Source organism: Petromyzon marinus, chromosome 1 (genome assembly GCF_048934315.1).
Source record: "Petromyzon marinus isolate PM22_M1 ecotype Great Lakes invasive population chromosome 1, UKy_Petmar_22M1.pri1.0, whole genome shotgun sequence".
Taxonomy (NCBI): Eukaryota; Metazoa; Chordata; class Hyperoartia; order Petromyzontiformes; family Petromyzontidae; genus Petromyzon; species Petromyzon marinus.
Window position 1 is genome coordinate 35512912 of NC_133667.1, and position 136139 is coordinate 35649050.

General features: G+C 56.7%; 1 protein-coding gene across 4 annotated transcripts; it reads left to right on the plus strand.

The window, feature by feature from the left end:
- The first annotated feature begins 18556 nt into the window (after positions 1–18556).
- Positions 18557–118699, plus strand: LOC116941908 (zinc finger protein 608-like). Of its 4 annotated transcripts, XM_032953252.2 has the most exons (13): positions 18557–18887; positions 20848–20903; positions 27897–29515; positions 94984–95524; positions 106544–106631; positions 108412–111385; positions 111965–112609; positions 113135–113346; positions 113581–113885; positions 114778–115073; positions 115873–116071; positions 116470–116526; positions 116706–118699. In XM_032953252.2, the coding sequence occupies exons 3-12, from the start codon at positions 28469–28471 to the stop codon at positions 116523–116525; spliced, it is 6363 nt and encodes a 2120-aa protein (XP_032809143.2). In that variant the 5' UTR covers positions 18557–18887; positions 20848–20903; positions 27897–28468; the 3' UTR covers position 116526; positions 116706–118699. The 4 variants fall into 4 exon arrangements, with proteins under 4 accessions (XP_032809143.2, XP_075923694.1, XP_075923690.1 ...); XM_076067579.1 differs by lacking the exon at positions 20848–20903 and having other exon boundaries at positions 18558–18887; positions 116470–116532; XM_076067575.1 differs by lacking the exon at positions 20848–20903 and having other exon boundaries at positions 18558–18887.
- Positions 118700–136139: the final 17440 nt, after the last annotated feature.

A 136139-nucleotide genomic window follows, 5' to 3' on the forward strand; every position in this document is an offset into this window, starting at 1 on the left:
ATCAGTGTCTGCGTGTGTGTCAAGTGTCTGCGTGTGTGTCAGTGTCTGTGAGTGTCAGTGTCTGCGTGTGTGTGTCAGTGTCTGCGTGTGTGTGTGTGTGTCAGTGTCTGCGTGTGTGTGTCAGTGTCTGCGTGTGTGTGTGTGTCAGTGTCTGCGTGTGTCAGTGTCTGCGTGTGTGTGTCAGTGTCTGCGTGTGTGTGTCAGTGTTTGCGTGTCTCAGTGTCTGTGTGTGTCAGTGTCTGCGTGTGTCAGTGTCTGCGTGTGTCAGTGTCTGCGTGTGTGTCAAGTGTCTGCGTGTGTGTCAGTGTCTGCGTGTGTGTGTCAGTGTCTGCGTGTGTGTGTGTCAGTATCTGCGTGTGTGTGTCAGTGTCTGCGTGTGTGTGTCAAGTGTCTGCGTGTGTGTCAAGTGTCTGCGTGTGTGTGTCAGTGTCTGTGTGTGTGTCAGTGTCTGCGTGTGTGTGTCAGTGTCTGCGTGTGTGTCAGTGTCTGCGTGTGTGTGTCAGTGTCTGCGTGTGTGTGTTAAGTGTCTGCGTGTGTGTGTCAGTGTGTGTGTCAGTGTCTGCGTGTGTGTGTCAGGTCTGCGTGTGTGTGTTAAGTGTCTGCGTGTGTGTGTCAGTGTGTGTGTGTCAGTGTCTGCGTGTGTGTGTCAGTGTCTGCGTGTGTGTGTTAAGTGTCTTCGTGTGTGTGTGTGGACTTTGGGGAGCGGTAGCGCAGCGTGTCAGTGAGCTGCGCTACGAACCCGACGACCCGAGTTTGATTTCCGCTCACGGCCAACACCGGTGACGATTATCTGAACCGGTCTTGGGCTCTCCCCTAGGTCGACTCAGCCTCGAATAAGTACCTGGTGCTGTGTGTAAACATTGCCACTGGGGAGACAAAGGCGGCCGTGCGTGATGCTGGCCACCCACTCCCTCGTGTGCCGTGCCGGCCTTCATAGGTGCTAACTCGCTAACAGCACTTGGCTCTTTGACCTGGGGTGCGAACGCGTGCGTGCGTGCGGCACTTGCCCCAACGGTCTGTCACAGGCTACACGGGGGATCTTTGTCTTTGTGTGACAGCGTTAGTGGGTGGTGTCGCGTCACCACCACGGGTAGATGAGTGCCACGCGTGGGATGCTGGCCCTGGTCGTGGTAGATGAGCGCTGTGCACGAGGCGCAGAGTGTTGCTCTGTCCCGGTTGAGACGCGCCCTCGAATCGTTGTAACAAGTAGCCGCCTGCACTGCCCTCGTCCAACACAACAACAACAGCAACAACAAACACGGCATTCATCATCTCTTTGGACACGTATGCACGCATGGACCACAATAAGAAAGTGTAAAGTGTGTGTTGTTCGGAAAAATGGAAAGAACCTGGAAAGAGAGGAAGGCCCGAGAGAGAGAGAATGTCTTTGACGACCACGACGACGACATCGCGGTAGTGAGGTACAAGAAATACGTAGCCACGACTTGAGCCATATCCGCACAAGACAGAGGGGAAAGTGTAAACAAATGACGCAATGTGCACTGGAGAACCCACGGGCGATCTTCCCATGGATCGTGATGATGACGATCATCATCATCATCAATCTTCGGCCATGTATTATCCACTGCTGGATGAAGTCCTCCCCGAGCCTTTGCTACGCCACGATACATACAGCTCACTCCTCTCACTCCTTCATTCTTCTCACTCCACTTCTCTCACTCCTTCATCCTCCTGGGCGCTTGCGTTCCCTCCTTCGGCTGCCGCTCCGGCGTGAGTCTCGGCCACTGGTCGCCAGCTCTTTGAGCCCATTGACTTGTGCCAAACAGTCCACGTGCTGTCGAAATGATGACGATGATGATGACGAACAATGTTCGTGCGCATTCGCCATGGGCTCCTGGCAATCTCCCCACACGAGAGAGGCTTCGCGAGTCGCCACAGCGGGGGTGGCGGTGCTTCTGCTGCTACCGCTGTGGTGGTGCTACCGCTGGTGGTGCTACTGCTGATGACGCTTGGTGATGGTGCTACCGCTGGTGGTGCTACTGCTGATGACGCTTGGTGATGGTGCTACCGCTGGTGGTGCTACTGCTGATGACGCTTGGTGATGGTGCTACCGCTGGTGGTGCTACTACTACTGATGACGCTTGGTGATGGTGCTACCGCTGGTGGTACTACTACTACTGATGACGCTTGGTGATGGTGATATCACTGGTGGTGCTACTGCTACTGATGACGCTTGGTGATGGTGCTACCGCTGGTGGTGCTACTACTACTGATGACGCTTGGTGATGGTGCTACCGCTGGTGGTACTCCTACTACTGATGACGCTTGGTGATGGTGATATCACTGGTGGTGCTACTGCTACTGATGACGCTTGGTGATAGTGCTATCACTGGTGGTGCTACTACTACTACTGATGACGCTTGGTGATGGTGCTATCACTGGTGGTGCTACTACTACTACTGATTACGCTTGGTGGTGGTACTATCGCTGGTGGTGCTACTACTGCTGATGACGCTTGGTGATATCACTGTGGTGGTGCTACTACTGCTGATGACGCTTGGTGATAGTGCTATCACTGGTGGTGCTACTACGACTGATGACGCTTGGTGGTGGTACTATCACTGGTGGTGCTACTACTACTGCTGACGCTTGGTGATGGTGCTATCACTGGTGGTGCTACTACTACTGATGACGCTTGGTGATGGTACTATCACTGGTGGTGCTACTACTACTGATGACGCTTGGTGGTGGTGCTATCACTGATGGTGCTACTACTGCTGATGACGCTTGGTGATAGTGATATCACTGTGGTGGTGCTACTACTGCTGATGACGCTTGGTGGTGGTACTATCACTGGTGGTGCTACTACTACTGCTGACGCTTGGTGATAGTGCTATCACTGGTGGTGCTACTACTACTGCTGACGCTTGGTGATAGTGCTATCACTGGTGGTGCTACTACTACTGCTGACGCTTGGTGATAGTGCTATCACTGGTGGTGCTACTACTACTGCTGACGCTTGGTGATAGTGCTATCACTGGTGGTGCTACTACTACTGCTGACGCTTGGTGATAGTGCTATCACTGGTGGTGCTACTACTACTGCTGACGCTTGGTGATGGTGCTATCACTGGTGGTGCTACTACTACTGATGACGCTTGGTGGTGGTACTATCACTGGTGGTGCTACTACTACTGATGACGCTTGGTGGTGGTACTATCACTGATGGTGCTACTACTGCTGACGCTTGGTGGTGGTGCTATCACTGGTGGTGCTACTACTACTGATGACGCTTGGTGATGGTGATATCACTGGTGGTGCTACTGCTACTGATGACGCTTGGTGGTGGTGCTATCACTGATGGTGCTACTACTGCTGATGACGCTTGGTGATAGTGATATCACTGTGGTGGTGCTACTACTGCTGATGACGCTTGGTGGTGGTACTATCACTGGTGGTGCTACTACTACTGATGACGCTTGGTGGTGGTACTATCACTGGTGGTGCTACTACTGCTGATGACGCTTGGTGGTGGTACTATCACTGGTGGTGCTACTACTGCTGACGCTTGGTGATGGTGCTATCACTGGTGGTGCTACTACTACTGATGACGCTTGGTGGTGGTACTATCACTGGTGGTGCTACTACTGCTGATGACGCTTGGTGGTGGTACTATCACTGATGGTGCTAGTACTGCTGATGACGCTTGGTGCTATCACTGATGGTGCTACTACTGCTGATGACGCTTGGTGCTATCACTGGTGGTGCTACTACTACTGATGACGCTTGGTGGTGGTACTATCACTGGTGCTACTACTACTGATGACGCTTGGTGGTGGTACTATCACTGGTGGTGCTACTGCTGATGACGCTTGGTGGTGGTACTATCACTGGTGGTGCTACTACTACTGATGACGCTTGGTGGTGGTACTATCACTGGTGGTGCTACTACTGATGTCGCTACTGCCGAGGTGGTGGTGGTAGTAGTGGTGGTGGTGTTGCTCGTGCGCCGTGCTGACTTTCATAGGTGCACACTTGATATCTTTGTCTGTGTTGTTGTTGCTGCTGCTGCTGCTGGAGGTGGTGGTCCTGCTGCTGGTGCTGCTGCTGCTGGATGTGGTGGTGGTGGTGGTTGTAGTGGTGGTGGTGGTTGCTGTGCTACGGCTGTTGCTGCAGTGCCGGTTCACCGGGTCACGCATTGCAGTGAGGGCGGTGGGAGCTGCTCGGCTGACGGCGTCAAGCAAGGCACGAGGGGGTGATTCGAGCGAGTGGGTGGGGACGTGCGGGTGAGCGAGTGGGGCTGCTGTTAGTCGTGGGGGAGGAGGAGGGAGACTGGGGGCGAGAGACAGAACAGAGCGAGGGAGAGAGAAGCAAACAGCGAGCCCTTTTGCTCAGCGCCGCGCCATCAAACAGACAGCGCCTCTCGCCTGGCTCCCAGCCAATGTTCATCTGGCACAGCCGCACTAATCTGGCACGGAGACACTCCACGCCAGCCGGAGGGACGGGGGCAAATTAAATGCTTTCACCGCGCCGAGCCGGAGAAAGAGAGAGGGGGGGAGAGAAGAGGGGGTGGGGGACTCCGTTCCGAGGCTCTTTAAAGGCTCTTATTGATTCGCTTGCACATCCGCAGGATTTTTTTCCCTCTCCTCCCTCTCTCAAATTCTGCCTTTCACTTTCACCCGAGCCTGCCAGCTGCAGCGGCAACAACAGCTGTAGCAACAGCAGCAGTAGCAGCAGCGGCAATAGTGTATGAATGTGCGTGTGTGTAGCAGCGGCAGCAATAGAAGCAATTGCAGAAGCAGCAACGGCATCAGCAGCCACAGAAGCAACAGCAGCAACTGCTGCTACGGCAGCAGCAACAGTCGCAGCAACAAGAGCAGCAGTAATAGCAGCAGCAGCATCGGCAGCAGCGGCAGCAGCAGCAGCGTGGATTCCCTGCTGCTCCTTGCCACGTGCGTCCTGGCGCTCACGAGCCTCGCAAAGGAAGACCCCCCCCCCAACCCTTATCGCCCCCCACCCCCAACCCCTCCCCCTCAACCCCTCCCCCCAAACCCCTCCCCCCAATCGCCCTCCACCCCCACCCCCCACCTTACCTTTGGGAAGCCTTCCCCGAGATGACATTTCCATAACATTTTTTTCTGTCACCCGTGGCTGACTGGGGTCTAATCTGAAGATTAGAGATGATAAGTCAGCGCTCGGAGCCCTGTACCTGGGCCGCCTGTCTGCTCCTCCTCGCCCCCCCCCCCCCTTTGTGTCGTGCGGCAACGTTTTCATCTTCCCCACCGAATGATCTCGTCGAGAGATTAAACCACAACAATTTTTTTATTTTATTTTGCATGGCGGTATCGTCGCCGTGTTTTGATTGCGCGGCACGGCCGGGTAAGCGGCAATCGCCAAACACAGCCCCTGGAGCTGCTGCTGTTGTTACTGCTGCTGCTATTGCTGTGCTACTGCTATTGCAACTAATGTTGCTGCTACTGCTATTGCTGCTGTTGTTATTGCTACTGCTGTAGCTACTAATAGTGCTACTGCTATTGCTGCGGCTGCTGTTGTCACTGCTATTGCTGCTGCTGCTTCCACTGCTATTGCTGCATCTGCTGCTGTTGCTACTAATATTGCTGCTGTTGTTGCTGCTGCTGCAACATCAGGGTGGGAGTCGGGGGAAGAGAGAGACGCATGGGCCGCACATTGTTTTGGGGTTCCAAAAATGTTTTTGAAGAATAAAAATGAAGAAAATTTTTAATTAAAAAAATGCAATGCCAATGGAAAAAAAACGGGCACCGCGCACCACGTGGCGCACGGCCGCACACCACGTGGCCGGGCCGCCGCGGTCCCGGGGGCCCCCTGGCCGGGGTCGAGGCCGCTGTGGGTGAGCACGCGGGGCCCGGCCCGCACGAGGCGACATTTAAAGCTCGGGAAATGCCTCAAGCCGAGCCGCTTGAAACCTCTCATGAGTCCCGGCCACGAGATCAATCCATGGGCGATCCTCACCACCTCGTGGCCGCGGGGACCCAGCCCATACTCACTGCTGCTGTACCCCCCCACCTCGACCCTTGCCCCATCCCCGCCCCTCGTCCCCCAAATCCCCACCTCCCAAACTCCACCGCCTCCACCCGAACTCTCTATGGGGTCCTTCAACCTCCCTCCCACGTTTGTTGGTCGTCTTTTTTTGATCTGCTGCTGCCGCCGTCTCCATGGGTCCGAATCCCCCTCCCCACGGCCCCTTCGCATCCACGGGGCCTCCACGCCGTTCGGTTTGAAGATGGAGAAATGTACCCCGGTCGGACCCCCGTGGCAGGCGGTCAACAACAAGAACCCCCCCCAAACCCCGCCCGCCACCCACCCACCGACGATTTCTAGCGCAGCGAATCAACCCGAAAGCGACAGAGAACCACTGCCAGAGAGACGTCGTCGTCCGCGGCGTCGCCACGGAGTCTCGCATCGTCCCCTCCTCATTTGTTGCCGGGCGAACCCGTCTCGACACCGTCCACAGGAAGGCGCGGGGAATAAAGAAATCGTCGGCGTTGATGGAGACATCCGCCGGCACGCAACTCGCCGTAATCCCAGCCAGCATCGCCGTCGACAAAGTCGCCGCCTTCAACTTGCCGAGGTCACGCGCACGTGGGACAGCCCCGAGCGTCACCACACGCCTTGGGAGGGGGACCGGGTCTCGGAGCTGCAGTGAACCCAATGATCGTGCCGATGAGATGCACTCGGGTCTGATATGGCTGTTGTTCACAGTTGCACCCTAATGGAAAAAAAATCACCACAACTCCACCGCCCCTGCTCAGCCTCCCTATCGCCAAGTCTCCTCATCCTCTCCTCCTTACCGAACTGCCCCTCTCCTCCACCTCATCAGTCATTCTCCTCCTCATCCATTGCCCGTCTTCTCTTCATAGCTCATCTTCATGATTGCACGCCTCATCATCTCTGTTCAGACTCCCCATTACCCACTCCAAACCTCCTAATCCCCCCCCCTCCTCACCACTCACCTCCTCCTCACCCATTCCCCTCCTCACTGGTGACAGCCATGGCGACACGGGGAATGCGGCAAGTCAGGCGCCGATGTCAAGAGCCACCTCTTCCACAACTCGCATTGGCCCGGAGACAGCGGTACAGCAAGAGGGGGGGGGGGGGAGGTTCATGACCCATCTGTGTAGATTTTAAAGAGTGTCGCTTACGATCGGCGTATCACCCCCCCCCCCCACTCACCCCCCCCCCGAGTTACTCCAGTTTCCTACCACGTGCAAAAGTCATTAACACAACAACAGCAAATATATAATATTTTTTTAATGAACCGCGTTTTCTCACTGCAGCCACGAGCCGGCTTCAAGATAGTCTCTGGACTTCGGCGATGCGTTTCCTAGATCGATAAATTCGTTAATAAAGAATAACACCGCTAATGAATGTCGCGGCACGTGATCGTATCAGGACATCGACCCAACACCTCCGAAGGACTGGGTTCAAGCCCCGGGGCGAGATGCCCCGTGTCTCTACATGAATATATATAACAACTCATTAATTACAGACACAAGCGAGAGTGAGAGATGGTGGGTGGTGCATGGTGCGTGCTGGCCGAGGTCTCGCGCGATGGAGGAGAGAACTCGAGGGAGATTGAGAGGCAGAGCGAAACGGAGGCTGTCGTGCGAGAGCAAAGAGTGGGAAAGAGCGGAGCCGATGGGGAGAGAGAAAGAGCGGTGAGAGACAGCGAGGGAGAGCCATCGAGGTAGAGAGCGAGAGAGAGAGATGTGTGTGGGGGGGTGGGATCGCGAGGAGGATGTTGCTTTGAGAGGAAGCCTCCCATGCAGCGCTTCCTTTGTTACTTTCCGGCTTGATTGGCGCTGCCTAAACACGCCGCGCGGGCAGGAATGTGGCGGCGTGACGAGGAATCTGACCAACAGCAGAAGCCGGCCAATCATCCACACCCCCTCCCCCCTGTTCAATGAATCACTCAATTACCAGCCATTCTCAATCCACTGTTGATTGAATCCAACACCCCCCCCCCCAACAACCCCCCCCCGCCCGCCCCCCAAAGCCATGTCAGTCGTTCGTACGCGTTGGTGGGAATCCGTTCTGAGATGGCTTGCCACTGATGTTAGCCGTGAGCGGGATTCTAGGATGTAATAGTGGGCGAGTTCATAGCTCCGTGCGCTAACCGTTGCGCCACCGCTCTGCTCGGTGTGAAGGTGTTTCATAAATGACTCCACGTGTTTTTTTTATAGCACTCAGTTTAAATAGTGTAGTAGTCATAATAATAATACGCCGTGTAGTAGTAGTAATAAGTGATAAATAGTGTTGTAGTAATACTAATACGTGATATCGTCTGTTATCGGGCCATGTGTGGGTGCTTCTGTGCGACCAAAAAAAAAGGTTTCCTTTAGTGTTCCGTGTTTTTCATTTAACTCCTGAATTAGGCTGCAGCCTAAACCACACACACGCGCGTGCTTGTTAAATGATAATAGCAACGCCCATTAACCTATCTTTACCATCTCGGCTTTGATTCCTTTTCAGAGCCAACAACATCTGTGTGGTGAGTGCACTGATCATTAGTACGCCGCAGGCGAACCAGCAGCTCGCCTTGCCGTAAACGCGAATTCCCCCGCCCCCACCTCCATCCCAACAAATCCCGTTCCATATCAGGCCAGGGTTTTAATTTCAGAAAGGATCGGGAGAGATATGTCAGCGTCCGGCACACCGCGTCGAGTATACTGCCCGTGCACGGTGGCGACTCGTTACGCGCCACCTGTACGCACTTCAGAATCACAATCTGCATTCATGCTGGGGGAATCCGATGAGCTATGAAGCTCTTTTTCACAGATGTCCAGTGCAGGGGCACGGGGTAAGAACGTGACAACAACAAACAGTGCACAGGCAGGATAGTCGTGTAAAGTACAAGACGGGCTAACAAATCACCCCAACACAGACAAGTAAAACTAAACCACCCCCATCGTACCAGTCAAGACCCACTGAGGTATGAAATTATTTTTCGGAAGCAACCCGGCTGCCACAAACGATAGCGCAACAAAGTGACCTCATAATCACGTGGAAATCTAAAGCAGCAAAATCATCCAAACACGAGCTCCCAGACCCCCACCCGGATTAACACAAAGCAGTCAGCCACCGTGGTAGTAGCCACAGCTGAGTTACAACGCAGCCAGCCACCGTGGTAGTAGCGACAGCTGAGTTACATGGCAGCCAGCGACCGTGGTGGTAGCCACAGCTGAGTGACAACGCAGCCAGCCACCGTGGTAGGAGCGACAGCTGAGTCACAACGCAGCCAGCCACCGTGGTAGGAGCGACAGCTGAGTAACAACGCAGCCAGCGACCGTGGTAGTAGCGACAGCTGAGTAACGAGGAGGCGAGTGCCCGACTGGTGTCGAGGTAGGTGTGTTAGCAGACGCGGGCGAAGGTGTTTGATGACTGCAGGGGTCTGGGTCGTGTGCTACTCGGGTTTGTTTGGTGCATTACGATTCTCTCTGAAGTCTGATCATGTGAACCCACTCCTGCCAATAAGACGCACGTGTTATTTATTAATTTAGTTGTGGTGGGGGCGGGGAGGAGGTGGTGGTATATTTATGTATTTACTGCGCGCGTGTGCGCGCGTGCGTTTGTGTGCGTGCGCGCGTGTGCGAGTGTGCGCGCGCGCGTGCGTGTGCGTGCTTGTGCCTTGATCGAGGAGCCTTTGAAGAGAGGAGTCCTGGGGGAGAGGAGGTGAGAGGTGGTGGGAGCTGGGCAGACCAATTGGGATCGTCGTCATCATCGTCATAAACATCCTCAACAACATCGTCGTCATCATCATCATCATCATTTTCGTCATCATCATCATCGTCGTCATCATTTTCGTCATCATCATCATCGTCATCATCGTGTTCTGTTCAAGGTTACCCAATCATGAACATTAGGTGCGGGGTCAGGCAGTGGATGATGAGGATGGCGATGACGTTCAAGACAGATAATGAATTCGACCTCGTCGGACAGACGCAGCGTTGAAAAGCTCAGCAGGCTTTGGGACTGGACGAGGCATTTCTGTTGTTGTTTATAAAATGAAGAGAGATCGTGCAAACACGTGGGAGACAAATGTAGTATCGGAGGGGGATGGGGGGGGGAGATTCTACGACCGTGAAATGTCACGGTCGTTTCGTCGTCTTGTCGACACCTCCCTGGGGGGCCCCCTGTGCCCCCCCCCCGAACGTGAGTGAGAGCCACGGTCGCGAAATCCGTGGCGTGCGTTGACGGGCTGGAGTCGTGGGCTCGCGGTTAAGGTGGTGAGAGTTTTACAAAAGGTTGTGTCCTCGTTTTTTTTTATAAAACACAACTCAAGTTTATACTCTTTAGTTCTTTCGGTAAAGTCACGAAGGCAAAAAATGAATAATTAAATCAATAAATTTAAACTAAATTAAATCACGTTTCGGAGACAACACAAGCTTCCTTCATCAGGTGTAAATAGCACAGCGAAATTACTGGTAATTATATCTTTTTTTACCTACGCGACTTTACCGAAAGAACCAAAGAGTATGGATCCTTGCAGTCACGAAAACTTCAAATCTAGAAACAACTCAAGTAGTGTGTCACCAGCGCGTAAAGAGGTGCGTGCGTGCGTGGAGCTGACGCTGGGTGACAGAGAAGAGAAGAGCGTCCATCGTGAAGAGACGTAAGCGTGGGCTAGCGCAGGACGCGTCGCGGGTAGGACACGTACAATGACCCGTGGGCGAGACTAAGGGCGGAGCTGCAGCCAAGGAATGGGACGGGTCTGAGAGAGAAACGTCGACCGTGGGGAGGCCGCGCGTACTCGATGCACGTTGAACTTCTTTCGCGCCGAGCGTAGTCAACCGCGCTAATGGGAGGCGCAGCAGCGAGATGCCGCGAGGCCTGGGAAGGGATTGAGGAGGCCTTCGTCCAGCAGTAGACAGAGCATCGACGATGCTGCTGCTGCTATCGAGGCTATGGTGCCTTCAAGATGAGAGTTTTATATATAAATTGTTCGTGTCGAATTTTTCTCACTGGCGGGGGCTGTATTAGAGAACGACACAAATTGCTGGTTTCACCAACTCACACACCGCCCTCTCTCTCTCTCTCTCAGCGCTCTCTCTCTCTCTGTGATTCCCTCCCTCTCTCCACCCCCACACCGCATATCCTTCGCTCTTCACCTCCAATCACCCCCCCTCTCCCACCCCCTCACTCCAGCCGTATCCCCTTTCCGCGTGCAAATCGACCGACAGCGGGAAGCTCCCCACACCTCCCCTCCCCCCTCTCTCTCTTCTCTCTCCATCAGCTCGCACGACTAACCCCACGAGACCCAATCCCTGCACCCACCCATCCCTTACACGCTCCCCTTCACCTCCCCGCCACCCCCACGCAGCTCCGCCTACGGGAGTGCAGCGTCCCTCCCTCCCTCTCCCTGAGCTGTGATTGAAGCCCCCTCTGTTCAATCACAGCTCCCCTTCCTCCCTCCCTGTGCTACTCTTTTCTGTGCCTCCTCCCTGTCTTCCATCTCTTGTATCCCTTCACCACGTCTCCCCTCCACGTGTTGTCCCACCCCCGTGTCTCCCGCTCCCTCTTCCCTCTCTGTCTGTCTACATGTCCAAGATCTCCCCTCTCCGAGTCTCCTCCTCTCAGCGCACCATCTTTTCCTTCCTTCCCAGCGTCTCCCCCCCCCCCTCACATCCACCTCCCCCTTTCTCAAAGAATCTGAATTAAGTTCCAAAAGAAGTCCCAAGCACGCGGAGCGAAACGTCGGACATCATTCTGTGCAGACCCCCCCCCCCAAAAAAAACATGGATGTTTATCTGGAACGCAGATCGCCTCTGTCTCTGGCCGTCCCCTAAAGTCCGACCTCTCCCGTGTCTTTGATGCGCTGTGGACGTGGCGAGAAGAATGCAATTATAAATACATAAATGGAACACAAACAACGAAGCGGCGACAACAACAACAACTGGCGTGGAAGTGTACACATTCTTTTGGGTCTTTCGGTAAAGTCACGTAGATAGGTTAAAAGAAAATAACAAAAAACTACGACGTTTCGATCGCAACGCAAGCGTTCGTCATCAGGAAGAGGTGGTTAGCTTCTAAAGGCAAACTGTTTATAAAGGTTTGAAATGGGCGGAGCCCAAATGTCAGCAGCCAATGTTAGTGTGAGTGGTGGGCAGCGACCGTGATGGTGGTGGGTTTTCCACCAATCAAAGGGCTGCCAAGTAAAAATTAGCATGTCAATGTCAGATCGTTGAGCGGCCTCCATGGCCAGCGCCCTGAGATGGCTATGTTAATCGAAAGGAGACCAGATGACTGAATGGGACATTCTGTCTACAGGAAAGCCACCCATACGGATGCATATCTAAAACCTGACTCCCACCACCATCCTTCCCAGAAGAATTCCCTCATCAAAACTCTACACCATAGAGCTCAATGTATTTCCGACCATGATCACCTAGCCAGTGAACTGGAACACGTACACCAAGCCCTCAAGAAGAATGGACATTCAGACTACACAATCCGTAAAGTTATTACCTGGGAAAGTACCATCTGAGGACCCAATAAAAACCATCACCTTGCCATACATAGCAGGGATCACCAAAAGGATCTCCAAAATCATGAGCAAACCCAAGTTCCAAGTTCGATTTAACACGATACATAAAATTCGTGATCTGATCCCATCTGTGAAGGATGTGATCCCTGACATGCAATATCCCGGCGTCTACAAACTAAGCTGTGTCTGCGGCGGTAGTTACATTGGGGAAACTAAGCGACATGTCTCAGACCGTGTTCGTGAACCTAAGGCAGATCTGAAACACAGTAGGACCAAGACCTCGGCCGTGGCTGATCATTGTTTTAATGAGGTGGGCTCACGCAAAATTAATTTCTCTAAGACGAAGGTACTTTGCAAACCCACTGGCTATCAACAAAGATTCGTTCATGAAGCCACCCACATATACAGACACAGACACAATTTCAACCGAGAAGATAGGTACAAACTGAGCAATCATTGGAAGGACGTTATCAACCAGTTTAAGTCATAACTGGCTGTGATGTTCCCATCCTACCACCTTCTGATGTTAGTTGTTGTTTTCGGCTCTCTGATGTTACATTAACAGGTTAAATTTCTCACACTAACACAGCCACCTCGCTCGCCGAGCTCGACGTTGCTGGTCTGCGGTCTCCCATTAACATGCTAATCTCTCACATGAACATGCTCATCTCTCTCATTAACATAGCCATCTCAGGGCACTGGCCATGGAGGCCGCTCAACGATCTGACATTAACATGCTAATTTTTACTTGGTAGCCCTTTGATTGGTGGAAAACCCACCACCGTCACGGTCGCTGCCCACCACTCACACTAACATTGGCTGCTGACATTTGGGCTACGCCCATTTCAAACCTTTATAAACAGTTTGCCTTTAGAAGCTAACCCCCTCTTCCTGATGACGACCGCTTTGTGTTGCGACCGAAACGTCGTAGCTTTTTGTTATTTTCTTTGAACCTATCTGCGTGACTTTACCGAAAGACCCCAACAGTATGAATTCCTGCAGTCACGAAAGCTTTAAGTCAAGAAGTGTACACATCTCGAGAGCTCGTCCGGATGCCGTTGGGAGGCGGGGGGGGGGTGGAGGTGGGGGGAGCTTCAAGCCGCCGGCGTCGGGACTCGGATTCATTCAGAAGCGTTCCTTGCCCCATTAGCGGTTACATTTGCCGTGCCCTGGAAATGTCCGTCTTGGCACCGGTTTTATTGGGCTGTTAAGTAAGAGAAGAGCGAAGATGTTGGACTGCGAGAGAGGAGAGAGAGTGGGGAGAGACAGAGGGAGTGAAAGGCGGCAGGTTAACCCACCCACCCGAGTTCGATTCGCGTTCTCGGCCACCAACAACAGTGACGAATATCTGAACTCGGTCCTGCGCCGGCCCCGAGGTCGACTCAACCTCAAATTATTACCTGGTGCGATGCGTAAGACATCGCCACTGGGGAGATAAAGGCGGCCGGGCGTAGTGAGTGTGGCCACCCACCCCTGTGTTGTATATTAACCTTAATAGGTGCTCACCGATAGCATTCCACTCCCACAATATCTACAATACCAATTGCGATGTCTTTTGGTGTGCGTCACTCACCCGACTTGTCTTACCATCCCCCACCTCGCCACCCCCCATCCCCCTCACCTGTACACAGCCCATTGTCCACCACTTTAGTCACACCTGGGCACCTGGTCCAGTGCCCCTGAACCCCTCCCACTGCCTCCCTTCTCTTTCAAAAGTCCCCGCTTGTGTCTGAGCCCAAGCTAAGCTCCGGCTTTAGCTTGTTTGTCAAGTGGGCGAGGTTCGGAATTGTACAACACGTGGGCCACGCGTGGAGCCTATAGCTCCTGGGAGAGCGGAACACGGACCGCGGCCACGATTCACCCTCGTGTTGACCTCTGACCAAGCCGCCTCTAAATCGCCCCCACAATCTGATAGGATCGGACTTGGATTGGACGGTGGTGACCGGGTGGGTGACCAGGTGGGTGGGTGACCGGGTGGGTGGGTGGGTGACCGGGTGGGTGGGTGGGTGACCGGGTGGGTGGGTGGGTGACCGGGTGGGTGGGTGGGTGACCGGGTGGGTGGGTGACCGGGTGGGTGACCAGGTGGGTGGGTGACCGGGTGGGTGGGTGACCGGGTGGGTGACCGAGTGGGTGGGTGTCCAGGTGGGTGGGTGTCCGGGTGGGTGGGTGGATAGGTGGGTGGGTGGATAGGTGGGTGTGGATAATGTGTGTGAGGGCGGTTAGTTGGGTGGATGGGTGGCTGAGTGATTCGGGTGGGTTGAGAGATTGCAGTGATGTGTGGTTGATTAGTGAGAGGCGGCTGGGTGGAGGTGAGTGGGTAAGTGTGTAATGGTGGTTCGTTGGATGGTAGGGTTGCTAGGCGGTGGGGTACTTCAGTGATAGATGATGGAGTGGTTGGGTGGGTGTGTGTTGATGATGTGTAATCCCTACGCGTGTGTCAGTGTGTGTATGTACGTGGGGGAGCGGTAGTGTAGCGGTTAGCGAGCTGCGCTACGAACCCGACGAGCCGACTTCGATTCCCGCTCGCGGCCAACACCCAGTGACGATTATCTGAATCTTGCCTGGGCCTCCCCTAAGTCGACTCAGCCTCAAATGAGTACGTGGTGGGATGTGGAAACATCGCCATTAGGGAGACAAAGGCGCCCGGGCGTGGTGTTGGCCACCCACCCCCTCGTGTGCCGTGCCGGCATTCATAGGTGCTCGCTAACAGCACTTGCCCCAACAGTCTGTTGGGGCTATACGGGGGATCTTTGTCTTAGGACGTCTGTACGCATGGCTGTGTCTATCTGGATATGTGTGTCCCGCTGTATATCCGTTCACTCGTCTGCCCTTTGTCGGGCAGTCTGTCCCCTTCGTTTGTCTATTGCACTATTTGTCGACAATATCTGCCAGTCCATCTAGTGTTCTGTTTATTTCCGTCTGTCTGTTTTCTCTGTCCGCCTGTCTGACCATCTGTCTATCTTTCCGTCCATCTACCTGTATAGCCGTCCGTCCCTTTGTCTGACGATCCGTCCACATCGGTACCTATACATCCGTCTGTCTCCTTTCCCGCACCAGTGTCTAATGAGGGTCTCGAGACACTTCACACGCAATACTCATCAGCGGCGTTCTGGAGTACTGTTAGATACAACAAAATAAACACAGACACACCGTCTCATGCACATAGATCTGCCCCTATAAGTATTTACTTTTACACATCCCATCAGCCACACGGCATCCTGGGAGTGCATCATTTCAGCAGGACTGGTTCGACACGAGACAAACTCTGGAGCGGTTTCCACATTCAGTGTCTCATCAGCAGCGTCAGGCTCCGCTTGATCCAAATACACAAAGACAAAGATCCCCCTTAACAGACTGCTAGCGGGCACATATGAAGGCCGGCACGGCACACGAGGGGGTGGGTGGCCGGCACCACGCCCGGCCGCCTTTGTCTCCCTAGTAGCGATGTTTTTACACACCGCACCAGGTACTCATTTCAGGCTGAGTCGACCTAGGGGAGGCCGCAGACCGGTTCAGATGATCGTCACAGGGTGATGGCCGTGAGCGCGAATCGTCGAACCCGGGAAACGCCGGGTTCGCAGCTCAGCGGAGCGCGAACCGTCGACACCACCGCTCCCCATCCAATACACAGAGACAAAGATCCCCCGTGTAGCCTGAATACACTGTTGGGGCAAGTGCTGTTAGCGAGCATCTATGAAGGCCAGCACGGCACACGAGGGGTTGGCTGGCCAAAACCATGCCCGGCCGCCTTTGTCTCCCCAGTGGCGATGTTGACACACCGCACCAGGTACTCATTTGAGGCTGAGTCTACCTAGGGGAGGCCCATGACCGGGTTCAATAATCGTCACAGGGTGATGGCCGTGAGCGGCAATCGAACCCGGGTCGCCAGGTTCGTAGCGCAGCGCTAACCGCTACACCACCACTGCTCCCCACGAACATACAAGAACACGAACAAACAAGATAACACACACAAGAACACACACACAATAAAAGATCCCCCATATAGCCTTAACAGACTGTAGGGGCAAGTGCTGTTAGCGAGCACCTATGAAGGCCGGCACGGTACACGAGGGGGTGGGTGGCCAGCACCACGCCCGACCGCCTTTGTCTCCCCAGTGGCGATATTTACACCGCACCAGGTACTCATTTGAGGCTGAGTCGACCTAGGGGAGGCCCGGGACCGGTTCAGATAATCGTCACTGGTGTTGGCCGTGAGCGGGAATCGAACCCGGGTCGCCAGGTTCATAGCGCAGCGCGCTAACCGCTACACTATCGCTCCCCACACACACAATAACACGCACACAAGAACACACACACACAAGAACACACACACAAGACCACACACACAAGAACACACACACAAGAACACGAACACACAAGAGAACACACACACAAGAACACACACACACACAAGAACACACACACACAATAACACGCACACAAGAACACACACACACACAAGAACACACACACAAGAACACACACACAAGAACACACACACAAGAACACGAACACACAAGAGAACACACACACAAGAACACGCACACACAAGAACACACACACACAAGAACACACACACAAGAACACGAACAAACAAGAGAACACACACACAAGAGAACACACACACAAGAACACACACACACAAGAACACGAACACACAAGAACACACACACACAAGAACACTCACACACAAGAACACACACACACACAAGAACACGAACACACAAGAACACACACACAAGAACACACACACACAAGAAGACACACAAGAACACACACACACGAACACACAAGAACACACACAAGAACACACACACAAGAACACACACACACAAGAACACACACACACAAGAACACACAAGAACACACAAGAACACACAAGAACACACACACAAGAACACACACACACAAGGACACACACACACACAAGAACACACACACACACAAGAACACACACAAGAACACACACACAAGAACACACACACACACAAGAACACACACACACAAGAAAACACACACAAGAACACACACACACACAAGAACACACACACACAAGAACACACACACACAAGAACACACACACACACACAAGAACACACACACACAAGAACACACACACACAAGAACACACAAGAACACACACACAAGAACACACACACACACAAGAACACACACACACACAAGAACACACACACAAGAACACACACACAAGAACACACACACACAAGAACACACACACACAAGAACACACACACAAGAACACACACACACAAGAACACACACACAAGAACACACAAGAACACACACAAGAACACACACACAAGAACACACACACAAGAATACACACACACAAGAACACACACACAAGAACACACAAGAACACACACACAAGAACACACACAAGAACACACACACACGAACACACACACAAGAACACACACACAAGAACACACAAGAACACACACACAAGAACACACACACAAGAACACACACACAAGAACACACACACAAGAACACACACACAAGAACACGCACACAAGAACACACACAAGAACACACACACACAAGAACACACACACACACAAGAACACACACACACACACAAGAACACGAACACACAAGAACACACACACACAAGAACACACACACACACAAGAACACACACACACAAGAACACACACACAAGAACACACACACAAGAACACACACACAAGAACACACACAAAAGAACACACACACACACAAGAACACACACACACAAGAACACACACACACACAAGAACACACACACACAAGAACACACACACACAAGAACACACACACACAAGAACACACACACAAGAACACACACACACAAGAACACACACACAAGAACACACACACACAAGAACACACACACACAAGAACACACACACAAGAACACACACACACAAGAACACACAAGAACACACACACACAAGAACACACACACACAAGAACACACACACACAAGAACACACACACACACAAGAACACACACACACAAGAACACACACACACGCGCACGCACCGCCTCCCTCCTCCGACCACTCCGCGCTCCGCCGCCCGCCGCTCCGCCCCGGGTTTCGCTCGCAGCCCCCGCGGCTCGCGCAGCGCCCCTCGGCTCGAGCGAGCAGAGAGAAGCAGCGAAGAGACGGAGAGCTCTGGGGGAGCTCTTCCTCTGCCGTCTCCCCCTTCCGCCTTTGTCTCTCCCCCGCCCGCTACGTTTGTCCATCGTCGGGCTCTGTCTCTCTGCCCGTCTTGCCGCCGTCTGTTGGGTTCGCCGTAACAGCTCCTCACCCCCCCCCCAATCTCTCTCTCGTCTCTCTCTTCGTTCGGCTCCTGCTGCCTGGCCACGGCTGTCCGCGTTCTTCACGCCGTCCGCGGTAAGTCCTCTCGCTCCGTGCGTCAACCCGCACGCCTGTCCGCCGCCTGTCCGTCGCCTGTCGGGACTGTCCCCCTGCTCCAGCGTTCCTTTGTCTCCGTTCAAACAGCCCCTCCACGCTGTGGTTGTTGTTGTTGTGTGTGTAGTAGTGGTGGTGGTGTGTGTAGTAGTGGTGGTGGTGTGTGTAGTGGTGGTGGTGTGTGTAGTGGCGGTGGTGTGTGTAGTGGTGGTGGTGTGTGTAGTGGTGGTGTGTGTAGTGGTGGTGGTGTGTGTGTAGTAGTGGTGTGTGTAGTGGCGGTGGTGTGTGTAGTGGCGGTGGTTTGTGTAGTGGAGGTGGTTTGTGTGTAGTGGAGGTGGTGTGTGTGTAGTGGAGGTGGTGTGTGTGTAGTGGAGGTGGGTGTGTAGTGGCGGTGGTGTGTGTAGTGGCGGTGGTGTGTGTAGTGGCGGTGGTGTGTGTAGTGGCGGTGGTGTGTGTAGTGGCGGTGGTGTGTGTAGTGGCGGTGGTGTGTGTGTAGTGGAGGTGGGTGTGTAGTGGCGGTGGTGTGTGTAGTGGTGGTGGTGTGTGTAGTGGCGGTGGTGTGTGTAGTGGCGGTGGTGTGTGTAGTGGCGGTGGTGTGTGTAGTGGCGGTGGTGTGTGTAGTGGCGGTGGTGTGTGTAGTGGCGGTGGTGTGTGTAGTGGCGGTGGTGTGTGTAGTGGCGGTGGTGTGTGTAGTGGCGGTGGTGTGTGTAGTGGCGGTGGTTTGTGTGTAGTGGAGGTGGTGTGTGTGTAGTGGAGGTGGTGTGTGTAGTGGCGGTGGTGTGTGTAGTGGCGGTGGTTTGTGTAGTGGAGGTGGTTTGTGTGTAGTGGAGGTGGTGTGTGTGTAGTGGAGGTGGTGTGTGTGTAGTGGAGGTGGGTGTGTAGTGGCGGTGGTGTGTGTAGTGGAGGTGGTGTGTGTAGTGGAGGTGGTGTGTGTAGTGGTGGTGGTGTGTGTAGTGGTGGTGGTGTGTGTAGTGGCGGTGGTGTGTGTAGTGGCGGTGGTGTGTGTAGTGGCGGTGGTGTGTGTAGTGGCGGTGGTTTGTGTAGTGGAGGTGGTGTGTGTGTAGTGGTGGTGTGTGTAGTGGAGGTGGTGTGTGTAGTGGTGGTGGTGGTGTGTGTAGTGGTGGTGGTGTGTGTAGTGGCGGTGGTGTGTGTAGTGGTGGTGTGTGTAGTGGAGGTGGGGTGTGTAGCCGTGGTGGTGTGTGTAGTGGTGGTGGTGTGTGTAGTGGAGGTGGTGTGTGTAGTGGCGGTGGTGTGCGTAGTGTTGTGTGTAGTGTTGTTGTGTGTAGTGGCGGTGGTGTGTGTGTAGTGGAGGTGGTGTGTGTGTAGTGGTGGTGGTGTGTGTAGTGGCGGCGGTGTGTGTAGTGTTGTTGTTGTGTGTAGTGGCGGTGGTGTTGTGTTCGTGTCTGCGTTAATCAGACGACAATTTGCTGTCGACGTTAAGTTCGGAGAGGCAGAGTCTGGGTTGCGTGTGTCTTGTATTTGTTTACACACGGACACTCACACACGTACACACACACACTAAAAAAAGACAAAGATCCACCGTGTAGCCTTAACAGACTGTAGGGGCAAGTGCTGTTAGCGAGCACCTATGAAGGCCGGCACGGTACACGAGGGGGTGGGTGGCCAGCACCACGCCCGACCGCCTTTGTCTCCCCAGTGGCGATATTTACACCGCACCAGGTACTCATTTGAGGCTGAGTCGACCTAGGGGAAGCCCAGGACCGGTTCAGATAATCGTCACTGGTGTTGGCCGTGAGCGGGAATCGAACCCGGGTCGCCAGGTTTATAGCGCAGCGTAGCGCTAACCGCTAACGTGTACACACAAACACACGTACACACGTGTACACACAAACACACGTACACACGTGTACACACAAACACACGTACACACGTGTACACACACAAGTGTCTGTGTCTCTTATTTCTTGTCGCTGCGATCAAGACGGTCGGAGCGCGACCACTGCATGGCAACCACGACTGGGACGGGCACTGGTGGCGGTGAGTGGGGGGAGGACACAGGCCGTTGTTGTTGTTGTTGTGGCGGTTCTTGTTGTGGCGGTTGTTGATGTAGCGGTGGTTGTGGCGGTTGTTGATGTGGCGGTTGTTGTTGTGGCGGTGGTTGTTGTGGCGGTGGTTGTTGTGGCGGTTGTTGATGTGGCGGTTGTTGTGGTGGTTGGTGGTGGTGGCTACGCGACACTCGGTTGGTTGGGATTGCGGGTTAGGTTCTCTCTCCCCGTGTCTCTCCCCGTGTCTCCCGTGTCTCCCGTCTCTCTCCCCGTGTCTCTTCCCGTGTCTCACGTCTCTCTCCCCGTGTCTCTCCCCGTGTCTCCCTCTCCCCGTGTCTCCCGTCTCTCTCTCCCCGTGTCTCCCCGTCTCTCTCTCCGTGTCTCTCCCCGTGTCTCCCGTCTCTCTCCCCGTCTCTCTCCCCGTGTCTCCCGTCTCTCTCCCCGTCTCTCTCCCCGTGTCTCCCGTCTCTCTCCTCGTTTCTTCCGTCTCTCTCCCCGTGTCTCTCCCCGTGTCTCTCCCCGTGTCTCTCTCCCCGTGTCTCCCGTCTCTCTCCTCGTGTCTTCCGTCTCTCTCCCCGCGTCTCTCGTCTCCTCTCCCAGTTCGTCTCGCCTCCATTCTGCCATAGGTCTCTGTCTCCCGTCTCTGCCCTCCCGTTTCTGTCTCGTTCCCTTTTCCACCACCGCCACCACCACCAACCTCCCTCCCCCCCTCACCTCCACGGCTCCCCACCCCCCTCGCTGATCCCCGATCCTTCCCCTCCCCCTTCCCCACTTACCCCCACCCACCCCTTCCCCCGTCTCCTCGGGGTGACATTGCGTGTGCGTGAGAGAGTGTCAGTGTCTGTGTGTGTGTGAGAGAGAGTGTCTGTGTGTGTGAGAGTGTCAGTGTCTTTGTATGTGTGAGGGAGTGTCAGTGTGTGTGTGAGTGTCAGAGTGTTTGTGTGTGTGTGTGAGGGAGAGTGTCAGAGTGTGTGTGAGAGAGAGTGTCAGAGTGTGTGTGAGAGAGAGTGTCAGAGTGTGTGTGTGTGAGAGAGTGTCAGAGTGTCTGTGTGTGTGAGAGAGTGTCAGAGTCTCTGTGTGTGTGTGTGAGAGAGTGTCAGAGTGTCTCTGTGTGTGTGGGAGAGAGTGTCAGAGTGTCTGTGTGTGTGTGAGAGTGTCAGAGTGTCTGTGTGTGTGAGAGAGTGTCAGAGTGTCTGTGTGTGTGTGAGAGAGTGTCTGTGTGAGAGAGTCTGTGTGTGAGAGAGCGTGTCAGAGTGTCTCTGTGTGGGAGAGAGTGTCAGAGTGTCTTTGTGTGTGTGAGAGTGTCAGAGTGTCTGTGTGTGTGAGAGAGTGTCAGAGTGTCTGTGTGTGTCTGTGAGAGAGTGTCAGAGTGTCTAAGTGTGTGTGAGTGTCAGAGTGTCTCTGTGCGTGTGTGAGAGAGTGTCAGAGTGTCTCTGTGTGTGTGTGAGAGAGTGTCAGAGTGTCTCTGTGTGTGTGTGAGAGAGTGTCTGTGTGTCTGTGAGAGAGTCAGTGTCTGTGTGAGTGTGAGAGAGTGTAATGTGTATGTGTGTAAGAGGTGGTTGACCGACCCGTTTACAGCCGGCTTGTAGACTCTCACAGACAGACACAGGACATAGACATACGAACTGAAATTCAGACACATCCATAGACACCTGGAGACAACACAGACGTAGATATATGCACATACATGCACACAGACACAATGACATCGACACCACATAGACAAAGATCCCCTGTGTAGCCTTAACAGTCTGTTGGGGAAAGTGCTGATAGCGAGTAGCAGCACTTATCCTCGAGGGCCTGCACGGCACACGAGGAGGTGGGCGGCCAGCACCACGCCCGGCCGCCTTTGTCTCCCCAGTGACTATGTTTACTACACACCGCACCGGGTTCTCATTTGAGGCTGAGTCGACCTAGGGGAAGCCCAGGACCGGGTTCGGATATCCGCCACTGATGTTGGTCCTGAGCAGGAATCGAACTCGGGTCGCCGGGTTCACAGCGCAGCGTGCTAACCGCTACACCACCGCTCCCCACAATGGGACACACAGACAGACAAAGACACAGACAGAGAGAGAACACGCACAGACACACGGCGGTGACGTCACCACGGCGCTTGTGCCAGGCTAGGTGCACTTTGAGGCCGTCACGTGAAGTGTCGAAGGCTTTTTTCTGCTTGCTGGCGGGGAGGAGGTCACTCGACAGACCCACAGGAGCTGTGTGTTGACTGATGTGCCAGGCTAGGTTGGCTGATATGACTGGCAGATGCACCACCTGTGCTCCTTACTGTGCCAGACAGATGCACAGGCACACAGACACAAATGCAGTCACACAGACACACAGACAGTGCTGCCTTCCATGTCTGTTGAGACGGCGCGGAGTTGTGTGTGTGTGTGTCTTGTGAATGAGATGTTGTGTTAACGATTGTGTAATGTGTCGTGCTGTTGACCGCGTGCGCACGTTCTGTTATGTCGTCGGTGAGCGTGTCTTGTGTGCACGGCAAGGCACGACAGCCTTACGTGTTGTGTTCAGGAAGCGCAGTCACACGCTTTGTGTGCGGGCTCTCGTGTTCTGTTGTAGTGACATTGTGTGACGTCTGGTCACGCACATGCGTGTGTCCCGCAGTGTGCGTGTTGTGTGTCATTGACGTTGTGGATGGGTGTGATGTTTTGCCCGTACATAATGTTGTTGTTGTTGTTGCCTTTTGGCAATGTGTCACCGGCCGTGTTGCGTGTTGTGCCGGGGGAGCGGTGGTGGAGCGGTGAGCGCGCTGCGTTACGAACCCCCAGCGATCCGGGTTCCATTCCCGCTCACGGTCATCTGAACCGGTCCTGGGGCCTCCCCTATGTCGACGCGGCCTCAAATTAATACCTGGTGCGGTGTGGTGTGTAAAACGTCACCACTCGGGAGACAAAGGCGGCCGGGCGTGGTGCTGGCCACCCCAACCCCCTGGTGTGCCACAGTGCTGACTTCCATAGGTGCTCACCAACAGCACTTGCCCCATCAGTCTTGTTACAGGCTACACGGGGGGCCTTTGTCTTTGTATGCCTGCGTTGTGAATCCTTCACTGCGTGAACTGCCTGAGCAGCGTGTACTTCGTGTTTCAGCGGCTGTGTTAACATCACACGACACTCTTGTGCATCCTTGCATTGTATTTGTGTAAGTGTACCGGAGTACATGTTGTTGCCAGAAAAAAAGGGGAAATCATATTATCATATTTTGGAACTGGCAAAGGAGGTCCCGTGATGTAGATGCTCACCCCGAGCTCTCATTACTCTGATAGTGGCATTGTCTTTGAGCTGTGTGACGCCTTTTGGCGTCCTCTGGTCTAACACCGTTTGAGACGAGGCTCAAAAGAAAGCTGTCTCTGGTGTGGACCAATGAGTTTCAAGGACAATGCACATACTGTCAGAGTATGTTTTTTGTTTGCATTCTGACCACAAGCATTGTGGTTAATGCAGACATGATTCCTTGTAAAAGGTTTCAGTGTGGTGTTTTGTTGCCAGAAGAAAAGGGGAAAAACCTATTATCATGTTGAACGTTCAACTCTTTGTGCGTGTGTGTGTGTGCGCTCGCGTGTGCCACCATCGTCTTGTTGTGTGTCTCCCGTGTGTTGTGCCTTCGGGAACACAACAACACCGCACCGTAAACACCCTTGGTGTAGCTACAATGTGTGGTGGCGGGCGATTTGTGGAGCTGTGGCCGCTGTGTTTGTCACGTGCCACACAGCTCTCATCGCCACGTTGTCCTTCTTGTGATCCCGCCACGGCAACACGCCACTTGCTTCCCACGCTCCATGTGCCGGCCCACCTGCAGGAGCTTGCAACGCTTCAAATACATCGCCGTGCCGTCCGCAACGGCACGAGCCATGGTCGATGCACTGCTGCATGACGACTCTGCAGTGACTGTCTCCGGACAAGCGTGCGGTGTAAATAATCCCCGGCACCAGCACACGAGAGAAGATTTTTTTTCATCTCTCCATCCCCCCCCAACCCGCTCCTCCTCCTCCTCTGGAAGTCCGCACGTGGAAGTTTGGCTTATAATACCGCTTTATACTCAAATACGAACTTTGTTTGCTATCAAAGGGGGGGGGGGGGGGAGACGTTTAAACGCGTTAAGGCAATCCGCGTAAGATGTTCCGTAATGCCGACACTCTGCTCTCAAAACTCCCAGCAACATTCACCGATGATGCATAGGGGCCCCATCCACTGGGTAGGCACGCACAAATCTGTCAGAACTTGACCCCTCGTCCTCTCCCTGTAGGCACGCGGACTTTTTACCCCCCCCCCCCACCTGGGTACGCCTGACGCACACCACCCCCCCCCCCCTAATCCTATAGAACGGCCGATATTTAATCCACGCAGAAACGATCAAGGATTAATAATATTGACGTGTTTAAACAGATAGTCCACCGCCTGACTAACGCAGTTGAAGGCCAACGTAGACAAATTATTATCGAGGCTTCACCCCCCCCCCCCCCCGTTTCCTATGCGTACATTGTCAGTAGACCCCCCCCCCATACACGCGACGCGGAACGCATTTGGGTGAACCCCCCTCCCCCCTCCATGGGTACGTACTCAATGGATGGACCCTAGTGCGTGACAGTCATGGTGAAGTATGGCCACGTGTTGTGTAACAACTCCACCACGACATTTGTGGCGTCCGAGCCTCTTCAGCCACCAGTGGATCGACACAGAGCTGTAGAGTGTACTGTACAGTGTACTGCACAGCGTACTGTACAGCACACTGCACAGTACACTGTACAGCACACTATACAGCGTACTGCTCGGTGCACTGTACAGTACACCGCGCAGTACAGTGTACTGTGCAGTGTGCTGTACAGTGTGCTGTGGTGTACTGTAGTGTGCTGTGGTGTACTGTAGAGTGTACTGTAGAGTGTGCTGTAGTGTACTGTAGAGTACTGTAGAGTGTACTGTAGAGTGCTGTAGTGTACTGTAGTGTACTGTAGAGTGTGCTGTAGAGTGTGCTGTAGTGTACTGTAGAGTGTACTGTAGTGTACCGTAGAGTGTACCTTAGAGTACTGTAGAGTGTACTGTAGAGTGTACTGTAAAGTGTACTGTAGAGTGTACTGTAAAGTGTACTGTAGAATATACTGTAAAGTGTACTGTAGAATGTACTGTAGAGCGTACTGTAGAGTGCACTGTAGAGTACTATAGAGTGTACTGTAGAGTACTATAGAGTGTACTGTAGAATGTACTGTAGAGTGTACTGTAGAGTGTACTGACGTTTGTCGGTGTCGGTTAATCTTCTGGATGAAGGCAGGACCGGTTCAGATGCATCAGAACTTTGCCGCTCACATTCGCCGTGGGCCGGAATCGAACTCGGGGTTACAGGGTTCACGGACCCCGGTCGTGCAAAGCTTATCAGTGCTACTATATATCTGAAACAAACACTACAGAGTCACTCCTTTACAGAACTAAATGGCTCTCTGTCACAGTGGCACCATATTGATAATTATTCTGTACTCTGTAACCAAATTAACGAACCGTCAGTTGCAACTTTGGGTATATCCGACTTGAAACTCCGTTCAGCACCGTGGTCCTGAATGTTTTTTTGTTTGACGGAATAAGAAGGAGAAGTAATGTACACATTTGTTGTTTGGCTCACGAAGTTGGGATGAGGACCTTGCAAGGAATGGGTACAAATTTGTTTTTTTTTATCAGCCTTCTGTCAATATTTCCACAAAACTTTTATCCAAATAGATTCGCTCCGTGTGCAGGTGTGAGATGGACTGTAACCCATTGCAATGGATTTACAATGGAAGAATAATAACCTTGTATTTAAAAAAAAAATTGTGGTACATTAATAATATCGAGTTACTATGGATAGGCGTACATTGTACTCTTGTGGTAGTGCCTTACACCGATAATCCATACTCAAAGCCAGCCTTAGCAGCGTTTGAGGGAAATCTCGAGTGAGGAACGTAGCCCCGAATCCAGGTGGCTGTTACCACGTGGGGATGGTGTGTCCCGAAGCACGCACAGCGCTCACTTACACAGACAAAGATCCCCCGTGTAGCCTTAACACACTGCTGGGGCAAGTGCTCTTAGCGAGGAGCACCTGTGAAGGAAGGCTGGCACAGCACATTAGGGGATGGGGTAGCCAAACACCACGCCCGGCCACCTTTGTCTCCCTAGCGTTGAGGTTTATACACACCGCACCGGATAGTCGACCTAGATGAGGCCCCGGACCGGTTCAGAAATTCGTGACCGGTGTTGGCTGGAGAGCGGCAATGGAACTCGGCTCGCCAGATTGGTAGCGCTACTGCTGCCCATACACACTCAAAAACACTCGCACGCACTCTCACTCAAAAACACTCGCACGTACGCACGCATGCACTCTCACTCAAAAACACTCGCACACGCACTCTCACTCAAAAACACACGCACACACTCTCACTCAAAAACACTCGCACACTCACGCACTCTCACTCAAAAACACTCGCACACGCACTCTCACTCAAAAACACTCGCACACTCACGCACTCTCAAAAACACTCACACACGCACACACTCTCACTCAAAAACACTCGCGCACTCTCACTTAAAAACACTCACACACGCACACACTCTCACTCAAAAACACTCGCACTCTCACTCAAAAACACTCGCACACGCACGCACTCTCACTCAAAAACACTCGCACTCTCACTCAAAAACACTCGCACACGCACGCACTCTCACTCAAAAACACTCGCGCACGCACGGCCGAGATCCAGCTGACTCGAGGCAAACGTTGTTTTCCTTCTCTCTGCCAACTCTTTGCTCACTGCACGACCACCATCTCCCTCCCTCCCCATCTCCTCCCTCCACTCTCATCCTCCTCCCCCTCCGTCACCACCACCACTAACAACAACAACCACCACCAACCCACCACCCCCATCCCTCTTCGTGTCCGTCCCCTTTCCTCCCCCATCCTCCCCGATCCTCGTCACTCCACCACAACCGCTTGTGCTGTCCCGTGGCAGACTGACGCTGGCTTGCAAGACGGACACCGCGTGACTCCCCGAGGCAGTGCGGCGTAGGAGCTGTCGGTGCTGGAGCTTCTTCTTCTCCTGCTGCTGCTGGTGCTCGGCGGTGGTGGCGGTGGTGGAACACCAGGTGAAGGATCAGTGGGAGCAACCACAACAGCAGCAGCTGGTGGTGGTGCTGCTCGTGCTGGTGGTAGTGTTATCACTGCGGGTGATTGGTGGTGGTGGAACAGCGGAGGAGACATCCGCGCAAGCGGCAGCAGCAGGTGGAAGAGGCGGTGTTGGTGCTGGTGTTGTTGCTGCTGCTGGTGGTGGTCTTTGCTGCTGGTAGTGGTGTTACTGGTGGTGGTGCTGCTGGTGGCTGAGGAGCGTCACCAGGGAGAAGGAGAGGAGGTGGAGGAGGAGGAGGGGAGATAGCCGCTTCGGCGGCGGTGGTGGTGAGCGGCAGGAGCAGGAGGAGGGTGTTCCAGCCCTCGGAGGTCGGCGAGGGCAGATGCCGTGTTGTTGGCGGCCGCGCTTTCGGCTCGGGCTGGACGTCGGCCGGAGCGCCCTGGGGCCCGCCTCGGGAAATGTCCGCTTCGACGAGCGGCTCGGCGCCTAACCCCGCCGCCGGCCCGGACGCGTACGACAGCGGCGATGACTGGGAGATCGGCGTCGGCGATCTGATCATCGACCTGGACGCAGACCTCGAGAAGGATCGGCAGAAGATGGAGCTCAAGCCTCACGGGGCCAAGCACGAAGCGCTGGCGGCCACGGCCACCCCGGCGGCGGCGTTAGCGGCAGGGAACGCCTCCACGGCCACGCCGGTGGCCGCGGTGGCGCGCGGCCTCGGAAAGTTCAGCGCCTCCGGACAGAGCCCCAAGGAGATGGGGGCCACCGCGAACAGCACTACCGGCGCCACCGGCACCGCCACCGGCGGCGGCGGAAGCAGCAGCAGCAAGAGCAAGTCCAAACGGAGCAAGGCCTCCAAGGAGAACGGAAAGTCCCCACCTGTGCTGGTGGCCCCAGGGCCGCCGCCGGCGCCGCTCGGCAACGGGGTGGCCGAGAAGCCGGAGCCGTGCCACGGAGGGCCCTCGGCCCGGCCACCCCCGGCCAGCTCCTCCTCCGCCGCGGGGCCGCAGGCGCCGTCGGTCGCGGCTTCCGGCCAGGCCTCGGCGGCGGCGGCAACGGCGGCGGCCGCCGCTTCGCCGGCCTCCGCCCGGGCCAAGGAGGAGAGCCGGTCTCCCGCCAAGAGCCGCAGCGGCTCCAAGAAGAGCGGGAGGGACCACCAGCCCGGGGCCTGCTCCGTCAAGGGCAAGAAGGATGGCAAGAAGCACGGCCCCGCCGCCCTGGGCCAGAAGGGTCCCGGGGCCGCCGGAGGATTCCCTGGCGGTCTGGGCCCCTTTGGATTAAGTGTCAAGGGAAGCCCCTTTCACTTTGTGTTCCAAGGCACGGCCGATGCTAAGAAGGACTGCGCGGGCCCTAATTGCGTGAGCGAGGCCACCGCCGGAGGAGGGGCCGTGGGGCCCAGGGCCATGGAGGGGAGACGGGAGGTGAAGGACGTGGCCGGTGGTGGTGGTGGTGGTGGTGGAGGAGGAGCGTCTTCGCCAGCATCCAAACGGATTAAAACTGAAAAGGTATGGAATGGACGAGCGAGCGCGCCAAAAAATCGCCGTGTCGTTTCGGTCTTGTCTGTCGTCACGTGAATCGGTTTATTGATTTTATGTGCTGCTTGATTGCTTGATTGATGGGCTGCTTGATTGATGGGGTTGCCCTAGTTAACTGAATCGGCGCTCTGTTGCGAGTTCTCTCCCAGTTGACGGCGATTGGCCGCTGCTCGCTGGGAGAGGAGAGAGAGAGAGCGAGCCAGAGACTCGGGAGTTTTTAAATCTCTGGAGTGATTTGTCTTGTTTGGTGTTTTTGTGGAAGAGGAGGGAGGATGGCTGGGATGGGTGGGGGTTTCGGGCACGGAGGGGAAGGCGGCGTGCGGGTTTGCGGATTTGTTCTGGCAGAGGAAGTGTCCGCTTGAGCGAGGGGTGTGAGCGTTGTGGTGGTTGGTGGGGGGGAGTAGGAGGGGATGTGTTGGAGTGGCTCTAGACGGTGGAGGAGGGGGGGTGGAGGAGGAGGAGGAGGAGGGTGGTGCTCGTGGGTGTTTGGGATGGGGGCGAGAGTACCTTTGAGGCTCGGGCTTGCCATTGTGTGGGAGGAGGAGGAGGTGGAGGAGGAGGAGGAGGTGCAGTGAAATGAGTGAGGCGCAGGCATCCACGGTGTGAAAAATGATAGGCTGTTAGAGCAGCCATTTTCAAGTCTCCGGGGGTGCAACCCCAAAGCGGAGATTTGCCGAGTGGAGCTGGCACAGAAGCAAAAGCTCTCTCTCTCTCTCGCTGCTCTCTCTGTCTCGCCCTCCCCCTGGCTTCCTTGTCAGCCTTGGTCCCCCGTGAGCCGGAAAGGTCTTCTCGCGCGCGCGCTCGTGAGCCCGTGGCGAAACGCCTAGACGCGCAGAAACCTGTCTCACCCCCCATTTAGGGTCATCGCCTGAAACGTTAGGAGGCCCATTCTTTTTTTTTATAGTCAATTCCATCCCTTTTTGGTTGTTGTTTGTTGTCGTCTCATAACCCAACGTGGGGTTTACGTTGAAACCGGTGCAGAGTTTTGCTTCCCTTTAACCAATGCCTGCTTAAGGAAAACAAATGCACTTCCCAGAAGGCAGAAGGCAGCGTGGCCAGTGAGTCGTGTTACAGGTTTTGAAAAAAAATGGTTTTCACGTGGAGAGACAAACATGGGGAAGGAGGCGCATTGCCCGTGCTCAGCGTGCCCTCGCGTGTTGTCCCGATGGGTTTTGTACGGTTAAACGAACGGCACGTGTGTATGTTGAACTTATTTTGCGCCGTAAGTAGCCAACCGTGCTAATCGGAGGTGCAGGGGAATGATAACAAACTGAACATGAAAAGCAGTTTGAAAGATATTGAGTTTTCAATCCTGATTTAAAAGTGCATAGCTCCAGTGGCTTCCTTAATATCGGAAAGGAAGAGCTTTCCAGACGGCCACAGAAGCGCATCCGATGGACTGACGACAGGTCAGGTAAGCGAGAGTGGTGTACGCGGCCGTGCGTTCTCCTGGCCACATATGGGCCGAGCGTGGCTTCAGACGGATGCCGTGACATCAGCGAGCAGCCAGCCAAGCGAGTGAGCGAGCGAGCCCCTGCCTAGGGAATTCCAAACTCGCGCCAGGCACGGAGAGCTGGGATTAGGCTCTGGGTGACGATGAGACGCGCGTGGCTCCCGCTCGGGGGGGGAAGTTAAGGATGCAATTGAAGGGCGCCACGGTGGTGAGATGTTGACTACATCGCCTGGTGTACAGGGGGTCGTGGGTTCGATCCCAACCCTGATGCCTGTATATTTGGAGTTTGCGTGTTCTCTCTCTCTCTTTCCCTATGGTCACGTGGGTTTTCTTTTCCAGGTCCTCCGGTGCTTCCCTCCACATTTAGAATTAACATGCCTTTAGAGTGTTTGACTGTTTTAAAATTTCCACGTGATAAGCCACTTCGTTGAGCTATCATTTGTGGTCAGGTCACTTCTGGAAAAGAGCTACATAGCTCAGTGGGCCTTACCTGGAAAAATGTAAATAGTTTATTGTTTATAGTTTTTGTTCAATAACAATGTTTCTGTCTCGTCTCCACAACGTGACGATATGGACACGATTCAAAAATGTATAGTTTGCGTGGAATGTGGCGCTTCAAATCTGGTGAATCTATCGCGGGCCACGAAATTTCGACCGTCGTTTGTGGCGTGAAGTTACAGACTCTACGGTGGTGTAAAGCTGTCGTTTTGTCGTGCCCCTATGTCTCTTAAAGTGTACCGTGGTGTGAATGCATAGGCTATATAGTCCCGTTAATCTGTATCGAGTCTACAGTAACGTGAATCTATAGTATGTAGTGGTTTGAATCTACATCGCCAATGGTGGTACGCATCTAATAGTGGTTTAAATATATCGTGTAAAGTGGTGTGAGTCTGCCGAGTCTATAGTGGTCAGACTTCATAGCATGCATAGCCATGTGAATCTATAGGATAGACGTTGGCACGAATCGATGAAATGTATCCTGGTGTGAAAGTGATTGGGAAGAGCGGTGACATGAACCCAGTGACCTGAGTTTGATTCCTGGCGACGGCTAAGATCAGCGCCGCTTTAACCGGTCCCGTTCCCCTCCCTACCGCTGGGCAAACCTCACTGAACACCGCGGTTGAAGCATGGCCAATAGTATAACCCTTTATTTTCATGTAATTACACGCTTTCTATTAACTCACTCTGTTGTCGTATCCTCAAAGCTTGTAACTAAATTTTTACCCACTTCCCAATGTGGTATCGACTGCAAACTTGGTATACTTATGTCATACTGATGACAATGCTGTATTCTATCATTAAAAATTCAAAATATATATTTATAAACATTACTTTTGTTATGTTATGTTTCGTCTTGGGTCTAATTGTCCACGCTCAACTGACGTTGGCTGTAAATCACCACGGCCCATTACGGTTGTGGCAAGCTTCGGGGCCACTTCCTGGAGTCGTGGAGTTCTGCCATTACGAGTACGGTACATTTCATTAAAGCGTGTTAAAAAAAGTATTTTTTTAAATATTACTTATTTTTATGAGCCGCTCAAAAAAGACAGAAAGCGCACGCAGACTTGGCATCAACAAAGTGCGGTCTAATCACCCCCGTGACCGACGCGGCGTGGGGAGGCCTTGATCCAGCGGTGGATTGACAGACGGCCTTCATCCAGCAGTGGACAGAATTCAACTCGTGAAAGAGTGGCTAACGTCACTATTACAGGAAGACAACTCGGAGAAACTGGCCCTTCTCTCTCGTAGCTGCTACGCAACATCGGGGCTGTGTGTGGCCCAGGTTGGCACACGCACACATTTATTTTGAAGATACATAAAGAAGATACATAAATGAGAACAAACACACACAGACGACCAAACACTTTTAAGTTCACTCTCACGAACAGTCGAAGTGCATGCAGCGTGCCCCCCCCCCCGCCCCCCCCCCAAGGATGCAGTGACATTGGCGGACTCTGGCGGTGTCGTGATGGTCGCTTTGAAGCCGCTATGCTCATTAACGGAACCCGACTCTCATGCCAGACAGCCCAGCTGTTTGCCTCTTGGGCTATGTGTGTGCGTGGTGGTGTCCGCGTGTGTGTGTGTGGTGGTGTCCGCGTGTGTGCGTGGTGGTGTCCGCGTGTGTGTGGGGAGCGGTAGTGCAGCGGTTAGCGCCACGCTGCGCTGCGAACCCGGCGACCCGAGTTCGATTCCCGCTCACAGCCAACACCGGTGACGATTATCTGAACCGGGTTCTGGGCCTACCCTAGGTCGACTCAGCCTCAAATGAGTACCTGGTGCGACGTGTAAACATCGCCACTGGGGAGACAAAGGCGGCCGGGCGTGGTGTTGGCCACCCACCCCCTCGTGTGCCGTGCCGGCCTTTATAGGTGCACGCAAACAGCACTTGCCCCTACAGTCTGTTAAGGCTACACGGGGGATCTTTGTCTTCGGCGTCCGTTCAGCAGAGTTGAGTGAGAGTGAATGGAGATCGTTTTGACTGACGCATTCAAATCGTGGCTTCCTCTCTCACCCCCTCCACCCCCCATGTGCATCGCTAACGTCACGCCACCCACAATCTCTGCCGTGGGTGGCGGTGGTGGTGGTGTAAAGCGCAGTTTAAACACACGGCGGCTCTTTTAAAGCCTTTTTATATGCCTGTGCGTGTGTGTGTGTTAAGTGCGTGTGTTGAGTGGGATATATATACGGCCTCTGTGTGTTCCGGCATGTGTGTGTGTGTCTGCCCGGTGTGTGTGTGTGTCTGCCCGGTGTGTGTGTGTGTCTGCCCGGTGTGTGTGTGTGTGTGTCTGCCCGTATCATAGGTGCTACGCGCTCACAGCACTTGCCCCAACAGTCTGTTGAGGCTATACGGGGGATCTTTGTCTTTGCCCGTGTCTTGGTATCTGTGTGCGTGTGTCTTGCCGTGTGAGTGTGGCGAATATTTTAACGGATCCTGGACCTCGCTTAGGTGGGCTCGTACCTTACACGAGTACCCTGAATGGTGTGAAGACACGAGCATTGGGGAGACAAAGGTGGCACGGCACGGTGTGCCGTGCCGTCATTAATAGGTACTGCTCGCGGACAGCACTTGCCCCAACAGTCTGTCAAGGCTACACGGGGGATCTTTGTCTTTGTGCGCGTGTATACGCGTGCGTGTCCGTACACGTTGAGCCGAGTTTTAATCATTGGGCCGGGACAAAATCCGGTGCAGCGAGACGTGGGAAATATTTAGTGAAACCAGTTTCTGTGCTTGGCGAATAAACGTGCATTATGGGGGCCGTCCATAAATGACGTCACGCACCTAGGGGCAGGGGGGGGTCAGACATTCGTGACGATGTGTGACGAGGGGGGGGGGGGTTGAGAAATGTGACGTCACATCAAAATGCGCAACTTTAAATAAATATAGACAACACGCTCTACTTAATTAAATAGACTTTTTGATAAATGTTTTCTCCTACAACATCAAAGTGCAGCGCCACATTAAATACGCACTATAATGACACTAGTTTAAAGCGAATTGAAGTGTTTTTTTTTTGGGGGGGGGCAGAGCTTTGTGACGTCATATTTGAGGGGGGGGCTGACTTTTTGTGACGCCCTGTGACGAAGGGGGGGGGGGGTTCAAAAATCGTCCAAAATCACGTGACGTCATTTATGGACGGCCCCTTTGTGACCAGGCCGGCCGCGTCGGTCACTTTTATTGTCGACGTTAAAACTCACGAGGTGGTCACCGACTTCACCCGGCAGGTCGACTTATCGGGACGTGTGTGTCTGTGTGTGCCTGCGTCGTGGGCTCGGAGCGGTGGTCTAGCGGTTAGTGCACTGCGCTACGAATCTGGCGTTGTGTCAACATCGCCACTGGGGAGACAAAGGCGGCCGGGCGTGGTGCTGGCCACCCACCCCTCGTGTGCCGTGCCGGCCTTCATAGGTGCTCGCCAACAGCACTTGCCCCAGCAGTCTGTTAAGGCTATACGGGGGATCTTTGTCTTGTGCCGCAAGTGCACGCGTGTCAGTATCCATGTTTGCATTCCTTCGTCCCTCGTGTTTTGTCGTCCGCGTGTGCGTGGGAAGGAAGCGGTCAGCGCGCCGCGCTCACAGAACAGACCTGAGTTTGATTCCCGCTCACGGCCACCAACGCCGGTGACGATTCTCTGATGCGGTCCTGGGCCTCCTCCCCTAGGTCGACTCAGCCTCAAATGAGTACCTGGTCCGGTGTGTATAAACATCGCCACTGGGGAGACAAAGGCGGCCGGGCGTGGCGTTGGCCACCCACCCCCTCGTGTGCCGTGCCGGCCTTTATAGGTGCTCGCTAACAGCACTTGCCCCTACAGTCTGTTCAGGCTATATGGGGGATCTTTGTCTTTGTGTGTGTATGTGTGGACGTGTGTGTGTGTGTGTGTGGACGTGTGTGTGTGTGTGCGCGCTTGCCAAATGCCTTCCGCTAATCTCTGCGGGCTAACAAAACTGGGCACCTGCGCGGGTTTTACCGCCTGCCCGGGCCATTGTTAATTGTCTCACTGTTTAGTTGAGCGCGTGCGTGTGTGCTGCCGGGGTATGTGTGTGTGTGCTGCCGGGGAGCGTGTGTGCTGCCGGGGAGCGTATGTGCTGCCGGGGAGCGGTGCGTGTGTGCTGCCGGGGAGCGGTGCGTGTGTGCTGCCGGGGAGCGGTAGCGCAGCGGCTAGCGCACTGCGCCGCGAACCCGGTGACCCCCGGGTACGATTATTGCTTCACATCGGTGACGATGTTGACTGCGGTGTGTAAAAATAAAAAGATATTAGCACTGGGGATGGAAAGGTGGCCAGGCTATGTCCTTACCGCATCAGCATTTTACGTGAGCCCTGCCAGCCTCCATAGGGGCTCGCTAACAGCACTTGCCTCAAAAGGCTATACCGAGCGGGGGTAGATCTTTGTCTTTGTGTTGTGTGACTACGCCAGACCACCCCTCCCTCCCCTTGCTATGTGCCTTGGCCTACCTTAATAGATGCTCGCTAACAGCACTTGCCCCAGCCGAGCCCACCAGCGTGCGAGGCTAAGTGGGGAGTGGCACATGGGGCGTGAGTGTGAGTGTGTGAGTGTGTGTGTGAGTGTGTGAGTGAGTGTGTGAGTGAGTGAGTGTGTGAGTGTGTGTGTGAGCGTGTGTGTGAGCGTGAGTGTGAGCGTGAGTGTGTGTGTGAGTGAGCGTGAGTGTGTGTGTGTGAGTGAGCGTGAGTGTGTGAGTGAGCGTGAGTGTGTGAGTGAGCGTGAGTGTGTGAGTGAGCGTGAGTGAGTGTTTGAGTGAGTGAGTGTTTGAGTGAGTGTGAGTGAGCGTGAGTGTTTGAGTGAGTGTTTGAGTGAGTGTGAGTGAGCGTGAGTGTTTGAGTGAGTGTTTGAGTGAGTGTGTGAGTGAGCGTGAGTGTTTGAGTGAGTGTGTGTGTGTTTGAGTGAGTGAGCGTGTGAGTGAGCGTGAATGAGTGTGTGAGTGTGTGAGTGAGTGTGTGAGTGAGTGTGAGTGTGCGTGCGAGTGCGTGTGAGTGCGTGGGGAGCGGCAGTGTTGCGCTACGAACCTGGCGACCCAGATTCGATTCCTGCTCACGGCCACCAACACCCGTGACGATTACCTGAACCGGTCCTGGGACCCCCCCCCCCCTTAGGTCGACTCAGCCTGAAATAGGTATAAAAAAACATTATCACTAGGGAGACAAAGGTTGGCCACGCACCCCCCTCCACAGTGCCGGCCTTTCACAGGTGCTGCTCGCCAAGAGCACTTGCCCCCCGGCAGTGTGTTAAGGCGACACGGGGGCACCTTTGTCTTTGTGCGCGTTCCACCGCCCGTGAGAAGCAGGAGGAGGAGGAGGAAGGCCACTCTGTGCCGCAGGGGGGGCAAGGGTCGCGCGCTAGCCGCCTGGCCGCGGTTGTACAGTTGGAGCTGTCGAGGCTGAGCAGGGCACGTGTTGTTCCCCTCCGCACGGGTCACTTTTCAGCCGCATTATTGAAACACAATCGAGGCGGCGGGTTCCTCGTGGTGCGTACGGCCTCTGAGCGCAGACTTTTTGCCGCGCCTCTATGAACTGTTTATTATTTCGACAGGTAAGGAAGGCCCACAGAGCCATTGAGCTTATTTCTTTCCTCAGAAGCGACCTGGCTATCACAAACGATAGCCCAGCGAAGTGGCGTATCACGTGGACATTTATGGCAGCCAAATACTCTTTAAACGCCGTGATGTTGCTTCTAAATGTGGGGGTGGCGGTCGTTTCCGCCATCGTGCAAAGTCACGAATTTCCTGTGGGGTGTTGGGGAGTGGGTGACATTGATTGAATTTAAATTCAGTTTTTGTTGTTGTTTGTCGCTGCTGCCCGTTGTTGTTGTTGTTGCTGCTGTTCTCAACCGGCAGCATCGTCTCGCCGATTGGCAAAGCCCTCACCCAATTCCTGCCATTCCACTCCTCAGAGAGACCCACAGACTCAACATAGAGACTTATAGACTCAACACAGAGACTTATAGACTCAACACAGAGACCTATAGATTCACACAGAGACCTATAGATTCACACAGAGATCTATAGATTCACACAGAGATCCATAGACTCACACAGAGACCCTTAGACTTGCACAGAGAGCAATTGACTCGTACAGAGACCCATAAACTCAGAGACCCTTAGACTCACTTTGTTGTCAGCCTGTAACTTTTCAGGGTGGGAGTCAACTCCCTCTCTTGCCCCCTCTCCTCCCAGGTGTACTTCTGGCTGACACAGACGTCAGTCCACGTCACCGCCCGTAAACCAAACTAATGCTCGACAATAATTCACAGTTCCCGGGAGTCTGAAGCATCTCTTGTTGACCAACATTTGCCGGTGGTGGGAATTCAACATTCCTGTGCCGGGGGGCCTGGACTGCGCGTGACACGCGCGCAGCGGCGCGATGGGCATTTGGCCGTGACCAGCTTTGGATGATGTCAACGCTTATTTATTTATTTCAGTTCCTAAAAATATAACACATGCCTGCCTCCCACCAAACCCTCGATTGTCCCTCCGTGAGTCCACGCAACGTGTTGTCTGTGATTTCACGAAGCTTGAAAGAATATATATGTAAGCAGTACTTTTGTTATTTTCGTAAACTGAGCGTCCGGTTATTTTCTGCACCTTTAGTAGAAAAGATGATTATTTTTTTTTGGCCGTGGAATTTCCAGAAAATTTGGCAGACGGCTGTGCGGTTAAAGGTGGCGGCAGCGGTGGATAAGTGGGATTTGATTGTAAACTCGCACAGAGCCCCATCGCCAAAGTCACTGCTGGATGAAGGCCCCTTATCCCCCACACAAGCCGTGTGGGTCACGCGGGTTGCTTTGAGCATACTTCACCACGCCGGTACCGTGCGAGTCGGCACAGCGCTGAGCGAGGTTGCCCAAGGGGCCGGTTCAGACATCGCTTGCCGCCGATGATGACGACGATCACCGCGACCGTGAATCTAGCTCGGGCCCAACGGGTTCATAGAAATCACACCGCTGTAGACTTGTCACATGCGCACGTTCATATCCGCGCTGTGCTTTGTTGAATTGTCGCAGCCGTAGATTCCGTAGATGTCACGCAACTGGGCCGCCGCTGCCATCGCAGAGTGGAGTTACGCGCGCGGGTAAGTAGAACGCGCGCGTGCTCATGTTTTGTTTGTGAGAGAGAAAAGGCGAGAGTCGCAGCCCTGCAATCGCCTGGCACTGGAGGTAGTTGTGGAGAACCCCGCTCGAGTTGTTTGTTAAATTGCGCAAATTGGTCACAAGTGTTGTCGCCCCAAGTCGGCCGCTCGTGCTCCGTTCCACCCAAGGACTACGCGCGCATTTTGCTCTCTAATCTTTTCCAGACCACAGCGCGCGGGAGGGAGCGAGCGAGGGAGCGAGCGAGGGCTGCGCGTGTGTGTGCGTGTGTGCGCGTGTGTGCGTTTGTGAGTACCTGGTGTGGTGTGTAAACATCGTCACTGGGGAGACAAAGGCGGTCGGGCGTGGTGCTGGCCACCCACCCCCTCGTGTACCATTCTGGCCTTCATAGGTGCTCGCTAACAGCACTTGCTCCTACAGTCTGTTAAGGCTATACGGGGGATCTTTGTCTTTGTATGCGTGTGTGCGTAGGGAGCGGTAGTGGAGCGATTTAGCGCTACATTGCGCAACGAACCCGGCGACCCGAGTTCGATAATTCCCGCTCACGGCCACCACCACCAGTGATGATTGTCTGAACCGGTCCTGGGCCTCCCTTAGGTCGACTCAGCCTCAAATGAGTACCTGGCGCGGTGTAAACCTCGCCAACGGGGAGACAAAGGCGGCCGGGCTCGGTGCTGGCCACCCACCCCCTCGTGTACCGTGCCGGCCTTCATAGGTGCTCGCTAACAGCACTTGCAGCAAGTCTGTTAAGGCTATACGGGGGATCTTTGTCTTTGTGTGCGCATGTGTGAGTTTAGCGGTAAGCTTTGTGGTGAGCTCACTGCTTCTACAGCCACAGCTAAGATCGGTGACGAATGTGGAGGTCCTGGACCGCCCCTAGATCGACTCAGCCTTATAAAAAAATGAACACTTGGCGTGGTGGGTAAAACGTCAGCAGTGCGGAGACAAAGGGGGCCGGGCGTGGTTTTCTGTTAACCCCCCCCACTCCCCCCCACTCCCCCACCCCCCCCACTCCCCCACCCCCCCTACTCCCCCAATGTGCGCCCGTGCCGTCCTTCATCGGGTTGCGACTCGCTCGCAGCACTTGCCCCAGCAGGCCGTTGAAAGGCTACACGGGGCACCTTTGTCTCTGGTTTGAAGGGGGCTGTGGGGCCGCCCTTTGTCGGCCGCTTCCCAGAGCTGGCGCGAGGTTGTGGAATGTAAACGGGTTTCGCCCGCAGTGGCGGACAGGGGAGAGGGTAGGGGGGTAGGGGGGTAGGGAGGGGATGCAGGCTCGAGTTGGGGTGTGTGGGGTGCAGTGGGGTGGGGGAGTGGAGTGGATGGGGAGTCGAGTCTCGGAAGAGAGAGAGAGAGGAGGAGGCGGCAGGAGATTGATTGGGGAGCGGCTGTGTGTGTGGGGGGTAGGGTTTGTGGTGGTGGTGGGGGAAGGGAGAGATGCCGGTCTCCGAGCTAACAGTGGCACCGCAGTGGAAAACTCGCGCAGGGCAGCCAGGCCGTGCAGGGTTGGGCCGAGTCGGGGAAACTGCGGGAGCCGTCGTGGTTGTTTAGCTGTAGGGGTGGAACGACAACAACGACGTTGACGACGATGGTGAACCGTGGTGGTTGGTGGTGGTGGTGGTGATGGGTTGGTTGTCGGTTTCCCCGAATCTGTCGGGGCTCTGGTAGAGAACTTGAACGCGTGCCAGGAGCACCCTGAGGGTGCTGCGGGTCTGGTGGTTGGGGCGTCTGGGCGAGCGGGCGGGCGGGCGCGCACGAAGATGATGACGATGGTGATGATGATGGTGATGACGATTACGATGATGGTGATGACGATTACGACGATGACGATGGTGATGACGATTACGATGATTATGATGACGATGGTGATAATGATTACGGTGGCGATTACGATGGTGATCACGATGGTAATAATGATTACGATGGTGATAATTTAATATTTATGATGACGATGGAGATAATTTAATAATTATGTTGACGATGATAGCAATTACGATGATAACGATTACGATGATGATTGGAGAATAAGCGAGTGAAAAGTTAGAGATGTAATGGAAGGGTAATGGTGATGAAAACGGTGGTGATGATTGATGGGGGTGGTAGTGTGATGATGGTAACAATTAGGAAGGGAAACAAGGCAAGTGAACGAATGTGAGGTGCATGATGTAAAGGAGGGAAGATGATGGTAGTGGTGAAAGTGATTGTGTGAATGACGGTGTCGAGGCTAGTGCGAGGCAAAGACGAGAGATGTATTACAGTGAGTGAAAAAAGTATTTGATCCCCTGCTGATTTTGTACGTTTGCCCACTGACAAAGAAATGATCAGTCTATAATTTTAATGGTAGGTTTATTTGAACAATGAGAGACAGAATAACAAAAAAAATCCAGAAAAACGCATGTCAAAAATGTTATAAATTGATTTGCATTTTAATGAGGGAAATAAGTATTTGACCCCTCTGCAAAACATGACTTAGTACTTGGTTGCAAAACCCTTGTTGGCAATCACAGAGGTCAGACGTTTCTTGTAGTTGGCCACCAGGTTTGCACACATCTCAGGAGCGATTTTGTCCCACTCCTCTTTGCAGACCTTCTCCAAGTCATTAAGGTTTCGAGGCTGAGTTTTGGCAACTCGAACCTTCAGCTCCCTCCACAGATTTTCTATGGGATTCAGGTCTGGAGACTGGCTAGGCCACTCCAGGACCTTAATGTGCTTCTTCTTGAGCCACTCCTTTGTTGCCTTGGCCGTGTGTTTTGGGTCATTGTCATGCTGGAATACCCATCCACGACCCATTTTCAATGCCCTGGCTGAGGGAAGGAGGTTCTCACCCAAGATTTGACGGTACATGGCCCCGTCCATCGTCCCTTTGATGCGATGAAGTTGTCCTGTCCCCTTAGCAGAAAAACACCCCCAAAGCATAATGCTTCCACCTCCATTTTGACGGTGGGGATGGTGTTCTTGGGGTCATAGGCAGCATTCCTCCTCCTCCAAACACGGCGAGTTGAGTTGATGCCAAAGAGCTCCATTTTGGTCTCATCTGACCACAACACTTTCACCCAGTTGTCCTCTGAATCATTCAGGTGTTCATTGGCAAACTTCAGACGGGCATGTATATGTGCTTTCTTGAGCAGGGGGACCTTGCGGGCGCTGCAGGATTTCAGTCCTTCACGGCGTAGTGTGTTACCAATTGTTTTCTTGGTGACTATGGTCCCAGCTGCCTTGAGATCATTGACAAGATCCTCCCGTGTAGTTCCTCACCGTTCTCATGATCATTGCAACTCCACGAGGTGAGATCTTGCATGGAGCCCCAGGCCGAGGGAGATTGACAGTTCTTTTGTGTTTCTTCAATTTGCGAATAATCGCACCAACTGTTGTCGGTAGTATCTGCACACATTGGGGAGGGAGGGGGGGCGTGAGGAAGAGGACATCAGTGGGGGCGAGGCAGCAAGCGTGGATAAGTCCTCGACAGGAGAGTGATTGACAGGAGAGAGATTGACAAGAGAGAGATGGACAGGTGAGAGATTGACAGGAGAGAGATTGACAGGAGAGAGATTGACAGGAGAGAGATTGACAGGAGAGAGACGGACAGGAGAGAGATTGACAGGAGAGAGATGGACAGGAGAGAGATTGACAGGAGAGATATTGACAGGAGAGAGATGGACAGGAGAGAGATTGACAGGAGAGAGATTGACAGGAGAGAGATTGACAGGAGAGAGACGGACAGGAGAGAGATTGACAGGAGAGAGACGGACAGGAGAGAGACGGACAGGAGAGAGATTGACAGGTGAGAGATTGACAGGAGAGAGATTGACAGGAGAGAGATTGACAGGTGAGAGATTGACAGGAGAGAGATTGACAGGAGAGAGACGGACAGGAGAGAGATTGACAGGAGAGAGATTGACAGGAGAGAGATTGACAGGAGAGAGACGGACAGGAGAGAGATTGACAGGAGAGAGATGGACAGGAGAGAGATTGACAGGAGAGAGATTGACAGGAGAGAGATTGACAGGAGAGAGATGGACAGGAGAGAGATTGACAGGAGAGAGATTGACAGGAGAGAGATTGACAGGAGAGAGACGGACAGGAGAGAGATTGACAGGAGAGAGATTGACAAGAGAGAGATTGACAAGAGAGAGATGGACAGGAGAGAGATTGACAGGAGAGAGATTGACAGGAGAGAGAATGACAGGAGAGAGACGGACAGGAGAGAGATTGACAGGAGAGAGATTGACAGGAGAGAGATTGACAGGAGAGAGATTGACAGGAGAGAGATTGACAGGAGAGAGATGGACAGGAGAGAGATTGACAGGAGAGAGATTGATAGGAGAGAGATGGACACGAGAGAGATGGACACGAGAAAGATGGACACGAGAGAGATGGACACGAGAGAGATGGACAGGAGAGAGATGGACACGAGAGAGATGAACACGAGAAAGATGGACACGAGAGAGATGGACACGAGAGAGATGGACACGAGAGAGATGGACACGAGAGAGATGGACACGAGAGAGATGGACACGAGAGAGATGGACACGAGAGAGATGGACACGAGAGAGATTGACATTCTGTCTTTTGAAGCTGAAGCGCTCAGCGTGAGCCGAGAAACGGAGCAGAGGAGTGACGAAGGCGGTGGTGGTGATGGCGGTGATGGCGGTGGTGGGGATGGTGGGGATGATGGTGGTGGTGGTGATGGTGGTGGTAGTGATGTCCAAATCTGCAGCGAGGGGCAGCAGCAGCAGAGTGTGGATGATGTGCGGACGAGCGGCGGGAGAGGGCAGCGGCGCCTCGAGGAAGGGCAGGGAGGAGGAGGAGGAGGTGGTGGTGGGCAGAGGGATAACACGTTGGGGTGTGTGGGGGGGTGTGTGGGGGTGAGTGAGAGAGGTGGTGGTGGGCAGGGGGATAACACGTTGGGGTGTGTGGGGGGTGTGTGGGGGTGAGTGAGAGAGGTGGTGGTGGGCAGGGGGATAACACGTTGGGGTGGGGGGGGGGTGAGAGAGGTGGTGGTGGGCAGGGGGATAACACGTTGTTGGGGTGTGTGGGGGGGGGGTGAGTGAGAGAGGCGGCCGCGTTGTTGGCAGGTGCGGCCCGCACGCTCTGCCCACAGAGGCCGCGTTGTTGCGAGCAGGAGAGAGAGAAGGGGGGGGCATTTGTATCCCTCAAATCTTACTTCCCCCCCCCCTGCCCCCCTCCTGCCCCCCCAGAGCACAGTGTCTGGTTTGTGCCTGGGTCACTCCGAGGTAAGCGGCCGAGTGTGCGGTTAAAGATTTTTGTAAATGTAATTTATTTTATATTTTACCCCCCACCCACCACCACCCCCGGTTATGCAGCCCGCCCCGCAGTGGTGGAGTTTCAAAGCAGCACTCGCATTGACCCATTGAGTCGCCATCCCGCTTCTCCCGCCCATCTCCTTCCCCCTCTCCCTCTCCTCTCTCCCTTTCCTCTCCCTCCTCTCTCCTCTCCCTCCTCTCTCCTCTCCCTCCCCCTCTCCCTCCCCCTCTCCTCCTCTCCCTCCCCCTCTCCTCCTCTCCCTCCCTTCTCCCTCCCCCTCTCCCACCCTCTCTCCCACCCCCTCCCCTCTCCCACCCCTTCTCCCTCTCCCTCCCCTCTCCCTCCCCTCTCCCTCCTCATCTCCCTCCTCCTCTCCTCCCCCTCCCCCACTCCCTCTCCACCGTAGCCCGGGTTTATTTTTAAATAATTAATGTTGTTGTTGGGTGTGAGAGAAAGAGAGAGAGGCACCCGAGGTTGACGTTGCGTCGATGTTTACTCGGTGCCGTGTTGTGTTTCCGTTCCGACCAAACATTTGGACGCTCCCAGAAGCGGCGGCGCTGTCCGCGATTGCTCAGCCTCGTGCCGACCCGGGGCGTGGGGTCGCTTTTTAGCAACCGGTGGCGTGAGTGAGTGTGAGTCTTTGTGAGTGTGTGTGAGTGAGTGTGTGAGTCTCTGTGAGTGCGAGTCTTTGTGAGTGTGTGTGAGTGAGTGTGTGAGAGTGTGTGAGTCTTTGTGTGTGAGTGTGAGTCTCTGTGAGTGAGTGTGAGTCTGTGAATGAGTGTGAGTCTGTGAGTGAGTGTGTGTGTGAGTCTTTGTGAGAGTGTGTGAGTCTTTGTGAGTGTGTGAGTGTGAGTCTGTGTGTGTGTGTGTGAGTATTTGTGTGTGTGTGTGAGTATTTGTGAGTGTGTGAGTGAGTGTGAGTCTTTGTGAGTGTGTGAGTGTGTGTGTGAGTCTTTGTGAGTGTGTGAGTGAGTGCGTGTGTCTTTGTGTGTGAGTGAGTGTGAGTCTTTGTGAGTGTGTGAGTGTGTGTGAGTCTCTGTGAGTGAGTGTGAGTCTTTGTGAGTGTGTGAGAGTGTGTGAGTCTTTGTATGAGGGTGAGTCTCTGTGAGTGAGTGTGAGTCCGTGAGTGAGTGTGTGTGTGAGTTTTTGTGAGAGTGTGAGAGTGTGTGAGTCTTTGTGAGTGTGTGAGTGTGTGTGTGAGTCTTTGTGAGTGTGTGAGTGTGTGTGTGAGTCTTTGTGAGTGTGTGAGTGAGTGTGAGTCTTTGTGAGTGTGTGAGTCTTTGTGAGTGAGTGTGTGTGTCTTTGTGTGTGAGTGAGTGAGTGTGAGTCTTTGTGAGTGTGTGAGTGTGTGTGAGTCTCTGTGAGTGAGTGTGAGTCTTTGTGAGTGTGTGCGAGTGAGTGTGTGAGAGTGTGTGAGTCTTTGTGAGTGAGTGTGAGTCTCTGTGAGTGAATGTGTGTGTGAGTCTTTGTGAGTGTGTGTGTGTGAGTCTTTGTGAGTGTGAGTTTTTGTGAGTGTGTGGGTGTGTGTGAGTCTCTGTGAGTGAGTGTGAGTCTTTGTGTGTGAGTGAGTGTATTTGTGTGAGTGAGTGTGAGTCTTTGTGAGTGTGTAAGTCTTTGTGAGAGTGTGTGAGTCTTTGTGAGTGTGTGTGTGAGTATTTGTGAGTGTGTGAGTGAGTATGTGAGTCTTTGTGAGTGTGTGAGTGTGTGTGTGAGTCTTTGTGAGTGTGTGAGTGAGTGTGTGAGTCTTTGTGAGTGAGTGTGTGTGTGTGAGTCTCTGTGAGTGAGTGTGAGTCTTTGTGAGTATGTGTGAGTGTCTTTGTGAGTGAGTGAGTGTCTTTGTGAGTGTGTGTGAGTGAGTGTGAGTCTTTGTGAGTGAGTGTGAGTCTTTGTGAGTGTGTCAGTGAGTGTGAGTCTGTGAGTGAGTGTGTGAGTCTGTGAGTGAGTGTGTGAGTCTTTGTGAGTGAGTGTGAGTCTCTGTGAGTGAATGTGTGTGTGAGTCTTTGTGAGTGTGTGTGTGTGAGTCTTTGTGAGTGTGAGTCTTTGTGAGTGTGTGGGTGTGTGTGAGTCTCTGTGAGTGAGTGTGAGTCTTTGTGTGTGAGTGAGTGTCTTTGTGTGAGTGAGTGTGAGTCTTTGTGAGTGTGTAAGTCTTTGTGAGAGTGTGTGAGTCTTTGTGAGTGTGTGTGTGTGAGTCTTTGTGAGTGTGTGAGTGAGTATGTGAGTCTTTGTGAGTGTGTGAGTGTGTGTGTGAGTCTTTGTGAGTGTGTGAGTGAGTGTGTGAGTCTTTGTGAGTGAGTGTGTGTGTGTGTGAGTCTCTGTGAGTGAGTGTGAGTCTTTGTGAGTATGTGTGAGTGTCTTTGTGAGTGAGTGAGTGTCTTTGTGAGAGTGTGTCAGTGAGTGTGAGTCTGTGAGTGAGTGTGAGTGTGTGAGTCTGTGAGTGAGTGTGTGAGTCTTTGTGAGTGTGTGATTGAGTGTGAGTCGTTGTGAGTGTGTGAGTCTCTGTGAGTGCGAGTCTTTGTGAGTGTGTGTGAGTGAGTGTGTGAGAGTGTGTGAGTCTTTGTGTGTGAGTGTGAGTCTCTGTGAGTGAGTGTGAGTCTGTGAGTGAGTGTGAGTCTGTGAGTGAGTGTGTGTGTGAGTCTTTGTGAGAGTGTGTGAGTCTTTGTGAGTGTGTGAGTGTGAGTCTGTGTGTGTGTGTGTGAGTATTTGTGTGTGTGTGTGAGTATTTGTGAGTGTGTGAGTGAGTGTGAGTCTTTGTGAGTGTGTGAGTGTGTGTGTGAGTCTTTGTGAGTGTGTGAGTGAGTGCGTGTGTCTTTGTGTGTGAGTGAGTGTGAGTCTTTGTGAGTGTGTGAGTGTGTGTGAGTCTCTGTGAGTGAGTGTGAGTCTTTGTGAGTGTGTGAGAGTGTGTGAGTCTTTGTATGAGGGTGAGTCTCTGTGAGTGAGTGTGAGTCCGTGAGTGAGTGTGTGTGTGAGTTTTTGTGAGAGTGTGAGAGTGTGTGAGTCTTTGTGAGTGTGTGAGTGTGTGTGTGAGTCTTTGTGAGTGTGTGAGTGTGTGTGTGAGTCTTTGTGAGTGTGTGAGTGAGTGTGAGTCTTTGTGAGTGTGTGAGTCTTTGTGAGTGAGTGTGTGTGTCTTTGTGTGTGAGTGAGTGAGTGTGAGTCTTTGTGAGTGTGTGAGTGTGTGTGAGTCTCTGTGAGTGAGTGTGAGTCTTTGTGAGTGTGTGCGAGTGAGTGTGTGAGAGTGTGTGAGTCTTTGTGAGTGAGTGTGAGTCTCTGTGAGTGAATGTGTGTGTGAGTCTTTGTGAGTGTGTGTGTGTGAGTCTTTGTGAGTGTGAGTCTTTGTGAGTGTGTGGGTGTGTGTGAGTCTCTGTGAGTGAGTGTGAGTCTTTGTGTGTGAGTGAGTGTATTTGTGTGAGTGAGTGTGAGTCTTTGTGAGTGTGTAAGTCTTTGTGAGAGTGTGTGAGTCTTTGTGAGTGTGTGTGTGAGTATTTGTGAGTGTGTGAGTGAGTATGTGAGTCTTTGTGAGTGTGTGAGTGTGTGTGTGAGTCTTTGTGAGTGTGTGAGTGAGTGTGTGAGTCTTTGTGAGTGAGTGTGTGTGTGTGAGTCTCTGTGAGTGAGTGTGAGTCTTTGTGAGTATGTGTGAGTGTCTTTGTGAGTGAGTGAGTGTCTTTGTGAGTGTGTGTGAGTGAGTGTGAGTCTTTGTGAGTGAGTGTGAGTCTTTGTGAGTGTGTCAGTGAGTGTGAGTCTGTGAGTGAGTGTGTGAGTCTGTGAGTGAGTGTGTGAGTCTTTGTGAGTGAGTGTGAGTCTCTGTGAGTGAATGTGTGTGTGAGTCTTTGTGAGTGTGTGTGTGTGAGTCTTTGTGAGTGTGAGTCTTTGTGAGTGTGTGGGTGTGTGTGAGTCTCTGTGAGTGAGTGTGAGTCTTTGTGTGTGAGTGAGTGTCTTTGTGTGAGTGAGTGTGAGTCTTTGTGAGTGTGTAAGTCTTTGTGAGAGTGTGTGAGTCTTTGTGAGTGTGTGTGTGTGAGTCTTTGTGAGTGTGTGAGTGAGTATGTGAGTCTTTGTGAGTGTGTGAGTGTGTGTGTGAGTCTTTGTGAGTGTGTGAGTGAGTGTGTGAGTCTTTGTGAGTGAGTGTGTGTGTGTGTGAGTCTCTGTGAGTGAGTGTGAGTCTTTGTGAGTATGTGTGAGTGTCTTTGTGAGTGAGTGAGTGTCTTTGTGAGAGTGTGTCAGTGAGTGTGAGTCTGTGAGTGAGTGTGAGTGTGTGAGTCTGTGAGTGAGTGTGTGAGTCTTTGTGAGTGTGTGATTGAGTGTGAGTCGTTGTGAGTGTGTGAGTGTGTGTGTGTGAGTCTCTGTGAATGTGAGTGCGTGTGTGAGTGAGTGGGTCTTTGTAAGTCGTGTATGAGTAAGTCATTGTGAGGTAGTCTTTGTGAGTACATGTGTGAGTGTGTGAGTGCGTGTGTGAGTGAGTATTTGTGGGTGCGTGTGAGTCTTTGTGAGTACGTGAGTGCGTGAGTCTTTGTGAATGCGTGTGTGTGAGTCTTTGCAAGTGTGTGTGTGCGTGTGTGAGTGCATGAATGAGTCTTTGTGATTGCGTGTCTAAGTGCACGTGTCAGTGCGCGTGTGCGTGGTTTAATGAGTGCGTGTGAGTGTGTGTGCATGTGTGAGTATGTGCGGAGCGGCAGTGTAGCGGTTTCGCGCGCTGTGCTACGAACCCGGCGACCCGAGTTCGTTTCCCGCTCACGGCCAACATCAGTGACGATTATCTGTATCGATTCTGGGTCTCCCTTAGGTCGACTCGGCCTCAAATGAGTACCGGTGTGTAAACATCGCCACTTTGGAGACAAAGGCGGCCGGGCGTGGTGCTGGTCACCCACCCCCTCGTGTGCCGTTCCAGCCTCAATAGGTGCTCGCTAACAGCACTGTCCGCAAAAGCCTGTGTAGGCGCACGTAAGTGCCGCTGTGCCTGCAGGTGTGAGACGCTCCGAGGTGGATCGATAGATGGAGCGATAAATGCGTAAACTTTGTTCGTCACCGCGCCAACGGGCTCACGGAGACTCTGCGAGGTAGAAGATCTGGGTGCAAAAGCAGAGACAACAGCAGTCCATCAGCGTGCGGTGACAGCGTGCGGCGATGTGCAGTGCAGTGGCCAGGACACCCCGGGAGTTTGCCGACCGCCGTGTGCGTGCGTGTCCGTGTGTCCGTGTGTCCGTGTGCATGTGTCTGTGTCCGTGTGTCCGTGTGCGTGTGTTCGTGTGTCCGTGTGCGTGTGTCCGTGTGTCCGTGTGCGTGTGTCCGTGTGTTCGTGTGCGTGTGTCCGTGTGTTCGTGTGTTCGTGTGTCCGTGTGCGTGTGTCCGTGTGTTCGTGTGTTCGTGTGTCCGTGTGTCCGTGTGTTCGTGTGTCCGTGTGCGTGTGTCCGTGTGTCCGTGTGCGTGTGTCCGTGTGTTCGTGTGCGTGTGTCCGTGTGTGCGTGTGTCCGTGTGTCCGTGCGCGCGCTGGCCGATGCGAGCAGAGCGCGGCGCCGCGGCTGCGTGACCCCACATACCTCCCCCGCAGCCCCCTCCCACCGCCGCAACCCGAGCAAGGAGTGGGGGGTGGGGAAGTGGGGGGGCGGGGGGTGATTGATTCCTTACCCCCCTCCACACACCCCCCCACCCCCCCCACATAACTCCTCCTCGTCCTCCCTCCCATCACCGCCGGCCGCCCTGCGGGGTGGCCACGCTCCGCTAAGGAGGCGGAGGAGGAAGTGGGCAGGTGGAAGCTCCCTGCCGCCTGCCCGAGGTCTCTGTGGGACCGCGGGGGAGGTGCTGCGCTCCGCCGTTATCGCGAATGTTGCAGCAGCGTCTCACGGGGGCCGGTGCGGGAAGCAGAAGCGATCTGGGGGTGGGGGGGGGACGCGGAGGCTGGTGTGGTGGGGGGATGGTGGGGGGATGGTGGGGAGGGGGGCGGGGATGGAGGAGTTTGTCGCGGCGGTTCTCGCCTGTAATCCGGCGCGTGATAGCGGTGGGGGTTCGGCTGCGGCTCCGGCGGCGGTGGTGGTGGCGGTGGTGGTGCGGACGTTAGTGGCGGAGCTGCTGTGATCCTCGCGTCGATTAACGAGCAGAGGCTCGACTCGTTTCTCGCCAAACACCGCTTATTCCTGGAGAGGAAACGGAGCGTAGTGGGTGACGTTTCGGGCAATGGGCCTTCTTTGCCGTTGCCCGAGCGGTCGCCTTTTGTTTTCTTCAATTCGTTGCATCGGCAGTGGCGCGTAAAAAAAAACCTATTTATCGATTAATAGGACCGTCTAGACTTTAAGGGTGCACACAATTGATTTCTTGGATTTCACTCGGATCGCATAGACGTTGGGGAATGTGGACGTCGATTCGCCACCCGCGACGGACACCGCCAGCGGAGCACAAAGACGGGAAACCTCTCGCACCTCGCTGGGGGAACCCAATAGGACATTCAAATACCTCTCGGCAGGCGACCGCACATTCACGCATGCACTCACGGCCACGTCTGTCGCGACTGAGCGCGGCGCTGAAACGAGAAACGCGAAACGCGGCGTATTTGTTTGCCAGGTCGACCACAGTCCCCCCCCCCCACCGCCCCCTCGAGTGCCCGATCAGCGCGGCCAAGATGCTCGCGGTCACCGGATAATCGTCGTTCGCGAGCCGTCTCGAAGGGATTGCACGAAACAAAGTAGCGAGCAGCATCTGGCCCGCACCCACGAGCCCTGACTCCCCACCAACCCGCCGTCGTTTCCGTAGCGATTGGGTCGGTCGCTCGGAGCCGGGACCGCCAAGCTCGGAGCCACCTCCAGCGTTCTGTGAAGGAAGCGGCGATTCGATGGGGCGGGGGGGGGGGAATCAATTATCGCGACGCGATTCGCAGGCGTCCGCGGCACGCGCCCGCCCGGGGCATCGGCGACATCGAGGAGTCCGCGGGTGACTATGGCCCCCCCCCCATCCCCACCTCGGGGCTGTCGCACGGCCGGCTCGACGTCGTTTGTCGGGTGGGAGGGGGGGGGGCGAGATTTGCACTTGCTCCCCTCCACCCCCACCCCATCCAACATCGCGCGCTGCAGAGCGGCGCTCTTGTAATTGATGAGGCCGTTTCGGTCGCGCCCCCGTTCGGACGGCGCTCGGCCGCCCGCCCGCCCGCCCGCTCGCTCGCCGCGGCGGCCGCGGCGAGCGGAGCGGGCGGGCGGCCGCGGGACTTCGCCTCGAGCGTCCGTCTTTGCGTTCCCGCTGCGGAGCTCCCGAGGTGCGAAAGAGGAGAAAGGAAAAAAGCGAAACTGGCCAGGGTTTTATTTTGCGCCGCTGTCAGAATTTTGCAGCCCTCGAATGCTTAACGCTGGCCTGCTGTGCGGCGGGTGAGCGATGGCAGCCGCGATCCGGTGCCGCTTGCGGCCCGAAGCGCGGTCCCCCCTGCTGCACGAGAGGTGGGAGCGTGCACCGGCGTGAGTCGACGGCGTTGGCGGCTGGCAGCGCGTGTTCCTGGCGCGCGCTGCAAGGGGTGCGTTTGCAGGGCGATTGAAAGGCGTTCGTGGCCAGGAGCGCGTCGCTCTGCCGCGTCCAATACGGAAGCATTTGCAGCACGATTCGAGGGCATTTGTAGCCCAAAGCGTGTTTTCGAGGAAGCATAAGCCTTTTGCAGTTCAATTCAATGGCGCTTTGTGGCCGGAACCGTGTTTCTCTGCAGCATTGCAGGGAAGGCAATTGCAGAACGGTTACAAACGCACGGAAGCAGCGGGCTGCGGATGCCGGAGAGTGCAGCGCAGCACGGCTGACAATATTATTATTACTACACAGCGAGAGGCGTTGTGAAACATTAGGCATTTCCAAATGAAGCGAAGGAGAATCTCGTTGGCAGGCCGTGAACGAAGACGTCAATTTGACGTTGTGCGTAAGAGGCATTAGGCCCACGAGGGATCGTGGGATTCCAAAAGCAATCACGAAGTGTCGGCGCGCGACCTTGTAGGGTCAAATAGTATTTTTTTTTATTAACTGCTGATTGGTTTTGGAAACCCACGATCCCTTTTGGACCGCGTGCCTTTTTGTCTGGTATAGATTGGCAGGCGACAACAACCCTTTGCTATGGAGTGGCTTTAAAGTAAAAAAAAAAACACAAAATCGTACATTCACGGAACTGCTCCATTCTGCGTCTCCGCGTGTATGTTTTGTTTACGTTGTAGTCCATCGGCCTATCGGCTTTGCAGACCAGTGGTAAATATCCGGCAACGGTCGTTCAAGCAAGCACAGTGCGATGCCAAGGGGCCGTGAGACCAAGCCACGTGATTTACTGCTTTTACTCGCCGACGATGCGTCTCCGATGGGCACGGTTGGCTTGCGTACGGTGCGGAAGAAGTCCAACGTGCCAGCGTACGTATTTATTTTAGGATACAAAATAGTTTGAACAAAAAACGTTCCGGTGCCGCAGCCGCGTTCGAGGGAGGCGATGGCGAAGAATTTGACGGCCGCGTCGCCACCGAGAGGCGTCGATGCCGTCGCTTGCAAGCATCGAGTGCCCTGCACGCGTCAGAGGATTCGGCCGATGGGGGGGGGGGGGAGGGTTGGGGGGGGGTCGTTCATGGGATGTTACTCACAAGCCCAGGATTTTTTTCTGGTCATGAAAAGCTTCATGGCCGGTCACGAATGTGTCATGGGGTTTTTTGGTATTTTAAACCGTCCGTAAAGAGCAGAGTTACTCCTTGGCTCGAAGCCCTCGCGCGTCGCGATGTTTGCCGAACTGACCGCGATAAAACTGAAACCTTTTTCATTTTACCGGGTAAGGCACACTGAGTTACATCGCTCTTTTTCAGAAGCGACCTGGCCCACAAATTACAGCTCACCAAACTGGCTTATCTCGTGGAAATGTATAGTGGCAGACGAATACTCTAAAACGCATAGCTTCTAAATGTGGAGGGGAAAGATCCACGGGACCACAGGGTGAGAGAGAGAGAGAGACGTGAAAACTCCAAATATGCAGCAGGCATCATGGTCGGGATCGAACCCACGAACTCCTGTACACCAGGCAACGTAGTTAACAGCTCTCCACTGCGGCACGATTACGGGTTCATGTGATTCTATCGAAGACCTTGCTCCACCCCCCCCGCCCCCGGGGGAGGAATGAGCACAGCGGCTACGTTGCTGCGGTCAACGAATCGCTGCACGCGCCGTGCCAATCGGAAACCATCTATCCGTTCGCTATGCGCTGGGTGTCGCACGCGAGAAAATAAACTTTCCATAGATTCATCGATTACCGCCTAAGTGCCCACTCCAGCAGATTTCCCTCGCTTTTGCGGACGAGATTTGCCTACCTCGCCTGGTATACAGGAGGTCGTGGGTTCGATCCCGACCCTGACGCCTGCTGTTTGGATGTTCTCCCTGTGGTCGCGTGGATTTTTCTCCGGATCCTGTGGTCTCTCCCTCCACATTTAGAAGCGCGCGTTTTGAGTATTTGGCCGCTGTACATTGCCACGTGATAAGCCACCTCGTTGAGCTGTTATTCGTGGCCAGGTCGCTTTTGAAAAAGATGTGTATCTAGCTCAGTTGGCCTTACCTGGTAAAATAAATAAAAAAATAGTAATGAGTAGTAGACACGGGGGGCCGAGAGGCAGAGTGAAATGTGAGCACACACTTGGTCAGGATGGTGTGCCATTTGAACAGTGCTCGTTCACACGCCCACGCTCACACCCACCGACCCACCCTATACAGGCGTGCACACGTACCAACGAATCCGTACATACGCACGCATACACATTCACAAAGATCCCCCCGTGTAGCCTTTAACAGACTTTTGGGGCAGCTGCTGTTTGCGAGCACATATTAAGGCCGGCACGGCACACGGCGGCGTGGGGGAGGGGTGGGTGGCCAGCACCACGCCCGGCCGCCTTTGTCTCCACAGTGTTGATGTATACAGACCCGCACCAGGTAGTCATTTAAGTCTGAGTCGACCTAGGGGAGGCCCCAGGACCGGCTGAGATATTCGCCACTTGCTGTTGGCCGCGAGCGGGAATCGAACTCGGGTCGCCGGGATTCGTAGGGCGCCGCTCGCTTGCCGCGCGGCACCACCGCCGCTCTCCACCCGACGGACGCACGCGGTGCGATCAGCGCCGCTTCCGCTCGAGCAAAGTCTGCCACCAGACGGGAGACGCGCGGCGGGCGGTCTGTGGAGGGGCCGGCTCGGCCCGGGGCAACGTTAGAAATCGGCGGCGGCGACCCGTGCAAGGGGAAGTTCCGCTCGCGCTTCCACAGCTGAGCTGCGTCATTTCTGGTGGGTCGGAGGGCTGGGGGTGGGGGGCTGGGAGGTGGGAGGGGGGACAGTGAGTCTGGATAATTTCACGTTTTTATATTGGGAGTGCATTTTGAAACGTACGTGTGTGTATATGTTGAGCTTCTTTCGCACCGTATGTAACCAACCGTGCTAATCGGAGCTGCGGTGGAAGGTCAACAAACAGCACTTCTAAAGAAAAGGAATATATTCATTTAAATCACAGGTGCTGAGCACAGGCCAAACAGTCGAAAAGACCAGGAGGCCAGCAACAAACAGCACCATTGAGTTGAGTTGGTTGTTCAGAATCAGTCTTCATTCATCCTGGAGAAATCCGATGAGCAATGAAGCTCTTTTTCACAGATGTCCAAATCGGGGCACGGGGTCAGAAACAAACCGTTTGCCCAAAACAAACCGTGCTGCCGTGATGTGAACGTGGAGATTCCCGCTGTCGGTTCGACCGCCCTGCCACTCGCTCGAGCGGAGAAGCGCCCCCGTCGACTTGAACTCGGTGCGTGACGAGCGAGGACGTTGTTCCGCGGCCGCCGACGTTTCCCGTCATCGCCAGTTACTCCGCGGACACCAGCCCACACCGCTCCCACCCCCCTCACCTCCACCCCCCACTCTCCCTTCCCTTCCTCCTCCACCGCCGCCGCCGCCGCCACTCTCTCCAAAAAAAAACCCCGATCCTGTCGACCGCTGGCAGGCCACCAGGGCGAGCGTGCGGTTAAATTTCGCCCGCCTGCTTTTTCTCCCCCACGTCACCGCCGCCTCCGTTGACTCGCTCTTTGGAATCGCGTTGTGAGAGAGGTTGGTCGCTTTGTCCACAATGCTGCTCGCACGACAGCGTGCGCCGCCGTGGGGGAGTCGCGCGGAGGGGCGAGGGAGGCAGAGATGGATGGGTGCGGTGCGCGTGACATGTGAAATATTGCTGGAATGAATGCAGATGTTGTCATGCAGCGTGGAGGCTGCGTGTCTCGCGTGAAGGGAGAATAGCCGAGCCAATCTGGACGCTTGTTCTGCATAAACTCACCGCCATCGCCACAGCCATCACCACTGCCATCACCAACACCATCGTCGCCACCGCGACAACCATCAGCGGCACCACCACCAACACCGTCACCACTGCCATCGCAACTTTCAGCACCCTCATTGCGACCACTTGCACGACCTCCATCACTACCATCACGACCATCTCACTGCCAGCCCCAACCTCCCACCACCACTGCCATCAGCAGCAGCGGCGCGACCTCCATAGCAGCCACCTCCATAACCACAGCATCACAAACGGCACAACCACCACCACCACCAACAACAACCGAACATAGCGTGGTGGCAAATACCTCGAGGTGGGACAGCTCGCGGCTGTGGGGGCGACGTGGACTCACTGCGCACTGCGTACTAGGCACACACACACACACACGCTGCGTGTATCGTGAGCTTAGAACCCACCGCAATCCGTAAACCGACGTACCCCCCCCCCCAACCAACCCCCCCTAATCTCGAGCATGACGATCGATGGTACGTGTATTTATTTGAGTACTCGATCGATCCATCGTTCCCGAGCGCGTTCCTCTCTCGCGGAGGTGACGGTGATTGCCCCCCCCCCGACGATGATTGCCCCCCCCCTCGCCGCCGCCGCCGCCGCCGCCCCTCCGGGACACCTCCGGGGAGATGTTGAAGTCGTCCAGCGGCGGACGCCGACGACGACACGGACCGCCTCGTAGCCTGGGTTAGACCCCCCCTACCCCCACACCTACCACCCCCCCTACCCCCACACCTACCACCACACCTACCACCCCCCCTACCCCCACACCTACCCCCACACCTAACCCCACACCAACCACCCCCCCTACCCCCACACCTAACCCCACACCTACCCCCACACCTAACCCCACACCAACCACCCCCCCTACCACCACACCTAACCCCACACCAACCACCCCCCTACCCCCACACCTACCACCCCCCCCACCCCCACACCTACCACCCCCCCTACCCCCACACCTACCACCCCCCCCACCCCCACACCTACCACCCCCCCTACCCCCACACCTACCACCACACCTACCACCCCCCTACCCCCACACCTAACCCCACACCTACCCCCACACCTACCACCCCCCCTACCCCCACACCTACCCCCACACCTACCACCCCTACCACCCTCCCACCCACACCACCCCCCTCCCGAACGTCTCCGTGCGTGCCCCCACGCCTTCCCGGCGTCTCGGGTTCCCGCGCTGTGTAACGCGACACCTGCCCCCCCCCTGCCCCCTACGTGCCCCCCCTTCCCGTGCCCCCCCCCCCCGTGTGTTTGCGGAGGAGCCATCTGTGTGCTAATTATTTAAATGAGCTGCGTCCTAATTGTGACACGCGAGAGACGAGCACGGGTGTCGCGGCTTTGTCCAATTTACTTCTCCGCTCGCTAAACAACAACAACAGCAGCAGCGGCAACAACAACAACAACAAGTGACAAGCGCAGAGTTTTGAGAAAATGTGTTTGTGTGTCGTGTTCGCGTGTCGTGTCTCGTGTGTGTTGTCTCGTGTGTCGTGTTCGTGTGTCGTGTTCGTGTGTCGTGTCTCGTGTGTGTTGTCTCGTGTGTTGTGTTCGTGTGTCGTGTTCGCGTGTCGTGTTCGTTGTGTCGTGTTCGTGTGTCGTGTTCGCGTGTCGTGTTCGCGTGTCGTGTTCGTTGTGTCGTGTTCGTTGTGTCGTGTTCGCGTGTCGTGTTCGCGTGTCGTGTTCGTTGTGTCGTGTTCGTTGTGTCGTGTTCGCGTGTCGTGTTCGCGTGTCGTGTTCGTTGTGTCGTGTTCGTGTGTCGTGTTCGTGTGTCGTGTTCGCGTGTCGTGTTCGTTGTGTCGTGTTCGTTGTGTCGTGTTCGCGTGTCGTGTTCGCGTGTCGTGTTCGCGTGTCGTGTTCGTTGTGTCGTGTTCGTGTGTCGTGTTCGCGTGTCGTGTTCGCGTGTCGTGTTCGTTGTGTCGTGTTCGTTGTGTCGTGTTCGCGTGTCGTGTTCGCGTGTCGTGTTCGTTGTGTCGTGTTCGTTGTGTCGTGTTCGCGTGTCGTGTTCGCGTGTCGTGTTCGCGTGTCGTGTTCGTGTGTCGTGTTCGTGTGTCGTGTTCGCGTGTCGTGTTCGTTGTGTCGTGTTCGTTGTGTCGTGTTCGCGTGTCGTGTTCGCGTGTCGTGTTCGCGTGTCGTGTTCGTTGTGTCGTGCATTGAGCGAAGCTGTTGGTGTGCTCGCGTGCGTGTAAGCAAAGGGAAGACAAAGGTGGCCATGCATAGTGCTGGCCACATCCCCCCCCCCCCCTCCCCCGTGTGCCGTACCGACAAACGAAAGGCAGCAGCCCAAGGCGGGGGGTGCTCGCCGCACCGCTCGCTTGGCTCGCGCCTAAATAGGAGCTCGCAAACAGCGCCTGCACCCCGCACAGCCGCACCGCAGGCTACACGGGGGCGTCTGTGTGTGTGTCTGTCTGTGTGTACTGTGTGTGTGTACTGTGTGTGTGTGTCTGTGTGCTGTGTGTGTGTGCTGTGTGTGTGTGCTGTGTGTGTGTGCTGTGTGTGTGTCTGTCTGTGTGTGTGCTGTGTGTGTGCTGTGTGTGTACTGTGTGTGTGAGCTGTGTGTGTGTGCTGTGTGTGTGTACTGTGTGTGTGTGCTGTGTGTGTCTGTGTGTGCTGTGTGTGTGCACTGTGTGTGTGTGTGTGTGCTGTGTGTGTGCACTGTGTGTGTGTGCTGTATGTGTGTGCTGTGTGTGTGCACTGTGTGTGCGCTGTGTGTGTGCACTGTGTGTGCTGTGTGTGTGTGCTGTGTGTGTCTGTATGTGTGTCTGTCTGTGTGTGTGCTGTGTGTGTGCACTGTGTGTGTGTGTGCTGTATGTGTGCACTGTGTGTGTGCTGTGTGTGTGTGCTGTGTGTGTCTGTGTGTGTGTGTGTGCTGTGTGTGTGCACTGTGTGTGTGTTCTGTGTGTGTGTGCTGTGTGTGTCTGTGTGTGTGCTGTGTGTGTGTTCTGTGTGTGTGTGCGCCAGTGTGTCCTCTCTCCGCGAGCAATCCTTGCTCCATCGAAATCAATGCGGGCCCACGTCGCGACCAATTCACCTGCAATAGGTGCGCGTGTCCGTTGCCTGAATCCTCACCGCAACCCTCACCGCCACCACCACCGCCGTTTCCATCTACCTCCCTCTCACCGCCTCCTCCCCCACGCACACACACAGTGCGCACACACAGCACACACACAGCACACACACAGTACACACACAGTGCGCACACAGACACAGTGCACACACACAGTACACACACAGCACACACACAGTGCACACACAGTGCACACACACAGCACACACACAGCACACACACAGTGCACACACACAGCACACACACAGCACACACACAGTGCACACACACAGTACACACACAGTACACACACAGTGCACACCCACAGTACACACACACAGTACACACACAGTGCACACCCACAGTACACACACAGAACACACAGTACACACACAGACACAGTGCACACACACAGTACACACACAGTGCACACACACAGTACACACACAGTACACACACAGTGCACACACACAGTACACACACAGTACACACACTGTACACACACAGCGCACACACAGTGCACACACAGTACACACACAGTACACACACAGTACACACACACAGCACACACACAGCACACACACAGTGCACACACACAGCACACACACAGCACACACGCGCCGGCTGCTGTCAGGGCGCCGTGTTCGCGTTGGCTCGACCTGTGCGGGTGATTGATGGGAGGTAATTACAGCAGCCGAGGCCATAACTCCCTCATTCATTCCCGGCACGTACAGAGGACACAAGCCGTGTATACATCCGACCATCGCACCCAGCCTCCATTACTCGATTTCTCCCCGCCTCACTCACCCCTCTCAACCCTCTCACCCCCCTCCTCCCCCCTACCACCCTTTCCCACCGGGCGACTGCCCTGCACCCCACGATGCAGGCAGCCAAGCAACCCTGCCAAACACACGCCCCGTGCAGCCCTGCCTCGACATTCTATACACCCTGCACTCTGCCCTGCCTCCCACTCTCTCCCAGCCGCTTGCTTGGCCCCCACCCCCCCCCCCCCGGTCTGTGTGGCTCTCCCTCTCTCTCGCTCCCTGCCACCCATCCACCCTCTCCACCCCTCCCTATGCCTCTTAATTCCCAGCGCGTCACCCGATCTTCTCTATTTAACCGGCGGTGGAGGCAATGCCACGGTGTTCGCGAGGCTTCCGATCGTCGCCGCCGCCAAACGTCAGTGACGCAGCCCTCGAGTTTGCGAAGGCGGTGCAACTGCACCGGCGAGGGTGGAGGGCGGGGGGGATGATCCAGGGCCTTATTCCGTGTCGCGCGTGTCGTGCGCCGGTCGTGAGCGGTGTGTAACGGAGAGAGTGAATTTTCACCGTTTGATCGGCCCGGCCACGCGCGCTGCCCTCCCGCCAAAGGCAAGAGCGATGTCCTGCTGCTCGCACCAAGCGTCGGGGAGGCCCCGTCGGTGCCCATCTCCCGTTTACAGCCACCGCAGGGCCAGTTGATGGAAACTCGGCGCTCTAGTGGCGGGGCCAGTCGACCCGCAGGGCAGCCCACTGTCGACCTTCCCACACAGCGGTGCTTATTTTATCGACCCCGGAGGGATGATGATGGTTGGCCGAGTCAACCGCCCCTCCGCTGACTAGGATTTGAACTCGCAACCTTCCGATCGCGGGGGGCCGCCCCCCCCCCCCCCCCCCCCACTGGTGGGCATTCTCGGCCCTCCAACTGACTGGCCGGCATCCCGCCATAAAAACGAATCGGCAAAGTTTGCGGTGACATGCGGGGAAGGAGGAGAAGCGGTGACGACGCCACCTCGAGCTAACGATCGACCCTCCTCCCCCCTCGCCTCCTCGCTGTCGCCGCACGGCCCTGAACGCATCTCCGCGTGCAATGACGGGAGCACCCCGCGGTAGATTGGCAGAGCCGTGTTGCTTTTTTATTGCACTTCTTAAACAAACGATACGTGGCACTGCAACGAGATCGTGTGGTGGGGTAAAGCGTGGGTACTCCACACCTCTCTGACCAGCGCGGAAGTGGTGGGGGCCAAAATATCCTGTGGGTAGAGAGAGAGAGAGAGCTTCCTCGAGTGCGCGGGGAGCCCCCCCTTTTCGCCGGCAGCGGCGGGTGAGCACGAAATTGCAGGGGCTGTGCCTTCGCCGCCGATGTCTCGGCACCTGCGGGCGTGGGGCTTCCCGCGTGCGCGTTGTCTATCGGCAGAGGCCGTAGCGGTGGTGCGCGCGAGCGCTCGGTTGATCGGATGTTGATCGATGTCCTTTATTCAACCACGTCGATGCCCGGTGAGATCCACTGCCTCCTCCTCCATCACCATGCCGACGAAGCCACCGTCATGGCCCCCCGGAGCGCCTCTTAATCTCTCGCAGCTTGGTGACGAGGACGATTTTCGGCAACGGCGCGGAAGTTGCGCTGCGATGAGGGACGCAAGTAACTTTCTGACCCCGTTGCCTTGACTGGACATCTGTGAAAAAGAGCTTTATAGCTCATCAGATTCCTCCATTATAAATAATCTGATTCTGACACGGTGGGAAGAGAGGCTCTCGCGTCAGTGGGCTTTCGTTGTCGGCATCATCAGCCACGATCTGTCCGCTGCTTTGTGGTTATCGTATTGTACGCATGTTTGTTGAAGTTCTTTCCTGCCGGTTGGCTGCGTACGGTCAAACAACACCCGAGACCAACATGGCACGCGGAGGCATTCACCCAGTGAGCGTGCGGCGTTGGGCCAACATTGGCTTGGCCACCTTCTCCCCGTTAAACGTGGAACGTTGGCCCAACGTTCCACCTTTACTGGGCTTCATCCAGCAGTGAATTGCCAAATGGCTGTAAGTGATTGTCATGAAACGACCTCCCGCGCAAGCTGCCACCGTACCGTCGCTGGAAACGCAGCGACGGGACAACCTGCCCGGCACCCGCGCGCGTCTCTCCATCGTTAGCCTCGACCAGCGGGCATCGTCCCTTCCAGCCGCGACGTGTCCTGTCGCTCAGTATATACATGGTATACGCAAGACAAAGATCCCCCGGGCAGCCCGTAACTCACGTGTGTGGGGCAAGTGCCGTTAGCGAGCACCGATTAAGGGTGGCACGGCATACACCACGCCCGGCTGCCTTTAGCTCCCCAGTGCCGATGTTTATGCAGTGCCTCGGGCTCTCTTTTAAGGCTGAATCGACCTAGGGGAGGCCCAGTACAGGTTAAAATATTCACCGCTGTTACTGGTCGTGAGCGGGAATTGAACTCGGATCGCCGGGTTCACTAACCACCACGCTACAGCTCCGGGCATGGTATGTGGCAGTGCCGTCACCACTGCGCGTGTGCCACGCTAGGTGCACTTTGAGGCCACGTGAAGTGTGGAAGGCTTGCGACCAGAGCGAGGTTACGGGACAGACGCAGGTGCCATTGGTAGACCGAGATGACTGGTAGATGCACCAACTGTGCTCCTCCCACACAGTGCCAGCTATATCAAGTACAATTACATACACACACATATATATGCGCGCATATCTAACAAAAATACCAGCTGTTAGTGAGCTGTTAGAAAAATGTGGCACAGGGTTAGGGGAGCGTGGTCCGGATCGCGACCGCATGTCCCCTGCGAGCTCTTCCCACCTGCTGTTCTCCGATGCAAATACTTTCTACCTCCCATATTTAGCACGAGCGCTTGGCAAGACGGGCGGACGGGCGGGCGATCGGAGACAGAGCGGCCAGAGATACCGCGGGAGGAGGAGGAGGAGGAGAGAGTCCCCCTCCTCCGCAGGAAGATGATAAGGGCATTTCGTGAGCAATCCCGCGTGTGTTTGCGGAAAGAGAGGCCAAAGGTCGCCGAGCGTGCTGTCGACGTCGAGATATTATTATTATTGAACTCACGCAGTTCGATCGTGTTTGTGATTTGTGTGCTGGCGCACAGCACTTGCCCCCCCCCCCCCCAAACAGTCTGTGGGCTTCAGCAGAATTGTTATCTTTGCCTTTATTTTCCTTTGTGCGCGCGCGTGTGTGTGTGTGCTTGTGTGTTCTTGTGTGTGTGTGTTCTTGTGTGTTCTTGTGTGTTTTTGTGTGTGTGTGTTTTTGTGTGTGTGTGTGTGTGTTCTTGTGTGTTCTTGTGTGTGTGTGTTCTTGTGTGTGTGTGTTCTTGTGTGTTTTTGTGTCTGTGTTCTTGTGTGTTTTTGTGTGTGTGTGTTTTTGTGTGTTTTTGTGTGTGTGTGTTTGTGTGTGTGTGTGCTTGTGTGTTTTTGTGTGTGTGTGCTTGTGTGTGCTTGTGTGCGTGTGTGTGTTTGTGCGTGTGTGTTCTTGTGTGTGTGTTCTTGTGTGTTCTTGTGTGTTTTTGTGTGTGTGTGTTTTTGTGTGTGTGTTCTTGTGTGTTCTTGTGTGTGTGTGTTCTTGTGTGTGTGTGTTCTTGTGTGTTTTTGTGTCTGTGTTCTTGTGTGTTTTTGTGTGTGTGTGTTTGTGTGTTTTTGTGTGTGTGTGCTTGTGTGTTTTTGTGTGTGTGTGCTTGTGTGCGTGTGTGTGTTTGTGCGTGTGTGTTCTTGTGTGTGTGTTCTTGTGTGTGTGTGCGCGCTTGTGTGTGTGTGTCCTTGTGTGTGTGTGACTGTGTGTGTGACTGTGTGTGTGTGTGAGACTGTGTGTGCGACTCTGTGTGTGTGTGCTTGTGTGTGTGTGCTTGTGCCATGAGGGGTGGACAGTCCTCTACTCGGGGCAGCAGACTGCCAAACAACAGGGTGTGGGTCTTCTTTTGAACAAAAGAATGAAGGGGGCGTGGGAGCGTGGCGGTGAGGTGTGGGAAGCTGTAAGCCCCAGGCTACTTTGGGTTCGCCTTCCCATCAACCGGAGGCGAGGAATGGTGGTCGTGGTTACTTATGCCCCCACCGAAGATGAACATCCGTGGAGGGATGCAGGCAAAGCCGATGAGTCAGATGCCTTCTATGACCTCCTGTCACAGGTGCTGGCTAAAGTGGCCCCTCGGGATAGAGTCATCATGTTGGGTGACTTCAATGCCCGAGTTGGTCATGATACTGGCACCTGGTCTGGAGTGATTGGAGGGCATGGGCCAGATCAGCTCAATAACAACGGTAGGAGGCTGCTAGATTTTTGTGCAGCCCATGGGCTTGTAATTACCAACACGCTGTTCCGGCATCGGCGCATCCACACAACATCATGGATGCATGCCGGGTCCAAGCAAGAACATCTGCTGGACTACATAGTGACGGACCAGCGAATGCGAGCCCATGTCCTTGACACCAGGACCTACCGTGGAGCTGATCTGCCCTCTGACCATCGACTAGTCATCTGTAAGATGCGCCTGCCATTCTTCCACTCCGGTGGTGGGTGTACACCCAGGACCCCATTCCAACCTAAAGTGGCCTGGTCTCAGTTATCTGATGAAAGTTGCAAGCGAGAATTTCATCATCGCTTGCGGCTGGGATTGGCATCGTCCCCGACTCCTCCTGATGTCGAGGGTAAATGGGCGAGGTTTAGGACTGTGACTCATGCAGCTGCAATGGCTGCTTTGGGTACGCGGTCCAGACCTCCCCAGACACCCTGGATGACAGAGGAGTTGTTCACGATGGTTGAGAAAAAGCGACAGGCCCACTGTCATCGGCTACAGAATCCCACGTCAGAGAATGAGGAGGCTTACCGCAGCCTTCGCTCGGAGGTTCGGAGAGCCGTGAGGCGCTGCAAGGATGGGTGGTGGTCGCGGGTTGCTGAGGAGATGGAGTCTGCCTCAGTGGCCCGTGATCACAAATCTCTATTTAACTCCATCAAAAAGTAACCTGCAGCGCCACACCTATTACCATCATTAGGGGAAAAAACGGTGATCCAATTTCCGACCCCCAGGAACAGGTTCGCAGATTTGCTGAGCATTTCTGTGAGGTCCTGGGGGAGGGAAAATCCCTCAGCCAGGAAAACATCGTGGCACAAAGCGAGGATGACCCTGCTGAGGCTGCGGTGCCTCAAATATTGGATGAAGTCACCCCCTGTGAGTGGCTGGCTGAGGTGCCATCTGCTGAGGAAGTATTGAAGGCGATCCGGAGTCTGAGACCAGGAAAGGCAGCGGGCAGAGATGATCTCCCAAGCGAAATGCTGAGGGAGGGTGGCATTTGTGCACAGACTGCCCTATATGACATCATAACAACAGTCTGGACCACTGGACGGGTTCCGCAGGATTGGAAGGATGCCCTGGTGGTCCCCCTTTTTAAGAAGGGGGACCGCACAGACTGTAACAACTACAGGGGCATCTCACTCCTCAGTGTGCCGGGAAAGGTCCTGGCAAGGATTATTCAGCATCGCCTTGCCAGGCACGCTGAGGAGAGGCTTGCGGAGCCCCAATGTGGTTTCAGGAAAGGGCGGTCCTGCACAGATGCCATATTTTCTGTCCGTCTGCTACAGCAGAGGTGTAGGGAATTCCAACAAGACCTACATCTCTGCTTTATTGACCTGGTCAAGGCCTATGATACCATCAGTAGGCCTGGGCTCTGGGTCGTTCTTCGTGCTTTTGGAGTACCTGACCCTCTGCTCACGATCATTAAGGACCTTCATGATGGTGAGCGGGCCCGGGTAAAACTACGTGGCCGGGAGTCAGAGCCATTCCCTGTACACCTTGGGGTGCGACAGGGATGTCCTCTGGCTCCCACATTATTTAACATCTATTTTGACCACGTAGTTCGTGAAGCCTTCAATAGCTGTACCGGGGGAATCTCCATATGGTACAGATATAATGGGAGGCTAATCGATGCCCGGGTGCGGTCAAGGGATGGCTCCCTATTGCTCAACCACGTTATGTATGCTGATGACTTGGTAATAGCTGCTCAGTCAGAGGAGGAGTTGGAGACGCTGCTGCTGAGACTGGAGCGTGCCACTAAGAGGTGGGGCCTTACCATCAGCCCCACCAAAACTAAGCACCTGCCTGGGTATTTTGTACCATCGGACACTCCACCCCCACAACTCCCAATCGGTGATGGGGCAGTTGTGGAGAGAGTGGAGAGTTTCCCATACCTGGGCAGTGTGCATATGACTGGCTCCAGTTTAACAGCAGAGGTCTCACTCCGAATCAGTCGAGCGGCAATATCTTTTCATCGGTTGCGTAACGCTGTGTGGAAGCTACCTGGTCTGTCGCTCCGCACTAAGCTTCAGGTCTTCTCGGCCACGGTCATTCCCTCCCTTCTCTACGCTTGCGAAACGTGGACCCCCCTAATGGAACATCTTCGCCGGTTAGAAACATTTAGGCTGGCCTGCCTACGATCCATCCTGGGTTTAACCAGACTGGATTGTGTGAGGAGCTCACAAATCCTTGAAAGATCTGGGCAGGGTCCCATCGGTGAGCTCCTCCGGCAGGCAAGGCTGCGATGGCTGGGTCATGTAGCCCGCATGCCCAGCCACCGCATGCCGAAACAGCTTTTGTTTGGCCGGATTGAGGGGGCTAAGCGGGCGCGGCACGGGCTAGAGAAGAGATGGAGTGATGTGGTACAGGAGGACGTGGAGCTGAGTGGACTTGCCGATGACTGGTACCAGCGGTGTCAAGATCGGCCTCTGTGGAGGAGGCTCGTGAAGGATGCTACTGGGCAGTTGGAGGCAGTCGCCCTCCAACAACAACGGAGGGCGGAGGAGCGACGCTCACAACAATGAGCGGAGCGCCGGGTGGCTAAAGCACAGCAGGTTGGCACAGTAGGGGGCACAGGTGGTGCATCAGCCAGTCATCTCAGTCAGTCGACCCGTGGCACCTGGGTCTGCCCCGTGACCTCCTGCCAGCGGGCGTTCGACACTTCACGTGGCCTCAGGGTGCACATAGCCTGGCACAAGCGTCGTGGTGACGTCACCGCCACTTAGTGGCGAATGGCGGTTGTTGTTGTTGTGTGCTTGTGTGTGTGTGTGTACTTGTGTGTGTGTGCGTGCGTGCTTGTGTGTGTGTGCGTGTGTGTGCGTGCTTGTGTGTGTGTGTGCTTGTGTGTGTGCTTGTGTGTGACTGTGTGTGTGTGTGTGAGACTGTGTGTGTGACTGTGTGTGAGAGACTCTGTGTGTGTGCGTGCGTGCTTGTGTGTGTGTGCGTGTGTGTGCTTGTGTGTGTGTGACTGTGTGTGTGTGTGAGACTGTGTGTGCGACTCTGTGTGTGTGTGTGCTTGTGTGTGTGTGTGCTTGTGTGTGTGTGTACTTGTGTGTGTGTGTGCGTGCGTGCTTGTGTGTGTGTGTGTGTGCGTGCGTGTGTGTGTGCGTGCTTGTGTGTGTGTGTGCGTGCTTGTGTGTGTGTGTGCGTGCTTGTGTGTGTGTGCGTGCTTGTGTGTGTGCTTGTGTGTGTGTGTGCTTGTGTACCAGATATAATGGGAGGCTGATCGATGCCCGGGTGCGGTCAAGGGATGGCTCTCTGTTGCTCAACCATGTTATGTATGCCGATGATTTGGTAATAGCTGCTCATTCAGAGGAGGAGTTGGACACGCTGCTGCTGAGACTGGAGCGTGCCACTAAGAGATGGGACCTTACCATCAGCCCCACCAAAACTAAGCACCTGCCTGGGTATTTTGTACCATCGGACACTCCACCCCCACAACTCCCAATCGATGATGGGGCAGTTGTGGAGAGAGTGGAGAGTTTCCCATACCTGGGCAGTGTGCTTATGACCGGCTCCAGTTTAACAGCAGAGGTCTCACTCCGAATCAGTCGAGCGGCAATATCTTTTCATCGGTTGCATAACGCTGTGTGGAAGCTACCTGGTCTGTCGCTCCGCACTAAGGTCTTCTCGGCCACGGTCATTCCCTCCCTTCTGTACGCTTGCGAAACGTGGACCCCCCCTAATGGAACATCTTCGCCGGTTAGAACCATTTAGGCTGGCCTGCCTACGATCCATCCTGGGTTTAACCAGGCTGGATTGTGTGAGGAGCTCACAAATCCTTGAAAGATCTGGGCACGGTCCCATCGGTGAGCTCCTCCGGCAGGCAAGGCTGCGTTGGCTGGGTCATGTAGCCCGCATGCCCAGCCACCGCATGCCGAAACAGCTTTTGTTCGGCCGGATCGAGGGGGCTAAACGGGCGCGGCACGGGCTAGAGAAGAGATAGAGTGATGTGGTACAGGAGGACGTGGAGCTGAGTGGACTTGCCGATGACTGGTACCAGCGGTGTCAAGATCGGCCTCTGTGGAGGAGGCTCGTGAAGGACGCTGCTACTGGGCAGTTGGAGGCAGTCGCCCTCCAACAACAACGGAGGGCGGAGGAGCGACGCTCACAACAATGAGCGGAGCGCCGGGTGGCTAAAGCACAGCAGGTTGGCACAGTAGGGAGCACAGGTGGTGCATCAGCCAGTCATCTCAGTCAGTCGACCCGTGGCACCTGGGTCTGCCCCGTGACCTCCTGCCAGCGGGCGTTCGACACTTCACGTGGCCTCAGGGTGCACATAGCCTGGCACAAGCGTCGTGGTGACGTCACCACCACTTAGTGGTGAATGGCGGTTGTTGTGTGTGCTTGTGTGTGTGTGTGCTTGTGTGTGTGTGTGCTTGTGTGTGTATACTTGTGTGTGTGTGTGTTATTCTTGGTGCTTGTGTGTGTGCTTGTGTGTGTGTTGTTGCTTGTGTGTGTGTTGCTTGGTGCTTGTGTGCTTGTGTGTGTGTGTGTGCTTGTGTGTGTGTGTGCTTGTGTGTGTGTGCTTGTGTGTGTGTGTGCTTGTGTGTGCTTGTGTGTGCTTGTGTGTGTGTCCAATTACAGTGGCGGATTATCTGAATCGGTCCTGGGCCTCCCCGAGGTCGACTCGGCCTCAAATGAGTACTTGGTGTGACGTGTAAACATCACCACTGGGGAGACAAAGTTGGCCGGAGCTGGTGCTGGCCAGCCACCCCCTCGCTTGCCGTGCCGGCCTTCATAGGTGCTACTCGCTAAGAGCGCTTGCCCCAACAGTCTGTTGAGGCTGTACGGGCGATCTTTGTCTTGTTGTGTGTGCTCGCTAACAGCGCTTGCCCCAACAGTCTTTAAATTGCTCTTAAGGGGGAGGGAAGGGGGTGTGGGGGGGAAGAGTGTGGGGGGGGGTGTTTGTCTTTGTATATATGTATATGCTGTTTGCATGAGCACACGCGTCTCTGTGCGCACGCATGTGTTTGTGCGGTTAGCGCAATCAGTGTACACGTGTCTGTGTACACGTGTCTGTGTGCCGCGTGTCTGTGCGGCGCGTGTCTGTGCGGCGCGTGTCTGAGCGGCTCGTGTCTGTACACGTGTCTGTGCGGCTCGTGTCTGTGCGGCGCGTGTCTGTGCGGCTCGTGTCTGTGCGGCGCGTGTCTGTGTATACGTGTCTGTGCGGCTCGTGTCTGTGCGGCGCGTGTCTGAGCGGCTCGTGTCTGTACACGTGTCTGTGCGGCTCGTGTCTGCGCGGCTCGTGTGGGTGCGTGTGAGCGTGGTGCTGGCCACCCCACCCCCTCGTGTGCCGTGGCGGCCTTCATAGGTGCTGCTCGCAAACAGCACTTGCCCCAGCCGCCTGGTGAGGCTACACGGGGGATGTTCTGTCCGTGTGCGCGTGCCAGAGAGGCAGTGCGAATCTCTGCGCCACGTCCCAGAGCGGCTCTCGGCTCGGAGCTGATGTCTCGGCACGCAGTGCATCGCCGAGGAGGAGGAGGGGGCCTGCAGCCCTTTTTATCGCAGTTGCCATGCATAATTAAAGCTCTGTCAGATAGGGGCCTTGAAAGAGAGGCGGCGTGGGGGGGGTGGACAGTCGGGGAAAATGGCTGTTGTTATACGCGGATGGGCTTCGGGGGGGTGTTCGAGGTTTGTGGTTCGAGAGGGAGGCGAGTGGGTAGGTGGTGGTTGGGTGGACGGGTGGGTAGTTTGGGAGGTGGTTGTGTAGATGTGTGGGTAGGTAGGTGGGTGAGTGGTTGGGTGGGTGAGTGGGTATATCGATAGGTAGGTGGGTGAGAGGTTGGGTGGGTGAGTGGGTATATAGGTGGGTGGGTGTTTGGGTTGGCGAGTGGGTATATAGGTGGGTGAGTGGTTGGGTGGGTCAGTGGGTATATAGGTGGGTGAGTGGGTATGTAGATTCATAGGTGAGTGGGTGAGTGGTTGGATGGATGAGTGAGTGGTTGGGTGGGTGGGTGAGTGGTTGGGTGGGTAGCCGGCATGTGGGCGAGATTGCCGAGCGAGAGGGCGACACAGCGCAAGGGATCGTGCGCCTGAGAAACAAATGGTCATTGCCCACATCCTAGTCGGGTGTAGCGGCGTCTCGTGCCCCAGACTGCGCCCGCCGTTGAGTTCAGTGCCCGGCCGTGGCTCCTCCTCAGCGCGTTCCTCACGGACCCAGCCCCCCCCCCATCATCAGCGTGCCCGCGGTACCGCCAAACAAACGCCGCTCGCCGTCACCGGGAGTCCTTTGACCATACTTCACCCCTCCCCACACTCGGCGAATGCGGGCTGCCGAAGAAGCACGCGGCGATGGGATTACTCCCGCGAGCGGTTCGGATAGCCGCCGCTCGCCACAGCGCAGTGCGCCAACCGCTGCGCCACCGCTCTCTCCGCTGAGTGAAGTCGCTGAGCCGGCGGTCTCTGAGCGCGGCGGCTGGCGGCTAACCGCACTCACTGAGCGCGCATTCAGTTTCTCGTGGTGGTGGTGGTGGGGGGGGCAGGGCTGTATGGGGGGGAGGGTGGCTGTGGGTGATGAGGGGTGGTGAGAGGGAGTGGTGGTGGGGGGTGGAAGGGCGCCCGGTCGGCTTAGCCGGGCCCGTAGATGCCGCAGTGCCCCCAGCCCGGCCCAGCCCCCGCGCGTCTTCTCCGGCGTTTGTGTTGTTGCGCCTTTAAAAGGTTAATGACTCCCGCAAGCAGGGCCACCCCCGGGGTTAATCAGGGCCCGGCTTCTGGAAACCCTTATCCCCTCCCCGCCGCTGCCTACGGACTCCCGCCAACCTTCCCCCCACCACCACCCCAACCCCCCCACCACCACCACCACCTCTACCCCTCCTTTGTGACGCGGGTCGGCTGAATAAGAGATTTTTACATCAATGAAGTGCGCGGCCGAGTGCTCACAGCCCGGAGGGCGAGCAGCGAGCAGGGGGACTCACTCGGGGGGAGGGGCAGGGGTGTGAGAGTGGTGGTGGTGGTGGTTTTGGTTGGAGGGTGAGTGTGGTGGTGGGTTGGTGTGAGAGTGGTGGTGGTGGTGGTGGGTTTGGTTGGAGGGTGAGTGTGGTGGTGGGTTGGTGTGAGAGTGGTGGTGGTGGTTTTGGTTGGAGGGTGAGTGTGGTGGTGGGTTGGTGTGAGAGTGGTGGTGGTGGTGGTTTTGGTTGGAGGGTGAGTGTGGTGGTGGGTCGGTGTGAGAGTGGTGGTGGTTTTGGTTGGAGGGTGAGTGTGGTGGTGGGTTGGTGTGAGAGTGGTGGTGGTGGTGGTGGTTTTGGTTGGTGGTGTGGTACGAGTGTGGTTAGGTGGGAGTGAATGTGTGTGGGGAGTGTTGGGTGTGAGTGTTGGGTGTGAGAGTGGTGGTGGTGGTGGTTTTGGTTGGAGGGTGAGGGTGAGTGTGGTGGTGGGTTGGTGTGAGAGTGAATGGTGGTGGGTTGGTGGTGTGGTACGAGTGTGGTTAGGTGGGAGTGAATGTGTTTGGGGAGTGTTGGCTGGGAGTGAATGTGTGTGGGGAGTATTGGCTGGGAGTGAATGTGTGTGGGGAGTGTTGGGTGGGAGTGTTGAGTGTGAGTGTTGGGTGGGAGTGTTGAGTGTGAGTGTTGGCTGGGAGTGAATGTGTGTGGGGAGTGTTGGCTGGGAGTGAATGTGTGTGGGGAGTGGCGGTGCAGCGGTTAGCGCGCTTCGCTCTGAACCCAGTGACCATAATTCCATTCCCGCTCACGACCAACCCCAGTGAGAATTATCTGAACCGGTTCTGTGCCTCCCCTAGGTCGACTCAGCCTCAATGAGTACCTGGTGCGATGTGTAAACATCGCCACTGGGGAGACGAAGGCAGTCGAGCGTGGTGCTGGCCACCCACCCGTTCCGGCTTTCATAGACGCTGCGAACAGCACTTGCCCCAGCAATCTGTTAAGGCTACACGGGGATCATTGTCTTTGTGTGCGTGTGTACGGTCGTAGTGGTGGTTTCTGCACTGTGGTGGGGGCAGTCATTCCGCGAAAATCCCATCTCAGTTCCTCTCTGGGAGGTTAAATCCACACCGCACTGCCACCAGGAACCCCTCCCCGGCACCGGCACACGCGACGCGCCCTCGATACCCGCACGGCTGGACTCGCCTCCCCCTCGCCTCCCCCTCGCCTCCCATCGCTCTCGTTCAGCCCACTCAGCCTCATTCCCCTCCCTCACCCACCCACTCCTCCCACCGCCCTCTCACCCAGCCACAAGCGACAAAGGGCTGTCATGGTTTGTTAGTCGGGCTGGGAAAGTCTTTGACAATTTTGGGCTTTATTCCACCCCCAAGCGGGAGCGCGCGCGCGTACGTGTGTGTGTGACGGTGTGTGTGTGACGGTGTGTGTGTGACGGTGTGTGTGTGACGGTGTGTGTGTGACGGTGTGTGTGTGTGTGACGGTGTGTGTGTGTGACGGTGTGTGTGTGTGACGGTGTGTGTGTGACGGTGTGTGTGTGTGTGTGACGGTGTGTGTGTGTGACGGTGTGTGTGTGTGTGACGGGGTGTGTGTGTGTGACGGGGTGTGTGTGTGACGGTGTGTGTGTGTGACGGTGTGTGTGTGACGGTGCGTGTGTGTGTGACGGTGCGTGTGTGTGTGTGACGGTGTGTGTGTGTGACGGTGTGTGTGTGTGTGACGGTGCGTGTGTGTGACGGTGCGTGTGTGTGACGGTGTGTGTGTGTGACGGTGTGTGTGTGTGACTGTGTGTGTGTGACGGTGCGTGTGTGTGTGTGTGTGACGGTGCGTGTGTGTGTGTGACGGTGCGTGTGTGTGTGTGTGTGACGGTGCGTATGAGTACCTTGATGCGGTGTGTAAACATCCCCACCAGAGAGACAAAGGCGGCCCGGTGCGATGCTGGCCACCCAGCCTCTCGTGTGCCAAGCCGGCCCTCATCGGTGCTACTCGCTGCAAACAGCACGTGCCCCCAAAAGTCCACCGAGACAAAACGTGGGGAGTCTGCCTGTGTTGCCGTGGGCGCGCCGCGCGTAAACTTTGTTGCGTACGCGTCCGACCTCAAAGTGCACCTAGCCTGGCACAAGCGCCGCCGGCGTGGCGTCATCGCCACACGCATGTTACTGGACGTGTGCGTGGCGTTGCGGGTTTGGACGTGACGCGCCGTGGACGGTGGCGTCGTGAGCTGGTTTTAGCACCGCGCTATCAACCCCGGCGACCCGTGGGGGTTGATCCCCAGCCACGGGATGATGTCAGTGGCGAGTGACGTCTGAAGCGGCCCTTGGGGTTCTCCGAGGTCGGCTCGGCCTTTAGTTGACGATGGTGCGGTGTGTGCGAAAAACATCAGCACATGGGAGGTGGTGCCGGACTTAATAGGTGCTTGCTAACAGCATTTACGGCAACAGTATGAACAGGTCGTTGTATATCTGTTCGTGTGTTTGCATGTTCGCATACGTATGGATATGCAGAGAGAGCACACTCTGTGGTGCAACTGGGCAATCGGAGGCAGCTTTCCCTCCAGCAACAAAGGGTGGGCGGAGGAGCGACGCTCACAACAACGCCGAGGAAGGAGCGCTGGGCGGATAAAACGCACTTTGGGGAGCGATCTGCCGCGGCATCCTTTCGGACACCCCCGGCGTCTGACCCCCTGTGACCTTTTGCCAGCGAGCCTTCACGCGGCAGCCCTCGAAGTGCACCTAGCCTGGCACAAGCGCCGCGGGCACATCGCTGCCACTTAATTATCGGCCGATGGCGGCTACTGTTGTTGTTGTTGGCTGTTCGTACTCCACAACCCTCGGGGTTGTTGTTGTTGAGTGTTCGGACTCCACAACCCTCGGGGTTGTTTGTGTTGTTGTTGTTGAGTGTTCGCACTCCACAACCCTCGGGGTTGTTGTTGAGTGTTCGGACTCAACAACCCTCGGGGTTGTTTGTGTTGTTGTTGTTGGCTGTTCGGACTCCACAACCCTGGGGGTTGTTGTTGTTGAGTGTTCGGACTCCACAACCCTCGGGGTTGTTTGTGTTATTGTTGTTGGGTGTTCGCACTCCACAACCCTCGGGGTTGTTGTTGTTGTTGAGTGTTCGCGTGTTTCTGTGTGTCCGGGGCTGTGCGCGCACGCCAGGTGCCCTAGTGCAGGAGGGATGATGGTGGTGGTGATGATGATGGTGGTGATGATGATGGTGATGATGGTGGTGGTGGTGATGATGATGATGGTGGTGGTGGTGATGATGGTGGTTATGATGATGGTGGTGATGATGATGATGGTGGTGATGCCTCCATGACCTCTGTTAAATGCACAGCAATCGCTCTGGGCCAATCCCATTACATCTGCCTTTTTAACACCGTCTGCGCGCGTGCCGGCCTTCGCAAGGTGCTCGCTAACAGCACGTGCCCCAACAGTTTAAGGTTACACGGGTTGTGGCAGGGGGGTCTTTGTCTTGTGTTGGTGCGTGTGTCGTGGTGAGCGGAGGCGTAGCGATTAGCGCCACCCTGAACCGGTCATGGGCCTCTCCTAGGTCGACTTAGCCTAAAACGGTGCGATATTCCTGTGTGTGTGTGCGCGCGCCTGCCTCCTGAATATTTAATGCTTCCTTGTGTCTATGTGCCCCGAGAGCCGTGATCCCGCGAACGTGAATATCGAGCTCAATGCGCGTGAATTATCCCGTCTCTTTCTCTCTCTGTGTGTACGGCGTCGCGGATTGAGTGCGGTGGCGAACCAGCTGTATATTTGTTTGTGGCTAGGAGATGTTAACTACCTCGCCTGGTATGCAGGAGGTCGTGGGTTCGACCCCGACCCTGGCGACGCCTGCTGCTGCTGTATATTTGGAGTTTGCGTGTTCTCTCTCCCCGGGTTTTCCCCTCCACATTTAGCATCAACGTGCGTTCAGAGTATCTTGCCTGCCGCTATAAATGTCCACGTGATAAGCCACTCGATCGAGCTATCATTCGTGATAGCCAGGTCGCTACAAAACAATGAAGACCCCTGTGTATAGCTCAGCGGGCCTTACCTGATGGAATATAAAAAAACAGTGCACAGCGTAGTGCGTTGGTGGACATTCCACGTCGCTATGGCGAGGGCCCAGACATCCTTAGAGCTACCAACACCAACCCTGAGAATGGAACTCCTGGGTTATTGCCCGAAACGTCACCCGACCGTGCCTGCGCTGCGTGGTCTCGGCTTGTCAGCGCCCCGGGTTCATGCCGGATGCGGTGAGTGTTGTTGTTGTGTTGTTGTTGAGCAGCTTTCCACGCAAACTGCCGACACCCTGTGTCGCCTTGGGTTGAGTGGACTTCCCGCAGTGGGGGGGAGAGGGGTACTCGTTGTTGTTCGCCTACCCGTAGGGGAGTAAGAACAAGGTGCTCAACTAGGCATTAGGCGCTTGTCGGAAATCTTATTATATCTGCAGTGCGCTATGTGTGTGTGTGCGCTGTGTGTGTACAGTGTGCTGTGTGTGTACAGTGTGTGTACAGTGTGCTGTGTGTACAGTGTGCTGCGTGTGCTGTGTGCGTACAGTGTGCTGTATGTGCGTACAGTGCGTTATGTGTGCGTAGTGTGCTGTGTGTACAGTGTGCCATGTGTGTACAGTGCGCCATGTGTGTACAGTGTGCCGTGTGTGCTGTGTGTGTACAGCGTGCTATGTGTGTACAGTGTGCCGTGTGTGTACAGTGTGCCGTGTGTGTACAGTGTGCCGTGTGTGTACAGTGTGCCGTGTGTGTACAGTGTGCTATGTGTGTGTGCAATCACTGTGTACAGTACTCGGTGTGTGTATGTGTGTAGTGTAGCGGTTAGCGCTACGCTGCGCTACGAACCCGGCGAACCGAGTTCGATTCCCGCTCACGGCCATCACCAGTGACGATTATCTAAACCGGTTCTGGGCCTCCCCTAGGTCGACTCAGCCGCAAATGAGTACCTGGTGCGGTGTGTAAACATCGCCACTGGGGAGACAAAGGCGGTCGGGCGTGGTGCTGGCCACCCACCCCTTCGTGTGCTGTTCCGGCCTTCATAGGTGCTCGCTAACAGCACTTGCCCCTACAGTCTGTTAAGTCTATAGGGGATCTTTGTCTTTATCTTAGCCGTGTGCCTGCGTGTGTAATGTAAGTGTACATGCGTGTGTAATCGGTGTGTGTATACCGTGTTTGCGTGAGAATTGTATATGTGGTGTGTAATCTGTGCTATCTGCGTGTGTGATGTAAGTGTACAGTGTGTGTGTAACCGGTGTGTAAATGGTGTGTGTGTATAATCGGTGTGTGCCGTGTAATTGGTGTCTGTATGTGTAATCGGTGTGTGTGTGTAAATGGTGTGTGTATAATCGGTGTGTAGATGGTGTGTGTATAATCGGTGTGTGTATAATCGGTGTGTGTGTAAATGGTGTGTGTGTAAATGGTGTGTGTATAATCGGTGTGTAAATGGTGTGTGTGTGTGTAAATGGTGTGTGTATAATCGGTGTGTAAATGGTGTGTGTGTATAATCGGTGTGTGTATAATCGGTGTTTGTGTGTAAATGGTGCGTGTATAATCGGTGTGTAAATGGTGTGTGTATAATCGGTGTGTAAATGGTGTGTGTGTAATCGGTGTGTAAATGGTGTGTGTGTGTATAATCGGTGTGTGTAAATGGTGTGTGTATAATCGGTGTGTGTGTGTAAATGGTGTGTGTGTGTGTAATCGGTGTGTGTGTAATCGGTGTGTGTATAATCGGTGTGTGTGTAAATGGTGTGTGTAAATGGTGTGTGTGTATAATCGGTGTGTGTGTGTGTAAATGGTATGTGTGTATAATCGGTGTGTGTGTAAATGGTGTGTGTGTACATGGTGTGTGTGTGTGTGTAAATGGTGTGTGTGTAAATGGTGTGTGTGTGTAAATGGTGTGTGTATAATCTGTGTGTACATGGTGTGTGTATAATCTGTGTGTACATGGTGTGTGTATAATCGGTGTGTGTGAATGGTGTGTGTGTGTGTAAACGGTGTGTGTAAATGGTGTGTGTATAATCTGTGTGTGTACATGGTGTGTGTATAATCGGTGTGTGTGTGTGTAAATGGTGTGTGTGTGTGTAAATGGTGTGTGTGTAATATGCGTGTGCTGCGTGTTTCGCTTGAGTGGGGAGTTGTACAGTGCGCGGCGTGACACGTGCGGTGTACAGTGTCCGTCTCTCGTGTGATGTTTGTGAGCCCGCGTACAGTGTCCGTCTCTCGTGTGATGTTTGTGAGCCCGCGTACAGTGTCCGTCTCTCGTGTGATGTTTGTGAGCCCGCGTACAGTGTCCGTCTCTCGTGTGATGTTTGTGAGCCCGCGTACAGTGTCCGTCTCTCGTGTGATGTTTGTGAGCCCGCGTACAGTGTCCGTCTCTCGTGTGATGTTTGTGAACCCGCGTACAGTGTCCGTCTCTCGTGTGATGTTTGTGAGACCGCTTATCAACGCGCCCGTCACTTTACGGTCGCTGTCGAACGACATCCGTCTAAGAAGAATAAGGAGGCCCTTAAGAATCACAACGTCCCCCAGTTCCCCACTCTCGGCTGCTCTACGATACTCAGATCTCGTGTGCAGCTGAGGGTAGGCGCTGCGAACCTACCTACCACATCGGCGTGGCAGGGCTGCTAGCAGCGATTGATGTGTACAGAGATCCGGTGTGTCTGTGAGAAAGGGAGGGAAACAAGAGCTTTATAGCTCACGGGATTCCTCCAGCACCGTATAAATAAATGTTCCGATTCCGATTGAGGTATGTTGAAGGGTGTCGCGCACTCTTAAGATGTTTCCTGTTGTTGTTTTGTTGCGGTTGCACCTGCGTCAAGAGCCACATGGCTCACAGGGTTATACCTAACAAACGAAAACTGAAACTTTCCGGGATAGTGCAGTCGTGCTAACAGGCACAGGTTGACCGGGACATATGTCCGGGTTCTTGTCTGTGGCTGAGAAAGGTGGCGACCCCAGCTGAGAGGGAGGTCTGATCGGGTGAGGTTGATGAGAGAGCGGAGAGAGGAGGTAGGGAGGGAGGCAGTGGTATGCGTGGAAGATTGTGGGAGGCTGAGAGGCAGTGTACGCGTGGGTGATGGGGGGGAAGTTGTGGTTGGTGGTTGTGGTGGGGAGGGAGACCGCTCCATGCGTTCACAAAGGGAGACGGGATTAAACAAAAGAGAGAGAGGCGAAAATACAAAAAAAAACCCGACTGGCCTTGTCTGGAGCCCGAGAGAAGAGCGAACAAAGCCGCTGATAGGATCGCACTTAATTGGTGCCTGACGACTTAAAATAACAAACAGGGGCGGCAGCAGCAGCACGGGGAGGGAGGGAGAATGAGAAGAGAGGGAGGTGGAGAGAGAGGTGGAGGTGAGAGGGAGGTGGAGAGAGAGGTGGAGGTGAGAGGGAGGAGGAGAGAGGTGGAGATGAGAGGGAGGAGAGGTGGAGGAGAGTGGGAGGAGGAGAGAGGGAGGAGGAGGAGAGGGAGGTGGAGGAGAGAGGGAGGAGGAGGAGAGATGATTCCCAAAGCAAAGACCTCCCAGCGAATCTGCTTCATTCGTCCCGACAGAGACACGAACCAGCATCATCTCCGCATCATCTCCGCCCCCCCCCCCCACGGACACTGAGAGTGGCTGTTAGCGAGCGCCTATTATGGCCGGAAACCTCTACACGGCGAGGTGGTGGATGTGATTAGCAGCACGCACGACTGGCTGTTCTAATTGTGTGTGTGGGTGTAATTTATGTGAGTAGCACCGAGCCTGTGGTGACGTCCGGCCACATGAGTGGCGAACTGCGGTTGTATTATGCGAGTTCACTGATGTGTGTGTGTGTACGCATCGGCACCGGGGAGACAAAGGTGGCATGGAGTGGGGCCCTGCCACACTACTCATGTGCCATGCCACCCTAAATAGGTGCTCGTGAACAGCACTTGCCTCAGCAGTTGGTAAAAAAAGACTATACGGGGATCTTTGTTTTGTATACTAAATTAATAATTGGCAGCGATACATCAATCCTCACTGAATTATAAAGCCTCCTCGTGCAGTGTCGGTCACGAGGGTTGTTTGACCATACTTCACCACTCTGGTAAGTGCGAGTTGGTGAAGGGGGACGCCCGCGATTTGCTTCAGATCCCACTCGGCCACTGATGTTAGCCGTGGCTGGGAATCGAGGCCCGGGTCACCGGCTTCGTTCACAGCGCAAAACGCAGGAGCCCACCGGCCCCGGCCGCGTTTGTCACCCCCACGCACCCACCCCCGTGTCCCCCAAGGCACCGTGCCAGGTGTGATGGAGACCCCCGCTCGCCCTCCCTTATCTGAGAGCCCCGGGTGCCTGGGGGTCTGAAAGGGCGGTGATAACTCATTGAGGATGGCCCTCACCCCGCTCCCCCGTGCGTCACCCGCCTTGTCCCCAAACACATCGTGGACAGAGGAGGACGAGGGCATGGAGTCTCCTGCTGTCTGCTGCTGCTGCTGTGTCGTGTGCGTGCGTGGGTAACGCGCACCTCGCTACCCCATCCTGCTGCCCCTGACAGCACCTTGCCCCCAACGGCCTTTGTTAGGCTGCCTGGGGTGGTGGGGGGAGTCTTTGCTTGCCTCGTGTGTGTCCAGCACATGTTTACGTATGTACCGTATGTTGAACTTCTTTCGCACCGTACGTAGCCAACCGCACTAATCGGAGGTGCGGGGGAAGGACGACAAACTAAGCACAAAAAGCAGTTCAGAATTGTTTTTTTTTTAATCGAGATGATTTATAAGTGCATAGCTCCAGTGGTTTCCTGATATCGAAACAGAAGAGCGTTCCAGACGGCCACAGAAGCGCACGGCTTTGTTTCATGGTTATACATCGAACAAAGTCATGGTTTGTGTCTGATATGTGTCTAGCAAGCGAATTTCACTTGTGTTGAGTGTACGGTATATGTGTGAGAGCATATGTGTCGAGTGGGTATGGTGTGGAGAGTGGTGGCAAAGTGGTTAGTGCACCGTGCTACGAACCCGGCCACCCGAGTTCGACTCGGCCTTAAATAAGTACCCTGGTGCGGTGTGTAGTAAACAGTACTGGGGGAGACAAAGGCGGCTGGGCGTGGTGTTGGCCACCCACCCCCTCGTGTACCGTGCCGACCTTCATAGGTGCTCAAGTACAGCACTTTCCCCAATAGTCTGTGAAACGCTATACACGGGGGTGCCTTAGTCTCGTGTGTACAGCTATTGTTTTGTGTGTAGTCCGTATGAATATCCAGTTGACGAGCAGAGCGTCGGACGGCTAAAACCCAGCAAGTTGGCACAGCCCGGAGCACAGTTGGTGCATCTGCCAGTCATCTCGGTCGGGCAACCCACGGCACCACCTGGGTCTGTCCCGTCACCTCCTGCCAGCAGCGAACCTTCGACGCTTTGACGTGGCCTCAAAGTGCACCCAGCATGGCACGATCACCGTGGTGACGTCACCGCCACTCGGTGGTGTTGCGACGGGTTGTTGTACGAATGACATCGCGCGTGGTTTGTGCCCGCGTCTGTCCCGAGTGGAAATGTGGAATTTCCACCAAGGTCACGATAGGACGTGTGGACTTTGGCATCGTCCAACCCCTCCTTTTCAACAGGCGGGACAGAACACCGAGCGAAATCAATTTAATCAGAGAGTGCATCGCTGCTGCTCCGCAGTTCCTCCCTCCGCCCCCATGGCCCCCGTGCTCTGAATCGGGGTGGTTTGGGGGGTAACGGGAGCTCGCGTTTGCATATTAATGTAAACATTAGGCTAAGTGGCCACCCCATCAATCAGGCGCACGGGCCCACCGCCACCCCGCTCGTACTGTTGTTACACCGCGCCTCTCACCCACTTAGCCGGTTTCACAAACACGCGCTCACGCGCACACACACGCGGCAGCCGGTTTCACAAACACACGCATGCAAGCACACAAACAAATGTGTGCGTGTACACTGTGACACGTGCACACAAACGTCGACACAAGGACAGGCATTCACACATGCCCTGGCACTCTCTCCTCTCCCCTCCCTGTCTTCTTTGCAGTCTCTTCCCTCGCCTGCTGTCTCTGCCTCCTCTACTCAATCTCCGTTATATCCTCTCTCTCTCTCTAATCCCTCTGCTCTTCCGCGCTCTCTTTTCTCTCTCGGCACCCTCTATCCGCTCTCACCGATCTCTTGTGTCACTCCCCTTCTCCGCACTCTAATCTCTCTCTCCTGCCCTCTCTCGCTCTCTCCCGCGCTCATCCGTCTGCCAATTAGCGGTGAAATCCATCGTGTGTTGTTTAGCGTGGGTGGGGTGTGGGGGTCTGAGAAACGCAGAAGCTGGGGGCGCCTGTTTGTGGATCTAATTGCAACGTTACCCCGACACTGAGAGCTGCCTCTTGCCACGCGGACTCGCGCGAGCGGATATCTCCTACGCGAGCCGAGAGATGCATGTGCCCGAGCCCTCTTTAAAGCCCCTGCCTCATGCAGACCTCTCCTCACTCGAGCGATGCCCAGTTGCTGTCGGAGGGGTGGTCCGTTGATGAACGACACCCAAGTTCGTTTTCACAGCGATCGGTCGATTCGGAGCATCCGCAGAGGTGCATTTGATCGAGCGGAATTCACCTTCGTTCGAGATCCGTTGAAGTGACGAACGTTCGCTTTGACGGAGGTCTTTTCAGTCAAATTAACTTTCGTAATGTAGAGGGGGGGGGGGGGGGTTTGGGTGAGATCGCATAAATATAAATGTGGGTGTCGTTAAACCCGCCACCACCCGACAACACAGCCAATTAGTAAGGTTTGTCACGTAAACATAACGTCCCAATTCGTTACGAGTACAGCACACCAGTTGTGTGTTGGAGAGCAAATCCACAAAATGTACAATCTGAGTTCGACGTTTCGCCAGTAATTACACCGATCATCATCAGGCGACATTCAGAGCTCTCTACGTCACGACCCGTTGATAAAACGGCCGTGCATCCCACTGCAGGACCCTCCTGGAAAAAAAAGAGTCTTGAGGCTCAATGGCCTCTTATTACACAGTACGATCTCACACACTCCATCAAACACACACTCAATCATACACATGCATTCCCAATCGCTCCCTTACGCAAAATGTCTGTCTCACTGTTATATACACACACACACTTGTTCTATCTCATACACAAACACTCTGTCTTACGCCCCTGCATACGCGCGCGCGCGCACGCACGCTCCCACCCACACAACACAAATCACCGTTGCTTTAGTTACCCCTGGTTTGACATCTTGTTATGCCTTTGCATAACGGACGCAGCAGATGCTACCGCTGCTGCTTCCAACGGGGCCTGCGGCAGGTCAGAACCTCGCACGTTCATTCGCTCGCAAACTCATTCACTTCATTCAATCATTCAATCATTCAGTCTCTCGTCTATCTCAGTCCCCGCACGCGGCTTTCTGTCGCTAATAGCCCCATAGCCGCGCTACAAAGGACCGCGCTCTCTCTCTCTCTCCATCTCCCCCACCTCTCTCTTTCCCTTCCAGCTCTCTTGCCAGCTCTCTCCCTCCCGCTCGCTCTCCGCGCAAATTAGCCACAGCTGCGCTCCCCTCGCTCACGTCCCTTGCATCCCTGGATCGCGCGGTCCAATTACGCGGGCACGGGGGTGGGGGGGGGTGTTCCCAGCGTAGCTTCGTGCCGTGGCGCCTGCGACGAAGTGGGCCGGGGCGATGGTTCGGAGGACCGACAGCGGGGGATATCCTCAGTTCGAATCCAGGTTTCAACAGCCCGCGACTGAAACGGTTTCTCAAGTGTAGGGAGTTGATGGTTTGATTCGGTTTGGTCGGAGCTGCGTCTCCCGCGTGTTGTCAGCCGAGGGTCGGCGACATCGGTTGTCTCGCTTTGGCATGGGACATGTGTGGCGTTGGAGTGGTAGCGGTGTCTGGGTCTGTGGTGGTGCCGGTGGTGCCGGTGGTGTCTCACGAATGGCTCTGGCGACGTGGCCTTAGACTCACTCGAGAGTAGCCCACCATCTAATTCTATTGTTTGGCCCACAGTCTTGATCTATACGTGACTTTTGGCTCAGGTGTCAATCAGAAGTAGCCTCTACGCGCTTTAATTCCGGAATGACCCGGCCCATGGCCTCATTTAGAAGTGGCCTCTTTGGTGGTCCCACTCAGGGGTGGCTGGTCCCACGGTCTCGTCGTTCAGCGGTCCCCTGGCCCCCGCTGTCTCATTTACAAGCAGCCGCAGCTCCGCCGAGCGCGGGGCTTCGCGGCTGAGTCTCGCGGGCGGCGAGCGAGCGAGCGATCCCGCCTGGGGAGCGAGCCGAGCGGAGCGAATCATCGCGCTCGCGGTGAGATTGTCACGCACTTTTGCGGCGCTGTAATTGCTCACGTCCCTTAATTAGTCCCGCGGTCTTCTGGGCGTGCGGCGCCAACGAATTAATACCACCGCAACTTAATTATTTTTTCGCCACTTTTTGAAAAATCCCTTTCGTTTACGTTAACTAACCCCCCCCCCCCCCTACTGAGAGTGGAGCGTTCGTCACTGCCCCCGCGCGCAACGCTGCCATGAAAACAAGCGCCGAGCCATGACGTTGGCCGATCGTGATGATGATGGTGATGATGACGACGACGATGCTTCGGTAGTAATAACAATACTTAGGAGTAACAACACGCAGAGGAGCGCTCTCAACCGCCAGGGCAAGGCGGCTCTTTTGTGCGTGCAGTCATCTGTGACGGTGCTGAGACCATCAAGCTCCCGACGCTTGAATTCCAACCGGTTTCATTACGGGCGGCCGAAACCCCGGATTCGAACCGAGGACCTCCGCTCCCGGGCCACCGTAACAACCCTGCAGAGCTGAGGCGTCTGATAATCTGGGTTGGAATTCAGGCAGGCGCCTGTGATTAAATGGGGTTCTCAAGTGTAGCGATGGTCTCAGCCGGGTCACCAATGACTGGGCAAAGAAAAAAAATCACAAATTTGGTTGAGAATTAGAAAAAATATGTATGTATCGGGGTTCACGTGTTGCAGCGTGGGTGGGCGGGCAAGTGCTGCCCCATTTGTACGGGAACCAGGGGTCAATTGCAGGGATCTGGAAGGTGGCTCTGTGATGTCCACTCGTGCGCGGAAATCACACGGGGCAATTGCATTGCCCTGCGATAGATCCCGACTTGGCTCATCAACTCGTGACGTGACGCCGGTCGCGCCGTCAGGGTAACATTGGTCGGGGGTGCTGGGTGGGGGTATCTTTAAAACCCTTGAGCCGTGCCGCTCGAGAGCGGTCCCACGATTGGCACGATCGCGCAGCAACAACAAAAAAACAACCTCTCCTCTGCGCGATCGGATTCCAAAACGCGCAACCGCAACAGCCGTCGTTTGTCCGCTCGAGACCGCGGTATGCCACATTGTTATGGCGACACATCGCCCCGACATCAATTTTAATCACCGGCCCCCCGCGGCAGTCGGTCTGCACGCGCGTGACGTCCGGGTGTCTGTCCGCCTGCCTGTCTGCCTGCGCCTGGCCGTTTGTCAGGCTCGCTTGGGCGGTGCCGGCGGGCGCTAGGGGCCGACGGTGTAGCTGGTACCCTGTCCGCCGTGCGGCTGTCACGATGGCCAACAGGCTTGCGTGGCGGCCGTGCGGGTGTTCGGCGCGAGCTGGCTGTCTCATTATCAAACCCGCCGACTGCTCGCTCGGCAAATTGATTCGCGGGCGGAGTGCGGTTTTCTCGTACGCGTCGCGGTGTTAACAACGTAAACGATACGATCTTCAACGTTTAATTAACGGAGGCATTGTTTTCATCCGAGACTTTAATAGCAGTTTGTGAACCGGTATTTCCTAACTGGCTTTGGGGGTTGACATTTTCTCATTAACTACATGTGCACACGTATACGCATATACGCACGGAGACAAAGATCCCCCGTATAGCCTTAACAGACTGTAGGGGCAAGTGCTGTTCACGAGTAGCACATATGAAGGCCTGCACGGCACACGAGGGGGTGGGTGGCCAGCACCACGCCCGGCCGCCTTTGTCTCCCGAGTGGCGATGTTGACACACCGCACCAGGTACTCATTTGAGGCTGAGTAGACCTAGGGGAAGCCCAGGACCGGTTCAGATAATCGTCACTGATGGTGGCCGTGAGCGGGAATCGAACTCTGATGGCCAGGTTCGTAGCGCAACACGCTGACCGCTACCCTACCGCTCCCCACACATATCAACAACAACATATATAGACACTCAGCCACACACGTACACACTCACTGACAAGGTCCCGCAAATTCATGTCGTCTTTACCTGGAAGCGGTGTCTAGACAGCAGATGGACGTGTGTTAATGTGAATGTGCGTGTTGGAGATGTGAATATCCATTGACGGAAATCGCTTCTTACGGTCTGGATGCAAGCATCGACTCGCATCGCATGCGACGCAGTCAGCTGTTTATAATCCTCGTTTGCTGCGGCTGGAGCGGTGGTGCAGTGATCCCCCCGCACTGCGTCCGTGGACCCAGCAGCCCGAGTCCAATTCCTGGCGGCACCTTGAACCGCTGGTCCTGGATCCCACCAGCCTTCGCCAACTCGTGTTGACCAGCGTGGAGAAGTATGGTCAAAGCGCCCTCCCCCCACGAACGATATGGAATGGGGAGGCCTTCATCCCTCCAGTAGATTGATGACAGAGTTCATATTTTTATGTTTTTTTCCCCACCGCAATTGCTTCTTCCACACGCAGAGAGAATGGCAAAAGGCAAAACAACGGAATGATTCCTAAATTGAATCCTGACCTTGCTTTGGGACAATTCATTGATTTGTGCAAGGGGTGAATTATTACACCCACACCAGCTGGGCTGGCGAGAGAGACAGAGAGAGCGGTGGGTGTAGCGAGAGGGTGGTGGAGAGAGATAGAGGAGGGGAGAGGGTGAGTGGGTGAGAGTGAGTGAGAGTGTATGCTTGAAGGAGAGAGGGGGGGGGCGTACATGAGTGAGAGAGAGAGACAGCCTCATGCTGTACCAGCTGGCCTGACGAGAGAAACGAGGAGAGAGCGGTGGGTGTAGCGAGAGGGTGGTGGAGTGAGATAGAGGAGAGAGATGAGAGAGACAGAGGGAGAGAGGAAGCCTCATGCCCTTGTGTTGCCGTATTAGTTGTGCCCGTAGTCATGTAATTGCACTAACAGGAGGCCAATTGGCATGTGCTGATTACAGCTCATTAGAATAAAGCTCTCAATTACAGGTTGGGTTAATGGCACACATGCAAATGAGTGATGGCTGCTTCCGTGCGTTCGCGTGCGTGCATGTGTGCGTGCGCGCGTGGATTCCTATTTATCAGCTCCTGCGCGGGAGGGGAGGTGTTTTTATTTTTTTTGGAATGAGAGAAAAAAATATTCCTCTCCCTAATCCAATTAACGATTAAAGTTACCTGAAAAATACACACACACACACGAGTGAAATACAGCGGCTCGGAGTAAGTGATTTAAAATGGCGAGAGGTCGGGCTGTGATAATTGCTGCCATTAAAGCAACCGCACCGGTCCAGAGGCGCCCGCGATGTCGCGGTCCGAGGCTGCCATCCGTCGCCTTCGCCGCTCTTGCCGCGACAACAGCCCGCCCGCACACGCGTGTGCGAGGAGCCGTGAGCGTCTCCGGCTAGAGGAGCGTGTGCTTGCTCTTTAGCTCGACGAGATGGTAACGCGTGATCCCCTCCTCATCCCCCCCCCCCCGGCCTCGCATGGACGAGATGTGTGACGCTGCCGGTAGTGCAATCCGAAGAAAGTCAGAGCAGGGGCAGAAAAATAAATTTATTGGGGATCGACGCTGCGTACGTAGGGTTGTGTGGTCACGCCGTATATCTTTACCGTGTGTTAAAGACGGGCTTAACCCTGCCACGCTAATGTGGAATGTAATGCCGCTAGTTCACGTCTTACAGCAGGCTGTCCCACGTGTTTTTCGGCTGTTACGCGTGCTGTTAGAAGAGCACGCGGTAACAATCCGAAACGGTGGTTTGCATTCCACATTACCATGGCAGGGTCCGGCTTGCGCACGGCACGACTGTTGCTTATCGGAATGTGCGGTTCAGTCGATTGACCCCGGGGGGATGGTTGGCCCAGTTGGCCCCGCAGCCGGGATTTGAACTTGCAACCTTCCGCTCGTTAGTCAAAGTGCTCTAACCGCAGAGCCACCTGGCCAGATTAGAATCTTGAAAATCCGCGCAACTAGAGGCGGTCGGTCGGGTTGGGTCACGGGTCAAAGAGCCGAGCCGGCACCGCTGAGGCCTTGGGTTCGAATCCGGGTTTCAGCCGCCCGTGATTAAACCCAGTTCCCGAGTGTAGCGAGATGAGGGTCTCGGCCCAGTCACCAACCACTGCACCACCGATTAGCATGGTTGGCCCACGTACGGTGCGAAAGAAGTTCAACATACATACATGCTGCATGGAAAAACCAACGCATTTAATTTGGTTTATTGCTGGCTCAATGTCAGCTCTGCGAAGTTTAAAAGCTGCATCCCTTTGGCTTACAAATCTCCCCGTAGCAACGCGTGCAAGAACGTGCTGTGTGTGAATAAGAGGTCACTCGACGGGATCTCAGAAGTAGTTCTGTGATATCCGCTTCTCGAACACACGGAGGGTGTTTCACTGCGTTGCAAAGATTTCCCGATGAATTCATCTCGTGACGTGGCGCCGATTGCGCAGTGGGAATAATATTGCGGAGAACAGAAACTAATAAAAAATAAATTCAGGCATGAGACAAACCCCCGCTCCCGAACGCTAAAACTTTGTTAAAATAACCCCCCGCGGTTTGCCATTCGGCCGTCGAGCCGACCGCTAGCGCTTCCGGCGCGCGCATCCGAGCCGCCGCCTTCGGTCGATGTCCTGGACATGTGAAAAACAGCTTCGTAGCTCATCGGATTTCCTCCAGTATACATTTTTTTAAAAATCCGATTCCGATTCTGTCGCGGCCGCTGTCGCCGCCGCGGCGGGGCTAAGACGGATCGGCCACCGGCACCAGCGGGCGGGGAGACGGTGGGGCCGGCGCTGGGGCTGACAGCCGTGATTGCTGGCAGGTGTTTTGTTGGTTTTAAACCCCCCCGAATGCCGTAATTGGGTGCCCGGAAGATTTGTTCCGCGACGTCGCGGCGTATAAGTGATTCCCCGGGGCGGCCTCCATGGCGTTTTATGTATAAATACGCGTGCGTGCGTGCGCGGTACATGAGATGGAGATGTGATGCTCGGTGGGCGGGCGGGCAGGCGGGTGGAGCACCATGCCGGCGGCTCGCTGATGGGATGAATCACACTTTAATGAGCGGATTGATTTAGGCCTCTCCGATCGATGGAAAAGAGGGGGACATTTTTTTCTTTTTACCAAAGTCACATTTAACATAAACACGTTTTTTTTTAAACCAAAACGCAACACCGAGAAACGTGAGCACCACACGCCAGCAGGACGAGCGCGGTGCCGAGCGCAGTGACGAGCGAGGAGCCTTCGGTCACGGAGCAGCGTTGGCGCCGCACGAGAGAGACGAAACGCTCGGGGGTCAGGGTGGACGGGCTGGCATCGATTCCGATGAGCCGCTTAGGGGCGCCGCGGTGGCGAGATGTTAACTACCTCGCCTGGTATACAGGAGGTCGTGGGTTTGATTCCGACCCTGACGATGCCTGCTGTCTATTTGGAGTTTGCGGTGTCTCTCTGCCCATGGTCGTGTGGATTTTTCTCCAGGTCCTCCGGTTTTTCCCCACACAAGTAGAATCAACTTCACGCTATGAATTTCCACGCGCTGATAAGCCACTTCGTTGAGCTATCGTTTGGGGCCAGGTCACTTCTGAACAAGAACCGCATAGCTCAGTGGCGCCTTACCTGGTAAAATAAAAATTAGTTTAATCGTGATTTGATTCGAGAATAGGACGTGTTTTCTTTGTCTTCGGTTTCTCCCTCCCGCTTGCACGTTCGCGGGGCCTCGCGCTTCCGCTTAATTTGTTCCTCTGGACCTCAGTCTGACTTTGGCCCTCGGTTTTTACAGCTTCTAACTGATCGGTGGGTGAATCGATAGCGGCCCGGTGAGCTCCGATCCCACGCCCTCGGTTCGATTTCTCGCCGTTCACGCGAAACCGGCGCTAGGGTGGGCCCTGTGCAGCCTCGTAGAGGGCGGCTCTCTGGGTTGTGTTGCGAGATCGAAGCGGATCATTGCACTATGCTCATTAAAGGTCTCTTGGAGGGGCACGATCCTCCACACCACGGCCATCACGGCCAGCACCGCCAGCACCGCCACAACCACGGCCACCACTCGTGCCAAACATGTGGAAGCCCACACTTACCCTTCCCAACCCACACCGTCTCCCTTGACTCTTTCCCTCTTCCACCGCCGCTAACACAGCCACAACCACGACCACCACCACCACCACCGCCATCATCACTACCACCCCCTCTGTCGCCGCCGCCGCCGCGGCGCGCCGTCTCTCCTCCTCTCTCTGAGCGAGTGCGACAGCTCGCGTGCACGCACGCCGCTCACATACTAAGTGTTTCCGCTCGCTCGATCTCGCACACTCTCGCTCTCTCTCGCTCGCTCTCTCCCTCGCTCTCTCTCGCTCTCTCTCGCGCGCTCTCTCTCTCTCTCGCTCACTGCTCTTCGATGTCCTCACAAGGGCACTTCTCTTAGGTTTGTGAAATTAAAAATATATGCGCGGCTGCGTGTGCGAGTAGACTTGCATCTCCGCTCCCCTCCATGTCTCTGTCTCTGCCCCTCTCTCGCACTCTTTAGCGCTCGGCATGTTGCGCTCTCCCACATCGGCCTCTTTTGTGTCTTTTTGTTCTCCCTCGGTGTCTCGCTGTGTGTCTCTCTCTCTCTGTATTTGAATTCACATCCATGTCCCTCTCTCTCTTTGTCAAGCTCTGAGCCCCATATCTCTCCGTGTCTGTTTCTGTCGACATTTATATTCACCCGTCGCCTGTCTCTCTGTCTCTCCACGTCTCTAATATTACTCGGCCCATCTCTGTATTCATCTATCGATCTTGCTGTTTTTTTGTCCCTGTGCTTGTCCACCCATCTCTCCTTTCCCTGTCTCTCCGTCCCACTCGCTGTCCATCTATCAGCCGCAGCCTGTGCTGGGCCGGCTATGCGAGAGCAGCCGATCGAACGGAACGACCCGGAAAGCTATTTCACGTCCGCCGTGAGTACGACGGGATGGACGGACGGACGCATGTTCGGACGTGCGTCCGCACATTGCGCGCACGTCCGCCCATGCGCGCGGGGGCCCCGCTCGTTCGTGCGCCGCATCCCGCGGCAGCTGGGAGCCCAGAGGCGCAAACAAAGGAGGCGCGGTGCGAAATATCAGCGCGCGATAATGAACGGTGCCGGAGGGGTGGCACGGCGATCGGCGCGAGCTCGCTCCGTGAACCCGCGCGCCGTCCAGTTCGATTCCCGGCGATGTCTCCTGCCGGACAAAACCCTCCCCCCACCACGCCGTGTTGGCCACGAAGGGTTGCTTGACCATACTTCGCCGCGCTGGTCAGGCCGGGGTGGGTGAGGGAAATGGGGTACGGGGCACCCACGAGGCCAGTGTGGGCGGAAGGCGACTCGGATCCGCGGCGAAAGCGGCACGGTACCGCGGATGTGGTGAAGCGGGTGTGGAAATAATTTCCCTGGCCCGTCGACGAAGCCCGCTGAGATGACGCCATGACAATAGGCGCTCGCCGACAGCAGCAGCAGGAGGGCTGGGGGAGGGCTGGGGGAGGGCTGGGTGAGGGCTGGGGGAGAGCTGGGGGAGGGCTGGGTGAGGGCTGGGTGAGGGCTGGGTGAGGGCTGGGGGAGGGCTGGGGGAGGGCTGGGTGAGGGCTGGGGGAGAGCTGGGGGAGGGCTGGGTGAGGGCTGGGTGAGGGCTGGGTGAGGGCTGGGGGAGGGCTGGGTGAGGGCTGGGGGAGGGCTGGGTGAGGGTTGGGTGAGGGTTGGGTGAGGGCTGGGGGAGGGCTGGGGGAGGGCTGGGTGAGGGCTGGGGGAGGGCTGGGGGAGGGCTGGGTGAGGGCTGGGTGGGGGCTGGAGGAGAGCTGGGGGAGGGCTGGGTGAGGGTTGGGTGAGGGCTGGGGGAGGGCTGGAGGAGGGCTGGGGGAGAGCTGGGGGAGAGCTGGGTGAGGGCTGGAGGAGGGCTGGGGGAGAGCTGGGGGGGGCTCCTGGCGCGATCGAGGAAAATGTCCGCTATGGAATCCGCGGCTTGTGCGAGGGTTTCTTTAATTATTTTTTTACCTTCTACGATGGTGACTATTATTATTTAATATATTTACGTCTTTTTTTTTTACTTCGAGCGACCCTCGCGAGCCAGGTGCGTCGCAGACAATAGCACGGTCATGGCGGCGGTGGCGTCTCGCGATCTGGGAACGCCGAATCCGCTCGCCGCACCTGGCGGAACGTCGCCCCTCCCCCCCCCACCACCCCCCCCCACCACCCCCCCCCACCACCCCCCCCACCACCCCTGAAACGAGCGCAGGTCGCCTCACAGCAGGAACGTCTCGGCGCGTTCCGATCCGCTGCCGAAAAACACCGGCGGAGAGGCGTTTTTCGAACAGTACGTCTTCTGTCTCTGTGTGTGCGTGTGTCTTTTTGGCGACCCGCAACCCCGTGATTTTATCCGGACGGCGTCGCCGTCCGCGCCGTGGCCGGTCGGGAACGCTGGCAGCGTGGCGACGGTGGAAGAAGCACGTGACACGCTCGCACGTTGTTTGGTTGTTACGTGCGCAGCTAGACGGCGCGGTGTGCGCCGAGCCTCAGATTTCATTTTGCCCTGCCGGGCTGAGATCGCCAGCTTGGCGGCGGGATGTTGCCTACCTCGCGTGGTACGCAGGAGGTCGTGGTTTTCGATCGCGACCCCTGACGCCTGCTGCTGCGTATTTGGAGTTTGCGGTGTCTCTCTCTCTCTCTCCCCGGGGTCGCGTGGATTATTCTCGGGGTCCTCTGGTTTTTCCCCTCGACATTTAGAATCAGCGTCACGCGTTTAGAGTATTAGTCCGCTATATATTTCCACGCGATAAGCCGCTTCGTTGAGCTGTCATTTGTAGCCAGGTCGCTCTTGATAAAGAGCTACATAGCTCAGTGGGACTTAAGTGGTAAATGCAAAAATAGTTGAGTTTAATCAACGTGCGGCGGCTGAAACCCAGAGTCGAACTCAGGCGCTGGGAGGTTCCGGCTCGGCACTCTGACCTCTAAGCCCACCCACACTGGCGGAGCCAGATGATAGAACAATAGTCTGAGTCCATAATTGGCAATAAGTAACGGCAAAGCAGTTATAAGTGACTCAGAATTGTGCGCAGTTCCGTATCCAGCACACGACTTCACCCAAGGCAAACACCTTCAGCGAGCGCGATGCCGATCACACAACGCGGTTCCAATTCGACCCTCGATCGATGGCTGCCCCATCGCCACACACGCGTCGAATAAAACACAAGGGACAAGTCCTTACTAACAACTCCTTACTTACTAACAACTCCTTACTCACTAACAAGTCCTTACTTACTAACAACTCCTCACTAACAACTCCTTACTTACTAACAACTCCTCACTAACAACTCCTTACTTACTAACAACTCCTTACTAACTAACAACTCCTTACTCACTAACAACTCCTTACTTACTAACAACTCCTTACTCACTAACAACTCCTTACTCACTAACAACTCCTTACTTACTATCAGCTCCTTACTTACTAATAGCTCCTTACTTACTAACAACTCCTTACTAACAACCCCTTACTAACAACTCCTTACTTACTAACAACTCCTTACTCACTAACAACTCCTTACTAACAACTCCTTACTTACTAACAACTCCTTACTAACAACTCCTTACTAACAACTCCTTACTTACTAACAACTCCTTACTTACTAACAACTCCTTAATCACTAACAACTCCTTACTTACTAACAACTCCTTACTTACTAACAACTCCTTACTAACAACTCCTTACTTACTAACAACTCCTTACTTACTAACAACTCCTTACTAACTAACAAGTCCTTACTAACAACTCCTCTATCATTTTCATTGTTGGAGAGGTTCCCCCCCCTACCTGAAAATCCTGGCTCTGCCATTGCCCACCCGGTTGCCTCCTGTGGAATACTCTTCTTGGAAAGGCTTTTGATTCTTTAGAGCTCTTGAGACGATGTGTTTGTTTTTTTTTAAAGCGTCATCCTGGCGTGAACCACCAACCTCACCTCCAGTAACGAGCGGTGTCTTGTCTGAGCAAACTCTCGTTTGCTTTCATGAACACACCCGTGAAAGCGAACGCGGGTCACTTCAGCTCAGATAACTCGATGGCGTCGAACGGCGGTCGCCGTGACAGAACTCCGTCGAAGCGAACGACGCGCCCCCCTTTAGTCGGGCGCTCAGAGCGAGTGCACGGCGCTTTGCCGCATCAGCAAAAGGCCACGTGGAGTGTGGAAGGGCTCGCTGCTGGCAGGAGGTCACAGGACAGACCCGGCTGCCGCGGGTCGACTGACTGGTGAATGCGCACCACCCGTGCTCCCCCCTGTGCCAACCTGCTGCGTTTTATCCACCCAGCGCTCCGCTCGCCGCTGTCGGCTCCTTCCGCCGTTGTTGCGGGAGGGCGGCTGCCTCCAATTGCCCAGTGGCGTCCTTCACGAGCCTCCTCCACAGAGGCCGGTCTTGACACACCGTCGGTGCCACTTCAAGACCGTCCCCTGCTGCCTTCAAACGGGGCGAACTGGCCTCTTTCCTCTCTTGGATCTTATTTAATTCTGTTTCATGGGGTTTTTTTTTTGTGCGTGCGCGTGCACGTGCGTGCGTGCCACCGCCGTTGACGCTGCCTCCCCCCTGCCGCCCCCACCCCTCGCCCACCCCCCGCCGCCCCCATCTGGCGAGAGCTCAAGTTTGGCGGTGGCCAGAGCTCCCTGCCGGCAAGCGCGGCCACGCGGAGGGGAGGGTAGCAGTGGAGACGGCGGGGGTGGGGGGGGGCTAACGGAAGGAGGAGGGAGGGCGCGTGTAACGGGAGCTGTGGGTTTTTAATGGAGCCGTGTAAGGGGCTGCCGTTAAGTTATCTGAGCGCCAAGGGAGCCGTGTGTGAAATCGCCTGCATTAGTCGTGTGCGTGCGTGCGCGAGTGCGTAGTTGTTGTGTTCACGTGTGCGTGTGTAAGTGCTTGTCTTCGGAGCAGTGGTGCGCTGGTTAGGGCACTGCGCTACAACGCAGGACACCTGGGTGTGATTCCCAGTGATGGCTTACATCAGTTGCGAGTGATATCCGAACTGTGACCCTAGGACTCCCTAGGTCTGGTGCAGTGTGTAAACTTTGATGCTGGGGAGATGAAGGCGGCTGAGCGTGGTGATTTCTACAGTACCCACCCCCTCCTGGTTCTTACGGGTCTTAACAGGCTCTCGCTAACAGCACTTACACCAACGGTCGGTATGACTACACGGTGGATCTTTATCTTCATGGTAGGAGACCTGGATCTCCCTCGTGTGCCGTGGCTGACCCTTAATAGGGTGCTCACGCGCGTGTCCGCGTGTGTACGTGTAACTTCTGCGTGCGGCTCGATCTAAAGTCTGGACGATTGTTTTATTGTGAGGAAAACATTCAGGAGCAGCCGGCCTTTGTCTTGCCTGCTCAGGCCTTGCCTTGGCTGTCCAGGCCTTGGCTTGACTGTCCAGGGTCCACAGCCCTTGGTAAAATAAATTACAACAACAAAAACCCTTTGTGATTAAAAATCCAAATTGAACATAGGGTAATGTTCATATTTGGTTTGCTGCCCTGCGACCTGGCTGAATGAGAGGGAGTTGGGGTGACTGAAGGGCCGTGCATAATATCCGATTCTCCACCGTATTATCAACTAAACGGTGAACTGAATCGGTATTAATTGGCGCGTTTAAAAAAACATCTACACCCCACGTGACGATTACACTCATTCGGCTGCGTAGGTCGGGTGGTGGAGGGTCTTTCTACACAAATTTGGCCTAACCCCCGGAAAATCAATCGTCGATCGCTTCCTCCTTCCGGTTTTTCACGTCGTAACGAGTAGTAAGTCCGCAAGTTAAAAAAAAAAATCCTCGTAGTGGTGGGCCCGCAGCTGCAGGGCGGGGCGCACCTTCGGCACAGCTCGGAACGATTCGGCCGACGACGTGACGGGGACGGCAGGCGCGACGCGGACGACGCTCGCCGTGCCGCCAATAGGACGCCACGGGGCACAAGGCCATCGCGGTCCAAAGTCCTTGGTTGCCTCTCCTGCTGCGTGGGCGGCGACTCAAGGAGCCTCTCGCGGACTCCGCGACGCCTCCGCTCGGAGCGGCGGCCACGCGGGGACGCAAATTAAAGGACGGGGCAGGAAAAAAAAGCTACGGCCTCGTTTTAATATTTTTTTCCTGTGGCGGCCAGGCGCTCTGAGACGGCCGCGTTGCGATGCGAGCGCTACCGACGGACGGACGGACGGACGCGAGGCAGAATATTTAATTTTGTCAAACGCCGGCTAAATCTGTCGCGTATCTCGGTTTTACGTTTCGCGGAGATGGGTGCTCCGCTTGAAGTGTCCGCCTCAGTCGATATCCGAGATGATTTGAGTGGGTTTGATCATTTGATTACTTCATTGATTTGGTGATTGCTTGATTGGTTGATTTCCTGACTTTGTTTTTTTACGAAAGATTCTGAGCACTGGCCCATGAATTGAGCAACGGTTCTTATGAAAGAGAGACGCCGCCGGTGGTGATGGCAGGGAATCCCAGAGTGGAGCAGTGCGTGGAAGAAGCAGAAAGAGGAACGTTGTTATCTAGTGTGGCGAGCGAGTGGGCAATTGAGTTGGTGAGTGGGTGATGGACCTGGCAAGTGGGTGGGTGGGCGTGTTGTGACCTGCAGCGTGCTGGATGAGACGATTGATTGATCGCTTGATTGATCGATTGGATTAAAATCGCGGACACCTTCCTCTGGCCCCTGTTCCTCAGGTTGACCTCGGGCTTCCGGCCTCCACCGCGTCGTCGTCCTCGTCGTCGTCGTCCTCGTCGTCATCGTCGTCTCTGTGCTCCTCATCGCCCTCATTACCCACGACGCTGGTGCTCTCCGCGGCGCAGGGGACTCAGGGCAAGCCGCCCCCCGCGACCCCGTGCCCCGCGGCGACCCCTACGCCGACCCCCACGCGGGGGTCGGAGGTCAAAGTCGAGGCACCCGACGAGGACGCCGACGAGGTTTCGGCGGCGACGACGTCCGGATCCGGTGGCGGCGCCGCGAATCCCGGCGCCGCCACGGCGACGCCGGCGTCGGCGGGAGCGGCGGCCGGATCGACGGTAGCGCCGGGGCTGCCGGGGCTGCAGGGAGTTTCGCCGGCGCCCGCGGCGTCGGCGTCGGCGGCCGCCTCCGGCCGGCGCCGCTCCGTCGGCGTGAACACGTGCGAGGCGGGGACCCTGACGGAGCCCGAGAGCCTCGGGCCCTGCGAGCCGGGCACCAGCGTGAGCCTCGAGGGCATCGTGTGGCACGAGACGCACGGAGGTGAGGTTCGCTTACGCGGCGGCGGGGGTGAACGAGCCCCAGTGTTGTTGGGGGTGCGGAGTAGGAGGATGGGAAGGTGGTGGGGGCGGGGGGAGGGCAGGGGGCGGTGGGCAGCGTGGCAGGAAGAGCGACGCGCGAAGGAGCCACGAAATGGAACGGCGGGTGGGGGGTGGGGGAGCCGGCGAGGGTATTGAGGTCCGTGGGGCTCGTCGGGAGGGAAATCCGAGCGTGCAGGTGGCCGGGGTGGTGCGTTCCGCCGTGCGGTGCGCCGCCCACCACTGCCGTGGTTTTTTCCACACTGCGCCGCGCCACTGCCGATGTGTTTGGTCGGCGGTTTGACGATGTTCCAGCCCCGTGTTTCCCGCCGAAAACTCACCGTGGAAAAGTTGACGGGATTCGTCTTTGCTGACTTTTCTGTGGGAGGTGTGGGAGGGGTCGTTGGGTGGGGGGGAAGGGGGGGGGGCTCTTCTCCCTCCGCTTTCTCCCTCTTCTCCCGTCCATTCCCGCTGCTACAGAGGCCACTCGGTCCACTCGCTGCTTCCACCACCACCGGCTGGCGGTTGTTGATTGCCATGGTAACCCATCTGTTGTTGATGCTTCGCTGTCACTCCTCCCTGCTCTCCTCCTCCTTCTCCTCTTCCTCGTCCACTCCATCGGTCTTGGTGGAGAGATGGGTGGGGGTGCAGGGGAGGGATTCTGGGGGGAGGGGGTTGCGAGGGGGGGGGGTGGTGTAGGGGGGGGTAACATTCTTTGTTTACCGCACGTACGACGCCGGCGCATTCGGAGAATCCGTGGCTCGGCTTTGTTATATTTTCGCTGGCGACCGCCAAGGAAAAAATAACAACTCCCATGCCAAGGTGCGGGGAATGCGCGTTGCAGTAGTCTAAGGAATTAAAGTCGGTCGCCGCTCGGGTCCCGAGCCATTGCGGGGCAGGCCGCGTGCAAGCGGGCGAGCGAGCAGAGAGGCCACTAGAACTGGACTTCCTTTCCCACACGAGCGGGGGAGCGGACGGGCGGGCGGGCGGGCGGGCGGGCGGGCGGGCGGGCGTGACACCGTCGCACCTGCAAGCAGAACGAGCGAGCGCGGCGGAGGGACCGCGACAACGGAGCGAATCGCCCCCTCGATAACGACCGACCTCGCTCGTTAATAACGCATCGACTGAATTAGTGCCGCGGCGAGCGGGGCAAGCGGCCGATCGATTCATATTCACGATCCTCGCCGCCGACACAACCCTGGGCGGCGTTCAAACCCTGAGCGGTGCGCGAGCGAGCGAGCGAGCGCACGTGAGCAGGCGTATCCGCGTGAATGGGTGTGTGTGGATGTCTTTGTCTCTGTTCATTTGCACGCGTGTCGTGTGTCGTGGGGAGCGGCGTAGCGGTTAGCGCGCTGCATTATGAACCCGGTGACTTGAGTTTGGTTCCCGGCCACGGCCGGCGCGAGTAGGCGGGTGGCCTCAGAGCGAGTAGCCGGTGCGGTGTCTATAAACGTCGCTGGGGAGACAAAGCCAAGCAGGCGCAGCTCCGGCCACACCACCCCCACGTGTGGCGCATGCAGTCCTTGGTCGGAGCTTGAAGACAGCGATAGCCACAACCTTCTTTGTCGGCCACACAGAGGAACGTAATCCTTGACAGCCGTAGCTTTTGCCGCGCGAACGGCGGTCGGTCGCCGACACTCGCCCCCGGGGGGAGGGGGGGGGGAACGGTGGCGGTGCCGAGCGACAGGGTGATAACGGGCAGGAAGTGAGAAGGGAGTTTCGGAGGGAGAGGAAAAAGGAGAGGAAATGATTGGAGAGCGTCGCCGTCGCGACGAGGGAAGGGAGCGCGGTGGTTACGGACGCCGGGCCGGGTAGCCGGCGGTGCCGGAAATCGCGCGGATCGTAAACACGGCGCTCCCCCCCCCCCCCCCCCCATGGGACCGTGTCCGCGGCAAGAGAGGCAGAGATCGGGGGGCCCCCAATGGGACGGGGGGGGGGGGATAATGCCGGAGTAGGCGCAGTCCGTCAATTACGGAGCGATTTGCCGAGGTCATTAGGTCCGTGGAGAGGATAAATAGAGGAAGGCGGAAGGCGGAATTAAAATAATAATAATGAAAGAAACGAATGCATAATAAATATGAAATGTTTTTTTTTGTCGTAAGGCAGATATTGTTTTTTTGACCGCGCCGAGCGCAGATGGATTTCTGAGAGGTTTAATATCCAGCCGGTAGAGAGATACGGCGCAATTAGATTTGCGGGAGGCGCGCTGGAAACCGCCCTTCCCCCCCACAGCCCCCCACAGCCCCCCCCCCTCCCCCCGCGCGGTAATTGCGCGGCTTTGTTAGGCGCGCGTCAACGCGCAAATTGCGTTAGCGCTCGCACAAGAAAATAAAAAAAAATCACCCGAACGAAAACTTCGCCGTTAACAAACGTTCAGGCGGCCGTGCGGAGCGGCGGCGGCGGCGGCCAGGGCCAGGGCCAGTGAGCTCCGTGAGCGGTTAGCGCTGCACTACGAACCAACCACGCAGAGACCCGGGTTCGATTCCCGCTCGTGGCCACCACCACCAACATCGTTGACGATTACCGGAACCGGGCCTGGGCCGCCTGTAGGGCGACTCAGCCTGAACCGCTGGATGCACCCCGTCCGTCTGCATTGGTCATCGGGGTTGTACGACCATACTTCACCACGCTGGTTAGTTGCCGGTTGGTCAGGCGGGGAGATCCAGGACCGGTTCAGATGTCACTTGCCACTGATGGCCAGTATTTGCCGCGGCCAGGATTTGAACTCAGCTCACCCTGGATTGCTATTGCATCGCATTTCTAACCACTGTTCTAATACTCCAGCCCTTCCGGACAATATGTAACTTTAAATTTTGATTTAAAGCTTTCGTGACTGCAGTAATTCATATTCTTAGTTTTTTCGGTAAAGTCACGTTGAAGAGAAACAACAAAATAACAAAATATATATAAAACAATAAAAAATTCTCACGACGTTTCGACCATATATATATTTTGTTATTTTGTTGTTTCTCTTCAACGTGACTTTACCGAAAAAACTAAGAATATAATATGTAACTTTGTCAATCCACTGCTGGATGAAGGCCTTCCCATAGCCTATCCTATTTTATTCAGTTATGCTTTTGTTATTGTGGGATTTGAAATACAGATAGATGTGTCGGCCTTCATCCAGCAGGAGACTTGCCATGGCTGATGATGATTACTCTCACTGAGTGTAAATTGTGGCAACAGGAGATGGGTTGACACGTCTGCACAGCTCTGTACAGGTAGTAGATGCAGGCGCAGCCCTGCAATGTCTTGCTCAGGCCACTGCTAGCAGAGAGAAATAGAGAGAGAGAGAGAGAGAGCGCTCTCAGGAACCCCTTAACCTCCCCTTTCACGCTGCCCAGTCCACGTCCTGGGCAGAGGCCGGAGTTACCCACACTTTGCCCCACCGCACACGACCCGCCCCTCATTGTGCTGTCGTGTTAAAGCCATAAACTGAAACTTTTTATTTTGTCACGTAAGCCCCACTGAGCTATATAGCTTTATTTCAGAAGCGGCCTGACTGTCACAAAATGATAGCTCAACGAAGTGGCTTATCATCATCACGTGGAAATTTATGGCAGCAGACAAATAATCTAAACGCGTGATGTTGATTCTAAATGTGGAGGGGAAGAACCGGAGTAGGACCCGGAGATAAATCCACGCCGTGACCACGGGGAGAGAGACACGCAAACTCCAAATATACAGCAGCAGGCGTCAGGGTCGGGATCGAACCCACGACCTCCTGTATACCAGGCGAGGTAGTTAACATCTCCTAGCCACCGTGATGTTGATGATGAGAGAGAGACACGTAAACTCCAAATATACAGCAGCAGGCATCAAGGTCGGGATCAATCCCACGACCTCCTGTATACCAGGCGAGGTAGTTAACATCTCATAGCCACCATGGTCATGAGAGAGAGAGAGACGCAAACTCCAAATATACAGCAGCAGGCGTCAGGGTCGGGATGGAACCCGCGACCTCCTGTATACCAGGCGAGGTAGTTAACATCTCATAGCCACCGTGGTGATGATGAGAGAGAGAGAGAGAGACGCAAACTCAAAATATACAGCAGGCGTCAGGGTCGGGATGGAACCCGCGACCTCCTGCATACCGGGCGAGGTAGTTAACATCTCATAGCCACCGTGGTGATGATGAGAGAGAGAGAGAGAGACGCAAACTCCAAATATACAGCAGCAGGCGTCAGGGTCGGGATGGAGCCCGCGACCTCCTGTATACCAGGCGAGGTAGTTAACATCTCCCAGCCACCATGGTCATGAGAGAGAGAGAGACGCAAACTCAAAATATACAGCAGCAGGCGTCAGGGTCGGGATGGAGCCCGCGACCTCCTGTATACCAGGCGAGGTAGTTAACATCTCATAGCCACCGTGGTGATGATGAGAGAGAGAGAGAGACGCAAACTCCAAATATACAGCAGCAGGCGTCAGGGTCGGGATGGAACCCGCGACCTCCTGTATACCAGGCGAGGTAGTTAACATCTCATAGCCACCGTGGTGATGATGAGAGAGAGAGAGAGACGCAAACTCAAAATATACAGCAGGCGTCAGGGTCGGGATGGAACCCGCGACCTCCTGTATACCAGGCGAGGTAGTTAACATCTCCCAGCCACCGCGGTGATGATGAGAGAGAGAGAGAGACGCAAACTCAAAATATACAGCAGCAGGCGTCAGGGTCGGGATGGAGCCCGCGACCTCCTGTATACCAGGCGAGGTAGTTAACATCTCATAGCCACCGTGGTGATGATGAGAGAGAGAGAGACGCAAACTCCAAATATACAGCAGCAGGCGTCAGGGTCGGGATGGAGCCCGCGACCTCCTGTATACCTGGCGAGGTAGTTAACATCTCATAGCCACCGTGGTGATGATGAGAGAGAGAGACGCAAACTCCAAATATACAGCAGCAGGCGTCAGGGTCGGGATGGAGCCCGCGACCTCCTGTATACCAGGCGAGGTAGTTAACATCTCATAGCCACCGTGGTGATGATGAGAGAGAGAGAGAGACGCAAACTCCAAATATACAGCAGCAGGCGTCAGGGTCGGGATGGAGCCCGCGACCTCCTGTATACCAGGCGAGGGAGTTAACATCTCATAGCCACCGCGGTGCTGGCAGTGGTGCAGCGTGCCCGCGGGATGAGTAATGCGCCACGCGGGGTGGGGCGACGTGGCCGGATTAATCTCGCACAAATAAATAACGGCGCAATAATGGACTCCACTCGCCACCTAATGAATCAAGCGGGGGAGGGGGGGGGAGGCTGGTGGAGTCTCCGTTCCCTGGGGGGAGCGGAGGGGTGGTGGCGATGGGGGGGAAGGTGCTGATGGTGATGGAGGGCAGTGGGGGTGGCGGCGGTGGTCACGAGGGTGGTGTCGACGGTGGCGACGGCGCTGAAGTATTGCCGGTCGGCGGGGCTAATTGCGGCGACGGTCACGGCGGCGGCGGTGGTGTCGAACGTCGTTCTGGTCGAGGTGGCGGCAATGGGAACGCTAGCTCGGACGTCGACGCGAGGGAGAGAGCTATTCCAGCTTCAGCAGGGACGACGACGACAAGGAGGAGGATGAGGGTGCGACCCCCCTCCGTTCCACGAGGGTCGATACGGCAGCAAGCGCCACGGCCCAGTGCGGAATCCCTCTCTCTGGCTCCATCTCTCCACGGTGTCCACCTTCCTGTGTCTCTTGCTATCTCGTGCCTCGTCTCTGGAACGAGGTTTTTTTAAATATTATTTGTATTTGTCTCGCTTCGCTCGATGCCCTTTGGGGCTGTCAGGCCATGAGCTGGTGGTGGTGGTGGCGTGGCAGGAAACGCTGCGGGCCGAGTGTGTGTGTGTGTGTCTGCGCGCGCGTGTGTTTGTGTGAATGTGTCATATGGGCTCGCTAATAGCACTTGCCCCAAACGTCTGTTGAGGCTATACAGGTGATCTTTGTACGTGGCGTGAGTGTGTGTTTGTGTTATCAGTGTGCGTGTGTTTGTGATTGATTGGCTGAATGTGTGTTTGCTGTGTGTGTGTGTGATTGGGTGTGTGTGTGTGTGTTTGCTGTGTGTGTTCAGTGATTTATAATTATCGATGGTTGATAGAAGCAGGGGCTGGTAGTCGGTGGTTTCTGCAATAAGGAACACGCACGCCCCGTGCCGTGAATTAACACATGGATGTGAAACGTGCGTGCGTGTTCATGCAGCGCATTACGCACCCAAGGTCTTGAGTGCGAATGAATTTATAATGTTTATTTATTTTCGGAATTAATGAAAGTCAGCCCATCACCTCCTTCGACAAGTTTGCCATTTCAGCTCCTTTTTGTTCAATCTGCCGAACGTATTCATGCTTTTCTGCTCCCCGATTGGCAGTCATTACGCGGTTCCAGACGATGTGTCAGGCGCCTTAACGACGCAGTGGATCCGTGTCAGAACTCCAAAGTGGCGTTTCTGCTCGGGGCGTGTCGTTCGTGCCTGTGTGTACGTATGTTGTACGTATGTCGTACGCACGTACGTTGAACTTCTTTCACGTAGCCAACCATGCTAATCGGAGGTGCGGGGGAAGGACAACAAACTAAACACAAGACGCAGTTTTACAGAAATGAGTTTTCAATATAGATGACTTAAAAGTGCACAGCTCTAGTGGCTTCCTAAAATCGGAGGAAGAGAGTGTTCCAGACGGGCCGCAGAATCGTGCGTCCGAACGCGCCGCGCGATGCGGTGACCACCGTCTATGTTCGACGGCTGAGCCAAAAGCCGCTGCTGCTGCGAGGATGCCCGTGATGGTTCATGCTCCTTGACGAAATCAGCGAGGTATTGTTTGTTCATTCGTGGCAAGCGCTTTGTGTGAAATAAGTACGACCATATGACGTAACCTGCTGCTGCTGCTGCTGCTGCTTCGTCGGAAATTGTGCACAGGTGGAAGTAACAAAAAAAAACACTCGATATGTTCGTCCTGACGAAAGGCTGTTGGCTGAAACTTCTGGCCAATTACTTATTGTGTTGGTTACTCTGGGCGTACGTAGTCGGTCCGTCAACCGATGGGGCCTGCGGTCCGGTCGCGGGGGAGCAAGCGGCGATGCTCAGTAAAATTCCGCGTGTTGGACGCACGTGTTGGACGCGTGCCTCAGTGATGACGCGCCAATGTCTCCATGATCGTCGTCATCAGCGGCGATAACACCGGCGCGGATCGCCGGAGCGATGCGTGGGTTTGCGTCGGTCGTGCGTCTGCCCGGTTTTGTGTGCCAGTGCAGCAGCGGCGGTGGTGGTGGTGATAGATCTCCACTCTCTGCCAGTGCAGACACCGTGGAGCGTACTGCGTGTGTGTTTATGTTGGCACGGTGGGGAGCGCAGGCGGTGCACCCGGCAAGTCATCTCGCTCGGTCAACCTACGGCACTTGGCTCTGTCCCGTGATCTCCTGCCGTCAGCGAGCCTTCGACACTTTGCTTGACGGCCTCAGAGTGCACCTAGCCTGGCGCAAGCGCTGTCGTGACGTCACTGCCACGAGTTGTTGTGTGCGTTACGCAGCTTTTTTGGGGGGGTCGGTGGTGCAGCGGGTTAGCCCACTGCGCTTCAAGCTGGGCAACCGGAGTTTGATTCCCCGCCACGGAAAGCATCATTGGCGAGTAATAATTTATAATCTGAACCTGTCCTGGGCCACCCTTAGGTCAACTGAGCCTCAAACTAGCACCTGCCTGGCGCATTGTGTGAGCATAAGCGGAGAGACAAATGCAGCCAGATGCGGTTCTAGCCAACCACCCTCTTGTGGGTCGTGCCAGCCCTAAATAGGTGCTCGCTAACAGCACTTGCTTACTCCAAACAGCCGGGAAGACTGTACGGGGGGGGGGGGGGGGGATCTTCGTCTTTGTGCAAATCATCATGAACGTCATCATTATCGGACAAAATCCACGCAATGCTGGATGAAAGCCTCCCCAGGCCGTCGTCATCTCGATCCCCGGATATTAACATCCACCCGGCACCTGCAATGGAGCCGACTTCGTAGCTCCGTCTCCGCGGCGTTTCCGTCCTTCCTCCGCCACGCCGTCGTTTGTCTCGCCCGTCGACCGCCGTGTGTTGTCCCCCTCTCGTGACGCGCGTCCTGCCCAGGACCGACATCTTTTCTCCGTGTTCCTCAATCCTACGTGGTCCTCTGCCCGCCTCTTTGGCGCGCGCCACCATGGGCGCGCGCGTTTGTGTTTCGCAACGGCTGCCGCGGCCGTCGACCACGGCGCTCCGCCCCGTTGTGAAATTAAAATAAAAAATTACCAACGACCGCTTCTCCAGATGTGGCCCCGTCTCTCGGACAATGCCGCACGCCCTCTCGCTCGCCCGCCCGCCCGCCCGCCCGCCCATCGAAACAATGCCTCCCTCTCTGCTCCCACAAGAGTGCTCGTTTCCACGCACGTGTGTGTGCACGCGTGCACGTGTGTGTGCACGCGTGCTCCCCTGTGGGGAGCGGCGGTGGCGCAGTGGCTAGCACGCTGCTCTACGAACCCGGCGAACCGAGTTTGATTCCCGCAAACGGCTAACGCCGATGACGATTATCCGAAGCTGTCCTGACCTTCCCCCCAGGGTCGACTCATCCTCAAATGAGTACCTGGTGCGGTGTGTAAACATCGCCACTTGGGAGACAAAGGCAGTCGGGCATTATTCTGGCCACCCACCCCCTCGTGTGTATCCTGCCGGCCTTCATAGGTGCTCGCTAACAGCACTTTCCCCAACAGGCTATACGTGAGATCTTTGTCTTGTGCGCACAAAGCATTACAAAGACACAGATTCCCCCCCATAGTCTTTCGCAGGCTTTTGGGGCAAGTGCTGTTCGCGAGCACCTAAGAAGGCCGACGTGGCACACGAGGGGGTGGGTGGCCTGCACCACGCTCGGCCTTTGTCTCCCTACTGGTGATGTTTACACACCGATTCATTTGATGCTGAGCTGACCGAGGCGGAGGGTCAGGAGTTCTTCAAATATCCTCCACTTTTATTTGTTGAACTCAGGTCACGGGGGTCGTGGCACGGTGCGCTAACTGCTACGCCACCGCTCCCCATTGCAACAACAACCGCCGTTCACAGTGATAGTCACCACGGCGCTCGTGCCAGGTTAGGTGCACTTAAAGGCGACCCTTCACATTACACCCACACGGACACGCGGACACGTGTGTGCGCGTTTGTTCGTGCTCGCTCGCTCGCCCGCCCGTCCGCCCGCCCGCTCGTAAGGCCACGAGCCGTGACGAGCGACGGGAGAATTTGGACGCAGCAGCGTAGATGAGAGGAATCCACCGCGCACGTTGGGGTCGCGCTCCGGAACGCACGGGGTGGGGGTGGGGAGTGGGGGGAGGGGGTGCGGGGTCGCCCTCCTCCTCCTCCTCCTCTCATCCGCGGGGCTGGCCCCTTGAGACGACGAGCGGGGGGGAGGGGGGGGCGTGGAGGGGGTGGAGGGAGCCGAGATTGGCGACGGCGGCCTGCAAGGTGGTGGATGGGGGAGAGGGAGGGAGCGAGCGAGGGAGTGAGCGGGTAGCAGTGATGGAGGTGGCGGGGAACTGGAGAGGAGAGGCACGGGGGAGGTGGGGAGGTGATGCGGTGGCTGGCGCTCAGCCCGTAGTAGACCCGCTGGCACACGGCCAAGAAGCACTCATTACGCATTAATAACAAACAGAACCTGGGCAGGTCACGGCAGGGAAACCATTTCCTCGTGTTATTGCTGCGCCGCCGAGAAATTCAGCCGCGACGCCTCCCCGCGCTGCGCCTTGTGCTCGCTCGCTCGCTCGCTCTCCCATTCACTCACTCGCGCTCTCTCTCTCTCTGTCATTCGCTCACCGCACAATTTCTCACTCGCTCTTTCGCCACGGTGGCGCGAGGTTCGCCTAGTATACAGGAGATCGTGAGTTTGATTCCGACCCCGACGATGCCTGTATGTTTGGAGTGGATTTTTCCTCGGGGCCCTTCGGTTTTTCCCTCCACATTTAGAATGGACGTGCATTCGGGGCATTTCGCTGCTCTACATTTCCATGCAATGAGGCACTTCGTTGAGCTCTCGTTTGTGATGGCCAGGTCGCTTCTGCAAAAAGAGTTACACGGCTCAGTGGCGCCTTACCTGATGAAAAATTGTTTACTCACTCGCTCGGTCGCTCTCTTATTCTTTTGGCCGCTCTTTCCGTCTCGTGTACTTCATCTCTCTCTCTCACACTCCCTCTCTCGCCGTTTCACTCGCTCGCTCTCCCTTACTCTCTCTCACGCTCTCTCTCGCCTGTGCCGTCTCTCATCATCCAAAAGGGATTCTTCCGCCCCCCCCCCCCCGCGCAGAAATCCCTCTTTAATAGCGCTACCAGAGCCGCTCTTTGTGTTTTGTCGTTTGCGTTGTGTCTCCTGCCACTTGAGGTTTTGGTTCACAAAGCGGTTGGGTTTGTCACGGGGAGATGTCGTTGGGGGGTGTTGGGGAGTTGTTTGCTTTGAGTCACCGTTTTTTTAATTGTTGTCTCCAGTTTCCTGCCACCGTCTGGAACTTGCAGCAGCGGTGTTGTTCTCAAAGTGGTACACCCCACCGTTATGGCGGGTGGGAGGTAGGGGGAGATTTTCTTTTTTAAAAGAAAATTCAATGTGTGGATGTGTGCACTGCTCTTTGTTTCACTTCTGCCACGGAGCAAGCGGCGCCAAGCACGCAGCTCCCTCGCCTGGCTCGACGCGCGATTCCTTGACGAGTGCTGCGGCCGGCTCCACGTTGCCGCGTTTTGCGCACACGTAACCGTTGGGATTGGCTGCCTAGTATTGGCCCCCGGCTCTGTGCCGCGTCCCGCGGCCCGCAGGGAAGTTCTGTAGGTTCGTGAAATTATTCTCAACGACCGCGGAGGGACGACGATGGGCCGAGTCAACCGCGCGCACGCTCGTACGCGCGCTCGTGTGAACGCGCGTGTGTGCGTGTGTGTGCGTGTGTGCGTGTGTGTGCGTGTGTGCGTGTGTGTGCGTGTGTGTGCGTGCGTGTGCGCGTGTGCCCGTGTGCCCGCCCCGCCGTTGGCTCGCAGGCATCCTGGTGGTGAACGTGACGTGGAGGAACAAGACGTACGTGGGGACGCTGCTGGACTGTACGCGGCACGACTGGGCGCCGCCCCGGTGAGGCCGCACTCCCAGCACCCACGGTTCGAGCGACCGCACCGAGGCGAAACGGCGACACGAATTTGCCGAGCGACGGACGAAACTGTCGCCGTGCTGGGCCCGCGCGGCTGCCTTGTCGATTGATCGCCGGTGTCGCCGTCCAGTGGACTTGTTCTACACCGGACGTTCAGCCGGCGCCTCCGGGCCACGGGATGTTGCGCGCTCACGTTAGACATTAGACGGGTCCCGGCGGACGCCGACACCATCCACCAAAACAAATTTTTGCGCGGGGACAAAACCTTATTTTTAGCCTGAACGCCGGATTCGGTCGCTCCGGCGTTGGTTAGATGCCAAACAAATGGCAGAGCCATCGAGGGCGCAGGCCGTGCAGCTGCACCGACGCCCAGGCTATCCAGGGGACGGGGTAAATTAGACAGAGGGTGACGCCCGCCTCCACCCCATTAATCGCTTGCATCGGGGCCCTTGCGAACGACGGCGCTCCACTGTAGGAAACATCACGCCGGAGGGGCGCGGGATGACAACGCCGTCGCTGACTTCCCCCTCCCCGCATCCCCAACCCCCGCGCGGTCGATACAATGCCACCACCATCGCCCGCCCCCACCTCTCACCCCCCACAACGCCGCTCCCGTCGTCGAAAAGCCGTGCGCGCGGAAGATAAAAAAAAAAATTTGAAGGAACTCCCAAAAAAATGAATTAACGGGGGCCGCTTCAAAGGTTAGTGCTGACAGTGCACGATGAATGCGGAGCTGCAATTTATGGCAAAGACGAGAAACCCGGAGCGAGCTTTCATCTCATTAAAGACGTCGGCGCGGAGCGACGAGGAATAAAAGCATCGGCAGGAAGCGCCGCGATCCGTGAGCGTGGCGACATGGCTTCCTCTGCCCGCCCGCCCATCTTTGATTTCGCCGTTTAAACATCGCAATGTGTCCCACGTTACTTAAACTCGTCGGGGGCATTGACACCGAGACTCCGAGTTGAAGTAGACTTGGCCCGGTGAGGGGGGGGGGGCCGGGGTTTAATGATTTCGCTCGCGACGCTCGGCGTGCTGGTTACCACGCGAGGCGTTTTGCAAAGTCGGCGGCGGTGGCGGTAATGCTCTGCAGGGATGGTGGTCGCGGTTCGCGTTGGCAACAATCGCGGCGCGCTCTCGAGCCCGGGATTGTAACATTGTAACGTTTCCACTGAATTCATGGCGCGAACTTTTCCGCGCAGCAAGGCGACGTTGAGACGACATGAGCGTCTTTTGCAATGTTGACCCGGTACATAAAAATATACACGCGCACACTGTCGAACACTTTTCCTGCTCAGAAATAAATATTCCTTTCGAACTGCATCTCACAGGCCTCCCTTGCAAAATTCAGTGACTCGGTGCTGCTGCTGTGATGGCAGTGGGTGCACAAGCAGAGTTAACAACGTCACTGTCCATAATATAGCTGTCGTTAACCCACCGCCACCCGACACAGCCAATTAGTAAGGTTTGTCACGTAAACAAAACATGCCAATTAGTTACTACTTCAGTACGCCGGTGTGTGGAGGATAAACCCACAACATTTACAATTTGAGCACTGTCACGTTTTGCCGGTTATTACATACAGCTTCATCGGGCGATTTTGCCAGAAATGTGACGAATATCGGTCGCGAAAGCCCACGTCGTGTTAAACTGCCAATGGGACCGGTTAAATAAAGCACCAGGCACCAGGTTAGACAGCGGTCGCCCGCGTACGGTCGACCGAACGACGCCGGCTGACCCGTCGCTCTCCCCGCGTCCGGGCCCCAGGTTCTGCGAGTCGCCCACGAGCGACCTGGACGTGCGCGGCAACCGCAGCCGCTCCAAGCGCGGCCGCTCCGTCTCCAGCACGCCGGCGAACGAGAGCGCCGTCGCCGCGGACAGCGCCTGCCGGGGCGGCGCCGCCAACGGCGGCAAGGGCAAAGGTGGCACCGGCGCCGGCGGAGGGGGCGGCGGGGGAGGGAGCGGGGGCGCGGGGGGCGGCGCCGGAGGAAACGGCGGCTCCGGAGGCGCCGGCGGCAACGGCGGCAACGGCGCCGGCGGTGGAAACGGCGCCGGGGGCAACGGCGCCGGGGGCAACGGCGGAGGCTCCAACGGAGGTGCGGGCGGATCGAGCAGCAGCCGGCGCAAGGCGACCGTCAACGGCACGGCCAACGGGCGCAGGACGCCGCCTCAGAGCGCCAGCGACGACGTCAAGGCCGGCCTGGTGACGGGCACCGGCGGCGCCGGCGGCGCTGCTGGCGGCGGCGGCGGCAGCAACAAGAGGAAGGCGAAGCCGCCCAACGAGCTGGAGCTGTCGACCGGCGTCGAGGACGGCCGCAACGGCGCCAAGCGGTCGCGGTCCAACTCGGCTCAGGGTGGAGCGGGCGGCGGCGGCGGCGGCGGCGGCGGCTTTGGGGGGGCGGCGTCGCAAGGGGTCGGGGGCGGCACCCCGGTGACGTCGCCGCAGGGCGCGGGCCCCGGCACGCCGCTGGGGCCGCCGCAGTCCCCCGCCCTCCTCGACTGCCCCCACCCCAGATGCAACAAGCGCTACCGCAACGCCAACGGCCTGCGCTACCACCAGACGCACGCGCATTCCGACCCCGAGAGCCGGGCCGAGGACGAGGCCGACAGCGAGGAGAAGGCGTCGGACGGCGAGGAGCGGCCCCCGGGCGCCGCTTCCAAGGGGGCCGCTCCGATTTCGTCTCCGTCCAAGGGCGGAGGCGGCAGGGAGGCGCCGCGAGGCCGCTCGGAGGGCCCCGCGGCGCCGGCGGCCCGGGCGGGCCACGGCAAGGCGTCCACGAAGCGGAAGGAGGAGCCGGAAGAGAACGACGAGATCCCGGCGATCGCGAACATCGCGGCGGCGCTGGAGGCGTCGCTGGATGGCGACACGAGCCACGAGATGCCCAAGCTGGAGATGGAGGGGCTGCCCAACTGCGCCGCCGGCAAAGCCGCCGAGCTGGGGGACAAGGGCAAGAAGCAGGGTGGCGGCGGTGGCCGGAACGACAAATCCTCACCGAAGCCCAAGGCGGTCCGGACGATCGCGCCGGCACTGCCGCCGCCCCAGCTCGTGCCGCTGTCCGCGGTGGCGGCCGCCCCGCTGCCCGCGACGGCGCCCGAGTCGCCCGTGGGCGGCGGCGGCCTGGCGGGGCTCCCGCCCTCCCTGTCGCCCGCGGCCCTGCCGCCCGCGGTGGGGCCCCCGCTCAAACCCATCCAGCCCAAGCCCCAAGACGCGCTCGGGCAGCCGCCACCGCCGTCTTCGTCGTCGTCGTCTTCGTCGTCCAAGGACAAGAAGAAGAAAGACAAGAAGAAGAAGGACAGGGACAAGGAGCCGGAAGGCCCCAAGACGCTGGACGCGGCGGCGGCGGCCGCCGTGGTCGCAGCCACGGGAACGTCGTCGTCGTCGTCGCCGCCGGCGCCAGCGGCGCCGGCGGCGACGACGGCGGTGGGGCTGCCGCCAACCCTCGGGGAAGCCGGCCCGGCGGGCCCCGCGTGCCCTGGAGAGTACCTGGCCAAGGTGGAGGGCCTCGTGAACGGCCTGGGCGAGGCCCATGAGGTCAACCGGCTCGCGAGCATCAAGGCCGAGGCGGCCAAGGTGTACAGCTTCTCGGACAACGCGCCCAGCCCGTCGATCGGCGCCACCGCTTGCTGCGCCGGCGCGCCCGTCAAGACGGCCGTGTCGCCCCGCAGCAACCGGCACCAGCAGCCTTATCCCCAGCCGCAGCAGCAGCAGCAGCCGCAGCAGCAGCCACCGCCGGCCGGCATCGGCCTCGTCAGCACGATCGCGTCACCGGCGAACGGCCGAGGGGCCGGCCCCGGGCAGGACTCGCCTGCCGGCGCCCCGCGTTGCCCCGGCGAGCACCGGTGCGCGCCGCCGCTACCGCCGGTGATGGTGAAGGCGGACGTGGACAGGCAGTCGGCGCCCACCACCACCAGCCCCGCCGCCTACTCGGACATCTCGGACGTGGGCTCGGACGGCGGCGCCGGGGACGGCGGTCGGGTCCGGGGGACGGCGCCGCCGCCTCCGGGACCCCCCGCCGGCGCAGCTGCCGCCGGCGCCACCGGCGCAGGGCAGCCGTGCGAGCAGACGGTGGGCAGCAGCGCCGAGACGCGCGACCGCCCGCCGCCCCAGCTGAAAAAGGACGCGGACGCCGCCCCGACATACGGGCAGCTCTACGGCGACGGCGGCGGTTACGGCAAGGCCGGGGGCGGCAACGGCGGCGGCGGAGGAACGGCGCCGGCGGCGGCACAGGACCCCAAGGTCGTCGTGGGTCCGCACCCCGTGCGGGTGAAGCTGGAGCCCGAAGAGGAAGAGACGCTGAAGAGCGCGGCGGAAGCGAAGGCGACTAAACGCGCACCGGACCTCACGTTCTGCCACCACCAGCACCAGCAGCTGCAGCAGCACCTGCAGCAGCACCTTCACCACCAGCACCTGCAGCAGCAGCAGCAGCAACAGCAGCAGCAGCTGCAGCACCACTTGCAGCAGCAGCATTTGCAGCAGCAGCACCAACAGCACTTGCAGCAGCAGCAGCAGCAACAGCAGTCGGTGATTCAGCAGCAGCAGCAGCAGCAGCGGTCGTCGCAGGCGCTGTACTATGGGCACTACGCCTACATCCCGGGCCTGGGCTACGTGGAGCAGGGCTACCAGCAGCTGCTGGGCAACTCCGCCAACTACAGGCACTACGAGCGATTCTACCAGGAGCAGCACCGGCTGGCGGCCGCGGCCGCTGCTGCCGCGGCGTCCGAGAGGGGCATCACGTACCAGGTGAGGGTCTCTGTTGTGCAGGTGAGGGGTCTCTGTTGGCCAGGTGAGGGTCTCTGTTGGCCAGGTGAGTGGTCACTGTTGGCCAGGTGAGGGTCTCTGTTGTGCAGGTGAGGGGTCTCTGTTGGCCAGGTGAGGGGTCTCTGTTGGCCAGGTGAGAGGTCACTGTTGGCCAGGTGAGAGGTCACTGTTGGCCAGGTGAGAGGTCACTGTTGGCCAGGTGAGTGGTCACTGTTGGCCAGGTGAGGGGTCTCTGTTGGCCAGGTGAGAGGTCTCTGTTGGCCAGGTGAGTGGTCTCTGTTGGCCAGGTGAGTGGTCACTGTTGGCCAGGTGAGGGTCACTGTTGTGCAGGTGAGAGGTGTTTTACCAGGCGAGTAAAGGAATCGTCGAGCGACGAGGTAGGCACTGGGTTGAAATCCAGGTCATCGAACGTGACTAAACCGGGTTCTCAAGTGCAGCGAGTGGTTGGATGATGTTTTCAAACCACATTGCTGCTAACCCTGACCTCGTCACCGCCACCACCACCCCTCCCCCCACCCCCTCCCTGCCGGGCACGCGACGACGTGGACCCCACCCCCGCAGCAGCTGAGCCCCGGCGAGCTGGAGCGGGAGAGGAGGCTGGAGGCCGGCGGCGGCGGCGGTGGCTTGGACGGAGACCGCGACCCGGGCCTATCCGCCCGCCACAAGGCCCCCGCCTCGGCCACCGTCTCCCGGGCGCCTTCCCAGCCGCCCGTCCCCTCGGCTGCCGTGGGCCGCACGCCAACCCCCACAATGCACAGCCGCTCGCCCACCCCCAGCCCTGGCCCGGGCGGGGGCGGCGGCGGCGGCGGCGGCGGTTGTGCCGGGAACTTGAAACTGAAGGACAAGGATGGGGACCGGGACATGGGGAAGATGGCGCAGTCCGGAGTGCCGAGCAGAGTGCTGGACACAACTGCATCCATGCAGCATCAGCAGCAGCAGCATCAGCAGCTTCAGCAGCAGCAGATACAGCAGCACCTGCATCAGCAGCAGTTGCATCAGCAGCATAGTCAGCATCAGCATCATCATCAACAACATCAGCAGCAAAGCCAGCAGCAGCAGCAGCAACAGCAGCTGCAGCAGCAGCATCAGCAGCAGATGGACTTTCGCAACGAGGAGTTTCAAGGCAGGCCGGTTGACGGTGCTCGCAAGGAGGTTAAACCCGGTGCGGACAGCGGAAAGCACGTTGGAATGGAGCACCACAAGCAGGTATTGTGTGTGTGTGTTGTGATTGTGTGTGTGTGTGAGTTGGTGTGTGCGTGCGTGAGTGGGCGTGGGTAAGATGCAGGAGTGATGCTCACCAACGAGCCGCGCTCGGGCGGCTAGCGGAGTGCACCTTTGCTATGACCCCCTGACAGCGAGCGTTTGACATTTAATGCGGCCTCGAAGTGCACCTATTCTGGCACCAGCGCCTGTTGTTGTTGTTGTTGTGCGCGTGTGAGTGTACGCGAGTATCTGTGCGTGTGTCTCGGTGTTGTGAGTGTGGGACGAGTGGTGGTGCACTCGTTAGCGCGCGGCGCTATCGACCCGGCCGTAGCCAGCATCGGTGGCGAGTGACATCTGACCTGACCCTGCACTGACCCTTCACCGACCCACACCGACCAGTGTGGTGAAGTACGCTCTGACAGCAGTGGATTGACGACGGCTAGAGTAATGGGGCCCGTACGACCCGGGGGGGGGGGGGGGGGGGCTATGTGTTCCAATCGCGGTCGCGCGCGTTGCCGGTGGGAGCAGGTCGGCAACGCGGCGGGAAAGGCGTGGGCGCCGGCGTCCGCGGCGCCGTCGGCGTCGTCGTTCCCGTACGGCCCGCGGCAGCACGAGGACCGCGAGGACCGGCGCGACCGCGACCCGGGACCGCCCGGTCAGCCGCCCCGGCGAGAGGGCAGCCCCGCCAAGCCGCCCTGCGCCACCACCGTCGTCAACGCCGCCCGCGACGACGTCGGCAGGTCAGTGGAGCGGAGCGGAGGGGAGCGGAGGGGAGGGGTCGCGCGCGGGAGCGACTCGTGCGGGCGCGGGAGCGGAGGGAGGAGGGCCGTGAGCGAGGCGAGGGAATTGCCGCGCGGCTTCTGTCGCGCTCTCGGGGGCGAACGACGAGCGACCGCCTCCCCGATTGACGGAGGGACGGTACGTTGTCCCCCTTCTCCCCCACCACCACCCCTCCCCCCCCCCACCCCTTCCAGGGAGGTGAGGAGGCCCGGTTCGTGCCCGACCCCGTCCGACAATCCCCGCTCCACGCCGGCGGCGGGCGGCCGCGACGGCCGCGACGGGCGAGAGCCGCCGCCGGCCAGGGCCGCCGACGGCCGCCCCGGCGTCCTCGTGGGCTCCGAGGCGGCGGCCGTGGCCGCGGCGGCGGCGGCGGCGGCGGCTCAGCACGCGGCGTACCTGCAGTACGTGTCGCCGTACGGCTACGCGCAGGTGTACGACGCGGGGCACCCGGCCTACCGGGGCCTCTCCGCCACGCCCATGCTGCTGCACGGCTTCCAGGGTGAGCGTCGGCCGCGGTCGCCCGGGGGTTTTACGTCGAGAGGTGGAGCGGAGAAGGGTGGGGGGTGGGGTGGTGGTTCTGATTGCATCGCGTGGGCGGAGGGGACGGAGTTGGCCCCATTACATCGGGGCTAGAAGATGGTCGCGGCGCCGAACTGGCACTGCATGAGGAAGCCCGCGATCGAACCCAGGCGGGCGATTACACACAAAGATCCCCCGTACGGCCACAACAGACTGTAGGAGTGAGCGACTTTCGCGAGTAGCGCCTATGAAGCCCGGCACGGCACACGAGGGGGTGGGTGGCCAGCATCACTCCCGGCCGCCTTTGTCTCCCCAATGGCGATGTCCCCGCCACCCTCCACACAAGGTACGCATTTAAGGCCGAGCCGACTTAGGAGAGGTCCGCGCGCGCGCGTCGCAATTGCTTTAAAAAAATCAATTGCTAATAAATAACACCATGAAATACAGAATCAATTATTAGAATGCTCTCGGATGAGGCGCCAGCGGCACCGCCGCGCGTCGCTCCACCCCCACGAGCGTTCCGTTACTGCCACCGATGATCGTGGTCGCGGTGAGCCGGGCGGCGCCGCCGCCGCCGGCGTTGCGTTCCCACCGACGAGGGAGGGAGGGAGGGAGGGAGGGAGGGAGGGAGGGAGGGCGCGACTCCGAGACGCTCTCTCCCCCCGCACGCGTGCGTTACCGCCGCGTTAATTAAAGCGTGGGATGGTTTATTTCAGTTCCTATAATTATTTATTTGTACGGCGCGTTTTTTTGTTTGTTTGCTGTCAAAGGCGCCCGTCGTCCGCCTCCAGCTCGCAACGACCGTCCCCGCCCGCGGCCCCCCTGCGCCCGCCTCGTTAACAATCCCTCTCCTCCCGGCCCGCTCCCTCCAGGCGCCTACTACCCCCCGGGGTTCCCCTACCAGGGCTACGGCAAGCTCACGGCGAGCGCCGCCGCGGCGGCCGCGGCGGCCGCGGCCGGCGGGGGCGGCGGCGGCGGGATTTCGCGGGAGGACCCCGACAAGGTGACGTCGTCGCTCAGCCCCAGCGGCTCGCCGGTCGGGCTGGGCAGGCCCGCCACCGGCGGCGGAGGCGTCGCGGTGCCTGGCGGGGAGACGAAAGCGCTGGAGCTGCTGCAGCATCACGCCAAGCATTACCGCAACCGCTCGCCGTCGCTCAGCCCTCGCGTGGTGAGCAGGCGCGGACACGCGCACGGACCGACGGACGCACGGACGGAGAGAGGCGAGAGGGTGCGGGACAAATGGGTAGACGGAGTGGCGGGCGGATGGATAAAAGGGACCACGAATCATCGGATAGACTGATGAATTCAGACGGACGCACTAGTGATCGATGGACAGGCCATCGGACAGGTAGGCAAACAGAACAGCGGACGGGCTGACGCGCGGATGGACTGACTGATTGGGCAGATGGATGAGTGGACCACGTGGACGGACGGGCAAAAGTTCGATTGCGGCGTTGACGCGCGGCCTCGGAGACGGCGGCCAATGAATGACGGACGGCGTCGACCGCGCGCCTACCCTGGGGGACGTTTTTTTTGTTTTACTCGATTGTGATTTGGCAAAATTAGCCGCACGTGCCGGCGCGGCTAATTGAGTGATGGATGGAGCTTCCGCCGGGCCTTGCTCTGGCTCGCCGGAGCGGCCGCGTCGCACGCGTGCACGCACACCCACGCACGCGCACCGTGAGCGCACGTCAAACCCGCGAGCGCACGTTCACGCGCAAACGCACGCGCACGCAGGTGGGCACACGTAAAGACGCGCGACTAGTCGCGTACCCGCTCCAATCCACCGGCAATCCGAAATGAAACTCCTGCGCACGGCCCACCACGTCCAGTGTACCTCTCGCTGGGACTGCCGGGCGGGTGCCGCCAACCAACTCCGGTGAGATCGCGATCCCGCGAGCAGCGAGAGCCGTGCGCTCGGCCACCGCCGATCGTCGCGCCGACCGTTCTCTCCCGCTCACCGGCAGATGAGCGACAAGTGCGTGCACGACGCGGACAAGGGCGGCGGTTCCAGCGGCGGCGCCGGCGGCGCCGCCGAGAGGGACAAGGAGGCGGAGCGGTGCGCAGCATCGCCGCCGCCATCGCAGCGGCACGTGCACACGCACCACCACGCCCACGTGGGCATGGGGTACCAGCTGCTGTCGGCGCAGTACGACCGCTACACCGGTACGGAGCTGCATCTCCCCACTCCCCCCCGCCCCTTCCACGGAATCCGTCGGGCGACGTCAGATGTCGTCGTGCTGGGTCGTGGTGCTACTGGCCCGGCGAGCGGAGTTCGATTTCCGCTCACGGCCGACACGTGTGACGATTATCTGAATGGGTACTGGGCTTCCATGAGGTCGACTCAGCCTCAAATGAGTACCTGGTGCATCGTCACTGGGGAGACAAAGGTGGCCGGGCGTGGTGCTGACCACCCACCCCCTCGTGTGCCATGCCGGCCTGCGTAGGTGCTCGCTAACTGCACTTGCCCCAACAGTCTGTTAAGGCTATACGGGGGATCTTTGTCTTTATACGTGTATGTACATGCGCGTGTGCTTGTGTGTGTGCGCGTGCGTTTGGTTCAGGACTCCCCACCGCCACGGCGCAAGCCTCGGCGTCCGCCGTGTTCCCGCCGTCCTGAGGTGACGGTAAACGCCGCCACCATCGCCACCATTCAGAAAACCACAGCCGTCCCGAATCCGGGCCGGCTCAGATTTCGTACGCGGTTTTGGTCGTATTTTTTTTTTTCATTTTACGCGTCCTCATGTCGGAGTTGTTGGTTACAATTATTTTTATAAAAAGTGTTTTGTTATTTTTAAAGGCCGGCGTGGAACGCACGCGGAGGGTATGGGCAGCACCGACGGACTCGCAACTTCACGGTTCCCGGGACGCTCCGCCGCGCTCGGCTGCCGCTGACGCGCGATCCGCCCCGACGGCACCCGGAGCGGCGCCGGCACCGCTCGCTGCGGCCGCTTTGGCGGCAGACCGAGCGGGAACGTGAAACCCATCGCCCGGAGCGAAAGCAACAGCGAACAACGACAGCTTCAACAACGGCAACAACTCCAGCGTCAACGGCGTCAGCGGCAATACAACACGAGCGGCGGCGGCGGCGGCGGCGGCGGCCGTGTCTCCACGCCGCTGAGACGCGCGAGGCGCGCCGCCGCCGCTCTGGGTACAATCCATTCGGCCGCTCGTAGGAAGGAATCGGAGGTTGCGGGGGGAGGTGGCCGCCGGGGGCGGGGAAGGGTTGCCGGCGGAACGTCGCCACGCCGACGCCGAACACGACAACGCGAATGCGCCGTGGAATCCGCGCGGTGCGGCGCCTGCCGCGACCCCCGTGCGGTTAGCGCCGCGGACGCCCTGCCGACAGCTCCCCCCACGCCCCCCCCCCCACCCCTCCGCATCGCCGTCCGGTCGGCGCCTCCTTCGCCCCCCGCCTCCCTGACGGTGCCACCCTGCGCCGACGCCCGGTCCAGCCAAGCGCTCGATCGGCGCGCCCTGCTCGACCGCGGCGATCCAGCCGCGCCTGCTGCCGGGCGCCGTGCGCCCTGCGCCCGAGAGGAGGACGAGGTGGAGGAGGGCGGCACCGAGGGTGTTGGTGATCCACGAGGGGGTCCCCGCCCACGCGGGCAACTCGGAACTCCCGCGTGCCGAGGCATCCTCCTCGGCCCCCACCCCAAGCGCCGCGGCCCTGAAACGCCACCCCCCCCCCCCCAGCGTCCTCCGCCAGCGTGCCGGCCGGCTGTACATAGCGACTCCGGCTCCTCCGCACGTCGGATTTGAAGCGCCCGGCGCCCCGCCGCCAACGGGACTGCAATTGCTCGCGAGCGGCGTTTTTAATCGATGTACTCGGCGAAATGTATTTTACTGACTTTCTTTGAAAGCGAAAACGCAAAAAAACTAAAAAAAAACTCGACGACGATGACAGCGATGAGAATTCGGCGACGGAACACTGACCGGGGGCGAAGACGTCGCGGACGCGGAACAAAGGAGCGGGGGGGGGGGGGGGGGTTGCGGGTGAGGGGGCGAGCGGAGGCGCCGCGGTTGGGGCCGCGGCGGTCGCGTGGCGACATCGCCAGCGCCTGCCGGAGGGTCCACTCCTCCTCCTGCCGTTGTCCACCTCTGCAATCCCGAGCTACAAATCTCCCCGCCCACCGTTGTTGTTGTTGTCGTCGTCGTTGTTGTTTATAATGGACGGTGTGGGACACGAACCCCGCGTCGCCGCGGTTCCACGCCCGGAGGCAGCCGCTCGCTCCTTGAACCTTCGCCTTACCGATCACCCCACCCCCCAAAATCCACCCGCTACCCCCCAAACCCCCCTTCCCATTATCTGGCATCAAGATTCAGATTCCCCCCCCCCACCCCTCAGATTCGTCACTCCACTCCTGCCAGACCTCCCTAATCCATGCTGTCACCCGACGCACCGCCACACACACACACACGCGCACGCTCACACACGTACACACACACGCGCACGCTCACACACGCACACACACGCACACGCTCACACACGTACACACACGCACACACACACGCACGCTCACACACGTGCACGCTCACACACACACACACGCACGCTCACACACGTACACACACACAACCGCCTCCAGCCACCACCACCGTTGGAAACCACCACACACACACACACGCACGCGCCCATCCCAACCAGGCACCGGGCCACCTGTGTTTGCGTTTGTAAAATGTCAGTGTGCCTACGCCATTCCTTTCTTTGTAAAATAATACGTGTTGAAAGATTTTATACGACTTGCCTTGTATATTTAGGAAACAAAATAATAAAAAAATGTGACTTTTGTACGGCTCGTGAGACACGTCCGTGAGTGAAGCTGCGGTCCCAAAACTCTCGCCTTGCTTATCTAGTTATTTATTTATTTTGACGTTCGGTGTTGGGGGCAAGAGAAAGGAATTACGTGGCCGTCGGAAAAACGTAACGCTTCGATGACGACGCAGGTTATTAAACACGCTGCGCACGCTTTGAAGTGAAACCGAAACATTTTTCATTCTCTGTACGCCAGGCGATGTCCTCGCGCGCAAATTCCATCTTGCAATTTCCGGTCGATTTTTCTTCCTCGTTTTATGGCCGTTTTTATTTTTGACGAACGGCATCAGCAGGTCGGCTGTACGTCGTCTTCCTCAATACGGGTACACACGTAGTTTGTTTGGCACGTGTCCGCATCAGCCACGCTCTGCTCCGTGTTTATTCCTCAAATATAAGACTGAATATTTCACGACAGATTTTTAGCCCAGTGCCGTGTGACGATTGGCATCGGTGGTGGCGGTGGCGACGGGCCGTCGCGGTTGCGCCGATGCATGCGCACGTGGTTACCTGGGAAAGCCTCGCCGAGTCTCGTCACTCTGTTTCAGGAGGGTCCTGCCAGGTGTTTGCGCGGTAGGGGGACAATGATCGGTGTTATTTTTGATAATTTGCCAAATTCTGGCGAATTACAGCACGGGATCTTTGACATCCTCTGTGAAGCAGACAGCGCATTGCATTTTTTTTACGTTTAAAAACGCAGTATTAATCGGGGCAACTGCTGGATTCGAACCGTGAACCTCTGCAACAAAACGGTGAAATCGATACTGCTGTGTTAGTGTGGCGGTGGTGATGGTATCGGGGTAATTTAAGTGACTGCGGTGGTGACGCTGATGCTGGCAAAGTGGCGATGGTGGTGCTCATGGTGATGGAGGTGATAGCATAGATGGCGGTGCTGATGGTGGTGGTGGTAATGATGACGATGCTGGTGTGAGTGGTGGTGGTGGTGTTGAAAGCGATGGTAGTGGTGGTGATGATAAGGACTCATACTCTCAGATGATAAGGACGCCGATGCTGGTGGAGTAAAATGGTGGTTCCAAGAGTGGCGGCGCCGATGGCAGAAGTTGTAGCGATGGTGTTAGTAGTATATCATGCTGGCAATAATAGGTGTTCGCTAACATCGCTCTATATTACCAGGTTAGGTCCCACTGAGCTATGTAGCTCTTTTTCAGAAGTGACCTGGCCACAAATGATAGCTCAACCAAGTGGCTTAACACGCGGACATTTATTGCAGCCACGTACTTGAAACGCGTGACGTTAATACAAAATGTGGAGGGGAAAAACCGGAGGACCCAGAGAAAAATCCACACGACCATGGGCAGAGAGACACCGCAAACTCCAAATATACAGTAGGCGTCAGGGTCGGGATCGAACCCATGGCCTCCTGCGTACCAGGCGAGGTAGTTAACATCTCACCACGAGTGGCGCTCACCCAGGTCTCCAGATAAAACCGAAGAGCTCCGTTTCAACGTTGTGGGTATCGGTCACCCACAACAATAATGATGATGACCACTCGTGTCCAGATTCAAGATGCCGTCGCGTTATCTTGAGACCCCTCGCTCCAATCTCCTTCCTCTGCTGGGCTCCTCACCCCCAGAGACCTCTTCCCCAGGGCTCCCCACACCCCCCCCCCCCCCCCGGCTCCCGGAGACTCCCTCTGCCCGCTCCCGTCTGCCCCCTGACCTCGCAGGGAGGGAAGGAGGGAGGGAGACGGCTAGGAAAGTCCACGGGTGTCAGACCCCGGGGGGCACGCGAAGTACACGCGTGGCTCTCCCCACTCTGCTCAGCTGTTCACTCTCTCTTCTCTTTACTCTCCGTGTCCTCTCGTTCTTGTCTCTCTCCTTTCCAGCTCTCTTGCTATCATTTCTCCCTGCTCTGTCATCTCGAACGGCTTCACTTTCTCTCTTGGTACTTTCATCTCACCGTTCTCTCTCTCTCTGCCACTCCCCTCCTTTCTTCTCTCACCTCGTAATCTCTCTCTATCTCTTCTCTCTCTCTTGATTTTTTTCTTCTTCACATTCCCCCCCCCCCTCCAATCACCCTCTCCCCGTGTCGCGCATCGTCGCGTCCGCGGATCTTCGGCGAGCTCCCAAACGCCTGTGATCGTGCACTCCTCCCGAGATGTGAAATCTTCACATTACACATTTCCTGCGATTATAACAGATTCATCGGAGGCATCTGCAGCGATCGCTCCCAGATCTCACGTCTCATCCGCTCCCCGTGCTCGAGGTCTGTGCAGGCGACGGCTTAAAGTAGACGACTCGATGTGTCTGCTCAGCAATTATCAATTTGAACGGCCACGGCGGTGGTGAGACGTTAACTACCTCGCCTGGTATACAAGAGTTTGTGGGTTCGATCCCAACCCTGACGTCAGCATCTTCGGAGTTTGCGGTGCCTCTCTCCCCGTGGTCACGTGGATTTTTCTGCGGTTCCTCTAGTTATTCTCTCCACATTTAGAATCAACATCACGCGTTTAGAGTAGTTAGCTGCAATGTCCACATGACGACGAGTCACTTAGTTGAGCTATCAGTGGCCCTTACCTGGTCAAATAAATCATGTTTAGTCAGTTGGAGTTAGGAAATGTGATTATGATATTCGGTCGTTTATTTGTTCAGGATAGCCTCGACTCAGCGAGTCTCAGGACTGCGAGGAGGGTCCGGGATTAGGATGTTTGGCATTGGGTAACCCCGACACGAACAAACTAATCTGAGCCGGATATCCTTACAAAACATGATATGTATATTTTGTGTTCAGCGTGCAGAACATCCCTGGGTACTTTATAAAAAAATATAAACATCAAAGCCATCGCCCATTCAATCAATACAGCCCTAACCATGAAAATATATATACGTTCTTAAATTTTATTTTAAAAAATGGTGCCACGTGTTAAGGATATCCTGGCTAAAGGGTGGCGGGCGCTGATTGAATAACGCGTCACGTGGCCCTCTGAAAGATTCCGCTCCTTGACGGAGGCGGCTCCAACTTCCTGACCTCGCCGTGACCTCGGCTCCCCGGCAGTCGCGAGACTTCGTCAAAACAAAAGGAGGCGCTGAGAAAAAAACGAGGAATGCGGCGGCGGTGGTGGTGGTGGTAGCAGTTAGCGCTAAGCTGCGCTACGAAGCTACGAACCCCGGGTACCCGGGTTCGATTCCAACTCACGACCAACACCAGTGAACGATTATCCGAACCGGTACCGGGCTTTCCCTTGGTCGACTCAGCCTCAAATGAGTACCTGGTGCGGTGTGTAAACATCGCCACTAGGGAGACAAAGGTGGCCGGGCGTGGTGCTGGCCACCCACCCCCTCGTGTGCCGTTCCCGCCTTCATAAGTGCTTGCCAACAGCACTTGCCCCGACAGTCTGTTAAGGCTACACGGTGGGGGGTCTTTGGTGTCATTGGGGTGTTCTGTGACACGTGGGGTGCGGTGATCATCTCCACCTCTCGACGCGTCGTTTCCGGGTCGTAACCGAGCTACGAGCTTCAGAAACCGAAACGTCGGACATCGCGCTGAACATAGCAGCCGCGGGCACCAACAGAATAATAATGATGTTGATGATGCGCCTTTTCCATTTACCAGGAAAACCTCACTGAGTCTCGAGAGTATTAAGGAGGGTGGAGAGGTGGGAGTGTGTGGTGGAGATGGGGGAGTGTGTGGTGGAGAGGGGGGAGTGTGTGGTGGAGATGGGGGAGTGTGTGGTGGAGAGGGGGGAGTGTGTGGTGGAGAGGGGGGAGTGTGTGGTGGAGAGGGGGGAGTGTGTGGTGGAGAGGGGGGAGTGTGTGGTGGAGAGGGGGGAGTGTGTGGTGGAGATGGGGGAGTGTGATGGAGCGGGGGGAGTGTGTGGTGGAGAGGGGGGAGTGTGTGGTGGAGAGGGGGGAGTGTGTGGTGGAGATGGGAGAGTGTGTGGTGGAGAGGGGGGAGTGTGTGGTGAGAGGGGGAGTGTGTGGTGGAGAGGGGGGAGTGTGTGGTGGAGATGGGGGAGTGTGTGGTGGAGATGGGGGAGTGTGTGGTGGAGAGGGGGGAGTGTATGGTGGAGATGGGGGAGTGTGTGGTGGAGAGGGGGGAGTGTGTGGTGGAGAGGGGGGAGTGTGTGGTGGAGATGGGAGAGTGTGTGGTGGAGATGGGGGAGTGTGTGGTGGAGAGGGGGGAGTGTGGTGGAGAGGGGGGAGTGTGTGGTGGAGAGGGGGGAGTGTGATGGAGCGGGGGGAGTGTGTGGTGGAGAGGGGGGAGTGTGTGGTGGAGAGGGGGGAGTGTGTGGTGGAGATGGGAGAGTGTGTGGTGGAGAGGGGGGAGTGTGTGGTGAGAGGGGGAGTGTGTGGTGGAGAGGGGGGAGTGTGTGGTGGAGATGGGGGAGTGTGTGGTGGAGATGGGGGAGTGTGTGGTGGAGAGGGGGGAGTGTATGGTGGAGATGGGGGAGTGTGTGGTGGAGAGGGGGGAGTGTGTGGTGGAGAGGGGGGAGTGTGTGGTGGAGATGGGAGAGTGTGTGGTGGAGATGGGGGAGTGTGTGGTGGAGAGGGGGGAGTGTGGTGGAGAGGGGGGAGTGTGTGGTGGAGAGGGGGGAGTGTGTGGTGGAGAGGGGGGAGTGTGGTGGAGAGGGGGGAGTGTGTGGTGGAGAGGGGGGAGTGTGCGGTGGAGAGTGTGGTGGAGTGTGGTGGAGAGGGGGGAGTGTGTGGTGGAGAGGGGGGAGTGTGTGGTGGAGAGAGGGGAGTGTGGTGGAGAGGGGGGAGTGTGTGGTGGAGCGGGGGGAGTGTGGTGGAGCGGGGGGAGTGTGTGGTGGAGAGAGGGGAGTGTGTGGTGGAGCGGGGAGTGTGTGGACTGTGGAGTGTGTAGTGGAGTGTTTGTCATGCAGAGACAGTCGACTCTCAGCGTGGCTCCCAGACGGCCCCTGTCTCGAACCACCCCCGCCTCATCCCTCCCCCCGAGACACCGCGTGGGCTACACGGGGGTCCTTTTTTTGTGTATCTGTGCGGTGCATATCGCATGCGTGCACTTGCCCCACAAGTCTGTGCAGGCTACATGGGGGATCTTTGTATTTGCAGCGGTCGTGTCGCGGTTTGCGCTACGAACCCCGGCAGAGAGTCGAGTTGCATTCCCGCTCACGACCACCAACACAGATGAAGGTTATCTGGGCCGGTCCTAGGTCTCCCCTAGGTCGACTCAGCCTCAGGTGAGTACCTGGAGTAGCGGTGTTTAAAGACATCCCCAGTGGGGAGACGAGACAAAGGCGGTCGGGCGTGGTGCTGGCCACCCACCCTCTCAATATGTGCTCGCTAACAGCCCTTGCCCCGACAGTCTGAGGAATGTTTTGTTGGTTAGATCGCTTAAATGTAAATGTGTCGCAGACCCTCCTCCACCCAGACACGGCGTTTACGACACATTTACGCGATCTAATTTCAACCGAAAACTTCATGACGAATAAAATCGGTCTCGAAAGCCTCCTACAAGTTACATTAGTCTGAAGAGTTGTATGTTTAGTGATTTGTATATTTAGTGTTGTATATTTATTTAGTGTTGTATATTTAGTGAGTGCATGCTGCACTTTAGCCTCCTCTGATCTCCCGTCTGCTTCTCCATTCCACCTCTCGCCCGCATTTTCCCCTCTTCTCTCTCTAATTTTACGTCCCCCTCTTTCTCCCACGCGCTCTCGCCCACTCTCCCACTTGGCCAATCTCCCACTCGCCCACTCTCCCACCATCTCGCCCACTCTCCCACCATCTCTCCCACCATCTCGCCCACTCTCCCACCATCTCTCCCACCATCTCTCCCACCATCTCGCCCACTCTCCCACCATCTCTCCCACTCGCCCACTCTCCCACCATCTCTCCCACCATCTCGCCCACTCTCCCACCATCTCTCCCACCCGGCCACTCTTCCACCATCACGACCGCCTCTCCACTGCCTCCTCCACTCAGGGTCCCCCCACCCCCCTCCCTCCTCGTCGGCCACCCCCGTGGTGGCGTCGCGGGAGCCGCGGTGTCTCCGTGTTTACAAGGCGGCAGCAATTCCGCCTGCGTTGACTGATGGCACTCCAGAGAGCCGTGAATGTTCGCTCCGTCACCCGTGAACCCACAACCCCCCAGCACCCAAACTCACCAGCCGCGGCTCACTACCAGCCCAGCCACTCCACTCGCTCGTCCACCCACTTCGGCAGTTGCGCTGTTAGCAAACGCCTTGTGGACGTCATTGCAATGGTGAAGGGAGGGGCAATGTCCCCACAGGACAACCCATCCACCCTCACCCCACCTACCTATCTGGTGTCTATCCATCTCATCTACAGAGCTCCACAATCATCAATCCTTCCACAATCCCACACGCCCATCTACTTACTCATCCATTTACCCCGTCTACCTGCCTACCCATCCCTACATCTATCTCTCCTCCTATTTCATTTACATGTGCACTCCCCGCAGCTACCCATCCACTCAGGCACCCTCTCATCTACCCATCGACTCAATCATATACCCCCACCCACCCACTTGTCCACTCACCCACCCACCCATTTACCCGCAACACATTCAGTCACTCACCCATCCTCCCATTCACTCGCCCATCCACCCACACATCCACACAAAGATCCCCCGTATAGCCTTAACACACTGTTAAGCTATATTCTTAGCTCTTTCGGTAAAGTCACGTTGAAGGGAAACAAAATAATACACTGTTAAGCTGTTGGCGAGCACCTATGAAGGCCGGCACGGCACACAAGGGGTGGGTGGCCAGCACCACGCCCTAGCGGCGATGTTTACACACCGCACCAGGTACTGATCAGAGGCTGAGTTGACCTACTCACCCCACTCACCGACCCACTCACCCACATACAACCACCGACCCACCGAGCCGCAAATGCCCGATTCGGCTGAAGGCCCTCGCCACGCGGGTCACCGCGAGTGGAATTATTCGCCATGGACACGTGGCCGCGCATTGCCGGGATTAAACGATCAGCGCGCGTTTGTCGTGGCCAGCAATGGTTGTTGTGTTGGTGGTGTTGGTGGGGGAGGGATCGAGGGGGGTAGAGGGGGGGCACAGAAGCCGCCTTGGCCCCTCGCCCCACCGAGTTCGTTCCTCGCGCGGCTGTGAATTCGCTCGGCTGCTTTTCCGATTGGTTTGGACAGAATCCATTTTCTTTCCGATGCGAGAGCCGTGTTGGTGCTCTGCCCTTCATCTCAAACACACACACACAAAGACACACACACACAAAGACACTCACACAAAGACACGCGCAAACACACACGCACAAAGACACTCACACACAAAGACACGCGCAAACACACACACACAAAGACACACACAAAGACACAAAGACACACGCGTAAACACACACAAAGACACACACACACAAAGACACACACACACAAAGACACACACACAAAGACACACACAAAGACACACACAAAGACACGCGTAAACACACACAAAGACACACACACAAAGACACACGCACAAAGACACACGCACAAAGACACACGCGCACACACAAAGAGGCGCACACACAAAGACACGCGCACACACACACAAAGACACACGCACAAAGTCATACACACACACAAAGACACGCGCACACACAAAGACACACACACGCACACATAAACACAACAACTGCCAATCACCACTAAGTGGCGGTGACGTCACCACGGCGCTTGTGCCAGGCTAGGTGCACGTTGAGGCCACACACGCACACACAAAGACACACGCACATACAAGCGCATATATACAAAGACAAAAGATCCGTCGTAGCCTTCGACAGACTGTTGGGGCAAGTGCTGTTTGCGAGCACCAAATAAGGTTGGAACAGCACACGAGGGGGTGGTGTGCCCAACCCTTTGCCGAGGTCCGGCCGCATCAGTGTTACTGTGTACACGCCGCATCAAGATTGTTATGGTTGAGTCGACCTAGGAGAGGTCCAGGACCGGTTCAAATATTCACAACTGTTATAGGTCAGGAGCGAGAAGAGATCTCGGGGTGAAGTGCTTCTAACCACGGCACGTACAAAGAACCCCCGTATAGCCTGAACAGACTGTTGGGGCAAGTGCTGTTAGCGAAAAACATCTATGAGGGGGAGGGTGGCCAGCACCACGCCCGACCGCCTTTGTCTCCCCAGTGGCGATGTTTACACCGCGCCAGGTACTCGTTTGAGGAGGCTGAGTCCACCTTAGGGGAGGCCCAGGACCGCTTCAGGTAAATCGTCAACCGGTGTTGGCCGTGAGCGGGAATCGAACTCGGCTCGCCGGGTTCGCAGCGCACGCGGCTCGCTCGCGAACCGCCGCCGTGCGCTGCGGCTCCCCACACGCACACAGTCAGCACCCCCCCCCACCCCTCTCTCAGACTCAGCGGGTCAGCGGAAACAAATGGATAGTAAAAATAGGTGGCATGACATATCAGAGACGATACATCACGACCCCCCACCGCGCCGATCGCCCCCCCCCCAAACCCTCTCCGCCTCCCCTCGGCAGGATCTGAGATCCTGGCCCCACTCCCACCGCCACTTCCCCCCCCTCCCTCCCTCCAATCAATTAGGCGCGGAGTCATTAGAGAGGTGCGCATTGAACGAATTCCTCGCGTCGCGCTCTGCGGTTTGCGAGACCAAACGAGCGGAGCGAGGAGGAGGCGGTGAGGACGAAGGGGGAGGGGGAAGTGCTGGGGGAGGGAAGTGGTGGGGGAGGGGGGAGAGTGGTGGGGGAGAGTGGTGGGGGAGGGGGAGAGTGGTGGGGGAGGGGGGAGAGTGGAGGGGGGAGAGTGGTGGGGGAGAGTGGTGGGGGAGGGAGGAGAGTGGTGGGGGAGGGGGGAGAGTGGTGGGGGAGGGAGGAGAGTGGTGGGGGAGGGGGGAGAGTGGTGGGGGAGGGGGGAGAGTGGTGGGGGAGGGGGGAGAGTGGTGGGGGAGGGGGGAGAGTGGTGGGGGAGGGGGGAGAGTGGTGGGGGAGGGGAACGCTGGGAGTTTGTCGTGGGGAGGGCAAGGAGAGTGCAAGACGGAGGAGAGAGAGTCGGTGAGAGACCTGACGAAAGAGAGAGAGGAGTGATGGTAAGAGGGTGGGAAAGGGTAAGGGAGGTGCAAAGATAAGGACATTTGTACTGAGAGAGAGATGGAGTGATGTGGGAAGGAGATGGCGGAGGAGTGATGGTGGGAACCAGTGTGGGAAAAAGAAGGGGATAGCGTGTGACGTGTAGTGGTGTCTCGTCGAGAGAGTGGAGATGACTGGAGAGAGAGAGAGATGGAGTGATGGTTAAAGAGAGGACGAGGTGGTGAGTGGAGGAGTGTCAGAGATATGACGGGCGCGGCACTCTCACGGGCAGATGGACGGAGCCATTCGGACAGATGTAGATACCATCACGAGAGAGATGATGAAGGGAGGTTTGGAGAGAGATACAAGTGGGGGAGAGTGTAAGGCAGCAGAGAGGAATGAGATCGAGGGAGAGAAAGGAGAGGGGAGGGAGAGAGGGAGAAGCTGTGCATGTCTGTGATCCGCGCCGTGCTCTCGCAATAGGATTTCGCCGGGAAAGGTCATCATAGGTCACCCCTTATTAAACTCCGAGCAGCCCAGGGACACGAGCCTTTATCCGCGGAACCACGTGGTGTCAACCCGAGTCACACCCCCTCAAATACTGCTCCCCAGATATCACCAACACCATCATCACCACCACCATCACCACCATCGCCACGACCATCACAGTCAACACCACCATCATTCATCACCGCGACCATCACCACCAACATCAGCACCAACATCAGCACCACCATCAGCATAATTATGGTCACCATCACTATCAGTACCCTGCACCGACACCACAACAGCAACAACCGCCATTCGTCAAGTGACGGTGACGTCACCACGACGCTTGTGTCACGCTATGTGCACCTTAAGGTCACGTGAAGTGTCGAAAGCCCGCTGGCAGAAGGTCACGGGGCAGACCCAGGTGCCACGGGTCGACTGACTGAGATGACCGAGACGACTGGCTGATACACTACCTGTGCCCCCTACTGTGCCAACTTGCTGTGCTTTAACCACCCGGTGCGCCGCTCGTTGTTGTGAGCGTTGCTCCTCCGCCCTCCGTTGTTGTTGGAGGGCGACTGCCTCCAACTGCCCAGCAGCGTCTTTCACGAGCCTCTTCCACAGAGGCCGATCTTGACACCGCTGGTACCAGCCATCGTCAAGTTCACTCAGCTCCACATCCTCCTGTACCACATCACTCCATCTCTTCTCTAGCCCATACCACGCCCGTTTAGCCCCCTCTCTCCGGCCGAACAAAAGCTGTTTAGGCATGCGGTGACTGGGTATGCGGGTTACATGACCCAGCCAACGCAGCCTTGCCTGCCGGAAGATCTCACTGATGGGACTTTGCCCAGATCTTTCAAGGATGTGAGCTCCTCACACAATCCAGCCTGGTTAAACCCAGGATCCTGCCTCGTTAAACCCAGGATGGATTGTAGGCAGGCCAACCTAAATGTTTCGAACCGGTGAAGATGCTCAATTAGGGGGGTCCACGTTTCGCAAGCGTAGAGAAGTAGAGAAGGGAGTGAATGACCGTGGTCGAGAAGACCTGAAGCTTCATGGGGAGCAACAGACCAGGTAGCTTCCACAGCGTTACGCAACCGATGAAAAGATAATGCCGCGCGACCGATTCTGAGTGAGACCTCTGCTGTCAAACCGGAGCCGGTCATAAGCACACTGCCCAGGTATGGGAAACTCTCCACTCTCTCGACAACTGCCCCATCACCGATTGGAAGTTGTGGGGGCGGAGTGCCCGATGGTACAAAATACCCAGGCAGGTGCTTAGTTATGGTGGGGCTGATGGTAAGGCCCCACCTCTTAGTGGCACGCTCCAGGTTCAGCAGCGCCTCCAAATCCTCCTGAGTGAGCGGCAATTACCAGATCATCGGCATACATAACATGGTTGACCAATAGGGAGCCATCCCTTGACCGCACCTGGGCATCGATCAGCCTCCCATTGTATCTGTACCAGATGGAAATTCTTCTGGTACAGCCATCAAAGGCTTCACGAACTACATGGTCGAAAAATATGTTAAATAATGTGGGAGCCAGTGGACATCCTTGTCGCACCCCAAGGTGAACAGGGAATGGCTCCGACTCCCAGCCACGTAGTTTTACTCGGGCCCGCTCACCATCATGAAGGTCCTTAATGATCGTGAGCAGAGGGTCAGGGACTCCGAAAGCACGAAGAACAACCCAGAGCCCAGGCCTACTGATGGCATCATAGGCCTTGACTAGGTCAATAAAGCAGAAATGTAGGTCTTGTTGGAATTCCCTACACCTCTGCTGTAGCAAACGGACAGAAAATATGGCATCTGTGCAGGACCGCCCTTTCCTGAAACCACATTGGGGCTCCGCAAGCCTCTCATCAGCATGCCTGGCAAGGCGATGTTGGATAATCCTTGCCCTGGACCTTTCCCGGCATACTGAGGAGTGAGATGCCCCTGTAGTTGTTACAGTCTGTGCGGTCCCCCTTCTTAAGGAGAGGGACCACCATGGCATCCTTCCAATCCTGTGGAACCCATCCAGTGGTCCAGACTGTTGTTATGATGTCATGTAGGGCAGTCTGTGCACAAACACCACCCTCCCTCAGCATTTCACTTGAGAGATCATTTCTGCCCGGTGCCTTTCCTGGTCTCAAAACCCTGGATCGCCTTTAGTACTTCCTCAAGAGATGGCACCTCAGCCAGCCACTCACAGGGGGTGACTTCTTCTTCCAATATTTGAGGCACTGCAACCTCAACAGGGCCATCCCCACTTTGTCCCACGATGTTTCCATGTCGAGGGATTTCCCCTCCCCCAGGACTTCACATAAATGCTCAGCAAATCTGCAAACCTGTTCCTGGGGGTCAGAGATTGGATCACCGTTTTTTCCCCTAATTATGGTAATAGGTGTGGCGCTGCAGGTTACTTTTTTGATGGAGTTAAATAGTGATTTGTGATCGCGGGCCATTGAGGCAGACTCCATCTCCTCAGCAACCTGCGACCACCACCCATCCTTGTAGCGCCTCACGGCTCTCCGAACCTCCGAGCGAAGGCTGCGGTAAGCCTCCTCATTCTCTGACATGGGATGCTGTTGACGATGAGAATGGGCCCGTCGCTTTTTCACAGCTATCCTGAACACCTCTGTCAGCCAGGGTCTCTGGGGAGGTCTGGACCATGTACCAAAAGCAGCCATTGCAGCTGCGTCACAGTCCTAAACCTCGCCCATTTACCCTCGACATCTGGAGGAGTGGGGGACAATGCCAAACCCAGCCGCAAGCGATTATTAAATTCTCGCTTGCAACTTTCATCAGCTAGCTGAGACGAAGCCACCTTAGGTTTGAATGGGGTCCAGGGTGTACACCCGCCACCGGAGTGGAAGAATGGCAGGTGCATCTTACAGATGACAAGTCGATGGTCAGAGGGCAGATCAGCTCCACGGTAGGACATAGGCCCGCATCCGCTGTTCCGTCACTACGTAGTCCAGCAGATGTTCTTGCTTGGACCCGGCATACATCCATGATGTTGTGTGGATGCTCCGATGCCAGAACAGCGTGTTGGTAATTACAAGCCCATGGGCTGCACAAAAATCTAGCAGCCTCCTTCCGTTGTTAATGAGCTGATCTGGCCCATGCCTTCCAATCACTCCAGACCAGGTGCCAGCATCATGACCAACTCGGACATTGAAGTCGCCCAACAGGATGACTCTATCCAGAGGGGCCACTTTAGCTAGCGCCTGTGACAGGTCATAGAAAGCATCTGACTCACTGGCCTTGCCTGCATCCCTCCACAGATGTTCATCTTTGGTGGGGGCATAAGTAACCACGACCACCACTCCTCGCCTCCGGTTGATGGGGAGGCTAGCCCAAAGTAGTCTGGGGCTTACCGATTTTCACACCTCACCGCCACGCTCCCACACCCCCTTCATTCTTTTGTTCAGAAGAAGAGCCACTCCCTGTTGTTTGGTAGTCTCCTGCCCCGAGTAGAGGACTGTCCACCCCTCATGGTGGCAGGAGCGAGAGCCGGTCCACTGGACCTCCTGAATACCACAGAGATCCAGGCGGTACCGGTCCAGCTCCTGACAGAGGAGTGGCAGCCTCTCCTCCGCAGTGAGCATTCGAACATTCCACATGGCCATCCGTAGTGGCTTTTTGTTGTTTCTGGAGGAGCCCCGAGGGTAAAGACTCAATCTGCTGGCTCCGCCAAATGGGGTTTGGCCAGGAGACGTCATAGACGCCTGTCCCTCTGGGGCCTCCGGCACAAGCTTATTAATTAGATATTTTTTACGTGGTTTTGTGGTAATTAATTGAAGGTGGAGGGGTTATCAGGCCCTCGCACCCATCCAGAGTCCCCATTTAGCCGCTGTGGTGGTTACAAGCGCCATGAGGGGAAAGGCCAATTTAAATTGAGAGCGTTGACGTCCGGACCCATGAGGAGGTAGGGGGTTGTTTTTGCCGGGCAAACATCACCACCATCATCACCACCATCATCACCACCATCATCACCACCATCATCATCATCACCACCATCGTCATAACCATCACCACCATCATAACCATCATGACCAGCATCACCGGCATCATTTTAGCCACATTTACCACAACGACAATTTAACATCACAGCCAGTATGTGCGTTGAACTTCTTTCTCACCGTACGTAGCCAACCGTGCTAATCTCCACTGGAGATCACCGCACCGTTTGGCTACGGTAGACTTTTAGATGTGTTTCCATTGGGGGGGCGACCACAATGAGGGGGGAGAAATGGTCTCTCCATTTTGTGTCCGGTAGGTCGGCCAGGTCCCGGGAATGCAGCAGAGTGAGACGGGGAGAGTGAGACAGGGAGAGAGTGTGCGAGACAGAGAGATAGGGTGAGAGATTGTGCGTGTGAGAGACTCGGAGTAGGAGGAGTGGGGGATGCGAGAGAGCGTGAAAGAGAGCGCGAGAGAGAGAGGGAGCCGTTGATCTTGGCGAGTCTACTCGTTGGAGCCGTGCTCGCTCATCGATCCACTCAACATATTGCTGCCATCCCTCAACGCGCACCAGCCGCGCGTGTGACTTGCGGTGGTGAGGAGCGGGGGGGGGGGGGCAATGTTGGGGGAGGGGTGCACGGGAGTGAGCCATGTTGGGGGGGGGGGTCGTGGCGGACCACCTCAATTACCTCCTGCGCTGTCCGACAGCAATTAAAAGGCCGTTAAGGTACACGAGGAGAGTCGTAATCGTCGCTCTCGTGGCCGGTTTTGATATGCGGTGGACATCAATGAGACAATGCGGTTAGGATGGGATGGAGGTGGGGGGGGTGGAGGTGGGGGGGTATGGAGGTGGGGGGAAGGTGGGTGGGATGGAGGTGGGGGGGGATGGAGGTGGGGGGGGATGGAGGTGGGGGGATGGAGGTGGGGGGGGGATGGAGGTGGGTGGGATGGAGGTAGGGGGGGATGGAGGTGGGTGGGATGGAGGTAGGGGGGGATGGAGGTGGGTGGGATGGAGGTAGGGGGGGATGGAGGTGGGGGGGATGGAGGTGGGGGGATGGAGGTGGGGGGGATGGAGGTGGGGGGGATGGAGGTGGGGGGGATGGAGGTGGGGGGAGATGGAGGTAGGGGGGATGGAGGTGGGGGGGGATGGAGGTGGGGGGGGGGATGGAGGTGGGGGGGGTGGAGGTGTTTCAGGCTCCACCAATTGGAAAACACCACCTGAGCAGCTTGTTAAGCTTCACGCTCGAGGCTGAAATGTCACGGAGGCTGCCCCCCACATGGGACCGAAGCTTTCTGTTAATGGACAAACGGCTCTTCTAAGTTACGGTTAGGTGCACCTTCACAGCGTGGCGCGCCACAACGACCCTCACCATTCACGAAGCCGAAACCACGAACCGACGCTCACCCCGTGCAACCCTCAAATCTTCACCACGCAGCAGCAGCAGCAACCGCCGCGATCTTTCACGAATCCAACACTCGTGGCCCGGCGGAGGCACCGTCGATCCGTGGGGCCCCCGGGGTGCAGTTGCACCGCCTGCGTCCCTCAATAGCTCCGCTAACCGGACTCCGCACCAGTCACTGAACCCCCCACCCCAACTCTCCACATCCCTGACCCTAACCCTGACCCCTTACCCCAACGCTAACCCCTTCGACCCAACACTCCTTCCCCTGCCCCCACCTCCGCGCGTGTTGTGTGCGGCCTGGGGTCCAATTACCTCGCTCTGAATAATGGATACTCCTGTTGTACCCCCCTCCAACCCCCCCAACTTCCACCACCACCACCCCCCCCTCCCTCCGCTAATGACGAGAGCTCCGCTCCATCACGCGGCGCGCTCGCGATGCTGATGTCGGACAGCCGCGAGACCTAATTTAAAGCCATTACCGCGCGACATCGCGCTCGTTTCAAATTAAATCAGGCATGAGATCCAAGCAGCACGGAAACGGACGGGAGGGAGGGTTGGAGGCGAGGGGGGAGGTCGATTATGTGTGGAGGAGCGAGTGGATGAAAGGAATGAGCGGATGAAAGGGTTAGCAGGAGGGTAACAATGGATGGAATGAAACAATGGATGGTGGGTGGGAATGGGTGGGTGAATGGGTGGATGTTTTGTCAGTGGATGTGTAGATGATTGTGTGGGTAAGTAGATTGGTGGCTGCATGGGTGGGTAGATGGGGGGGGTATATAGATCTATGAAATGAGTGGATCGGTATACATGTATGTACGGATGTATACACGCGTAGATAGGTGGATGGGTTACGGAAGGGTTGATGATTGAGTGGCTTGGCAGATGTGATGGGTGGATACGAGGTGAGGTATAGGTGAGGTGGGGTAGATGTACAGATGGGTGAGTGCATGGAATGCAGGAGTGAATGTGTTGATGCGATTGAGGCTGTCCGGGAAAAAGAAGTGTGGTGGACGGACTGCCGTGAACTTCCCTCCGTCTGCGTGACCATTGGGGTTCATCTGCTCGATGGTACATCGAGCGGTTTGCACATCATTTGCATGCACGGCGATGCGATTCTCACATGCACAATGCACGCACGTATCGCGAGTTTAAGAGCCGGTTTTAAATCGAGGGACCGGTATCGTTGCTAACAAGCGGTCGGTGGAAACGTGCCCGGATACGCCACACCGGCTCTTCCCGCGAACGCCAATCACGCGGAGTCTAGTGAGCGCCATTCAGAACGGTTCCTATTCCTAAACCGCGACGTCTCCGCGGAGGAAACGACAGGCGAGCGCGGGGGCGTGAGACGGCGTGCGTGCGCGCGGGTAAGCGTGCCGGGTAAGCGTGCCGGGTAAGCGTGCCGGGTAAGCGTGCCGGGTAAGCGTGCCGGGTTAGCGTGCCGGGTTAGCGTGCCGGGTTAGCGTGCCGGGTTAGCGTGCCGGGTAAGCGTGCCGGGTTAGCGTGCCGGGTAAGCGTGCCGGGTTAGCGTGCCGGGTAAGCGTGCCGGGTTAGCGTGCCGGGTTAGCGTGCCGGGTTAGCGTGCCGGGTAAGCGTGCCGGGTTAGCGTGCCGGGTAAGCGTGCCGGGTTAGCGTGCCGGGTTAGCGTGCCGGGTAAGCGTGCCGGGTTAGCGTGCCGGGTAAGCGTGCCGGGTTAGCGTGCCGGGTAAGCGTGCCGGGTTAGCGTGCCGGGTTAGCGTGCCGGGTAAGCGTGCCGGGTTAGCGTGCCGGGTAAGCGTGCCGGGTAAGCGTGCCGGGTTAGCGTGCCGGGTAAGCGTGCCGGGTTAGCGTGCCGGGTAAGCGTGCCGGGTTAGCGTGCCGGGTTAGCGTGCCGGGTAAGCGTGCCGGGTTAGCGTGCCGGGTAAGCGTGCCGGGTAAGCGTGCCGGGTTAGCGTGCCGGGTAAGCGTGCCGGGTTAGCGTGCCGGGTAAGCGTGCCGGGTTAGCGTGCCGGGTTAGCGTGCCGGGTAAGCGTGCCGGGTTAGCGTGCCGGGTAAGCGTGCCGGGTAAGCGTGCCGGGTTAGCGTGCCGGGTAAGCGTGCCGGGTTAGCGTGCCGGGTTAGCGTGCCGGGTTAGCGTGCCGGGTTAGCGTGCCGGGTTAGCGTGCCGGGTTAGCGTGCCGGGTTAGCGTGCCGGGTAAGCGTGCCGGGTTAGCGTGCCGGGTAAGCGTGCCGGGTTAGCGTGCCGGGTAAGCGTGCCGGGTTAGCGTGCCGGGTAAGCGTGCCGGGTTAGCGTGCCGGGTTAGCGTGCCGGGTAAGCGTGCCGGGTTAGCGTGCCGGGTAAGCGTGCCGGGTAAGCGTGCCGGGTTAGCGTGCCGGGTAAGCGTGCCGGGTTAGCGTGCCGGGTAAGCGTGCCGGGTTAGCGTGCCGGGTTAGCGTGCCGGGTAAGCGTGCCGGGTTAGCGTGCCGGGTAAGCGTGCCGGGTAAGCGTGCCGGGTTAGCGTGCCGGGTAAGCGTGCCGGGTTAGCGTGCCGGGTAAGCGTGCCGGGTTAGCGTGCCGGGTTAGCGTGCCGGGTAAGCGTGCCGGGTTAGCGTGCCGGGTAAGCGTGCCGGGTA

Excerpts from the sequence above, each read along its gene's own strand:
- LOC116941908 (XM_032953252.2), top strand. The coding sequence starts at position 28,469 with ATGTCCGCTTCGACGAGCGGCTCGGCGCCTAACCCCGCCGCCGGCCCG. Across the intron at positions 113,347-113,580 it reads GCCCGCGACGACGTCGGCAG|GGAGGTGAGGAGGCCCGGTT; the intron begins GTCAGTGGAGCG and ends CACCCCTTCCAG. Across the intron at positions 115,074-115,872 it reads CGTCGCTCAGCCCTCGCGTG|ATGAGCGACAAGTGCGTGCA; the intron begins GTGAGCAGGCGC and ends GCTCACCGGCAG.